Source organism: Callospermophilus lateralis, chromosome 9 (assembly GCF_048772815.1).
Source record: "Callospermophilus lateralis isolate mCalLat2 chromosome 9, mCalLat2.hap1, whole genome shotgun sequence".
In the NCBI taxonomy this organism is placed as follows: Eukaryota; Metazoa; Chordata; class Mammalia; order Rodentia; family Sciuridae; genus Callospermophilus; species Callospermophilus lateralis.
The window spans coordinates 106,818,883-106,963,061 of record NC_135313.1 but is presented as its reverse complement, the minus strand read 5'-3'; the positions used below and the strand labels follow the sequence as shown (position 1 = coordinate 106,963,061).

The window sequence follows — 144,179 nt, the reverse complement described above, 5'->3', positions numbered from 1 at the left end:
CTGATTCATGTCTCTGATTCTTGGAGAAGCTGATAAGCAGACCACGATCTTCTCATGGTGCAAGACAATAAATGGAAACACGAGGCCTCTCCACGTCTGGGCTTGGGATTACCCCACCATCACAGGCAGGCACATTCCATCAGCTCAGACCAAAGTCAGGGGGTGATCAAATATGCTCCACCTTTTGTGATTAAGAACAAGCTTACATGGTGTAGCAGATGCCAGATACTCTATCTGGATGCCCTTCAGTCCCCCTCACCACCAGTTCTATGCGCCCATCGCTTAGCTTTCCTGTGCTTTGCTTCTTATGGCCAGCACACTACCTTCTCCAGTGACTATCCTTGAACTACTAAGAAATGTTCTAGTTTGAAACTCCAGCTTCTTTGCCCTGAGGCAGGATAAAGTGTGGGAGAAACTTACACTTCAGATCTCCCCATAGAATCAGAATGAGGCCGGGACCTCATTTGAAATGACATCCCTGTTGGCTTCCTCCCCTTCTCCAATGCCTCCTGAGAATGCTTCATAAACAACTTACATGAGAATCCCATCTCAGGGTTTGCTTTTGGTGAATCTGGCACAAGAAGAGAGAGTGCGGATAAGGAGGAAGTAAAGGACCAGGCTGCTATCCAATCCACAGGTGGGATCTAGTTCTGTCTCTAGGGCAGTTCTTCTTTCACCTTCTCTCTGTAAATAGACATTCTCTGAAACATTCTGTCTTTTGTTGTCCACTAATTTTAACCTGCCTCTGGCTCTGCCTTGCCATGTGTAAACCTAGGAAAAGTCCAATTTTCTGAACAGCTCACCTTGAAACCTCAACCCACTTTGTAATAGCAAATCAGTCCTAAGTGCCTATTCTTGCTTCCCCTAATAAGCTTCATTGTTATCTGGTTAGATGTAAAAATTCTTTGTTAAAAATTCACATATGAAGTCTTGCTTCCCTCACAGGGTCAGTGCAGGACCTCCTAACTGTGTACTTCACAGCTGATAACAGCGGAGTCCTCCAGCCACTGCCCTTAACTGAGTGAACGTCACCTGTTGAGAGCCACAGTCGAAGGGGCCCAGCAAACTTCCAGCTGCCAGCTGATGATTGGCTCACAGCAGCCCCAGCAAACTTCTAGCTGCCAACTGATTGGCTCCTCTGTGGTGATGCTCATTGGGCTGTTTCCCCCGCCCTTTCAGACCACGGAGCTGCTCATTGGGGGACTTTTTTGGCTCCGCCCACGCGACCCAGCCAATCGGCCTCAAGAGCAGGGGGAGGTTGAGAGGCTTGTGGGAAGCCGGTGGTGGCAGTTGGGCTCTGAGGGTTTTCCTGAGGAGCTGTGTGGTGCGGGTGTGTGTTCTAAAAATAAAGTTCATTTCTTTTGACAAGTGGCTCCTGAATTGTGCCCAGCCAGACTGCGGCAGTCACCCACTGGGTTCTGAGGACCCCTTTTCTCCTTGCTGAGCTATGACACTAAGAAGCTCAGCTCCTCAAGGCTCCTCTGGGACCCTGGAGGGGTGGCAACAGATTTGCCCTGCTTTGATCTGACTCCAGTATTACGGAGTATCTGTCTTTGGAGTTGATGAGGACAAATTTAAGGAAAATTTAAGTTTTAGGCAAGAATGCCTCTCTATTAAGCCCCTAGCCATTGATTCTCTCCCTGACACTGACCTTGGCAACAGAATTTCTTACAGCAACTGAATTCTCAGTGCTCTAAACCCCAAGTCCTAGGAAGGAGTTCTGATTCACCCCACTTGGACCAAGATATCAGCCTTAGTCTAATCATGGCAAGCGGAAATGGGGCTGAGTCACATAAGACTGCCTTGGTCCATGCCAGGGCTCAAGCTGAAGCTGATTCTTTCAGGAGGGTTGTGGGTGGGGAGAAATGATCAGTGTTTCCCGAGCAACCAATACCAACTGCCAAGAAGGAAGCAGCGACTCCTCTGCAGTAGGCCCTGTTCTCCTCTCACCCCACCCACCTCCATCCCATACTCATGCCATTGCTTCAATACTCCGCTCTGCTCCTTCCTGCCTATATCCTTAGTTCAACTAACAAATTGGGTTTTTTTTCCTGACAACAGACTCATGAAAATACCTGCCTCCAAGGCTACTTTTAAGCCCAGTGCCTGACACGTGGTAACACTGGTTGCAGTTGAAGGTGTGCCTAGGGGACAGAACCAAGGTAAATTCACTGTCCAAACATGTCATTAAGGACACAGATTTTCTTCTTCACCTTCCACTCAGGAGCTTATTACCTCGTGATAGCAAAATGACTGCCAAAGGCCCAGGTACCGTGACCTCAAACAAACTCATCCAAGAGAGAAAGGAAGGGTGGTTAAGAAGAGCTTTCCTCGTTTGTTTCTCTTCTGTAATTAGAAGAATTTTTTTTTTTTCCCAGAGCACCGTAGGACACGGGACTTCAATGCTAAATCCAAGGCAAACCTGGGTTGGTCACCTACTTAATGTCAGAATTGGGTCACCTGGATACTCCTACTAAAAAGGAGGCCAGGATACAGAATATGGGATACTGCTTCTTGTGGGTGGCAGAGTCTTTCAGCAGGAAAAAGAGGGACAGGAATAGTTGCTGGATAAGAGGACAGCAGCCTGCCATACAGGTATGTCTCCTTTCTTCTTCTTTCTAAGAAAATCCCAATTTTTGTCAGGAACCCACCCTTGACTACATGACTAAGCCAATCATAGCAGTCTTATTTCTGCTTCCTTTACCTGTGACTAAAAATGGCCAGGTGATATAATCTGGACAAAGATGCATGAGGCTTCCTTTCAAGTCAGGGCATGGTTTCTTGAAAATTCTTACAGAAATGTATTTTCAGTCTTAAAACAGACTCAAGAAAAAAAAAATATCATATGGCTCAGAAACCGCACTTGTGGATATATATCCCAAAGAATTGAAAGCAGGGTCTCCAAGATACTTACACACTAATGTCCTAGTGGCATTATTCCCAACAGCCAGAGTGGAAGTGACACAAGCATCCATTGATGGAGGAAGGGATAAACAAAATGTGATACATACATATAATAGAATATTATTCAGCCTTTAAAAGGGAGGGAATTCTTTTTTAATTATTTTTTTTTTTAGTTAAACAGTAGAAACTATTTTGATATATTTATACAAGCATTGAATGTATCTTATTTTAATTACAATCCCATTCTTGTGGTTATACATGATGGGGAGTTACACTGGTTGTGTATTCATGTATGAACATAGGAAAGTGATGTCTGATTCATTCTACTGTCTTTCCTACCTCCCTCCTTCCTCCCTTCCCTTCATTCTCCTTTGTCTAATACAATAAACTTCTATTCTTTCCCTGCTCCACCTTATTATGGGTTAGTGTCCACACATCAGAGAAAGCATTCAAACTTTGGTTGTTTGGGGATTAGCTGATTTCACTTAGCAAGATAGTCTCCAGATCCATTTACCAGAGAATTCATTCTTCTTTATGGCTGAATACTGTTCCACTCTATATGTATGCCACATTTTCTTTATCCATTCATCTGTTGATGACCATCTAGGTTGGTTCCACAGCTTAGCTATTGTGAACTGTGCTGCTATAAACATTGATGTGTCTGTGTCACTGTAGTATGCTGATTTTAACTCCTTTGGATATGTACTTAGGAGTGGGATAACAGAGTCAAATGGTGGTTCCACTAAAAGGGAGGAAATTCTGATTCATGCTACCCCGTGGATGAACCTTGGGGTCATTATGCTACATAAAATAAGCCAGAAAACAGAAAGACAAATAATGTATGATTCCACTTAGATGAGGTACCTAGTGTAATCAAATTCATATTCTATGAATGGTGGTTGCCAGGGGCTGGGGAGGAAGTGGGTAATAGGAAGTATTATGGTTTGAATATTTGTGTCCCTCTGAAATTCATGTTGAAACTTAATCTCAATGCAATATTATTAAGTGCCAGGGCCTTCGGGAGGTAATTAGGTCATGAAGCCTCTGCACTCATGAATGGGATTAACACCCATATAGAAGGGCTTGAGGGAACAAGTTTATCCATTAATCCCTTTTCCCTCCCACCATGTGAGGATACAGCATTTGACCTCTCCAGAGGGTACAGCGAGAAGGCACCATTTTAAAAGCAGAGAGTGAGCTTTTACCAGACACTGCATCTTGAATTTTCCAGCATCCAGAAAGATGGGAGATAAATTTCCATTATTTATAAGTTATCTAATCAAACTTATATTGTTATAGCGTGGAAGGTAATAAGATGGGGACTCATTGTCTGATGGGTACAGAGTTTCTGTTTTACCAGATGAAGATAGGTAGTGATGGTGTTTGCATAGCAACGTGAATGTCCTATGTCCCTGCACTGTACTCTTAAAAAGTAGTTAAGGTGGTGGATTTTGTGTCATGTGTTTTATACCACAACTAGAAAACGCTGGGGGATGGAGGAATTGCTCAAGGAAGAGAAGAACCTGGATTTCATTACATGACGTGGTGGCACTTTGACTCTATAGCCGTTATGAGATGATGAGGGAGTCTCACCTGGAGCCAAGACAAGGCTAAGATGATAAAGTGAGAATGCATAGAGACCCTGGTCCTTAAAGATGTCACTGAGCTGCTGACTTTTGCAGGCTGTAGCCCCCCTACCATCACCCCTTTTATTGTTTAACTGTTTATTTGTAGGGGAAGCAGCCTGGCTGACACAGCATTCACATGTGATTGCTATGATTACTTTGATCTTCTGTATGAGCTATTCTACCTGTCCCCTGTGTCTTCTGATTCCACGCTGTTACCTGAACTTTGGACACCTGCTTTCCCTGGCGTAATCTATGACCTCATCTGAAGACCTGGCCTTTGACCTGCTGCCTGCCATTGTGCACAGGAAAGTCATAGCTACTGTCTCTTCTTCTCCTTCTGGAACATTAGTTCTGCTTCCTTGCTACAAAAACCCTTCCATGTAGGGGTCTTTTGACATATTTGTGGGCACATGATGCAAGCCTAACCCAACCAATGCCCTTTCTAGGGCCTGGACTGAAACTGTCAGAGAAGAGGGTCTCACCTCCTTGTGTTTCCAGGAGTGTGCATCATGTAAGCCAGGAGCTGCTAGAGACTACTGGCACACCCTGGCCTATCAGCCTCAACTGCCACATACTGGATCCTGTCAGCTTCTGTCACCCCAGACCAAATAATGGTGTCCCTTGATGATGGAATCTGTAGAATTTACCCTCCCATAAACCTGACCCAATAAGAACCATGCTAGAAGCCCTCATCCCACTAGAAAGTAGAAGCAGGAAATATTACTTGGGTTAGTCAGTTTTCCTCTGCTATGACAAAATACCTGGGATAATCAACTTAAAAGAAAATAAAACATTTACTTTGGCTGACAGTTTCAGAGATTTTGGTCTAGGTTGTTTTGCACTATTGTTTGGGGGCTTGTAAAGACTCAGTGCATCATGACAGAAGTGCATGTCAGGAAGCAGAGAGAAGGGAGGGGCCCAGGTCTCAATATCACCTTTCAGGGCACAGTCCCAGTGACCTAACTTCCTTCCATTAGGTCCCACCTCCTAAGAGTTCCACTACATCCCAATAATCCCAGCATTTGGAAACTAATTCTGCAATGTTTGAGCCTTTGAGGGACATTAGGATACAAACCATAGCACTCTGCATTTATGTAAATATGCCAGGGACAGTTGGGGTGGAGGGTGCCGAGCATCAACCTCTGTCATCTCTTAGAGATGGAGTTTCTGTTGGTCGTTTTTTTTTTTTGGGGGGGGGGGGGCAAGGATTGAACTCAGGGGTACTCAACCCTTTTGAGCCACATCCCCAGCCCTTTTTTTGTATTTTATTTAGAGACAGGGTCTCACTGAGTTGCTTAGTGCCTCCTTGTTTTTGAGGCTGGCTTTGAACTCATCCTCCTCCTGCCTCAGCCTCACAAGCCACTGGGATTACAAGCGGGCATCACCATGACTGGCCCCTGTTTGTCTTCTTTGGAGATGGAAGGCCAGCACTAGACTTCAGACACTTTGCAGGGAGGTTCAAGGCTTTTATCTGGTTCCTGTGCATCATTCTTTCCCAGAGTAATAACTTAATCTCTGGTATTCATTCTCAAATAGATTCTACAGAATCATCTAGAAGACAGAAAAAAGTTGCTGACATTCCACACTGCCCCAGTCATCCTATTCTTCGCCTCTTAGTCACCAGTCCAGACTAGAGTCAGTCTTGAAACTGACAAACCCAACCCAGCTTCCAGGCCTCCCAGTGAGAGCCCTCCCAAAATGCCTCAGGGATATTGCAACTGTGCACCCTTTAGAGCAAACAATGAAAGGAGGATTAATTTTTACTTGAAGCTTTGCACTTGCCATAAAAGTTCCCTAAAGAATTACTCGTCTCATGTTGAGAATACCTGTGAGCTCAGGAAGAGATTTCACACTTGGCTGAGATTCATTTATCAGTTCCATTAAAATCAGCAGAGCCATTTTCTAACCCTGTTGATTCCATCTTCTGAGAAATGAGAGGATTAAAAAAAAAAAAAAGAAAGAAAAGAAAAAAACACCCCAAACTGGAGATAAAGTAAGACATACCTACTTTTCATAAAGTCTCCTCCCTAGTGACCCTTGTGCCAATTCAAGTCCTGCAAGAGATTTCGTTGGAGGAAATGCCCATGAGGAGGGAGCAGGTGTAGCTGGGGGACGACTTCAGCCCACCATCGGGGGTGAGGGCTATGGACGGACAGGGGGGCTAGTGCTGAAGGAGCTAATTGAGAGGGAAAGGGGGGCTAGTGTTGAAGGAGCCTCAGCCAGGCTGAGCAGACAAGTGCCCTGCAATGGTCAGGAATGGCTGGAATCTCACTCCAGCCGTGCTCAGTATTTACTGGGAGCAGCCGAGGAAAGCATGGCCTCTGTGGTTTATCCCGAGGTGCATCACCTCTTCTCCTTGCAGTAGTTTCTCTTGCAGGGAGGTGGCAGTGGCACAACCCTTGGCCTCCTCAGCACCCTCCATACCCTCCTCTGCCTCCCAAATCCCACTTCATCTGCTGCTCTGGCCCTCATCTTAATAACCATTTCAATAAATGCTACTTAGGCAAGGGAATACAGAAGAACCACTATGATTCATTTATTCATCCTTAATCAAGCACCCATCTACCATGTGGAGACACAAGGACAATTTAGATTTATCGTGCAAGAAACTCAAAGCCGAGGCCAGGGGTTCCCAAAAATTGGCTGCATATGGAAACCAGCTGGGAGTGTTAAAACTGGGGTCAGAAGGCTGCACCCTGCAGAGTCCCCAGTTTTTGTGTGACCCACCAATGGATTATATGCTTTTAAAAGGTTGAAAAACTAAAAAGAAGAACATTTCATAACTTGAAAATTATATGGAATTTTAATTTCAGCATCATACATGAAGTTCTATGGGAACATGGCCATGCTCAGTCCATTATCTATCACTTGTTTTCTTTGATTTGAGTCAAATAGAGAAGAATCTGTTCTCCAGAAAATAGCTGTGAATGAAGTTCTGTGGTAGAGTGCTTGCCTACCTAGCATGTGCAAGGCCCTGGGTTCAATCCACAGCACTGAAAAGAAAAGAAGAAGAAAAAAGAAAGGAAGAAAGGAAGGAAGGATGCACCATATGAAAATCCAATATCACACAAAGTCAGAGTAAATGGTAAGTGGTGCTGGAGGGAGGCGTGGTCAATGCAAGCCCTTTACTTTTTTCTAAGTTCCCAAAAAATTTCAGGCTAAGTCCACTTTGAACCCTTTAACATTCCCTTCCTCCCATAATTGCTTCGTGCTCCTCTCGGTCCCTCAGCAAATTCTTTCTCTACTCTCCATTGCAGTGAGCGTTTGCTTGGTGACAGTGTGTGGAAAACCCTCTCCACAGAAAACTAGTCTCTGTTTTTACTTCAGGGATAATCCTATGCTGTTCCCTTTACTAGTTCCAGTAATGAAACTTCACAATCATAACAAGAACCAGCAAGTGAGAGATTTCCAGAGTCTGATGTGACTTTTTAAAGATAGTGCTGAGGTATAATATAAAAATCCATGTTTGACATATGAATATGGGAAATTGGACACATTTATAGAATCTGCCAGCATCAAGAAAGCTGGAGGGGTTGGTCTTCTTGAGGACTTCAGTGTCTTATTGTTGGAAACATGAAATAAAATATTAAGTCTTAGGATGTCTCCTTTTTAAAAATCTGTTTTAGGGATTGGGAAGGGAACAGGACAAGGGGAGCGGGTCAAAGAAAGGTGGATGAATGTGATCAGCATATCTCTATACTGACAGTTTGGGGTTTTTTCCCCAAGAATTCTAGGAGGTGGATGTATTACCTTCATTTTATGAAAAAACAAGGAGCAGAGAGGTGAAGTAACTTGTTCACAGATAGATGGGATGAGTGGCCACAGAGCAGAGACACTTTACTACACCATCTCCCACAAGCCATCTGTCACTAGCATTCAGAGAAAGGGATGACACCCTGGGGCATCAGGGAATGTTTCATAAGTTGTGAATGAAGAAATATTTGTTTGCAGGCTTTGGATGGTCATGAATTAGTGGGGGGGGGATAGCATTTATAATAAAAGGAAAAGCATTAAAATGATCTTTCTTGTTTCTTTTGGGCCTTTTGCTTTTGTTGTTTGTACTGTTTTGTTTGCAGGTGGAATCCCTCTTTCTAGTGCCCATAACAATGCTTTGCTCATAGTAGGCACTTTTTATTCTGTTTAGGTGACAAACCAGGCATGACCGCATGTATTGGTAGCCTGAGCTGCTTGGGAAGCTAAGGCCAGAGAATCACTTGATTCCAGGAGTTCAAGACCAGCCTGGAAAATATAGTGAAGCTACATCTCTAAATAAATAAATGAATTTAATTTTTGATGGATGGTAGTGCCAGCATGGACAGAAGTATACTGAAGAGGTACACAGGTTCACTGGTAACAGCTTGAGAACTGTATCCTTCTAAGCCTAAAGCCAGCTATTCCTCTGGTCTTTCCAGTTACTTGAGCCAGTGCATTTCTTCTTTGTAGTTAAGATAGATTGAGCTTAGTATTTTGTCACTTGCCACTAAAAGAATACAGCCTAAAAGCAACTATTTATGAATGGGGATATCTCACCCCAGAGCCTTTAGCAGCAACCAAAAATCCTCTTTCCTTCCTGCTGGCCCCACCTTCCCTGGAATTGGTTCCAGACCAAAAAAAAAAAAAAATTGCTTTAAGCATGGCAAAGAGAAAACATCAGGAATTCCTAGGACATCCTAGCTACTGCTAGGAAGACAGCAAGCACACTATGCCCCCTCCCAACCTTAGGTTTGTCTGAGGGGGTCTTCTTGCCAGCCATGTCTCCAAATCAAGCAGACTCAAGCAGGCACATCCTGGGGAGCAGCTGCAAAGTTGTTCGTGCAAATGCCTAATTTGGAATCTAGATTATTTCTTACATAAATGAAAGGAAAAGATACGTCCTCTGGGATTATTTCCAGATGCACTCAAGAGAAAAAACATTTGATGGATTATGTTGAAAAAAGTAATTGGCATGGAGAACCCACAACCTTTTTAATGCTTTGGTCTCAAAAGTGTTTTCCCAGATTGTAGCATCAACAAAACCTAGAAACTTGCTAGAAATGCAAATTTTTGACCCTAGCAATCTCTGTCTTAACAAACCCTCTGGGTGATTTGAAGTCCATTTTAATGAGTTTGAGAGCTATATCAAAAGAGGATTGTGGTTTACTTCATTCCATCTGTAAAAGCGCTTTTGGTCCATGAAGTTCTGTGATTTAAAGTGATCTAATTCTGCATCAAAAAAATCCAGGGCTGGGGTTGTGGCTCAGAGGTAGAGCACTCACCTAGCATGCGTGAAGCACTCACTGGGTTCCATCCTCAGAACCACATAAAAATAAAATAAAGGTATTATGTCCACCTATAAATTATATATATATATATATATATATATATATTTTAAATCCCAAAACAAAAATGTTATTATATTCCAAAGAAGTAAGTGATAAGGAGTACAGTACATGCCCCCCTTTGCAACTCTCAATTAATTCCAATATTGTTGAACGTTAACAGGAGCAGCTCTGGAAATGGGATGGGAGGTAAATTTCTGAACATGTCTTTCTATTTGCAGCTTCTGAAGCAGGACTATCAACCATTCATATTGTAGGCTAATGAAAGACCCCTCCCACTGATGAAAGGATCATTCAGAAACCCAAGAGTACATGGCCAAGAGAAAGAATATTCTTCTTCCAGTAGGCTGTAGAAGAGATGAGATCTGGATAGAAAAGGAGATGAAAGGATGTGAGAATGGGTAGGGGTTTTTCAAGTTTAAAGTTGAGGAAATTTGCATTTTTAATTCCTATCTTTTCATTTCAGCATTAGCCCTCAGCCCCTCAGTGGAAGAGCCTGTGGAAGGGAAATGTAAACCAGGATAGCACAGAGATTGCTAAGCTAAACGCAATGATGGAGTCCAATTCAAGGTCTCTGTGACCTTAAGGGAAGGAAATGCCAGGATTCCCAGAACAAGCTATACTGGCTTTCTAGCTTCACTGCCACCTCCCACCAATGCTTCTGGCCTTGCTGTGATTTTTTTCCTTACTGATCTTTCTGAATGGAACAAAAAGTGACCCTCCCATTCTCATTCTGCTCTCTGACTTTCTAGGAATATGCCAAGGTTTGCTATGGGGACCACAAAAAATAAATTCGTTCTCTTTGCCTCTAAGCAGTGGAAGGAAAAGGCAAAAGTAGATTGTTAACTGTGTGGGCACCTTATGACTGTGTGACTTTGCACAAAAAAAACAAGTGGAAATCTAACAGGAAAAAGGAAAATAATATGTGCTTGAAATGCCTTTCTGAAAAATAAACTAAGCTTTAGGGTAAAAGGGGACGTGTTTTATTGAGCCCCACATTCCAGTCAGTTTTCATCATTCCAAACCCACCTAAATACCCCTGGGTTATCTGTTAACAAAGCTTGTTGATCAATGATACATATGGATCACCTCAGCTGCGCTGGCTGGACCTGGCTTCAGATGGATATAAAGTTGATGTGGGCAAGCCCGTTACTTCCAGAAGATGCAGCCCACAGGCTCCTCAGGGGCATCATGGGAAGGGAACACTGCAGTCCCCTCTTAATCAGAGTTGGACAGCACCCTCACTCGCAGACCCATTCCTCAACACAGTCAAGTTCTTCACCTCCCCTAAATTCTCTTAGTCCTCTCTCTGCATCTACAGGGGGCTTGTTCCAGGAACCCGAAGGATATGAAAAACCTGCAGGTGCTCAAGTTCCTTCTATAAAGTGGTGTAAAATTTGTATGTCCTCCTATATACATGGTTTGTTTTGATAGTACTAGGAATCATATCCAGGGCCTGGTGCCGGCTAGGCAAGCTCTCTACTACTGAGCCACATCTCCAAGTCTTTTTAATTTAATTTAATTTAATTTTGAGACAAGGTCTTGCTCAGTTGCCCAAGCTGACTTGAACTTGCAGTTCTCCTGCCTCAACCTCCTGGGCAGCTGGCATTACAGGAGGGCACCACAAACCCCGGACTATAGGCTTTAAGTCATCTCTAGATGACTTACAATACTGAATACAATGCAAACAGTTGTTACATGTTATTGTTAGGGAATCAGGACAAGAAAGGAAAACTGTTCATGTTAAGTACAAATGCAATTTGTTCAACATTTTCCATCCACTGTGGTTGAATCCACAGATGCAGAATCCACAGATTCGGACGACTGACTGTACTGTGCACATATAGAAAGATATTGCCAATTGCCATCTCACAGTCCTTGAAGCTCAGCTAGCTACCTTCCAAATATGCACTGCCATTGACATTATCTGCACCACCACACTCATTTTTCCTCTGACTTCCTATTCAAATGGCTCACTCTCCCACCTGGGAAGAGGCAGATCTCCCTACAGTATTCCCAGGTCTTTCTGCTAAAAGTGCAACTCCAAACAGTGCAAGATCAGCCTTGGGTGTTGCCTTCATAGAAAGGCTGGGCTGGAGCTAGGTTCACTGGCCCAGGCACATCCTGCCAAAGTGCAAGTGTCCTTGGAGCAGGGCGCTAGCCATCTATCCCCAAACACCTCATTGCCTGGTGGTAGGGCTACTGAATCCTTTGGCTCCTCCCAGCTTCCACCACATCTTAAAACTTCTAGAACAGACTCCAGAGATACTCTTTTCACCAGGTATTCAAGAATTCAAAACACTCAGACTCCAAAGTTGAACTTAATTAAAGAAAAAAAAAAGAGGAAGAGAAAAACAAACATAGATGAATAAGGAAGGAAAGATTTCAGCTTTTGCTACCACTGACTTACATACAAATAAAGATGACCTGATTTCCAGACCTTGTGGATTATAGTCACAATTTACCTTCTGCCCAGATTCTGCCTCAAGAGTGGTACAAAAAGAAGTGGGAGAGAGAATGTCACCAAACACTCCTCCTGTTCCCTCTGCCAGCATGTCTGGAGGAAGGGGCTGTGTCCAGATGGCTATGGCAGGCAGCAGAGCTGGCAGGTATTGGAAGGCATTGCCGAGAGGCCATTCAATTGCCCCAAGCAGATCCTTGCCTGAGCTGGCAACTGCAGCCACTCAGTTCCCTATCACACTGTCATCAATCATGAACTTGGAAAAACTTTCAGAGCTAGAGTTTATTATCAGCTCTTAATGAAAATACATGAGTTTCATAGAACAGTCTGAAAAGTACAGAGGATCTGAATGCAAAATGGCAAAACTGCTGGATTAGGTGCAAGGGCCAAGTGATCACCTGATTATAGCTGGGAGCAGAGTGAGGAAAAAAGCTACCTGTCACAATTGCCACACAGGGAATGCTGGCTCCTCTGCAGCTCTAGCAGAGGATGGGAGTAGCCTATTGTGGAAAGTATTCAGAGGCTTTGCTCAAATAAAAGTAATAAAATTCAGTAAGCTTCTGTATTGAATGCTTAGCAGACTGGGGGGTTGGGGGTGCTCTGCAAATCCAATTTTATTCACTCCTCACATCAATCCCATTTTACAACTGGAAACTACAACTCAGAGAAATTAGTAACTTAGTTGGGATTCATTAGAATTTAAACCCAGGTCTGTTTGGTCTAAAGTCTAAGCTCTTAAGTAGGGATTAGCAAACTTTTTTTTGTAAAGGGTCAGATAATAAATATTTTAGGCTTCATGGACATATATGGCCTGTACCTTTATTTCTTGTTGTCTTGGTTTTTGTTTTTGCAATTATTTAAAAATATAAAAACCGCAGGGCATGGCAGCACACACCTATAATGCCAGCTACTTGGGAGGCTGAGGCAGGAGGATCACAAGTGCAAGGCCAGCCTGAACAAATTAGTAAGAACTTGTCTTAAAATTTATAAAGGCTGGAAATGTGGCTCAGTGGTAGAACACTTGCTTGGTCCTTGGTTTCCACCCCCAGCATCACATACGTGCATACACACACACACACACACACACACACACACAGTTAAAAAGTAAAAATCATTCTTAGTTTTCTGGAAGAACAGAAACTGACCACCAGATAGATGTGGCCCATAGACTATAGCTTGCTTACCCCTGTTCTTAATTGTCAGACCACATGTGGCACCTAAATTATGATACTGGACAGTTCTCTCTCTGTCACAGATGAGTCCTTGAAATGGTTTACAAAATAAGCACAAAATGCAAAATTGGAAAATGGGAGGATGTTGTTAATTTCCCAGCACTCTGGAAATTTTATGTAACTCAAACAAACATTACAATGGAATTACATTCGGGGGATGGAAGAATGGGTGGGGAGAAGGTGGAGTGATAGGAACCAGGAAGAATGACCATGAGGTAAGTCTTTGCCTTTCCTAACAGGAAGTCAATAGATAATAGCTCAGACTGAAAAATATCGAGAAATTGCAAAAGAGGCATGTTGTGTAGAGGTTCAGTTGTAGCTACCAGAAGAATCAACTAAAATAGTTGAAATGGTTGCCTTAGAGCAGGAAATGGTAGAGGAAGCACCAAGGATGCCAAGGATGGCATTGTTTATGATAAATCTTGTGGAACTATTAGACTATGATTACATGTACTTAAATAAAATAAAACCCAATTTTAAAAATTAACTGGAAGAGAGATGATAGATGATTCAATAAGTAGTGTTGTAGCAATAGAAGAGATGTTTTAATTATCTACAGTCTTCTCTTACAACATCATATAAATTAGCTCAGAGGCTATTGGTAAATAAAGAGATTCATTCAATGTAATGTGGAAATGATGGTCATATTCATTGTTTCCCAGCAAGTTAGTTTTGCAATCAAGTAATAAGAGCATCTGACCACAATGTACACAATCTGCAAAGGAATATAACTCTGTTTGTACTGCCACATTTTTCTCTTGGCTGAGTTTGGTAACATGCTCATGGTGAAACTTCTCCAGCCTCAGTACATGTTCATTATTGTTCTACTTCACAGCCTCTGCCTTTTCTTACTCCCCCAACCAATGTGCTGTGCTCATTTTATTTCACTGTTAGGTAGAGGCCTATATTTGTTGTAATATATCATTATTTATTAGGCATTTAAACTGTCTTTTAAAAGTGCTAGTAGCTTTATTAGGACTCTTACCATCCTTTAGTGCTTTGGTTACAAAGTAGCTTAAGTTTCGAGTGGTCTTCCCTTAACTTTAATGTGTGTTACTTTGCAGAATATAAGGGTTCTCAGGAAAATTTTACCACATTATAATAGAAAGTCTTACACCAACTTAATATTGTATACAATTCATTTAAATTCTAAACATTCTATGAAAAGCTGAATTTTTTTAAAGCAGTGCTTTTTAAGATATTGTGGTAGCAGAATTCTACCAGAATGACTCCCACTTGGGGTTTACAAGTCATGTATAATCTCCCCTTGAGCATGGGCAAGACCTGCCAATGTGATGAATATCACTGCTATGATGATATGTTAGATGGAAAAGGCAAGGAGGCTTTTCAGATGTAATGAAGATTGACAATTAGGAACTTTGAGTTAATCAAAAGGGAAATTACCCTGGGTGGGCTTGACCTAATCATGTGAGCCCTTAGAAGACCTAGAAGTCAAAGATACTCCTGCTGGCATGATAAAGCAAGCCACCAAGAGTTCCATGGCTGCAAAGAAATGAACACTGCCACAGAAGCTCAGAGGAGGGCCTCAGGCCTCACATGAAACCCTAGCCCCAGCTAACTTCTGATTGCAACAAAGACCCTGCTAAGCCATGCCCAGGCACTATAAATGATAAATATATATATTGTTTTATCTGCTAAATTCTTGGTAATCTACCATGCATCGATAGAAAACTAATACAGAAATTAATTATTTTTATTCTACTTTCTTTAAATTACCTTAATTTAAAGGTAATGTTTTCTAAAGCAGGCACAGAACCCAGCATCTATAAAGGAGAATTTTGATTATAACATAAAAATCATTATGAATATCATTAGACACCAATAACGTGGAACAAAAGATTTACAACACATTTACTTAATCACAGAAGAAGTGGATCTGGTTACTGAATAGAGAAAAGCAGCCTCTTCCAAAATATGATCAACCAGTGTATGTACAATCTACAGCACGCATGGTAAGCACGGGGCAAGCCATGGAGGATGTTCAAAACATGGAGACTTTCTTGACATCCTGATGGAGATGCTGGGACAAAGATGGGTTCCCAGTGTTGCCAATTCAAAGTTGAAACTTTAAATGCTTTTTTCCATGAAAGCAATGACTCAGTAGTCTACTGAATCTATAGATGACTGGTATCTCTGCAAGCTGGCGAGAAAGAATTCCCCTCCATCCTCTAACAGGATTCCTATATGAGTGAAAGGAAGACATTTCTGACAAAGGAGAAGACACTGGAGCTGCACTGCCATTCGACTTTTCTAAAATTCAGTAATATCTAGATTCACTGGAATGTTCGTGATAGTGACCCTCAGTTAACTGGAGGCCTAGCATTATTTTTGATAGGAAGAGAAAGAGATAGATCACCGAAATACAAAATCCAATATCTAACTTTGATTGTTTAAAATGTGCCTCTTCCAATAAAAGTCCTAGGGAGAGTATGCATTCATCCTAGTTTTCATTTCTGTTTACAACGACAGCCTGAATAGAAATATAGAACGACCAAGACAATGACCCTGGACGTCTGGACAAATTTGATCAGTAAAAATTAACTTCTGCTCCATGGATTGTATTTTGAAGGGAGGACACCAGACAAAAACATGTTGGAAAGATTTTGTAACAACCAACAACTGGAACAATTTTAGCACAATTAAGTTGTCTTTAAGAAATGCACCTAACCTTAGAGGATGATATTTAGGAGTGAACAGTCACGATTCCCACACAGTTCACTATATAATGCCAGAGGGAGAGGCAGAATCTTGCATTCCTGAGAGATCCTGGATAGCACACTGAAGTTGGGACCATTCCACATGTCGAATAAAAAGAAGGTAATTACCCAAATAATTTAGCCTTTTTTGAAACCTCTCAGCTGAAATAACCAGATAATTACAAATGGCTTATTTTGTATTCTGGGCATATTTTAGGTCATGTTTGAATTATTCATATGAATTCTCCCATTGTTCATTTAGGTTTTCTTGTGTGAAACTACTCCAAGACTAAGGAGAAAGCATGTTGGCAATGGTGTCCTGGATCACAGATCAAGGCTCCAGAGTTAGAGGGAAATCTCAGCCAACTGAACGACCAGAGACATCTTCATTTGAAGACCAGGCAGGTTAAATGTAAGTCTTTCTGGCCCTGTTGGGGGCACTGCTTTTTAGAGCCCAATCAAGAAATTATTGGAATTCTGTTGAATGCCTCAAGTCCAGCACTTTGCAGCACACAGGGCAATAATCACACTCAATTACAGCCTAGCATGTGGTTTCTGGCACATCAAAATTTCCCTGCATCAAACTAATCTTCAAGGAAAAGAAGAGCCTGTTTTGGCACTCTTCCACATTGCTAAATATCAATCCCTAATTTAGTCTCCAGAGGGCTCCCAACATTTCAGATCTGTCGACAGCTGCCATGACATCCCAGAGCTAACATATGAACTGATGGTATTGATATTTCCAGGGAACTTCAAGACCCAGCCTGAGTCTGGGATAAACAAAGGATTCTCACTGCCCCCATCTTATAGAAATGGATCCCTGATGAAGTAACATCATGAAAAAATAAATCAGAAGCAAAGCTCGGGGCGACCAAACAGAAAACAGCCCACTTTTGGGGGTGGATGCATTTTGATTTTAAGGTTTCAGCCAAGCCTGCTCATTTGTCTCTTCTTACAAGCACATACTCACCAGCTGTTTCGAAAAAGAATATGTGAAGCCAAGCCAAACAACACAAAACAAGCCCAGGAGCAGCAAGGCAGCAGATGCAGTGGCATGTGCTACCAACCCAAAGGTGGCATTCCAGGTAAGCCAGTTTCTTCCTGTCTGTGACTCTGGCACAGAAGATGTATTCCCAAGGCTGGAGGCTGAGATGCATTTTAAGAATCTGTTCATGCTCTGTGATACTAAAATATGTCAAAAACATTGGTTTCTTGGGTTCCATTGTTTAAAATGTATTCATACTCACATATTTCAAGGGATTCCAATTAGGACTTATTATCTAGGAGACTTCAAACTAACTTGAGAAAGCAAGATGCGGCCAGATGTAGCAGAATCTGCTGTAGAGTAGAGGGGAGAGGGATGATAGCATGCTTGCTAAGAAATTGGCACAAAGTAAATTACAGATATGACCAGCAGTATATAAAGAAATAACTATTAATGTTTACAATAGTAAGAGAGGAAAATTTATCTCTATAAAATGGTCATAAATAAACCTAATATACTGATTAAACAATGAGCCCCCATGTTCCATAAAATATTTCGTAGCACATAATAACCCTATTATAAATGTTATATAAAATTAATATGTGAGCTTTAAGCATTCAACTTTTTATATGCCTCTGTTAAATTAAGAAGCAATTGGAGGACCAATTTAGATGTCTCAAGATCAGAAAAAAAAAAAAAAGATGTCAGCTTTTGAGTATCTAAACAAATCTTACCTTTCTCCCATAAATCATTTAGTAGCAGAGACATTCAAAATTATCCTAGAAATTACACAACCTATTGAAAAATACATCCTGTACTTGTAGTTCCACCACTCACGGCTAGGTTTTGCACATCAGCATGGGAAACTCAGGGGTTCAGAAAAGCTCAAAGGGAAGTCTAAATTTATGAGCAGGATTTGAGTACAAAATAATTCCAGGCTGAAAGATCAACACTTCTCGTGTTGTTTGTAAAATGAGGTATGCCTTCAATACATCGGCTGTTGCAATTGGTTAGCAGGTGAGAGATTTCATGTGAGGAGACTCCTGAAGACCTTTTCTTCAAACCCTAAAAATGATGCAGTTAGTAAATCTGGCTCAGATAGCCAAGAAACTCTTCTGTGAAAAGCATCTGAACAAAACTTGCTAATTTGAAGGGGCCAAAGAGCAGCTGCAAAGATGCAGGGGCAAGGAGGCATTATCTTATAGATAGTAACCTTGGACACATGTGATCGGACTTCCAATGTTCTTGCAAATATGTTTTCCAAGGGAAACTGTGACTCTGAGTGGGTCAGACAGTCTCCGGGAAAGAATGGTGCTAAGTAATATGGATAATTTTAACCTCAGGGAAAACTGACAGTTGTTCAAATGGGTCTGAAGTTCTTTCTTCACCTCTTTCCCTGCTCCCTCAAAAGTCATTCCCTCTCCTGACTTGTCTACATTCCAACCTTCACCCATGCAGAGATCCCGTTCTCACCTTCTCCCATCAAAATTTAACTGCCTATTTTCCCCTCCTTTGGGGGACCAATTCCCACCTAGGAAAGGAGGACCAGCTAAGGTGCTAATTGTGCTCAACAGGATATTTTTAGCAAGCATCATTTGCATTTTAATAGAAGCCTTTGTGGCTTTGATACAAAGGTTTATTGTGAGGCCTTCTTGACACTTTAAAGAGATAAATGGTACCCCTGGCATTTACCTCAAGGTCGTTTTCCTAGGTGCTCCTTAAATGTTTTGTTCCCAACACTTCCAGAAGACTGCCTTCACCAGTGGCTCTGAGTACTTCCCCAGATTTTTATGTGTCACCCCCTTGCATGTACATCCTGGCCACAGGATGAATTCCTCTTGAGAGTCCTAGTAGAGCTCTTTATTCTATCTGTGGTAGGCCCTTCCCAGAGCAGCTGAGCTCAACATATCCCTCTGCTACTACCCAGCACAATTTCAGTCACGGAGAGAGGGTAACTAAAAATTATGAAAAAAAAAAGGCAGGAAGATTAATAGTTCACATCTTACACTCTCATGCAAACTCATACTATGCCCAGAATCAACAAATTCTTCACAAGACACCTTCCCACCTGCAGCATGAACAGATGCTCCTCAGTCTCCCCAGGGACAGTGGGATGTGATCATTTTCATACCTGAGTCTTCCCAGCTCTATGCATTCTCTTGCTCATTCAAGAATTTCAATTCTCAGTTTTTCTCCTCTATTCCACATATACTTGGGAATCCCCCAGGTGGGTTTTATATGTGCCAAGAGCGATCGGAGTTTCCTCTTACCATACGTCTGTGTCATGGGAAGCACCATTCTGTAGCCCTGTTCCTCTGCAGAAAGGCTTGCCCTTGACATCTGCCCCAGGCAAGGGGCAGAGCTGTGCCACTAAGAGCTCAATTGTGTCTATTGGGAAGGAAAACCCACTTAATTATTGTATCCAGTTTAATCTACCTAGTAAGGATCTACAGCACCCTAAATATAATCGGTTCTAGGATTCTGTGTGTTGGAACTATCAGACCTCTCACAGATTTTGTTTTCCCAAGAGGTTTTTTAGAGTAGGTACCAGGATGTTATCTGTGAAGTGAAGGAGACCAGAACATTTCACCTTAAAATATTCCCGTTTGGCATGTTGATTTTTGAGGTGAAGGCAATTGAGAAAACAGCAGATGTAGGAAGAGATCTCTGCCCTCCCTCTTTCTGCCCAAAAGGAGGGCATAAATTTCCTGTTCAAAGAGGTGTCATCCCAGAACCATGAAAAAGAAAGTTCTTATCACTGGAAATGGGGAATCAACCTGAGATGACTCACACAAGCAAACCTTATTAAAACAACCCTTATCTTCCATTAATTTCCCCCACATATTTCTGAGTCACTTTCCCTTGTGTGCCACCTCTACAAGTCCAAATCCCTTTCCTTTGTTTAGTCACTTATCCACAATTTATTGTTCTTTGTTACAATGGTATATAAGTCCCCAAGTCTTACAGCTTCCTTGGGCTTTTCATTTATTTTCTATGGAGTCTCCATGCCACTTAAAAGTATTAACATCAAATAAATTAATATGCTTTTCTCCTGTTAATGTGTGTTTTTTTTCTTTTTTAGCTTAATTCACAGGCACTCGTCACATAGCATAAATGGGTTGAAGAAAAGCTTTTTCCTCTGCTACAAAACTCTACTCCCATACTATTATCCAGCTCTGGTAAAAAATATGGCTTGCCATGCTTGATCCCTTATTTCTATGAATCATTGACCCTCACTGAATCTAATCTTCCATCAGACCTCCCTCTCGAACATTGAGGACTTTGCTGTGCAAGCAATCCTCCACAGAGAACTTTTCTGAAAAGGATGACTCCATTTCTATAAAGGGATGTCCAATTTCTAAAGACACTTTATTTAGAGATGTTGGTCCAGGCCAGTGGTATATTGGAGCCCCCTGGAGCTCACATTCATGTACAGAGATGGGCATTGGAATGGTTGTCAATGATGCTTTGTAAAGCCTTTTTTTTTTTTAACCAAACCTGAGGTTGGTCTCAGGTTGTTCTCTTATAACAGCCAAAAGAGGATTTCATCCCTAGTTGGAGGGACCACAGCGGTACTTCAACGGAGCCAGAGATTAAGAGCATTAGATTCATGCACAACCAGAGAAGTGAAAAATTCTGCTCCATTTGTGTACAATGAATTGAAGAGTTTCTAATCATGTATATCTGATTAGAACTAATAGATAGATAGATAGATAATCAATTAGGGGGGAAGTGATCTTAGGGAGAAAAGATTATCTAGAGAGCACTTTGTTGCTAAGGCTGAATGCAGAAGGTCTTCAGAGGCAATGATTGAGTGTTGACAGTCATAGGGCTGTGCAGTTCTGATGCTTGTAAGGACCAGGAAAATATCCCTGAGCTATCCAGTGGTGGGATTCTGGAATTCCACATCTGGAGACGACACTACCAGAAACTAGGACCAGGGAAAAAGCTGTTCTGGTCATCTTCATCCTCCATGCATGCTTCCACATAGGTCATATAGAGCAAGTCATATAGACTGTCAAGGTGACATTTCCAATGTCAGAAGGAGCTATGTCTGGGGTCCCAACACAGTGAGAAAAGGATCAAGAGCTGGCCAAGACATGACTGGACATGTTATGGTCTAAAATAAACAATATAGTTTTATAAGAGATAAGTCATAGATTATTAATAAGTCATATTGATAAGTCATAGGCTGCTAGGTTTCTGTTCGCAACTAAAAGTTCAGGGGTCACTCCAAGTAAACTGGGCTGACTGGGCTGCGCAAAATAACCACACAAGAGACACAAATACCTTTTTCTTTGGGGTCACTATGATGGCTCCTCTGACCTTAAAGGTTCGAAGGAAGAGAGAGAGAGCACTCATTGACCCTTTTTATTGAGGAGAAGCTATTCAAATGAGTCAAGGGGTCAGCTTTCAGGGGGCTGAGTCCAGCTTCATGATGTCCACTGTCAGCAGGCTGACTGACATCTAGGGAGGCCACACCCAAGGGCACAGTAAGAGAAGGGGACTCACACATGGCACTTCCATGGAACATTCTATCCTAAACAGGGCAAGGGGTTATATTGCAAAGGAACAGGTGAGCATAGCTCCATCCATGGGGCTATAGCAAGACATGCCTGTGCATGAAGACCCTAGAAGAGGGGGGCAATCTAGCAGCATGGGTGCCTGACGCCACATCACCCAGCAGGGGAGTTAACTCAGTCATGTGCGAGGTTGGTCTCCCACAATAGGCTATAGACTAATAGACATAAATCAACAGAAAATAATAAAAATAAAAGTTAATGTTAAGATACTTAAATATGCTTTAAGCTTTAAGATAGAAATAGCAAAACAGCAGTATAAACATATAGCCTTGTATAGTACATAGACATAAGACTTAAAGATGTTAGTGTTAAGGTATAGATAATAAAAGTTATACATGAGTGTATGGGCCCATAGATTAACTATAGTTAATCTTAATATAGGCAAGTATTAAGATGATATAGGTTAAGTTACAAGATAGAAATAATTAAGACATATTAAGGGAAAAATTGTTGTAAGCCAACATAAGTAAGCATGGCTAAACTGACGCCATTGCTATTCCTCTAGGCAAGAGCCATTTCTGGGAAATCAGCATCTGAGCTGTCGTTCCCAAAACAGTTGTGTTTTCTATACTTTGTACCTTGCAAATGTACTAAAACCCAAATTGTACACCCACCTTAGGGGCCTTTAGTTCTTCTTAGGGGCTCTTAAGTTCTGCTAACTACTGTTTTAGCTTCTGTGATTGGCTAGATTTCATGCAACGGACTTCCCAAGGCTTGTGGTTTTCGCCCTAAAATGATAAAGATATCGAGGAGGAGAGTGCTATTCTCCTACAGAGCTTCAGTCTCTAACGGTGGGTGACAGTCCCTGGCCAGGTAAAGAAAGCTCTCTGATTTGAATTCAGACTAGGGTGTTTTCTGAAACAGCTCCTCATAACAGATGGAGACAAGATGTTGGTTATCACTCAATGAGGAGGCTGCCCAATCTATACCATAGCATGTGATTCCTGGCATCACCTAATGTATAAAAATATAACCCAGGGATAGAGTTCTGAGACAAAGGGCAAAAGATCTGGCAAAACACCACATCCTATTTACCTACAAGTTTAAAGTCCAGGTGAGGTTAATGGAGAATTTTGCAGCTACTGTGAAAAAATATACTAGGGAAAAAAGAGAAATAACAATTCTCTGCACACTTTTGGAAGCTATATTCTCCTGAAATCTTGGTTGTAAGGAATGTAACTCAGATTGTCTTTAAAAGGGAGGGAAAAAAGTAACTTGAAAGCACAGAATCCATATCTGTGCTTTAAAGCAAAATGAGATCCAAGGACTCAATGTTTTCTGGAACATCAACATTGCTGTTCTACCTTTCTCTCTATTGCCTTCATTTCCAGGCCAAACTCCTCTCCGCTCCTGGGGAATAAAGACGACCATTAGTTGCTCCAGGAGTATATAGTCTGTAGTTTAAAAATGTCCAGGTTTGTAACATTAAGACACTCTTCAATAGTTCAAGCAAACACTCAGGCCTGGATTACAATTGGTACAGCCTGGTCATGTGCTCATCTCTGGGACAATCACTGCTCTTATAAGGACATGCGCTATGATAGGCTAAGTCTGAGCCAGGATTGCTCTCTGAAGCCTGCAGCAGAGTGAGGAGAACTCGGTTTTTATTTGCCGGTGTTGAGAGAGTGCAGGCTGGGTATGATCACCAAGGGAAAACTGATGCAGTTACCCCAAGAAGGAATGCTAGAATCAGGCGCTGTGGCGCAGGCCTGTAATCCCAGAGGCTCAGGAGGCTAAGAAGACAGGAGGATCACGAGTTCAAAGCCAGCCTCAGCAATGGCCAGGCACTAAGCAACTCAGTGAGACCCTGTCCCTAAATAAAATACAAAATAGGGCTGGGGATGTGGCTCAGTGGCCAAGTGCCCTGGGTTCAATCCCCACCCCCCCTGACCCCCCCCACCCCCACAGAAAAACAAAAGAATAAAAAAGGAAGAAATGCTAGATAAGGGAAACAAAATGTCACATACCGTGACTTTGGAAGCTTCTCCTTCTATAAAATTACATCCCATGTAACTGCTAGAGCTCTGAAGATAGGGGTAGGTTTGAGTCTTAATGGCTTCTTACTTTGAGCTTGACAGATGGTTTCACTCCCGTCAGTTTTCTCATCATGAAATGGGGACATATGGGGAGTGTGAAATGAGACAAAAGTAAATATTCACTCAATGTTAGATTCTAATAATCCCTTTTCCCAATTTATACCACCCCCCAATAAGCTGATTGAAGCTGACTAAGCTGAGTGAAGATAAAGCTCTTATCTTTTTCTTCATGGCTGTTTTCCCATTCCTCCTAAACAGTAAGCAAACTCCTTTGCAACTGGCTGGGTGCCAATATTTTGTTGAATAAATGAAGACAAAAATTTATCTGATGAATTCATACTTTTCAGATATTTGTTTCCAAGCCCAAGCAAATTTCTTTCTCTTTGCCTGCAAGCATTTTTGTTCTGCCTTTTCCAATCAGAATAAGAACCAGAGAATCGTCCGAGAAGGGCAATAGCTGAGTCAAATGGTGGTTCCATTCCCAGCTTTCCCAGGAATCTCCATACTGCTTTCCATATTGGCTGCACCAATTGGAAGTCCCACCAGCAATGTATAAGAGTACCCTTTTCCCCACATCCTCACCAGCACTTGTTGTTGTTTGACTTCATAATGGCTGCCAATCTTACTGGAGTGAGATGGTATCTTAGGGTGGTTTTGATTTGCATTTCTCTGACTGCTAGAGATGGTGAGCATTTTTTCATGTACTTGTTGATTGATTGTATGTCCTCCTCTGAGAAGTGTCTGTTCAGGTCTTTGGCCCATTTGTTGATTGGGTTATTTGTTTTCTTATTGTTTAATTTTTTGAGATCTTTGTATATTCTGGATATTAGGGGTCTATCTGAAGTGTGAGGAGTAAACATTTGTTCCCATGATGTAGGCTCCCTGTTTACCTCTCTTATTGTTTCTCTTGCTGAGAAAAAACTTTTTAGTTTAAGTAAGTCCCATTTGTTGATTCTAGTTATTAACTCTTGTGCTATGGGTGTCCTATTAAGAAATTTGGAGCCTGACCCCACAATATGTAGATCGGAGCCAACCTTTTCTTCTATCAGACGCATAGTCTCTGATTTGATATCAAGGTCCTTGATCCATTTTGAGTTAACTTTTGTGCATGGCGAGAGAAAGGGATTCAGTTTCATTTTGTTGCATATGGATTTCCAGTTTTCCCAGCACCATTTGTTGAAGATGCTATCCTTCCTCCATTGCATGCTTTTAGCCCCTTTATCGAATATAAGATAGTTGTAATTTTGTGGATTGGTCTCTGTGTCCTCTATTCTATACCATTGGTCCACCTGCCTGTTTTGGTACCAGTACCATGCTGTTTTTGTTACTATTGCTTTGTAGTACAGTTTGAAATCTAGTATCGCTACACCTCCTGATTCACACTTCCTGCTTAGAATTGTTTTTGCTATTCTGGGTCTTTTATTTTTCCATATGAATTTCATGATTGCTTTATCTATTTCTATAAGAAATGCCGTTGGGATTTTGATTGGCATTGCATTGAACCTATAGAGAACTTTTGGTAATATCGCCATTTTGATGATGTTAGTTCTGCCTATCCATGAACAGGGTATATTTTTCCATCTTCTAAGATCTTCTTCTATTTCTCTCTTTAGGGTTCTGTAGTTTTCATTGTATAAAGCGTACTACAGGGATACTGCCACATTGATGTTCATAGCAGCACAATTCACAATAACTAGACTGTGGAACCAACCCCGATGCCCCTCAATAGATGAATGGATTAAAAAAATGTGGCATTTATACACAACGAAGTACTACGCAGCACTAAAAAATGACAAAATCATGGAATTTGCAGGGAAATGGATGGCATTAGAGCAGATTATGCTAAGTGAAGCTAGCCAATCCCTAAAAAACAAATGCCAAATGTCTTCTTTGATATAATGAGAGCAACCAAGAGCAGAGCAGGGAGAAAGAGCAGGAGGAAAAGATTAACATTAAATAGAGTCATGAGGTGGGAGGGAAAGGGAGAGAAAAGGGAAATTGCATGGAAATGGAAGGAGACCCTCATTGATATACAAAATTACATATAAGAGAATTTGAGGGTGAGGGAAAAAAATAAGGAGAGAAATGAATTACAGTAGATGGGGTAGAGAGAGAAGATGGGAGGGGATGGGAGGGGGGATAGTAGAGGATAGGAAAGGTAGCAGAATACAACAGTTACTATTATGGCATTATGTAAAAATGTGGATGTGTAACCGATGTGATTCTGCAATCTTTGTAATGTTTTGAATAACCAATAAAAAATAAATAAATAACAAAAAACAAACAAACAAAAAAAAAAAGAACCAGAATCTAGTGTGTCTCAACTTTGGATCCCATTGCCTAGTTTAATTCCTAGCACTTAGCACAGTGCATGTTGCTAAATAAAAAAGATTGCCTAGTCCAAATCTCTCTCCTTACAGATGTTGTCACAGAGGCCCAGAGAAGTTAAACAATCTGCCCAAAGCCCCAAACTTTGTTGAGCCAATACTTCTAGATCCAATTTATTATTTATTTATTTGCCAGGGATTGAACCCAGGAATGCTTATCCACTAAGCCACATCCTCAGTCCTTTTTAGATATTTTATTTTGAGAAGATCTTGTAAGTTGCTTAGGGCCTCACTAAATTGCTGAGGCTGGGTTTGAACTTGCCACTATGCCCAGCTGACCATCACTCTTTCTTCTACATTGCAACATCAGGACTGTAGTCTGGCTCTCTCATGCTGCCATGTGTGAATAATCACATTGTCATAAATAAAGGGAGATTCTTGGTCCTCTAACAGGGAAGGGTCATCTTTAATATGGACATTTACCAATATAAGAACAAGTTCCAAATGATTGTTCAAGGATCGTTTACTTGTTCTATCCTACATTAAAAAAAAAAAAAAAGCATTTTGATATTTTCCCGTTACAACCTTTCCTTTTTTCCAAGAGCTCAGGCAGGGCTCAGACATTCTACCCATTTCCAACACATGCACACCCAGGACCAATCTAATGATGGTCAAGCCAGGTGCTTCATTTGGGTTGGAGACTGAATGCTTAAAGCCTACAACTATAAAATGTTCATCTCTGCACAATATCCCATTCCTTCTACCATCCAAAGGAAGAAGCTTCGGTGAGTACAAGCCAGACTCTCCCTTTCCCTGACTGTCGCTAAACCCAATTTTCCAAAGCCCAGTTGACATCTATTAAAACAAAATATGGAGTGAGGAGGGGAAGAATAGAAATTCAGTTAATTAGACAAAGGGGAATGAAGAGAAGGGAGGAAAATAGAAAAAAGAAAGAAAGTGGAATGAATCTGACATAATTTTCCTATGTACATATAGGAATACACCACAGTGAATCCCACTATCATGTACATCCACAAGAATGGGGTCCTAATTAGAATAAGATATATTCCATATTTGTATGATTATATCAAAATGGTTTCTACAGACATGTATAACAAAAAAGAACCAATAAAAAACAGGATATATCAAGAATACATGCAAGATCACTTGAACATTATTCTTTCTGGAGACCTGGAAAAGACATTCCTTACACCCATTTATTTATTCAACAAACATTTTATCGGCTACTCTGTGCCAGGCACCAAGCAAATAAATGAATTACAAAGAATGTATCTGCTGGCTGAGGCATCTATGTGTAATACAACAACAGCATTTGTTCCAAAATCCCTGAAGTAGAGCATTCTCATTTACCAATGCTCCCAACCACCCAGACACAAACACCAATATTTAACCCAAAGAAATGTTTTATAGAGCATGTCACTAATAGCTTTTTAATTAATAGCTTTTTAATTAAGAATGAAGGGGTCTTTTCAAGGTAAACTTAATCTTTTGACCATCCAGAAGACGCTTTTCTTAAAAGTAAAATATTAGAACAGCAGGTGTCTTTGGGCTGCTATATAATATTATCAAAAAGAAGATTGACAAGTGATGTGTCCACTTAATACCAGGAGGAAAGCCTGCATTTAAATTTAAAGTGTGCTGCTGGGCTGGGGATGTGGATCAAGTGGTAGCGCACTCGCCTGGCATGCGTGTGGCCCGGGTTCGATCCTCAGCACCACATACAAACAAAGATGTTGTGTCTGCTGAAAACTAAAAAAATAAATATTAAAAAAAAAATTCTCTCTCTCTTTAAAATAAATAAATAAATAAAGTGTGCTGAATATTTTGATGTGAGAAGGAAGCAAAGCATGTAGGATTCCATCAAAAATCCCTTTTGCAGGAGCTCAGAAGAGCAATTTTCTCTAGGACTCAGGTGCACAGCAAATATACCTCAATGAATTAACTTGGCTGTGCTTAAGCTATTCTGCTTACATTCTCGTATGTAATTAATGCATTCATTTTGCAAGTTTAATAACCCTAACTTGTTAGTTAGTATCAGCTGGGCTTCTGGAATGTTCCTTAGCATTCCAAATTTCCTTCCTTGCAAATCATAAGAAAATTGCCCTTTTAGTTTATAAAAAGACTTCTTGGCTTTTCATTTACCTAAATATCTAATTTCAAGTGAGGAAACTGAGGCCCAGAGTGATTTGCCCAAGAGCACACAGCTGATTATTGCTAGAGCCACGACTCTTAACTCCAAATTGAGAATTACACTTAAAGAAGCCCATTAAATAACTGTATTCCTTGAAATTTCCATCAGAGTCTACCAATTATTAAGGGTCTATTATATACCAGGTACTTTACATATATATATTTTTTCTTTTAATCTTCACATAAAACCTCCAAGATAGGGGTCAGTAATGGATGCTATTAAAGTGTTTAAATAACACCATTATGTAGCACTTAGGGTGTACTGAGTACATCCTTCATATTATCTCCAATTTTCACAAAAACCCTGGAAGGTATCATTATCTTTGTTTCACAGATGAAAAGAGTTGGGTCTCTGAGGATGAAGCAACTTTCTAAGGTCACACAGATAGAACACGACTGGGGCTGAATCCAGATGACAAAGACTTTGTGCTACCCTTACAGTGCCACTGAGGTAGGTAGCAGTTCATGCCATTTCAGCCTAAATAAACAGCATCGAAGACTTCCCCACTTGATGGGCCTACTGGGCACCACAGAAACATCCCACTGCATAAGGTAGCAAACTCCAATGACAGTGCAACTAGTGAAAGTCAACTGATGCTTCCAGGAAGGATTGAGCTCTCTGCTTAAGATGCTGGGTGAGATGACCTTGCAGTCCGGTCTATTAGGGCCTTATCTTTGAAGTTAGGAATTTAACCCTAGCATTTCCTTTAGGAGCGGCTGGTGCCTTAAAAATAAGTTCATATTAGCCATGCCACAAAATAATATCATATAATTGTAATGATATGATACTGATAATTACCATCTACTGAGTATATGTCATATATAATGTGTTCTATATAATGTCTCTATGTATTATAGAGATAGACCTACCTGCCTGAAAAACAAAATTTGTTTTCTATTCAGAACATATCCTCACGTTGAATAATGGTACTTAAGAGATTTCTTGACGAACAAAGAATTGTTACAGGAGGAGATAAGGCCCTATCTTTTTCTATAGTGATCTACTAAATATCCTCTAGTCATTGCTATAAAAATAACTTGCCAAAAGTTAGTTTTTCTTTCATAAAAGTTATTGACTTAGTCTGATCAGGCTTCTCTATAAAACCAAGTGTCTCATAAGCAACAGAAATTTATTTCTCACAATCGTGGAGGCTGGGTACCCAAGGTCAAGACATTGGCACATTTGGTATCTGGAGAAAGCATGCTTCATAGACAGCTGCCTTTTCACTGTCTTCACGAGGTGGAAGGGATGGGGAATCTTTCTGGAGTCATTTTATAAGGGCACTAATCACATTTTTTTTTAAAAAAGTCCTACATTGTTATTAAATATGCCAATACCAAGAGAGCAGAAAAAACTAAAATCAAAATGTTGGACTAACATAAAAAAATATTATGTCATTTTCAGGAAAATGGAGATCATTATGCTAAGCAAAATAAGCCAAACTCCAGAAGGTCAAGGGTTGTATGTTTTCTTTAATATGTGTAAGCTAAAAAGGAAAAGGGAAAAGAAAGCAGGTAGAGGGGTCTTTTTAAAAGCAAAGGAAGATCAATAGAGGAAAGGGACCAGGGGTGCGAGGAGAGGACAGAGGAGGGAAGTGCTGGGGAGTGATAGCCAAATTTCATTGTTAGTGCATGTACTAATATGTAATAACAAATTGTACCATCGTTTACAACTATTAGTACCAATAAAAATGTGGAGAAAAAAATAAAATAAAGTGAGATAAGGATGTGGCTAATGGTACAGCATCCTTGGGTTCAATCTCAGTACTGCTAAATAAATGAATAAATAAGTAAAAAGTAAAAAAAAATGCTGTGCTGAGATCAGACACAGGAAAGGATGTTGACAGGATTAAAAGTCAAGTATATAGAGTCATAAGTGCCCCAAATTCAGACAACACAATCACAAGTATCTGTTTAAACATTTCTAATTTCTGAGAAGTTTTCCACATTTAACGTCATTGATAAGATACAGGTTCATCCAGCTTATCTTGGGATTGTGAGGTGATTCATTTTATTTTGATGACTTATGCACCATATTCTTCCACAGATGCATGAACATCCCCACACACATACAAACAACATTAGTCTCATCAAAAAAATATATACACAAAAAGGCTAAGATTAGGTATGGATTCAACTAAAATTTGTTTTAAAAATCACCTGTTTATTTGGGTAAAAGATTAAATCAAATCCCTACCTCAAACTATATGCAAAACTTAAACTTTAGAAGGATGAATAATTTAAATAGAGAAAAATATACGCGTCAGAGCTGGTACTCCAACTTACGATGGGCTGAAAATGTTGACAAATCTTCTACCCACACAAAATGGTATAAAAATATAAAATTGTGAAAACAACAATTTTAGGAGTGCAAGTCAATTGAAAGCAAACAATGAACTGGAAAGTGTTTATTAATGGAAATGAATTCAAACCTCATATAACAACAAAAGGAGTATGAGCTCTTACTACTCACCCCACCTCAGTTAGCAAGGTTTACAACTAGGAAAGAGCTATGAAAATCATCAGCCTTGCAGTCAGACAGACAAACTTTATTTGGGGTAGAGAGTAAAAGCCCTCACTAGTGGTGTTGTCAGTTAAAGTAGCAATGTTAGTACAAAAATTATGGGGGAAACTTGTAGCAGTCATCCTGAGGTTCTGATCTTATTTGGGGCAAGAGGAGATCAGCCATAACTTTATGGGGCGATCCTAAAACTGAGACAGCCTGGGAAGGCTAGGTAAGGTCTCCACACATCCTTGGTTGTTAAGAGAAACTAGAAACACATGCAAGGAGACTCAAAAGAACCTGATGCCACACATGCACACACACACACACACACACACACACACTCACACACTTTCATTCCCGTACACACATTCACACCCATATTCACATGTGTTTACACCCACACACACTCTCAAGAATTCACACTCACACCCATAAACTCACACTCAATCACAATAATGCACACTTACACTTACACATATGCTTACACTGCACACCCTCAGACATGTACATACTTACATACTTACTCATGCTTGCATGCTTACAAACTTGCACACTTGCATACTCTCACACCCATACTTACACATTTGCATTTGCACAATCACCATGCACTTACATACTCATAGGTATTTCCACACTCATGCACTTACACATGTACAAACTTACACACTAACATGCTTACATGCCCAGACACACTCATATGCACTATTACACTTACACACATGATCACATACTTACACTCACACATAAGCACCTAAATATTCACACAATTATAGTTGTGTGCACTTACATCTTAGCATATTCACACACAGCTATACATACCTATATGCTCACACTCACATACTTGCACACTCACACACCAAGCACATACTCATCATACACATACTCTCATTCATAATCACACACATTTACATTTATTCACACATTTGAATACTTACACATTTATACTTATACACAGCTGCACATTTAGACATTTACATAGCACATTCACACATGCTTACACACTCTACATTATTGCACTTATACACTCACATACTTGCACACTCAAATACTTATGTGCTTGCATACTCACATGCTTGCACAATTGTACATGCTTGCACACTTACCCATTAACAATGCTTACATGCTTTGCATAGTTGCATGCTTACATGCTCACATATTTATACACTAATATACAATCATGCATTTGCATTACACACTTTTACACTTACACTGCATACACACTTGCACACTTAGTTATTTCCACATATAGTTACATACTCCCTTGCACACTTCCTGCTGATGTATTACATACTTACACATTCATAAAATTCACATACTTACACACTCTTACATAGTTGCATGCATACACTCATACACACACTTACATGCTTACACAGCAACACACTTGCTCAGCTGCATATCTACAGACTTTCACACATTTACATTTACACACTCATAGTGCATACCTATGTACTCATACATTCTTGCACACTTACACTCAACATATGTTCATACTTACGCAGTTACATGATGTTTGCATGTTTGTATACTGGCACACTTACATACCAGAAGTCATACATTCTTGCACATTTACATACTTACATGCTTATGCACTTGCATAGTAACACACTTATACTTACACACTCATATGCGCGTAACTACAAATTTACACACATGTTCACACTCATCCATGCTTGCGCTTATAAACTTTCATCCTTACATTTCATACTTATACACCCATACACACTCACACACTTACATACCTACATGCTTATGCACATATACTTGCACACATGCTTGCACACTTACACAATTTGCCCAGACTCACACATGCACTTGCTCACACTTGCAAACTTGCACTTATACACTCACATACTTGCACACATACTGTACACTCAGTTACACACATTCATACTCTTACACCATGTACACTCACACTCATAAGGATACACACATATAAATGCATATGCACTCACACATATACACATAAACACTCACACTCATTCACAATCATTCACATACACTCACACATTCATACTCACTCCTATACACACATTCACACTTATTAACACTCTCTCAAACCATATGCACTCACACACATATGTACACACAAACACACACACACACACAAAGAAATCCCAGCTATTTGGGAGATTGAGGCAGGAGGATTGCAAGTTCAAGACAAGCTTCAGAAACTAAGAGAGACCCTGTCTTGAAGTAAAAATTTAAAAAAAGAACTAGGGATGAAGTTCAGTGATAAAATCACTCCTGGGTTCAATCCCCAGGGTTCCCCCCAAATTAATAAGGATACAGAATCTTGAATAACTTATCAAAAAACCTTATCTAACAAGAAGAATCCTCTCACAATAGCAAAGCATGCAATCTGCTCAAGTCCACATGGAACATTTTCAAGATCCTATGCTTAATCACAAAATGAGTCTCAATAAACTTTAAGTACTGAAGTCCTATGAGGTATGTTCTCCAAACATGATAGAACTAAATTGGAAATCAATCAGAAAGAAATTTGGGAAAACTTCAAATACTTAAGATATATACCTCTAAATTACCATTGGTCAAAAAAGAAATCTTAGGTTAATTAGAAAATATTTCAAACCCAGTGAAAGCAAAGCCAAATATATTAAAAGGTTTGAATGGAGCTAGTGCTTAGGAGAAAATTTAAGTTTTAAATGCTTACATTAGAAGGAAGGAAGATCTATAATTAATAATCTAGGCTTGAGCTTCAAGAAGGTAGAAAAAGAAGGGCAAATCAAACCCAGAATATGGAAAAAAACTGCTATAAATCAGAATGAAAGTCAATAAAAGAAACTGAGAAAGAGTTAAAATTGAAGTTGATTATTTGAAAATATGAGTAAAATTGGTATGATATACATTAGACTGACTTAGAAATAACACGTGAATTACCAAAATCAGAAAAGAAAGTGGAGTATAACTTCTGACCCTATAGAAATTGAAAGGATTTTCTGAGGATATAATGAACAAGTTTATCACAGCCAATTAAACAGCATAAATGAACAGATATTTATGAAGACAAAAATGTCCAAAACTGATCCAATATGAAATATAAAATCTGAAAAGACCTACAATAAATAAGAATTGAATTAGTAATTAAAAATCTCCTGCAAGGAAAAGCCCAGGTTCTGATAGTTTCACTGGTAAGTTTTATCAAATATTTAAGAAAGAAAAATGGACAATCCTATATAAACTCATTCAGAAAATAGGTGTATTTGTTTTCTAAGGCTGCCATAACAGAGTTCCACAAACTTGCTTAAACAACATAATTTTTTGAATCATGGCTATGGAGGCTAGAAGTCCAAGAACAACATACCAGAGGGTTGGTTTTCCTTCTGAGGGGTATGAGGGAAGAGTGTGTTCTTTGTCTCTTTCTTTGACTTATAGAAGACCATCTTCTGCTTGGGCCTTCACATTGTCTTCCTTCTGTAGTTTTTGTGTCCAGATTTCACCTTTTTATGAGACACTGGTCATATTGTATTAGGGTCCATCCCAGTGACCTCATTTTAACTTAAGTACTCTAGGAAGGCTCAATCTATAGATAAGTTCACATTTTATGATACCACAACTTAGCATTTCAATATATGAATTCAGTCCACAATAGTAGGTGAGGAGGAAACACTTTCCAACTCATTTTTATGAGACCAGTATTATTACCCAGATACTAAAGCAAGACAAAGTCTTGAGAAGTAAAGCATAGACCAATATCCCTCATGAAAATAGATGCAAAAATGTTTTAAAAAATAATATTAGCAAATTGAATATGTAAATATATTTTTAAAGTTATACACCATGACCAGTTGGGCATTACCTCAGGAAAGTTAGGTTTTCCTTAACATCTGAAAATAATATTTTTTCTACCATATTAATAGAATAAAGCATAAAAGTCACTTGTTTTTTCTCAAGCAGATATAGAAAAAGTATTTGGCAAAATCCAAGTCATTAATGATGAAAAAAAAAAAAAAGAAAGAAAAAACTCTCCACAAAGTGGAAAAAAAAAAAAACAGAACTTCTTCAACCTTACAAAGAGCTTCTTCAAAGAAATCTACCACTATGTTGTTCTTATTGATAAAAGACTAAAACCTTTTCCCTTAAAATCAGGAACAAGACAAGTCTACATTTTCACCACTTCTAATGAAACTCTTACTAAAGGTTCTAGACAGAAATTGGCTAGGGAAAATAAATAAATAAAAGGTATCCACACTGGGTAGGAAGAAATAAAACTGTCCTATTTCATAGATGTATGTAGATAATTTGATAGCATCTACCAAAAAAAATCTAGAATTAATTTATGGAGGTTGAAAGACAGAAGCAAAAATTAATTGTGTTTCTATATGTGAGCAATAAACAATCTAAATATGAAATTAAGAAAAATCTGCTCAAAATACCAATAAAAATAATTTAAAACTTAGTAAAATATTAACAAAAAATATATAAGATGCATACCCGGAGAACTTCAAAACAATTTTTTTTAAAGATCTTATTGAGTGCAGAAACATACCATATTCATAAGTTGGAAAACTCGATATTATTGAGCTATAGAACCAGGAAAGTTCTCCCTTCTACACCTTCATGAGACTCACACATAAACAGATGCAGTGATGGCAAATGACAAACTCTTAGAAACCTGGGCAACAAATTGACCACATCTGTAGTATTTTCCAATTGATCAAGATAGAAAACTTTGTAGCTTTTGTCCTTTAGCCTAATTCATTAAAATAGATATATTTACAATAAGAAGCACCAAGAAATGTTTTGGTTTTATTTTGGTTTTGCTATTTTATGTTATTCTGTATTGTCTTTTTAAGTATATCATGCATTACAATAGCTCCGTCTTGTCTATGGAGAATATATTCCAAGACTCACAATAGGTACCTGAAACCAAAGACAGTGCTAAAACTTATATATACTTTTTTTCCAAACATATATAGCCATGACAAAGTTTAATTTATTAATTAGGCACAGTAAGAGGGTAAAAATAATAACCAATAATAAAACAGAATAATAACAATATACTGTAATAAAATTGCCAACATCACTACTTTTGTGCCTTGGGGCTGTTATTAAATAAAATAAGGGTTGCCTGAATACAGGCACTATCATGACAGTCAATTTAATAACTGACTTTACTGAGTGACTAATGGATGAGTAGTATATACAGTGTGGATACACTGAACAAAGAAATGATTCATGTCTCAGGTGGGACATAGCTGGACATAATGAGATTTTATTATGCTTCTGAGAATCGTATTCCATTTAAACTTTATGAATTATTTACTTCTGTAATTTTCCACTTAAAATTCTTAGACTGTGGTTGACTCTGAAAACCTCAGAAAACCAAAACCATGGGTAAGAGAGAACTCTGTAACATTGAAACAATATTTTTATACTATCTTTTATATTACTTTTTGTCATATAGACAAAATCTTGTTTCTCACCTCTTTTCCTCCTCATGGATAAAACTTAGTAGTTCCCTGGTGTTCTTAAGGAAGAAATTTTGAAGAAAATAAGAGAAATCACATATTTTGGAAAAATATGTGAAAATGAAGAGAGAAGAGTAGAAAAGAAAATATGAAGGTCTGAGGAAGGGAGAGAATACAAAAAGAAATACATAGAAAAAATAAAAAGCCCGAGATGGGGAATTTTATTTGGGTCTTATTTGAAAATTCCTAGGCCTAGGCCTGCTTCCCTTTCCTCTCCCTATGCAGAGCCCATCCTTGTTTGTTGGGAGAGCAACAACTGCCTGTTTCCTGTTATCTTTCCCCCTGGAGAGCAGGCACACATAGTACCAGTGGTATAGGGCTGGGGTGGGTAGGGAAGTTGGATCTGGGGCAAGGACAAGAAGGGCTGCTCAAGTTAATAGTCATCAAAAACTCAGTTTTCAATGGTCAGGAAGCTTCTGAAGTAGATTTTTTTTTTTTTTTTTTTTTTTTTTTGCTAAAAAGGACATTACTGAGACAAACCCTTATTTGGGTGGTAGTAGTGTGTCAATGTTAACTTCTCAATTGTAATAGTTATATAAGAGAAGGCCTCTCTTTGTAGACAATACTAAATTATTTGGAGCAATAAAGAATCGTGAGAAACTTACTATCAAGTGGTGCAGGGGGGAAAGTTCTTTTTATTGTATTTTCACCTTTTCTATAAAATTAAAGTGTTTCAAAAGTGTTTAGAAGCTGTATGTTGATGGGTAGGATAGCTTGATGTTTGCTTTTGGTTTATGGGTGAGGTTAGTAGGACCAAATGGAAGGGAACAGAAGAGGGAGGGAGGTAACACGTGTTTCTCATAGGACTCTAAGTTACATAAGACTAGAAGTCACCCTGTTTGCTTTGTAAAATGTAAACAAAAGCATTACACTTGTGTGCTGTAATAATGTGCTCTTCTCATCCCAGCTAACAGCAGGATTCTCATAATCAAACCAAATAAGCCCAGTGGATGTCACTAGGAAAGTCTGCTTCTACGAAGAAGAGGTAATTTAAGTAATTAGCCAGTCTTTATGGCCCTGATCATCTCCCAGGCTCAGCAGGATAGGAAGGAGCACATGGCTGTTGTGCAAGAAGAGCTATTCTTCATTTTACACTCTCACCTCCTCGCTCATACTCTCAAACTGTGCCCAGAGAGGAGGCTTGCTCTGAGTGCCCCTCAGTGTTCCACACAGGGACAGGTTGGTGGATGGGCCAAACAGAACATGCCCTTAAGGTTTTGTCTCACTTAGAGTTTTGGTTTTTGGATTATTAGTGAAGATAGCTTCACAGATTTTCCAGGTTATAAAAGCAATCTGTGCTTGTTTTTAAAACAAATCCAAACAAATAAGAATAGCTAGAAAATAGAAAGTTAAAATTATTCATTATTTTCCCTATCAGAGAGACCTATAGCTTGTACTTCAGTATACTATCCTTCAAGTTCATATAATTATTAATAAAAAAATACAGTTAAAAAAAACAAGCTGCACTATACCCCATACCTGTATTTCCTCTGACTCTATCATGAGCATCTTGGCATGTTAATAAGTCATAGTATCATACCATAAAGAAGACTTTGGCTAGAAAACTCAACAGGAGAATTGGCAAAAGCCTTCACCAGTCTTTTGTAGGGAATGCTCAAACAACATTACAAGAAAGCTCAACTTCATTAGTCATAAAGGAAATTCAAATCATAACCATAACGTAACACTACTATATACCTGCCAGAATTGCTGAAATGAAAGAGACAGATGAAACCACCTGGTGGCAAGGATTCACATGTCTGGGGGGCAGGTGAACTAGTACACCACTTTGGAAAACTAGTAATATCTATTAAAAGTTAAACATATATTTTTATAGTTCACAAGTTCAACTCCCCACTTTATCTGCAGTTTTACTTTCTCAGGTTTCAGTTACCTATAGTTAACATGGTCTAAAAATATTAAATGGAAAATTCCAGAAAAAAAATCAAAAATTTTAAATTTCTCACTGTTCCAAGTAGCAGGATGGAATCTCATATTGCTGTCTTGTCCCAACTGGGAAGTGATTCTTCTCTTTGACTAGCATATCCACACTGAACATATTACCTGCCATCTTGTTTACCTGATCAACCATCACTGTAACTCATTGCTTGTCTTGAAGTAACACTTATTTTACTTAATAATTGGCCCAAAGCACAATGGCAATGATGCTAGCAATTCAGATATACCAAAAACAAACCAGAGTGCTTTCTTTAGCGAACAGTGTAATAAGATATTGGGGGGGAGGTGTCAATATTCATATGAATTTTATTACACTGCATCATTATAATTGTTCATTTTACTGTTATTGTTAATATCTTACTGTTTCTAAATTTACAAATTAAGATATATATATATATATATATATATATATATATATATATATATATATATATCTCCATGGTAAAGCTTAAACATATATATGTTAAAACATAGTTTATATATGGTTTGGTACTATCTTCAGTTTCAGGCATGCACTGGAGGCCTTGGAACTTATTTCTGCAGATAAAAGATCTGCTGTACATAGCTCATAGAAATGCATGTACAAGTATACTAGGGAATAGGGAATAGGTATAAGAACATCCATTCATAATGGCATCCAACTGGGAACAACTAGATGTCCATCTATGGTAGAATGGATAAATCAATTATGATATGTCTGTAATGGGTAATGAATAATGAGAATAATTCAGTAATGAGAATGAATAGATTACAACTTTGCATAATGACATGGATGATGCTCACAATCATAACTGAGGAAAAGAAGCCAGCCACAAAAGAGTACACACTGTGCAATTTCATTTATATAAATATAAAGAACAATGAAATATGAAACAACCTCTGGTGAAAAGGGTCAAGACACAGGTTACCTTTTGCTGGGAAAAGGGACTGGTAAGGGCACATGGGTTTTTTGAGATATGGTGAATTTCTCTTCTTGTGGATGCTGGATACATGCATGTCTTCACTAAGCAACAGTTGATCAAGCTGAACACTTAGTATCTGCATATTTTTCTGTATATAACATGTCAATAAACACACCATGCAACATAGTGCTACTAATAAAATTAAAGAGATCAATTTTTCAAAGCCTAGAATCTATAGGATTGTATTTGGGTATTTTTCTCACAATCAAATTGTAGGTGTTTCTTTTTTTCTTTTCTTTTCTTTAATGGTACTGGGGATTGAACCCAGGAATACTCTACCACTGAGTTACATACCCAGCCCATTTTATTTTTCATTTTGAGGTAGGGTCTTGCTAAATTGCCTAGTCTGGCCTTGAACTTGCTATCCTCCTACCTCAGTCTCCCAAGTAGTTAGGATTTTAGGCATGCACAACCACAATTCCTAATTTTTAAAATTCCTTATTTTTAAGAAAAGCAAACAAAATAAAAACCTTATATCCAAAAACAAAAATAAACCTTATATCCAAACTGCATACAATATTAGTGGGATTTCACATTTTAACCCTTTTCAACTATTTTAACTCATCTCCACCTGTCCCCTCTCAAAAAACAGTGCTTTACTAGATAATGAAGTACATCCCCAGTCCTTGGCCCCAAAGGATTGGAACCACAGTTCTTCCTAGGAGGTACATGGAATCCCTGAACTCATATGTGTCTAGACCAGCACAAACTAGACTGTTGTTAATTGTACCTGTTGATAACATTAAGAGCTGAGCAATTCATTTTACAGATGCTAAAATTGTCACTACTAAGGACTCATAGCCAGTTTCTCCCCAGGAATTATTCATGGCAAAAAGAAACTGACTGCTCAAAGTCACATTCCTTCCCTAGAGCAGTCCACATCTCATAAGTGGAATGTAGAGGGATACAAAGGCCAGCCCCCTGCCTCAATAGGGATGGCTTTGAAGGTCCCTCTCTGCTCCAGGGTGCCCTATTATTTGGCTGAAGCTTCTGTTGTATCTGCAGCAGTTCAAACTACAGTTCAAATTCCCCCTACACTCAGTCCTTCTTTCCCTACTTCCACCCAGATATTGCATCTGAGAATACTCCTCATAAATTTTAGGCACACAAATCTCCATTTCAAAATGTGTTTTACTAGGAGACCTAAGACATTCACTTATGAGAAAGAATTCAAAATACTTGTTGCATAATTCAGGCCAACATTGTCCAGGGTAGGCTTTCTGGAAAAGGTGAATCTTTAACATCACTAAGAAACTATGATTTTGGAAAAGGCGACATAAAGATGACCAGATGAGGAACCAATAGGAGTGTCTAAAGTTAGAAGCAGAGGTCAGGAAAGTAACTTAGGGACCATTACAAAGGTTGGCCTAAGTAAAGCCAGATGGCTTTACTGGGAAATAGACATATAGATTGTATACCAATTAGCGACAGCTGGCGGGAAGGACACAGCATAAAGTTGGTTTTAATAGAACAATGACTGGTGATTTTCCAATAAGTGACTGACAAAGATAAAGCTGTTTGGGGAAAAAAATGAGGTACCAGACTGGTTGCAGGTGACATTAAAAGACCAACATGACAGATGTGGCCACATTGTGGGGACAGATACAGTGTGCTCAGATTACAAATAGTTCACAGACAAAAAACCATCTTTCTGTACCCCAAAGGCCATTAGGAGAAAGGGGAATTAGACTTGTTCAATGGGAAACATGGAGCTCTTAAGGAAGAAACTATCAGTGAAATGCAAGGAACTGTGTTCAACCAGAGCTACCCAACAATGAAGTGGACTTCTTTTTGGCAAGATATGCTCAGATCCTTGGAGATTTTAATCAAGAGGCTATGTTTTATCTTATCAAAGAGGAACCCATCAATGAATGGAAGGTTAAACTAGTTTAATTCCCCTTTAGTCTGCAAAATCGAAAAAAAAAAGAGCTTAACTCTACTGAGAAAGAACTGGCTACATTTAATGTCTTCTAGAAACATGAGTGAAGAAACGCTTTCAAGTTGCCTGTAAGTTTTCAACCTCAGAGGATGGAATGCATTTGGTCAATTGACCCAATGGGAATGTTTGATGTTAGGGCATTTTTTTAAAGCAGAAGGCTTGGTTCTACTTTCAGTTGAAGAGAAAATGGTGCATGAGTTGTCTTGTGCAAACAAGATAGGAGCAAAAAAGTGGGGCTATGTGTTTCACTTCCATCTGAAGCTCATTCCTATTTTTTCAAAATGGAGTTCTCTACTACTTAAAGCCACTTTATAGTGGCTCTCCTTTACTTCCCAGCTCCTGCACTCCCAGAGAAGAAAGGGGATTCATACCAGCAGCAAACTAAGACCTCAAAAATTCCTGCCAAATGACTACACGAGGGGACACAGTGAGACACAGGGTTTCAGCCAGAAAAACATCAACATCTCTGGGCTTAGCTAGAGGATGTTTCTTTAAGCTTCTACTTACAATTGAACACATGCTCAATCTTCTGAAGCATGAGTTGAGAATTTTGTTGAGAATTTTGCTGTGACTCAGTTTGTCTTAGAGTCTGTCCATTGGAAGACAAATTTTTTTTCTCGAATTAGAAAAAGACTTTGTGGCATTGTATTATAGTTATAGCATATTTATTTTTACTTTAGTTCTAAAATGCTTCCCTCTTTTTGCTGGAGTTCTTTTTTTTTTTTTTTTTCTGGAGTTCTTTTTCAAGTTCAATTTTGTTACACCTGATATTCTTTTCTCTCCTGCTTCCCCAACCCCTTCTCTAAGGACTATGATTCTTCATGGTTTCCTATTTATGGAGTAGATATTTTTGGTTCATACTAGGAGGAGGATAAAATCAGAAGGAATTTGGCTCTTCTCCTTCATCACACTGTGTACCTCCATCTTTCATATGTACAACATTTGTTCCCAGAATGCCAAATCCATTGGCAGTCTGTGTCAGACTTGCAGGTGAGCCCAGGTCTTCTGGTGAAGCATACATTGAGAAAGTTCAACATTCCCATGGCAACCGTTGGGGGGTTGTTAGGTTTTGGGCTGCACACTCATATTTCTGGGACCACTTTTGCTGGTGTTGCGTGCTAATAACCACAAGAGTCAAAAAGGGAAAAATTAATGTTCTGTGGAGAATTTTACATTCAGGAGGAAAGTGTTCTTTCAGCAAAGACAGGCTACAGCCACATCTGTTTTAGAAAAGGGTTGAAGGGAAAAGAATGTCAAAAGACAACTCAAAAATGTTTTAAAGACAAGGACTCCAGCCATAAGAATGGATCATCAATAAGGTTTTCATCTCTCTCATTTCTCCAAACTAAAAGACAGATGTGAATTTTCTAGGGAACCATATTCTTTTCAAGGACACCTACATCCTATTTCCTAGGAAAGGAATGTTAAGAACTTTAGTGTCAAAGCCTTACTAGTAAAGGAATAAAACTATGTATTCATTCAGGCTTTTGTCCCTCAAAGGAGAAGGCTTCTAGAACAGCCTCTCCTTTAGACTATAGGATGTGGAAACTTTCCTGTGTGATGTTTGCTCATTACTGTGTGAATGAGACCAGGGCCATTAGTTCAGAGCCCTGTGCACCGTCTGCTGCTCTGCTCCAAGGCCACAGATCACACCTCTAACCTCCACCAGCACTGCTGAATGTATTTGATGTATTAGTAGCCACAAAAAAACCAGGTAATATAGCGTGTTAGTAGTCATGAGATAACCAGGTAAAGCTATCTTATCCTCTTCTTCCTTTATTTTTCTGCAAAAGGTTCTTTTTAAATTTTAATGCATATCTATGCAACTGTTTGGTGATACATTTCTGTTTAAAAAACAGTAAATCAAATGTGAACTGGAACAACTCTCCCTTACTTGCCTCATGCATCCAGTGCCTTGCTCTCCTTATGGCAACCTACAAATTCTTGCAGAGCTTCTTTACATATATGCTGTGGTTTGAATATGATTTGACCCATGCTGAGGCTTATTTCCTCAGTTTGACAAGTTGGGTTGCAGGGCAAGTTTGGAGGCATTTAGATCATGGGGCAGAGTTCTCATGAATGGATTGATGCTATTCTCATAGGAGACTAGATTAATTACCAAGAGCAGGTCATCATAAAGAAAGTCACCCCTTTTGTTTCATCTCTTCTGCACACACGATCTTGTTCTTCTGCTTTTCTGTTATGTATGGAGGAGCCCAACAACCTTAGTAGAGGGCAAGGAAGTGCTGGCACCAAACCCTTGAACTTTCCAGCCTCCAGAACTGAAAGCTGAAAAAGTCTCTTTTCTTCATCAATCTCCTCGTTTCAGGCTCTCTATTATAGCAACAGAAAAAGGACAAAGATCAGTAGAGGAGAGGAAACAGGGGTTGCCGGGGGTACTGGAATATGATAGTAGCCAAATTATATTGTTATATCATGTGCATGTATGAATATGTAACAAAAAAATCCCATCATTATGTACAACTAAAATGCACCAATAAAAAAAAGGGGGTGGGGGGAGATATCTTGCTCCCGCCCCAAGTACTAAGACACATGTATATAAGAAATGGGCATATACAGAGACAAATACTATATAACCTTGTTTATACATGGAATATAAGTAAGTCAGATTCATTGAAATAGAGTAGAATGAGAGCTATCAGAAGCTGGGGGAAGGCTAAAAAGGGAAAGGAGAACAAAGTTTCAGTGAGATAGAAGAAAAAAGTCCCATGTTGTACTGCACAACACAGTGACTAAGTTAATAAAATAGCTTAAAAATGTTCTTACCACAAAGAAATGCTAAATTTTTAAGGTGATGAATCTCCTAATTGACCTGATTTGATCATTCCACAATGTGTAAGGTATCAAAACATTACATTGTACCCTATAAATATATATAGTTATTAATGATTTAAAATGAACTTTAAGAAATAAGCATATAGATTTTTATTATTCCAAATATTTGACATAATTCTGTTCTAAACCTTGATTTATTTCATTGAACAACTTTTTAAAATTTGAGAGTATCATAATTTAGCTCTTGAATATCTGCCATAAGTCCCAGGGTGGTGCTATTGGCAGGTAATGGAACCTTTAAGAAGTGGCACCTAGTGGGAGATCCTTAGGTAACTGAGGGTGCTCAGCACTTAGCATCTCTACTAGAGGCCCAATGACATGGGGTCTACTCCATGATCTGGAACCTCTAAAACTGTAAGCCAAACATAAACCTTTCTTTTCTTTTCTTTTCTTTTTTTTTAGTTGTAGTTGTCAATACCTTTTATTTTATTTATTTATTTTTATGTGGTGCTGAGGATCAAACTCAGGGCCTCGCATGTGCTAGGCAATCACTCTACCACTGAGTCATAACCGCAGTCCAAAACCTTTCTTTTTATAAATTAAATATCTTGCACATTCTACTCTAGTAATAAAAAGGTGACACATAGGGATTTCCAAATCAACACAGAGAACTTCATTCTATTTTCACAGCCTTATAAGTATTCCATTTATTCTATAATTTACTTAACATAAATTGAGGGACATTTGGATTGTTTGCAATTCTTTATTATTATATATTTTTAAAAGAATGCCATGATGAGATTGATAAAATTATGTTCATGGAAAAATATGACATAATAAATCTCACTATTTAATGCACTATTTAAAGAAGAGATGTAAAAAAGAAAGCTACAATGAATAAATTTATATATATATATATATATATATATATATATATATATATATATATATATATCTCCTTTGCATGTATCTGTAGGATACATTCCTAGCAGTGGAAATGGGAAAGATAATGAATTTGTACTAGATATTAGCAAACTGACTTTCATAGAGTTTGTCTTATTTCTTTATACTTTACATCATGAAAGTTTAAAAAAGATGTATTCTTATCCCACACCATATAAAAAATTAATTCAAAACAAAACAATGACCTAAAAGAGCCAAACCGTAAAACTCTTAGAAGCATATACAGGAGTAAATCTTCACGATCTTACATTTGGATTTCTAGATATAAAACCAAAAGCACAAGCAACAAGAGGAAAGAAATAATCAAATGAACTTCATCAAAATTTAAAACTTTTATTCAAAGAACATTAGCAAAAGAAAGTGAAGAAACAACCAAGGACAGGAGAATGTACTTACCGCTACATCTACTCAGGGTCTAGTATTATTTTGTCTTTTTTCTTTGATTATGTATTTCTGGCATCTGTTAATCACAGGGCTAAATTAGCAGCCAAAATGCACCTCTCCTGCAACTCAGCTTGCCTGGAATTCTTTCATATGCAGACTGGCCAATCCAACTATGTCTGTGCCACCACCTTCTTATTTAACTCTCATACACTAAGCCAATATTGACCCTGCCCTAAATCATGCCAAGGTCAGATGTCAGACAACTAGAGACCACCACTATAACCCAAGCCGAGTATAATTATTCAAACTAGCCTGTACTATGTACTTCCTTTGTTCTGATTTTTCCCTTCCTGCAGAAGCCCCACTAAAGGCTCTGGCTTATGGTGGTGTGTCTCTTGACCATCCTGCTATTCCCCCTCTGGCCCTGTGTGTTATGGTATGTTCCCTCCTCCTTCTTTCTATGGCATTGGCCTCTTTGTGTCACTTAGTCACCTCTATAAATTAAAATCCCACAGGTACAAAGGAAACAAGTATCTAGAATATATAAAGAATTACAACTCAACAACAAAATGACAACTCATTTTAGGAATGACCAAAGAGCTTGAACAGACATTTCCCCAAGAAAGACATACAAATGCCCAACTGCATAGTACAAAGATGCTTGGCATCATTAATCAGCAGGGAAATGCAAACCCAAACCACAAGGAAGCAAAACTATGTGAATGTAGTTAGACTAATCTTACACTTAAAAATGGTTTAAAGAGTAAATTTTATGTGATGCATATTTTACCATGGGGGGGAGTGTTTAAAAAACCTTATATTAGTCTGGTTCTCCAGAGAAACTGAACCAATAAGATCTCTTTGCTTGTTTATTTACTATGAGGTCTTGATTGGTTCATATGATTATGGAGGCTAAGTCCCCTAATGAGTCAATCTGCAAGCTGGAGATCCAGGAGCTCGTGAAGTTCAAAGGTGTGAGAGCAAAGAACTGATGGTGTAGATTCCAGTCTATGTCTGAAGCCTAAGAGTGCTGAGGGCAGAAGATTCATGTCTCAGTTCAAGTAGTCAGACAGTTAGTTCAACCATCCTCTGCCTCTTTGTCCTATTTGAGCCTTCAACAGATTGATGATACCCACCCACAATGGGGAGGGCCATCTGCTTCACCAATTCAAATGCTAATCTCTTCTGGAAACACCCTCACAGACCCACCAGAAATAGCATTTAATCAACTTTCTATGTATCCAATGACCTAGTCAAGTGGATGCATAAAATTAACCATTATAAGCACAGATCATAAACATAAAAAAATCACAATGAAATACCATTTTAACCTACTAGGATGCTACAATGACTAATAAGCACAAATACATATACACATAGAGAGGAAAAAAAACAATATAACAATTGTTGGTGAGATGTGGAGGAACTGGAACACTGGAACAATGCTGGTGGAGATTTAAAATGGTGCAGCTGCTGTAGGAAGCAGCAAAGCAGTTCATCAAAATATTAAACAGAATTACAACCTGACTTAGCAATTCTACTCTGAGGGGTGTGTGTGCATGCACACGTGTGTGTGTGTGTATGTGTATGCATGTGCACACACGCTTCCTGTGTATCTCCAAGAGAAATGAAAACATATATCCAAAAATGTGTATGCAAATATTCACAGCAGCACTATTCAAAATATCTAAAAGGGGGAAACAACCCAAATGTCTATTCACTGACAAATAGATAAATAAATGTGATAGATCATACAATAGAATATTATTCAGCCACAAAAAAGGAATGTACATTACAACATAGAAGAACCTTGAAAACATTATACTAAGAAGCCAAAGAAACGCATATTATATGGTTCCATTTACAGGAAATGTTTATAATGGGCTAGCAGATAGAGGTTGAAAGTAGATTTGTAGCTGCTTAGGCTGGGCACAATGAGAGGATTGCAAAGGTAACAATGAAAGGATACAGGGCTTCTTTAGGGATGACTGAAAAAGTTCTAAAATTGACTATGGTGATGGTCGCCCAACTCCAGGGATATACTAAAAACAATAGGATTATACACTTTAAATGGGTGAACTGTACAGGGAATGAACTATATTGTACAGGGAATGAACTATATCTCAATGAAGTTGCTGCAAAACAAATATAATCTCATTACTAAGGAATGCAAGCCTGGGGGTGCCAGGGAATCAATGGTAGAACAACTCAAGAGCCTACCAAATGATGAGCAATTATCACAGTCCACCATGTCCAGGGCATTCTCTGAAAATGTTCCATGTTAAACGCTGTGAATCAGAGCACATCATTAGCCATTTGTTAATTTTAGACCAGTAAAAATGCTCCAGCCACCATATTCACTTGATTCATCACCTGGCTTTTCTCCATATTGAAATGAACTCTATAATGAAAGAAATGTGGTACTCTTGAGACAAAGAATTCTACATAGCAGATTACCCAAAGGTAATTTAAAATAGTTCTAGGAATGCATCAACAAGTTACATGATTAGTGGATCAAGCATGCAGGTACAGGAGGGAGGGCAATGCTCAAAGGTCATTCATCATCCAAAAATCATTGAAAAGCACAATTCACTTACTTTCTGTTGTTAGCTGAGTCTTTTGACTGACCTCATAAAAAGAGAACAAATCAATACATAAAAGACTCATTGGCAAAAGACATGCACATACAGTTCATGGAAGAAAAAAATGTAAAAATAGATTTAAATATGAAAAAGTATCCATTCTCCTACAAGAAAGATACAAGTTAAAATACCCCAAAACATCCATGTTTTCCCTGTCAGAATGACACAATTAAAAAACATAGTGGTACACACCTGTATACCAGCTATTGGGAGGCTGAGTCAAGAAGATTGAAAGTTTAAGGCCTGCCTGGGCAACTTAGCTAGACCCTGACTCAAAATTAAAAATAAAAGGGCTAGGGGTGAGGCTCAGTGATAGAGCACCCTGGGTTCAATCCCCAATACAAAAAAAAAAAAAAAAAAAAAGCTTACTTATATTGTGGGTTTTCACAGGTGATAAGAAGACTCTCGGGCATTATTGGTACAAAAGTAATACAGCACAGTCTCTCTAGAAGTCAGTTGGGCAGCATCTAACAATCTCCATACCTTGGATGTAGCAACTCCCCTTCCAGGAGTTATGTTAGAAATGCATTTTTCTCTTTTCTGGGTCTTTTCTCCCTCCATCCTATTCTCTACTCTATGCCTCAAGTGAAGTCAATAAATGGGTAATAATTCCCTTAAACTCTGTGAAATTAATTTCTTTTTGACTACAGGAATTGGCAGTTCAAAAAAAAACCTAGACGCCTTAATAATTAAAGAGAAACCTTAAAACTTCATTCTATGAAGGTTCACAGCCATAAAAATAATAAATGAAGCACCCAAAATACTGCACTGTAGGTCGGGTTAATAATAATCCTGTTCCTATTCCATCTGGGAGCCCGTCAGGATGTGTGCTACCTTAGCGCCCCCTGCTGGCCAAAGGTAAAAAAAAAACAAATAGAAATTTTTAGTGACTTTGGATAGCTACTCTAAAACCATTGCATTTTCTCCTACTTGTATTTGCATTTCCTGCTTACTGCCTCTCCTCTCCTTAAACTCTCAACTCATCGAATAGGCTTGCCTCCTACCTTTCAGGAAAGATCAAAATCTGATAATCTTAATTTTAACTCTGATAATTTGCTCTTCAATACCTTGTTGTTTGGCTATTGGTGTCACATCCTTCCTATTTCAGTAACTTCAGTTCTCTCTGTTCTCCTCTTCCCATTTATCCATTTGCTTCCACACTGGCCACTTATTAGGTGCTTAAACTGCACCTAGCTTTGCATATACACACAACCTGCTGCTCCTTCACCCACAACCCCCATCTGACCTGCCCCCTATTCCTTAATCCAGGGTTTCTTAAAGCAACATCTGTGGATCATCTGCATACTATCTACCTGACTGCTTACTGAAAAATACAGATATGTTGATCCCCTGAACAAGACCTTCTAGAATTCTGAAACCTACATTTCTAACAAGTCACAGAGAATTCCTGTATAAGCGCGCGCGTGCGCACACACACACACACACACACACACACAGGGAGGATATAAAATACTTGATTTGTTTCATAATGTTTAGAAATTTGCCATAGCTTGTAACCATCTAAAAAACAGTGAAAAGAACTCAGGCTGGTTCTCAAGGTTTTTGGTACATTCTTCAAGGTATTTGCTGCCCTTTCCTATAAGAGAATTGATTGTATTTCCCTTCCCCATTAATGGTAGACTTGGCCAAGTGACGGGCTTTGGCCAATGGAACAATAGCTATCACTTTCCAGAGGACACTGTAAGAATGCTTACATAGTTTTGACATATTTTTTTGTCCCTCAGTCAAAATTGATCACATCCCAGGTAGGGGTTGCTTCTTCAGCCTGGGCTCAGAACAAAATGTTGTGGAGCAGAGTTACAGGCTGACCAAAAGGGAAATGCAATGTATGGGAGAAATAAGCTTGTGGTATTGTTGGGATTTGGACAACCTGAGCTTGTGTAGGGTGACACAAAGTACTTCATACTTTGCTTTTCTAATGTTAACCATTGCTGGTTCCAACTCCAGAATAGACTGCTTGCTTGTTTCCACTAAAATTCCTGTGACTCTAAGCACTTGTTTACTATTTTCTCCTGCCTACCAACATCACCTCTCAAAATTTGACCTCAACCTTCAAAGTCCATCTCAATGTCACTTTCTGCATAAAGCCTTTCCTCTTCCTTTGATGGGGAGGAGCATCCTTTCCTATTAACCCTCTATAATGGCAACTACTATAACCCATTTATTTTCACTGTTTTATGTATCTTTCATATCCCATACTCCCTGCACCCAAAGTTCATGAACTCCTTGAGATGAACTATCTTATTCATCAATGTATTCCCTGAAGCTTTGCAAATGGTATCCATGAAAAATATTTGTTAAATTAAATTAGCATTCTCAATGAGAGAACTGCTGTTTAATATATTTATGATGCTTTTAAGGTAGATTTTAAAGAACATTTAACATACTCAATGAGGAAGCAAAATTAAGATGCTGGGAGAATTATTTCTAATAGCAAAGATTCCTACTGAATGAAACATAGCTCAGAATTAAATGAATCTCTCCCCCCTCCCTTTTCCTTCTTCCCCATGCATATATTCCCAGTCATCTGCAAAAAATAAGCACCTCTTGATCTTCAGCTCTTTCTTTCCCTTAGTACGTCTAAAAGGTCTTTCCCTTAGTACGTCTAAAAGGTTTGAAAGCCAACTTTCACCAAGGAAAAACTATGTCACATTTATCCTAAGTTACTGCTTCTATTGTGACAGTTCATATGCTAAGAGCAATGATTTTTCTAATTATGGTCCAAACTAGCTAAGGTACATTCTTATATCTAGGAAAATGTACTTCCCCATTTATAATTAAAATTCAACAAAATATAATATCAATTTCAAAAGACTTAGTAACTCCCAACAGCAAAGTGCTGCCCCTACAAATTCTTGTAACAAGTGGAGTCCTTATTCTCTGGGACAAGCAGCTACGTCTTCTCTTCTCCCACTTCTATTAACCCAGCACCCTTTGAGACATTTTAGCCCTAATAGCAAAGCTGCTCCAGGTTTTTCTGAATCTAACTTAAAAAGGATAGGAGACATTATTTTTGAACTGCTTGTCGATAATGTGCTATGTGATGTTTTTCTACAAGCTAAAGGTGAAGATATTTCCTATATATTAGGGACATAAAATTACTTGCCAGACCACTTCTAATCTGCCACCTGTGTCAAGGAAACACATTATCTATTCAGCTTCTTCATTATCTCAGAAGAAACATTTCTTCTACCAAAAACTCAAAATGACACAAAAATTAACATAAAGATTCCTGATCTTTCCTCAGTATTTTCTAAACCATATTCTGTGGAATGGCAATATCTATAGATAGATGTTTAGCAAAAAGGCAAACCCTTGGTATTTAATATATTTGAGGTTGTTAGACCTCACCTTCTTTAAAATTTCCTCATCCTCTTAAAAATCACCTTTATATACACAAAATAATGTTTAATATGCAAAGCTAAAGTGAAACGGGAACATGTAAATACATCTCCAACTTATTCAACCACAAAATCAACTTTTGCTTTGTTTTGTAATACCCATTAATTTAATCTCCTGGGACACTAGCATTGAGAACTTGAAATGATAAATAACTTCATGTAGGCTAAGCACAGATTGTCCATCTAAAATGAGTGTAAAGGAAAAAAATGCCAGTACAGTGGCACATACCTATAATCCCAGCGGTTTGGGAGGACAGAAGGATTGCAAATTCAAAGCTAGCGAGGTGCTAAGCAACTGAGACCCTGTCTCTAAATAACAGGGATGTGGCTCAGTGATTAAGTGCCCCTGAGTTCAATCCCCAGTACCCTCCCAAAATGATCTGAGATCAAAACTCAGGTTATAAGATATACAAGTATGGGCTGGGGATATGACTCAAGCGGTAGCGTGCTCGCCGGGCATGCACGGGGCACTGGGTTCAATCCTCAGCACCACATAAAAAATAAAATAAAGATGTTGTGTCCACTGAAAACTAAAAAATAAATATTAAAAAATTCTCTCTCTAAAAAAAAATATATATATATATACATACACACACAAGTACACTCAAAACTTGAGTGGTTTGTAAATATTAAACAATGATCAAATCACATAATATTTCTTTAAGGACTCATCATCTTCATTCTGGGATGATATTAGATACTCAGAGATGGTATAATTGGCTATTTGTTTTAACAAAAGCATGGTGACCTGCTGCATTTTTGTTTGAAGGTACAATGTGCCTGTTAAGAATTTTTCTGAATCTTTGTAAAAGCAGTTAATCATTACATATTTTAGATGTCCTCAGCTTTTGGGATGATTTGGGTCTATTTGGCTAGATTTGATTCTAGATGTCCTTAATGCCAATTGAAAACTAAAAACTTGCCATGGCTTGTAACGATCTAAAGAACTAAGTGCAAAAGACTTGTGCTGGTTTTCAGGGTTTTGGTGCGTTGTTCAAGGTATTTGCTGCCCTTTCTTAAAAGAGAATTGATTGTATTTCCCTTCCCCATTGCTTGATTTTTGTTACCTGACAATAACTGATGTTATAAAGCCTTTGGTGGAAGAATTTGGGCCAAGAGCAGGCAGGAGCGACCTTATCTTCATTTCCACCCTCAGTAACCTACTTATTATTGTATAAAGTCAGCTCCAGGGGAAAAGAGGGCTCATAACATTGATCAAAACACCTAGAGTTACTGGCCTGTTGCTTCCTTTATGGAAGTACACAAATATAGTATCAAGACGCTAGATTGAGTGTGAGAAAACAAATTTTGGTAGTGGCCTAATTGTCAAGAAACTGTACATATGATACTCATATAATTTATCGTCTAAACTGTGACACTTCTAAAAGTGAAGGGGGGGCACTTTTGCTTGCCCTAATATCTCTTTTAATGATTACACCAGGACAAGGGCAGAAAAAAAAAATGTAAACTGAGACTGTCCTTAGCAAACTAGCTCATGGCATTACCCTAGTTTTGCCACAAGATGTTCTCCAGAGCTGCTTCTAGTGGTTAAAGAATAATGCTATGATCAGAGAACTAGCTTTAAATTTTTGTCTTTTTTTTCTAATATTTATTTTTTAGTTATTGGCGGACACAACATCTTTGTTTGTATGTAGTGCTGAGAATCGAACCCAGGCCGCACGCATGCCACGCCAGCGCGCTACCGCTTAAGCCACATCCCTAGTCCCAAATTTTTATCTTTAAACCCTACACATTAGGGTTGACAAATGTTTAGCAAAAAGGCAAACCCTTGGTATTAAATATATTTGAGGTTGTTAGATCTCACCTTTAAGATGCATTTTAAAAATAATTAGTGGATAAAGAAATTTCAAATAATAAAAACAAGGATTTGAGACCACTATTTCCTTAAGATTTTTATTTTCTTTCTTTCATGACTCTTTTAAGAAAGAAGTCATTAAGAAATCATTCTTATTTCCTCATTCCCAACACTTCCTTGCATACATTATCTCAAATGCTTTTCCTCCTTTTCAGTTCTAAAAAATATTTTTCTGTTCCATAGACTTTTGGTTTTAAAGAGGTGATACCATCCTTCATAATTCCCTAGTCCAGTTTGTGGGGAGAAGGCAAATAAAAAGGAGGGAGGTGGGGAATAAACAGAAGAGGAGGAGGAACAGAAATGAAAAGTAGATGTCCAGATTAGGAAATTTCCCTTAATTCTACTTTCTGGAGTGCATTTGAAATGGACAAAATCAATCTTAGTTCTAGAATATTCCTTGCACTGTGACATCTTTACAAGCTGTGATTCTTTTATTTAATGGTTGTCTTTACAATATGGTTCCCCAGTGCAAGCTAGACATAGCCTGGGCCAGTTCTGGACCTGCTTCACCTGCAATCATCTCCTGGTCCACTCTACCTCAGGGAAGTTGATACTACAAGGCTCCTGTGCCAGCTGGCTTCCAGGCAGACCCTGCAAATGGGAACCAGGGAATAAAGAAAAACCAGAATAGTTCTTCCTCTCCTCTTTCCCCAAAGGTTCCTGCTCTCACTGCTGTGGAGCCTCTACTTGCGGGCAACACTGGTCTTAGGCTTTCTGAACTCTTCTTCCCCTTGCTCCACCAGCCCAACAGCACTGGCTTTCTGCTAATATTTATTTGAGTACTGTTAGTCCTTTGCTTGTCCTAATATCTTTCAATAACTAAGCCATCAATTTTGTTTTAAATTCCCTATGTTCAAAACACAAGTTGGTTTTTTCCCCCTTCGTGGAAACCTAACTGCTATAATAATCAATAAGAAGGTGAGTTATACCAACTCTGGAGGAAAAACTCACTGAAAGGGCCTCATCATGAGATGGAACGTATATCTCCTACATGGAACATTTCCAAGAGTAATTTACTTATTCAAAAGCTTCACCTTTTATGTTAGCTTTGGACCTTAACATGCATAAAATGCAACTAACTGCATTTAACATTTGGTTTATCAAAGCTGAAGATGCACTCCTCAGAAGATCTACTTTATCAAACACCTGAGAGACATCTTAAAGGCATTAATAAATGAATTCAGCAAAGTAGCAGGATATAAACTAAATACCCATAAATCAATGCATTTCTATATATCAGTGATCAATCCTCTGCAAGAGAAATTAGGAAAACTACCCCATTCACAATAGTCTCAAAAAAGAAAACAACTTGGGGATCAATTTAACAAAAGAGGTGAAAGACCTCCACAATACAAACTATAGTACACTAAAGAAGGAAATTGAGGAATACCTTAGAATATGGAAAGATCTCCCATGCTCTTGGATAGGAAAATTAATATTGTCAAAATGGTCATACTACCCAAAGTGCTATACAGATTCAATGAGATTCCAATTGAAATCCCAACATCATTCTTTATAGAAATACAAAAAGCAATCATGAAATTCATTTTCAAAAATAAGAGACCCAGAATAGTCAAAGCAATCCTTAGTAAGAAAAGTGAAGCAGAAGGCATCACAATACAAGACCTTAAACTATACTAAAAAGCTATAGTAACAAAAACAGCATAGTATTGGCACCAAAGTAGACATGTAGACCCATGGTACAGAATAGAAGACACAGAGACCAACCCATATAAATACACTTATTTCATACCAGACAAAGGCACCAAAACATACACTGGAGAAAGGACAGCCTCTTCAACAAATGGTGCTAGGAAAATTGGAAATCCACATGCAGCAAAATGAAAATAAACCTGTATCTCTCACCATGCACAAAACTCAACTCAAAGTAGATCAAGGACCTAGGAATTAGACCAGAGACCCTGCATCTATTAGAGGAAAAAGTAGGCCCAAATCTTCATCATGTCAGATTAGGCCCCCACTTCCTTAACAAGACACCTAAAGTGCAAGAAATAAAATTAAGAGTCAATAAATGGCATGAGTTCAAACTTATAAGTTTCTTCTCAGCAAAAGAAACAATCAATGAGGTGAAGAGACAACCTACATTTTGACAACAAATTTTGGCCACACGCACATCAGATAGAACACTACTCTCTGGGATATATAAAAAACTCAAAAAACTTAACATCAAAAAAACAAACAACCCAGTCAATAAATGGGCTAAGGAGCTGAAAAGAAACTTCTCAGAAGAAGATACGTGGTCGATCAACAAATACATGAAAAAATGTTCAACATCTCTAGCAATTAGAGAAATGCAAATCAAAACTACACTAAGATTTCATCTCACTCCAGTCAGAATGGCAGTTATCAAGAATACAAACAATAAGTGTTAGCAAGGATGTGGGGGAAAAGGTACACTCATACATTGCTGGTGGTGCAACCACAAATTGGTGCAACCACTCTGGAAAGCAGTATGGAGATTCCTCAGAAAACTTGGAAAGAAAGTATCATTTGACCTAGCTATCCCACTCCTCAGTCTATACCCAAAGGACTTAAAATCAGCGTACTATAGTGACACAGCCACATCAATGTGCAGTTCAATTCACAATACCTAAACTGTGTAAACAACCTAGATGCCCTTCAATAGATGGATAAAAAAAATGGTGATATATACACAATGAAATATTGCTCAGCATTAAAAGAGAATAAAATTAGGGCATTTGAAGGTAAATGGATGGAATTGAAGACTATTATGCTAAACGAAGTAAGTCAATCCCCAAAAAAACAAAAGCTGAATGTTCTCTCTGAAAAGTGGATATTGATCCATAATGGGGTAGGGTGGGGAGTGGGAAAAATGGAAGAACTGTGATTGGGTAAAGGGCGGAGAGGAGGAGGGCATGGGGGCTAGAAAGATGGTAGAATGAGATGGACATCATTACCCTAGGTACATGAATGACTGCACATATGGTGCGATGCTATATCGTGTACAACCAGAGAAATGAAAAGTTGTACTGCAATCGTGTACAATTAATCAAAATGCATTCTCCTGTCATATATACCTAATTAGAATAAATAAATAATTTTTAGAAAAAGATTAAATTGAAATGTTTTAATACAAGGAAACTTTCGAAGTCAAATTACTTGTTTGCACAAGTCTGAAGTTTTTGCATACTTTTACTGAGATAGAAAATAGGATAAAATATACAACTGATTTTGTACAAATAATGTATTAAAATAACTTATATTTCACATTTGGCTATTCATAGTCTATAAAATAATGTTTCCCATACTATACATATAAAAATAAGCAATACTTCAAATTGCATCCCAAACCAGGACAGTTTTGGCCCTAAATCAGAAGCTAACTAATAAAATTTAGTAGCAATTACAATTAATTTTTAAAAATTGTTTAAATTTTAAATCCCCCAGAATCTGAAAATATTCATCTTATTAAGTAGATGAGGAATAAAATTGTTTTATCACAAAATTGAGGCTAAAAACCTGCATTAAATTACTCACACCAAGGCAATAAATATCTCAAACACTGTTTTATCATAAACATTTCATCTTTCTAAAGTACTCTTTCATTACCTCTGGTCTTTTGGGTCTGGTAATTGAGCTGACTTGAATTCTGTACTAACCATCACCATTCCTGGGAGTATTCACATATAGCCATTGATTACTCAATATAGACCTATCAGGTAAAATTTATGTGACAACTTGACCAGAATGATGCATTCTTGTCTTATATGAATCACAGTATGCTAACATTTGACAAATTCAGCTTTAATTTATTCATCAAAGAGGATTAAAAATGTACTAAAAAATCCAAGATGTTTCCTACATTAAAGTCTTCAAAAGATTTATGACTACAAATAAATGCACACTAGGTCCCACACAAGTATTGTTATCTAACTTCTATTACTAATTTTAAGACTCATCTCAGATTAAAACTTTTGCCCTACATTGAATTCTGGAATTTCTAAATTTTTTGGCATGATTAGATATTTCACATTATGCTAATAAAGAGAATAAGCATTTTAATGTCTACATTAATTGTAGACTCTGTTTACTTAGATTAAAAAATATATATTCCAAATGTAATTGCAGGGTTCAATGTGTGGGGAAAGCCTTCCATTCAAGTCATTGGTACTCTTTCTGCAAACACCCAGCTGTCTGTACTTCAAGGAGACCATTCTGGATGCATATAAATACTGAAGTTCCATGTCTTCAGACCTCAATCTTACATATGCTTTTCACTGTGTATGCTCTTTACCATCTTTACAGTAGAGCAGACCTGGGGAAAAGCAAAAGGAGCCTGATGGTGATTATTTTCACTTTGTAAAGAAATAGAATTAAAAGATGAGGAAATCTAGTAGTATTTAAGCCTGGTAGTCTTAGTACTCATGATTTTTAAGATTATAAATTAAAAATAGTGAATACCTTAATGGTGATTTTTAAATAAAACACTGGAAAATGATGCTATATTAAATCGTTAGCTTGGATTTGCTTCACATTCAGTATTTCCAATTTTGCATTCTGATATTTTCTTAGGCTAGCGATCTGCAGTATAACTATCTTGATCCTGGGCAGCAGCAGCAAAACCACAGTTCCCAGTCAGCGATGCAGGGTAAACTGATGATCTGACCCTTGATTTTATGCTAAAAAATCAAGCAGTGAAGAAAACCACATATTGTGAACATGCATTAGGTCACTAGGATACCACACACCAAAGAGTCTAATAAAGCCAATAACTCTAAGTTTGCCTATGTACCTGATACATTCAGCTTCCATAAAACTGTGGTGGATTCAAACTGTACTCAAATATTTCTTAAATATACTGCCTTATAAATCAGACTAAAAACTTTTTATCGTCTAGATGTTCTAATAAAAGAAAAAAAAAACAATGATCTCTATTATTACCACTCTGTATAAAGCACTAAACACACATAGGTTTGGAATCACAGAATGTTACAGCTGAGAGAAACCTTGTAAGATATTGACTTTAGCTCCTCACTTTACAGCGGAGGATAGTAAAGGAAGACTGACCAAAGTAGTCGGCATTTTTCAAGTACCCAGCTATGCTGGGTTGAGCATTTTTTCACTTTTCACAATTCTAGGCAGGTAACATTAACATGAATCTCACAGCTAAGAAATGTAGGTCTACTGTTTTAAATAATTTCCCCCAAATAAGTTTGCTAATAGGGAAGAGAAGGAATCCAACTAATACTCTCCTGCAGAGTAACAACTCACAAGAATGTGACCTTGGGAATGAGGCATCACCTGGACACTTGTCAGCAATGCAAATTCCCAGGCACAACCTCAGTAAAACTAAACCATCAACTCCAGGGTGACCCTAGGAATCTGTTGAACAAGATTGCCAAGTGATGTGCTGATACAAGCTTAAATTTGGGAGTTTGCTGTCTCCCTGAAGTTTTATTTGGAACATGCTTATTAAAATAAAGACAGTCCCCAACTTAACGTGACTGGACTTAACAACTTTTAGATTTTATGACAGTGGGAAAGCAATACACATTCAGTATTTCCAATTTTGCATTCTGATATTTTCTCAGGCTTGCTACCTGCAGTATAACTATCTTGATCCTGGGCAGCAGCAGCAAAACCACAGTTCCCAATCAGCGATGCAGGGTAAACTGATGATCTGCAATGTAACATGCTACTAAGCTATGAAGTTTAACAGGTTAGACATATTAAATACATTTTCAACTTAGTATCAAATTATGACAGGCTTATTGGAAATAACACCATCATAAGTCAAGGAATGCCTGTATATCATAACACTACTACAAAGGTCAAAAGAATTTAATGGGTTATGCTTTATTCCCAAATAATTAAGACAATCATAACATTCAATACAGTTTTGCTTTGGATCCTACATGGTATAACTAATTGACATTGGATTTTTTCATAAGAAAAATTAATATAAGAGCTATTCCAAGTAAGCAAATACTGGTAGTAAAAATCTAAAGCACTATTTTCACCTGGGGTCCAAAAATAAGACTCTTGGAACAGAAATTTTCTGCCTGCCTTGCAAGGATCCACTGAAATTAATAGATACTTTCACATGACTGACTTTATTATTACTTACCAAATTAAAACTAGGCACAGGAAAACCAAGTAGAAAAATACTGAATGCTTAGCACGCAAGGATCTAATGAAAGTTAATAAAAGTAGCTCTTAAGAAAGAAACCACATACTAAATTAAAAACTAAAAATTTCATGAAATGACTTGTTTAAAAGTTCCAGTTTGGAAGTTTTACTTTTCTAAAAAATGCATGAAGAAAATGTTGTCTTCAAAGTGCTTCCCTGCCCCAAACCCCTAACTCAAAAATAAAAATCCCATTTTTGTCATTACAAATTAAAAATGGTCTCACTGGAGATGTTGCCATGCACATTAATATTTCAGCAAATATGCCTAACCAGAATTTTAATAACTTTTCATATGTAACTTTTCCCTAAAGATAGGTCACTAATTTCATTATTTGGCATCTAAGGGTTAATAATACATATTGAGTATAGGAAAGTATTATTTTCAAAACGTAGTAACATTAAAATGGTAGTTTTTAAGATATATAAACCACAAAGTTTTAGGTACTCAAAAATGAATGAAAATGCAGTAATCAAATATGAGTTAAAGGTAAAATAAATGCTCAAATTATTAGACAATCTTTACTCCTGATAGCAAAACAGAAAAAGCTCCATATTAAAATGCACACTTTCAAAAGTCATTTGTTTCTAATTTATAATGAACCTCTCTGTTCTATTTATTAAAGGCTCTGGAGATCTAAAGGAAAATATGCTGTGTGCAAACCACAAATAGCACACCCATGGAACATGGTATTATTAATTATTGTCCGAGCAAATAAGGCTGATAGTATAAAAAATGACAGATATTGTCTAAAAATTTCCAGTCTATGTAAAAAAAAAAGTACCACAGTTTATCTAAATGGAATTCTAAGAACATGAAAGACATTAAAATAGAAGTCTAACTTCAAATTCTGTAAACTGAATATCTCATAAATGGTATATCACCATTTTAAAAAAATAGCAGACAATATGTTAGTCTGCAAATGTCAGATAATAGTCATCTCATACTTTTGCAAATTATTCCTGAAATATCCTTATAATATTCCAAAAGGAGAATAGGGAGAAATGAAGCAAGATTATAACAACTAGTATTGCTTAAAATGAAATAACATTTGCTAATAGATTGTGGGAAAATAGTATTTTCTAATTGATTGCACCTTTATCCTTCTTTAAAGACATTTTATTTCTTCAACCAGCACACTAAGGATTAGTGCCTTACAAGAAAACCTGGTTTCCCAAAGGGTCATACCTTGCAACCCCAAATTGGCTTTGCATGATTGATTTTAAAGCAGGCATTAACATTCTTCTTGAAAGGAGCTGTATACCTTTGAGAACATTCACATTTAACCTTGTGAGCTCACTTTTACAGAGCTTCACCTACAGAAACAATGCAATCAGCTGCCAGGGGGAAAATCAGTTTAATGTAAGGAATTAATTTAGTCAGGCTGACAGAAGCCAACATCTCAATTAAAAAATCAAAGTTTATTTAAAGGAATAAATATAGGTGCATTACACACACCTAATGTCCTTTCTAAGCTTTAAAAGCATTCATCTAAATACGTTTAAAGTTGCCTCATTCTTCAGTTTTGTTCTACTCGAGATGCTGATGTTCATCTAATAGAAAGTCTTTGAAGAAAAAATTCACTTCCTTCAATCAAGGTCATAATTTGAAACATTATGCAATAATGAAACTTAAATTATATATAGGAAGAAAAATAGAAGACTGAAAGCAAGGTATCAGAATTCTCTTTAGATTTCAGAAAAATATGATCATGAGTCAATACTGTTCTGAAAGAGGAAGGCCATTAGCAGTTTCTTGAAAGGGACTTCTCCCAACCATGCTTTTGAGCATGTAAAGCAGGCACTGTGATTACTGCCTAGTTTCTAATAATCCACAGAATGGATTTTTTTCCTTCTTTTTTTTTTTAAAGAGAGGATCTAGTTATGCTCCCCAGAATGGCCCCAAACTCCTCGGCCCCAATGATCCTCCTGCTTCAGTCTGTGCAATAGCTAAACTACCAGGCATGCACCATAGCACCAGACTTCCAGCATTTGACTTCTTGAAAAGAGAAATGGTAAATACAAAGATGCAAAAAGAAAGTCCTCAACTGCTTACTTCCCATGGCTACAGTATTCAAAATCAACAATCATCCAGATAGATAAAACTTGAGAGAAAAGGTAATAGGTGGGTGAGTAATGCAGAAGTAATTCATATGTCAGCTAACCAAAGAAGGTCTTCCATAAAAAACAAGCAGCCTAGTGGAAGAAACCCTGCTGAAAATTTGTCCACTCAGCATGTTAACTAAGGCTCACTAACCAGTTCCATTCTAAGTAATAACACATTATATGGATGAAATGAATAGCAAAAAATACTAAATTCAACCTCTTTTCCTACCAGTTATAGAGTATTTTAAATTTTCAGTATGTTCTTCACTGTCTCTACTATTTTACCTTATAAATTGCTCAATCTTTGTGAACAAACACCAAAAACAGAAAACTAGATACTACCTAAATAATATATAAATTATATTATTATCTAAATAATAAATTTCAACCAAAATTAGTCTTCGCTAATTGAATTATTTCAGCAAGTTATTTTTAAAAGAAAATTCCTTAGAAGTCCACATTTCTTTTATGGACATTCTTAAATATGCTAGCTATTAAGCTAAATAGGTCAAAAGTCAACATTATTTTTACCTAAAGAATTATTTGTAGGCACCAAGTGAGAAGACAGCTGCTTTTAAATTTAATACCAGAGCAACCTTTTACAATAATATATAAGTTCTCAGGACTAAACAGAATCTAAAACTTCACACAAAGCAATTTAAGAATGTGAATAGGATAAACTGAAGCTGAATCCTGCAAAAGGAATTTTTTAAAATCAGATTCATTAAGAAATTCAGAAGACAACTAATTTAAACTATTCTCACAAAACTTGAAAAGGGAATGAATCATAATTTAAAAATCTACGAATTCTGGGACATATCTTTACTGATAGCAAATAAGAGTCCATGAGCAGATATACAAGAAGCACATGTAACACCTAAATTTAAGATTTGCTATTAGGAATATCTTAATTTTATCTTGGAACAGAAAAAATTCAAATGTAATTTTTTAAAGTGCAATCCCATATTGCCTTCCTTTATTGATACTTTAACCATTAAAAATTTAGGGGACTGGGGATGTGGCTCAGTGGTTAAACACTTCAAGGGTTCACTCCCTTGTACCCCACCCCAAAAAATTAGGAAAACAATTATTTAGTTCTACAGTAGTTTGACCCATTTATAATGTGAAAAAATATGAAATCATTTGATACAACTGTAATACACAAATATATATAAACATTTTATTTTAATAATACTTTTTATCACTTCAATTTAAATCATTCCATTATGAAAATTTCTTAATTGAAGAGAATATTTCTTTAAAACTCTAAATTAAACAGAGCTTTATCGATGAAATTTACAGCAATACAGCCTTTAGAAATACATAATTCTTCATTTTACAATATTTCTCCTTTAAAAATTTGTCATGGTTTGTCACATTTTTAAAATACAAGGCACCTAATGCTATGAAAGAATAATACAGTATATGTAGTGTAAGTGTACCAGATCTTTTCTCAAACATTTATTCTCTTTAAAGTTCCACCAAATTTGCATGAACATGGTTGTTACATAAATTAAACATATTTTTTTTCTGTGTAGTTAATTTGCAATATTCTACAAAACTGAAAATTACAATCCGTACCTATTACAGACAGCTTAATTTAGCATTTTATCTGTCAAAAGCATTGCTCTACATACATACGTGATTTCTTGGAAACGTTTTCATAATATAGTCTAGCACTGAACAAATATGTGAAAACCAAGTCTTGAGAACATTAGGATTTTATTCCTTGATTAGTTCAAATGATTTCATCAACTGAATTCCTTGAAATATGTAAGGCAGGTGGGTCCTTTAGATGGACTATGGACTGGAACTTCCTATAATTGTAGTGATATGTACACAGCTACATAGTAAAGTACTTCATTATGAAAATGAAGAAAACAGACATAAGGAAAATATATTTTAGAGTTTCAAAGAACTGAAACTGTTATTTTTCAGACTAGGCACTGAAACATTTTTCTACAAAAACTTGCCAGAGATTGTCTCTTCGCTGCATAATTTTCCATCATCAAGCTAAAAATAAAGCAAAACAAAAAAAAAAGCAGAGGTGATTAGATTACTAATTTTCACAGTTTTCATGTTCTATAGTTTATATTTTTTAAAGCATAAAATTATCTTAACATTGAAATACATTTCATATGGATATATACTGAATACTTAAACCCAATTAAGAACTAAGGAAAAAAAAAGTTCTATAGCAATGTCAAAGACTGAGAGCCAATATTACCTAAAGATTGTGTATTAGCAGTTTTATTGCTAGTATACTCCATTACCCCTATAGAGACAGACTCCTGCCAAACTGTTCAATTCGAATGCACTCTATCTTTAGTTTTTACTCTCTCCCTTTTATCCAGCTCTCATTCCCAAAAACTACTGAAATACTGCCTGGGTGGAGGTGGGTTTGAATGTGAGCATGGGAGTAATACACAACATAGCAGAGAAGGCTAATGCATAAATTATGGCATTAAAAAGCTTTAAAGAAGCTGGACATGATGGTACATGCCTGTTATCCCAGCAACCTGAGAGGCCGAAGCAGGAGGAATGCAAGTTCAAGGCCAGACTCAGCATTTTAGTGAGGCCCTAAGCAACTTAGTGAGACCCTATCTCAAAATGAAAAATAAAAATGGCTGGAGATGTAGCTCAGGGGTAAAGCATCCCTGGGTTGAATCCCCAGTAACAAAAACAAAAACAAACTTTTAAAAACAATTGTGTTTCTGGTGGCAATTTTTAATTTGAAAATGGCAAATAAACATAATATTTAGTCCCATTTTTCCCCCCGGAACCTTATTAAATAGACAACAACAGATTTTTTTTAAAAGGAATAACCCACCTGGAAAAATAAAGAACTAAGAGGCAACAAAATAGCAGCCACTCTTAGCTAGCAATGAAGAAATACAAACAGGTATTTCTGTAAGGAGGGGTGAAGAAGCAACTGAAAACAGGAATATTGGTACAATGTCAGAAAAAAATAATAGTTAAGCACTCAGGTGCCCTGCCCCTAATGTTTAGAGCTGATCTAGTACCTCTTCTATATCCCAAGAGAAGATTCACGGTTTATTCTCTAAAGAGTAGTAAGAAAGGGACTCTACATGGCTCAGTTATAATTAACATTTATTTAGTCAAAAAAATATATAAACATTGAATATAGATCTATCTGAAATTATTTAACAACTATACAGAGATGATGGGAAGGTAGGAAAGATATGTGATTGGGATGTAGGCATGTGGAGCAGAGATTGGCATCCACTGTAGTGAAAAAGTCAAATGAAGATGCCTAAAACTGAAAAATCAAACGGAAGTATAAAAATGATAAGTAGAGATGCAGACAGGCAAATACCAAAAAAATCAGCTAAGTTTAAAGTGATTTCCTCAGAGTGGGAAAAGAATGAAAGCAGGAGGGCAAGACAGGGCTTTTGTTTTATAGTCTTGTAAAATTTTTACTCAAATTATATACATGTATAGCCATCACAGCAATAAAAACTAGGTTAAAAAACAACCCACCAAAGAGAAACACAAAACCAAGATTAGATTTAGATTACATGCAAATTTACCCTGAAGATAATGAAATGTAAGCTTTAGGACCAAAGAGAATGCTAGAAATTGACAGAAGTTGTACCATGTTTTAAGAAAACTGGGAGGGAAAACCCAGTTGCAATCAGGAAACATTTCAATAAAAATTGCCTAATGATAACTCAGAAGAACCTGAATCTCCAGAATTCTAGTAATTTACCATCTTCTCTTATTCTAAACACTTTTTTAATCTGCCAAAAAAATGTTGAATTCGCAAATCACTAAATATCATCTACTCTTTCTGCTCTCTAAAAAATGTAAGATAATATTTCTTAAAAATTTTTAAATCTTTTAAAATTTTGAAAATGATGTCTCTAAAACATTGCAAAGTGAAAAGGCACGCACAGAGCATCAGGATTCATAATGTGCCAGTTAAAAAAACCACACACACAAATGCATACAGAAAAGACTGAATATTTACTCAAGTATTACATATTTTCTTACTTTTATAATCAGAAAAAATATTTTTTCTAAAGCATATCATTAAATACAACAACCCATAACATAATTATAAATAAGAATTAAAATTTAGTAATCACTAATCTGAGTTGGGCACTACTGTACAAACTTAGAATTTACCAAGTATTTAGGGAAAATGTTATAAAGGTAATTCTATTGTAACACCACTTACAAATAAAATAACTGAGGCACAAAGGGACCAAGAACTTTGCACAGGGTCACACAGTCAGGAACATGGTAAAGATGGTATTATAACCCAGGCATTCAACTCCAGAGGATATACTGCTTTTATATGTTGTATTGCCTCTCAAACACTAATTACAGAAAATCAATTCTGTGTATACTACAAGAATAAGAACCTTATTCAACACCAATATTCACTCACATACAAACCTGGACTACAGACAACAACAGCTAACTAGCTCCATCCTCCTGAGAGACACCGTGCATAGGAATGAGACTCTCACACTGTTCACTGTCTTCTGGAACTCTTAATAAAAGAAAGCAACAGTTAAGGAAAGCTTCAGAGATGAACAGAAACCTTAAAAATTATCTATTCCACCGACTAAGACTGTGAAGTCAGAATGCAAGTCAGTGGCAGAAGCAAGACTAAGGTAAGATTCTTCAACAATTTACCCCATGTTTTTATAATAAAATGTAAAGTGTCCTTTCTTTAAAAAGAAAGAAAATTTGAGGGCTGGGGTTGTGGCTCAACGGTACAGCACTCGCCTGGTGTGTACGAGGCCCTAGGTTCGATTCTCAGCACCACATAAAAATAAATAAATAAAGGCACTGTGTACAACTAACAGAAATAAATATTTTAAAAAAAGAAAGAAAAAATTTGAAGCAACACTAATATATTCTATTATGAATTATGCTCAAATCAACAAAAATTCATCACAGAAGAACAATGAGCATTTTGGTTTTACCTGTGATTCAGAACTTTTTTTTTCAAAAATAGCAATGAAGAAACTATCTTATCACCTAAAGGATCTGAATAAATATTTTATTTTTTAAAGCAATTTTTAAAAAATTTTTCTTAGTTATACATGGACACAATATCTTTGTTTATTTATTTTTATGTGGTGCTGAGGATCAAACCCAGTGCCTCAAATGAACAAGGCAAGTACTCTGCCACTAAGCCACAACCTCAGCCCAATATTTTATTTTTTTTTGACATAACACACGAATAACATCTTTCAAATATTCCCTGCAAAATCTCTAAAGTGCAGGTCAGCATATGATTCTTAATTTACTTAGCAAACATTATTTTTAAAGTTATATAGGAACTAAACCTACCTCTGAATTCGATGTTTTCTACATATAAAGGCAAAAATTCTTCTGATTCCTACCATTACAGGATCCCAGTTATTATAATGACATAGAAGAGTTGCAATAAAAAATGAAAAAAACACAGGGATAGCGCCTGCAAAAAATAACCAAGAAAACTGCACCTAAAAATAAGTAGAGGAGAAAAAAGTTAAAAAAAAACACAAAAAAACTCAATTTTCTTTTCTATTTTTTTTACATTTATTATTTATTTATATGTGGTGCTGAGAAACAAACCCAGTGCCTCACACATGCTAGTCAAGTGCTCTCCACTGAGCCACAACTCCAGCCCCAAAACTCAATTTTCATTAAAGCAATTTCTCCCTTTAACATGTTTTCCATTTGTGAATACTAGCAGGAAAAAGTTAAAATACTTCAAAGATAACACTAAGCCTTGAAAATACATTAAGTATATCATTATTAAATATAAAAATTTAGGACTTCAATTTATTATTCCATTTGCCTAAATTACCAAAACCAATACTTCTTGCTTGGAAAATGTGCCAAAGAAAAATCAAGAAGGCATACTTATGACTTATTAGGCACTGTATATCAAGAGTAGTACTATTTATAAGTAAAACTTATGTCTTGCATACTACATTGCTCATTTCTTTATTACTGATTATTATCCATTCTCAAGTAGATTCCTCCCCCGAGTTTCTGAAGTCATCATCATAAAGTCACAATTTTTAAAAATGTTATATTTTTTGCCATTGTGTTACATGACAGCTCTTAAAACTACTAAAACCAAATAAAACCCTAATCACAAATTTTAAAAACCTTTTATTAACAATTTTCAATAAGTTCTTGCAAATGAAAAAAGTTCAAAAATAAAATAACGACCAAAGAAAGACAATATATAGGAATATTTTGACTAAGAATGTTAGCCAGAAAAGACAAGCATCAAGAGAAGCCTCAGAAGTGAAGAACTCTCTGATGTCACCAAGTGTGATCTTCTAATCCATCATTCATCAGTATTGTCAAGAAAACTAAAAATTATGAGATGCCACAAATTTACCAAAAGGAAAGAAAAAACTCATTATTCCTTTTCACTAATTTACCTTTACCATCTAGACTTACAAGGTATCAAAAATGATTTTCAAAGAAGCCTATACTGATTAACTACTGAGAGTTAAGAACAGCACACTGGTCCTTTGTTTTAAAAATAATGATGAAAATAGTAACTCCTATCTTTAAAATAGGGAAGAAAAACTGTTTGCCCTTTTTGAGAGTTAAAAAATAAAATAAAAAAAGCTTACAATCAAAGGCAACACTCCCTCTGGTAGAAAACATACACTATTCCATTTAATGGCAACATTAGTCAGACACAAAGGGGTTTTGTGAGAATTTTTTGTGAAATACTCAACAATGCATAAAGTAATCACTTGGAAATTTTTTAATACCCTATATATATGATACCAACTCATAGGGGTCCAGTCAGCCAAACACCACCCAAGAAAGAGTAGTCATTAAGAGAAATTAAAATGTCTTCATTTTGTTGCTAAATTATAACATTTTCTTGTAACATTTACCACAATATTTAATAATTAAGAAACATCAGCAAAGAATTGTTTTTTAAGAAGGTATACTTCACGGAAAATATTCTGCCTTTATCCCCCAAACTGTACAAATACCTCAAGAAAAATAATCAAAACCCATAGACATATACTTTTATTTCTTAGTATTTGGGAGTTAAAAAGCTTACAAATACTGGACTGCAGATAAGTATTTCCACTCCATCTTTCAGCATTAGGCAAAGGCACACCTCTTTCTTCCTCTTGTCACTGGGAACACTAGCAAAACCTCTCCCTTCTAGACTGCTGGTAGAGACACCCTAAATTCTTTCTACTGAGAAGTTATCATTGCCAGTATTTATCATTGGAATTCCTGCTCCAGACCAGGATTTCATAGAAAAGGAAAGGGACACTCGACTTGCTGAGTTGAACATTCGCTGAGAAACCACATTACTCATGTGCTGCTCATTTTTATGGTAGTATTATCATAGTGTTGGGGAAAGTCCGGAAACCAAAATACTACTATTTATGTGATTAAATGTATACTCTATTCCATATACCACTAACTTACACTTATCTGGAACATAATCAATTAAAAAACTGAAAAATTACACATAAAGATATTACCCTTGACTTAGAAATTTAGAAAATAATTAAAAAGTTGAAAATAGAAATGTACTATTTCTTTAGTACATTTTATATTTTCATTTAGTAAAGCACCTGGGGAGAGAAGGTGTCAAGTAATATTTTATGTTTGCATCCTAATTTAGAGACATCCTTTAACTCTTATTAGGTTTGTTTCAATAACATATCTAAAATATCTCATAATTTGCCTTACCTTTTGCATACACATGTCAGCTATTATGGATAGAGGTATTGTAAGACTTAGTGCAAGTGTGCCTATCAATGATGAGGTAAGAAAGCAGCCCCTAAAAAGAAAGAAGACATACATTTCTATATGAAAACTATAAAAGAAAAACACTGAAGAAAGATTTTTCTATCCTATAATATAGGCTTGAGAGATCAGGACCAAAAATAAAAGATTAGGATGGACTGAAACGCAAAAAATAATGAAGTTTTTAAGATGAATCCAAAGTTTACCTTCAAATATTAAAAATATAAATATAAATAAATAATAAGTAGAAAATAAATATAAGCATAAAATTATACTTACATATATATACTTTTAAATTAAAGATAAGTATAAAAATTAAAAGCACTTTAAGCTATTTTCAAGATTTGCTTACAGATAATATTCAACCTTGTATGTACAAGGCTATCACTTTGAGAAAGTATTATTATAAATATCAGTATAAGCTGGACAATTAGTTCCTACTTATGAGAGGGAACACAAATACTAATGTTCCCACTAGTGTTCATACTAATCACGAGCTGCTCTGTAAAAAGAGGGTTCAGGGTCAGATGAGTAATTATCATTTCTTAAAATTAGCACATACTTTTTGATATTTACCATGCAAAGAATTATTTTTTAAAATGACTTCATTAAAAAACTTATTTAACTTAATCTAGTTTTTCTTTATTTAGCTAATGTTTGAATCCTTTTGTCATCTATTAATATTTCAGATTTAAAAAACAGCATTTAAAATGCATGTAATGAAAGAACAATGAACTAGTAAATGAATTCTGCTATCGAAGAGTTTTAGATAAGAAAAGAGTACATAAATTACTAGACAACAAACTAAATTTTTAAGTACCACACAAAAAGGAGTGAGTATGGAATATTATCAACAAAACAGCTATTTCCTTAACTGGGCAGAGGTGGAGGTAGAGTGTAGACAGAGTGCTAAAGAAGACTTCATGGAAAACGCTACTTTTGTTGGAGTCTTCTGCAAGGGAAAACTAGCCAGCAGTTTCACTTGTGTGTAATAAAAGTAATTTTGGAATTTAAATATAATTTATATTTCTTTTAAAATTCCTTTTGGACAGAAACAGGACAAACTATAAAACTGTATTTGAAAGGTCTAACAAACTCTATAATACTGTGTTCAAACTTACTGTAAGCCAGTTATCACATATCAACATATTAACTAACGTCAAATATTCAAATATATTAAAATGTCAACATCTCAATTCAAAAATTATGGTATGCCTATCGAACTTACTCATATAAAAGATCTTAAGAATAAATAAAACAAAAAAGCTTAAGAACAAAACAGATACTTCAAAGTCTCTTAAGTAAAGCAACATCCTCTATATTCTCACAATTCATAAATTCATACTTGGCACACACATCTCCTAAGTTTGGATGCCCATTAAATAATGATTACTTTCATTTGCATAACATTCTGAATACTTTTACAAATTTAGAACATTCCTATTCATTCATTTACATATCTGAACATTCATTATTCTACAAGCATTTTTAAGCTCCTTTTATGTTTAAGACACTACTCTTTGCAGTGGGCACCAAGAAGTTAAAAATTAAAGTCCATGATATAACGGAGCTAATACATTCAATTATTACAAGTATGTGTGGGAGAAAGGTGCACAGGAGGGACTACAGGAAGACAGAAGAAAAATAAATACTTAAACTATCTAAAAGTCAATAAAAATAACTAACATAGGAGAATAAATAGTACATACCACAACCACAGGAACTCAGAAAGAACTGTTCCAATAAGGCCATTAATAATAATGCACATTAATACTACTTTATTTGGAAACTCGAAGTCCTCAAATCCAGTATAATGAAGTAAAAAGAAACCTGGCCACAGGAGCAGCAAATTAAACAGACCTACGAAACCTAAGTATGTTAAAAAAAAAAAAAAAGACAAAAGTTAAAATTGTGATTTGTATCAATTTTCCAAACTCTATACTCTAAAATTTAAAAAGATTAGAATTTGTACAAAGGATTCCAATAGGTTTCTGTAACTACAACTCTGTTAGCTGTTGTTTTTTATTTCTTGCTCCTCCCTCCCTTCCTTCCTTCCTTTTTTCATTTTTGGTACTGGGGATCAAACCCAGGGGCTTTACAATCCTTCTCATTTTTTCTTTTGAGATGGTCTCACTAAATTGCTGAAGTAAGCCTTGAACTGCAATTGCAACCCCTCTGCCTCAGCCTCCCAAGTCACTGTAAGTACAGGTGTACACCACCATGCCCATCTTACTGGATTGTTTTTAAGTCAATTTTGTGAATGAGCAATACTAGATTAAGCTATTCAAACAACTGGTGATCACCACCTGTGAAGTTCAATGATTCACATTGTAAGGGAGCAACTACTATGGAATAAATCACTAAGACAATTAAAAACAAAGGGTTGTTAACCTTAATAATATAATATCCTAGAACTTAAAAGAAATAACTGGGAGGGATATGTGTGTGTGTGTGTGTGTGTGTGTGTGTGTGTGTGTATTCAACTTAAATTGATCATAAGGAATCAGATGGTTTGCTCTCTGATTCAAGTTGCACTTACTTTTTAAGCACCTGTGCTATACTAGGAATAATGGTGGAAAGTTCTGAAGAACAAAAAATTATTTGTTCCTGCCTTCCCACTAGTTGGTGAGACAACACATATATGGCAAATAGCTATTCAACATGGGAAATAAGTACAGACTGACCACTTAGAAGAAAAAGTTATGCTATATAACAGTTAAAAGTTTGTGCTCCATAATCTGACCACCCCACTCTGGCATTTGCTAGTAATGTAAATCCTATGCAAGATGAGGAGAACCCTTTCTGAAGCCTTTGTTTTCCAATCTATAAATATGAAATAATAATATATTGCTGAGAAGATAAAGCAAAATGCTTGCTTGCCATATAGTAGGTACTTAATAAACTTAGCTATTATTATTATAGAAATTACATTTATATAAAACAATGTACATGTGAACATTAAGATTATAAAGAAAAAACTTCCCTTTTCCATCCAAAACACAAAAGTAAAATCTTAAATAAACATTTAAAGCAAACAGTCTCACAGTTGACTGTATTCTTACCAAAAAACATTGGAATATCCAGCTTATCTTCTCTGTCTACTTTTCTCTTAATCATAACAATATAAACAGCATAAAGCATGGCTCCAACAAGAGACCAAATGGAACCTATAAAAAAAACAATGTAATTATTTAAAATACCCATTCATTCCATTAACTAATTCCATATACACTTATTTAAAATTGAATAATGTGGGAATACAAAAATGAAAATATATGGTATAACTCATCCCATCCATGTCCTCTAATAGAACATGAAGGTATCATGTAAGCAAATAATGCAAAAGCATTCACTTCAATGAACTAACCACTTATGTGTTAATAATAAATTTCATATTAGTAACATTTCATTTTAATTTTGAAATGCATACTTTGTTTCCCTACATAAACAATTTGAACACTTTACTGCTCAACTTAACAAATGCTTCTACCCTAAGCTATAGCTTAATATAGTTTTTCTCAACCCATGTATCATTTTTAATATATATTCCACTATCATGCCCATTTTCAAGGTTCTGTTAAAGTCCCACCTATTCCACAAGGCATCCTCCCACTGCTCTGCTGAATTTCCAACCTGTTTGTCTTCTGTTTTAGAGAATTTAACAATTAAATATTTAACAATTAATTTAACAATTAAATATTTTGCTATCTAGTCGTTTTATTTTCATAATCTTATATTCTATTTCAAATCAAGAACAGCTCAAACACTATAAACACACAATTTATAAATGTTCCAAAATGCCATCCATTAACATTAAACAGAGACGAGTGGGGTGGGAGAGAGGGAGAGAGAAGGGAAACTGTATGGAAATGGAAGGAGACCCTCATTGTTACACAAAATTACATATAAGAGTTTGTGAGGGGAAAGGGGAAAAAAAAAAAAAAACAAGGGAGAGAATTAAACAACAGCAGATGGGGTAGAGAGGGAAGATGAGAGGGAAGGAGACGGGGGATAGTAGGGGATAGGAAAGGTAACAGAATACAACAGTCATTAATATGGTATTATGTAAAAATGTGGATGTGTAACCGATGTGATTCTGCAACTTGTATTTGGGGTAAAAATGGGAGTTCATAACCCACTTGAATCAAATGTATGGAAGATGAAAAAATAAATAAATAAATAAATAAATAAAAATAAAAGTGTAGGTTATGACTCACCATTAAAAAAAAAAAAAAAATGTTCCAAAATACCTAATTCAATGTGGAGCACACAGTATGTGCATAATAAATAGTGGGTCTCTTCTTTAACTCACTCTTGAAAAATTAAGCTTTTAAAAACAACTAAATGATGTGCTTCTGTCAACTGACCACTCAGTACTTTAATCAATTATTCAAAAGGCCAATGTATTATTAAATCTATTTCAAAATTAGTTTCAAACCTTTTTTTAAGCAATGGGAAAAAGACCTGTCAACAAAATCTTGGAACATACAAACACAACACATGTATTGCCTCAGGTACTAAAGAAGTTTCAGAGAGAGAGAGGTGAAGCAGTACAAGGCACACACAGTTCACAGAGTAATAGCCAGGAACAGTTTGGAAAACATTGCTCTATTCAATAAATTTCAAATATTGAAGGAAACCATTAAGCTGGGTTCTGATAAACCTTTGTTTTTATTAACTCTAGGCAAAGGATCAAAAACGAAGTGTTCACCAGGGAGTAACTTTCAGGCAAGGACCAACAGTGAGTAAATTAGTGGGTGAAAGTATGATAGCATGGACTCACAGTATCTCCTCATAAGATGCTTATTCCCTACAAAGGGAACAATTAATAACTATACATTGGAGCACCCTATCAGACACCACCTTAAAATTAGTATACTAATAATGGGCAAAATCAACATCATGTGTCATCACACAAAATACACAGATCAGATCAGGTAACAATATTATGGTCATGATATTCTTACCAAAAATCACACAAACTCAATTCAACCACAAGGAACTACCAAACAAACACATACTGAAGGACATAGTTCAAAACAACTGAACAGTACCCTTCAAAAGTGTCAAGGTCATGAAAGATAAAAAGGTTGTAGTACAGTTTCAGATTAAAGGAAACTAAGGAGCTATCACAAGTAAATGCAACAAATGATCCTGGATCAAAAGAACATTAATGGAAAAAAATGAGTAAATTTAAAATGGATCTATAGAGTAGATAAAAGTATTATAATCACTGAACTTTTGTAACTGTGGTATATTTATATAAGTTGTTAATATCTGGAGAATTTGGATGAAGGTTATATAAGAATTGTGTGAACTATTTTTGTATTTTGCTATTTCCAAAGGAAAATATTAAAAAGGAGGATGCATGTGTGTGCATGCATGACAATAAGCATAAAACTTACTTTTTTTACTATAACAGAGAATCAAGTCAGGAACTTACCTATTGTATCTCTTCCAGCAGATTTTTCAGACCCTGACAGGTTTACCAGAACAACACCGCCAATGCTATGAGAATAAGAGACATAAGCGATGAACAAAATAATATACTCCTTAAGAGACTAATCATAAAGATACAAATGATTTACAAGTGATCATGACTAATCTCAACTCTGGATAAAAGTGTCAAAGAATTTAGTGATTAAAAGCTAACAATACATCAGAATAGTATAAACCAAAAATTGTACTATAAAATGCCTAATATTGCCCTATAAGGAAGATATTACTATTGCCATTCCCATTTTACATGAGAAAAAAGAGAGATGAAATAACTCGACCAATATCACACAGCTGAGAATGAAACACAGGCAACCCAGTGTGACTATTTTTCAATTACAGAAAAATAAACTAAATTGTCATCTCTGATCATCTTTGTTTTTGAAGGTATAAATAAATTAAACCCAAATAAATACAGTAATGGCACTATTATTGTTTACTAGTAAAACCTAAATTAACAGTAAGCTATCCTTTCATATGTAAATAGTTCCATTAATCCCATTATTTTTTTAAATTTTTGTTTTAATTAGTTATACATGACAGTAGAATGCATTTATGTACTTTGATATTCATACATAGATGGGATATAATTTCTCATTTTTCTGAGTGTACATGTTGCAGATATTTGTTCTTTTTAGTTATATGTGACAGTAGAATATATTTTGACACATTTATACAAATATTAATTAGGATCCCCGTCTCATGGTTATACATGATGTGGAGATTTACTGTGGTATATTCATATATGTGATTTTAATAGATAAAAATAAGACTATATTATTTTTAATTTATATATGACAGTGGAATGCATTACAATTTTTATTACACACATACAGCACAATTTTTCATATCTCTGGTTGTATATATAGTATATTCACACCAATTTGTGTCTTCATACCTGTACTCTGGATAATAATGATCATCACATTCCACCATCATTAATAACCTCATGCCCCCTCCCTTTCCCTCCAACCCTCTACCCTATCTAGTGTTAGTCTATTCCTCCCATGCACCTGCTCCCTATCCCATTATGAATCAGCCTCCTTATATCAAAGAAAACATTCAGCATTTGGTTTTTTGGGATTGGCTAACTTCACTTAGCATTATCTAGAAGTTTTAATTCATTTAATCCTCATAATACTATGAGACAAATTCTATTACCATCATCCCCAATTTAATGATGAAGAAATAGGCAAAGAGGTTAAAAAAAAAAAAAAAAAAAAAAAACTTGCCCAAGATCTCAAAATTAGTAATGATGAAGATGGAACTGATTGGATTATAAATGGTGAAATGAGATTTCTTGGCTCATCAGAAGATTTCCTTCAAGTCTACTGTTCTGTCAAATTATTCTCATAACCTCAGAAAGTCAATCTCATTAAAACCAGTTCAAAAACAAAGTGTTAAACAATGTTTAATACAGTGTTTGTAAGAACATATAATATACAAAATATTTCTAAGTATCAACTTATCTAGACAACATGTCAAGCAAACTCTCTTTAGGGACAGAAAATATATATTTTAGACTTGTGAGCCATATGCTTTCTGTTAGAACTCATCTCGGCTGCTGTGGCCCTAAATCAATCATAGACAGTAAGCAAATAAATGAGAACGGCTGTGTTCCAATACAACTTCATTTATTAGCAAATAATGGCAGGGCTGGGGATGAAGCTCAGTAGTAAACTGCTTGCCTAGCATGTGCAAATCCCTGGTTTAGGTCCTCAGCACCACAAAAGCAAAAACTATAACTGGCAGATAGTCTACCTTAGTTTGCCAGTCTCTATTCTAGACCTAAATTTTTTAAAAATATTTTTTTTAGTTGTAGATGGACACAATACCTTTACTTATTTATCTTTATGTGGTGCTGAGGATCGAACCCAAGGCCTCACACATGCTAGGCAAGCGCTGTACCATGGAGCCACAACCCCAACTCCATTTCTAGACCTATTTTATTGAAAAGGAGTAACAGATTGTAAAAATACTTTCAAGTTCAACATTTCATATTCATCCCTTCCATTATTGAACCTTTCTTTATTAAGTAGTGCTAAAAAAATTTAGAAATTAGTACATAGTTGAAATAAAATTTAATAAAACCTCATTTACTTCCCCAATACAAATACATTGTATTTGCCCAAAATAAAAACATGCTTGGTTAAAACACTTGCCAACTATGCAAAAGAATAAATTCCTGATGACTATAAAGTCTAAATGGCAAGCTAGTTGAGTCAACCAGACTACTCAATGAAACTACCACAGTCAACTTTCCTTTATATTTAAAGAAAAACTCAGGGTTAGGGTTGTAGCTCAAAGGCAAAGTACTTGCCTAGTACATGTGAGGCACTGGGTTAGATTCTCAGCACCACATACAAATAAATAAATAAAAGGTATTGTGTCCACCTACAACTAAAAAGATATTTAAAAAGAAAAACACATAGCAAGAACTACCAGTCTTATGTGATTGCCAACTATCAATCTGTAAGACAGTCACTTTCTTTACATTGCCAAATATTAAAACAAGGTTGAAAAGCAGGTAATATTTTCATGATTTTCTCAAGTGGGAAACCCTCTCAAAGTTTAAGAGAACTGCTCAAGGGCAAATAACAGAGCTCTGATTCAATCCCAGCTCTGACAGATTTGAAGTAATGGCACTACTTTTGCCATTAAATCATTCTGCTACCTTCTTTGCTTTCTAATTTTCTCTCACAAAAATAATAACTTTATCAAATCAACAAATCTTTTTTAAGTAAAGAGTATGAGCAAAGCTCAGTGCTAGGGCTTTGGTGACACAAAGAAGTATAAAACAAGACTTCAGCCTTCAAAGGTTTACAATTCAGAAGGGAAGACAAAAGAAACATACAAAGAATTAAATAAAGATTTAAGTATAGTTACTGACAATACTCCTGCAGTGCAGTAATAAAGAATTTCCAAATGAATTATATAGAAAGTAAGTAAGAAATCACTGAAACAATTAGAAAGGACAAAATGTTAGATTTCCAGAAGCAGGAGGAGAAATCTAAGGAGCCAAAACATAAAAGGGCACTTGCCTTAGGAAAATGAAACAGATACTTGGGAAGATATAATGACTACATTGGCACCTTAAGTTAAATGTGAATCTCAACATAATACTTAGTAAGTCTGCAATTATATGAATGGAAACCAATACTGTTTGGGGATGCTTCCCTCTGGTTACTCTACCCAGGAAGATTTGGAAAACTGCTCTAGCATGTGATATGGGGTAGCAAAAAGTCCATTTAAACCTCCTTTATCCTCCTCTCTCTTTGCCTGTGTTGCTGTGTAAAGTAAACTATCCTGTATCACAAACAAAAATATTTTCAACATCACATTTTTAAACAGAGTAAACTAACTTACACTTATTCTTACCTTAAAATGACAGCTAATAGTTTAGAGAGAGTAAATCTATCTCCACTGTTACTTGGAAACACTGCAGCAAGGATTAAGGTAAAAAGTCCTATGGGGAGAAAAGGACCAAAAAAAAGTAAATGAACTTAAATACTGTCAACATTATGTAACAGGAGGTACATTGTTTAAACAAGTAAACCAGGTTTTTTGTGTGTGTGATATTTAAATAACTAAGAATGAGATCTGCAGTTACCTAGGCTAAAAATGTTTCAAGACAATAAAATAGCCTCTAAACAAAACCGTGTTTATTTCAACAACAGAAACCAAGAATAGTCCTATTTCTTTTTCCTTTTTCTTTCATCCCCTCTACCCCTGTACTAGGGATTAAATCCAGGGGTGCTTTACCACTGAGCTACATCCCTAGCCCATTTGTTTTTTATTTTGAGACAGGATCTTTCTAAGTAAACTTGTGATTCTCCTGCCTCAGCCTCCCAAGTAGCTAGAATTACAGACATGATCCATGTGCCTGGCTATTTTTATGCTAATAAAAGAGTTAAATTGAACATTCAAAGCCACATATTGTGAACCTCATCATAATTGAGCCTGTGTACTGAAGTTATTTTTACAGCTTCAAAAATACTTCTTTTATCTCCTAGATTTGGAAGGTGGTTTAATTTTAAAAATAAAACACCTACCATAGTACAAATTACAGTTCTGAAATAAGCAATTACATTTAGCCAAAGATTCCAGAAAAAGATCCTTGAAGGGAAATGTACAGGATAAAACACCTACAATATGAAGAGCCAGCCTATAAAACTTTTAATATACTTCTGCATAAAAAAAAAAAACAGCAAAGTATTTGAAGAAATATAAATAGCCCAAAACTAAGGAAGGAAACTACAAATATTAAGGAGTTATAATATACTAATGTACATTAGAACTAATGAAATAACAAGATAGAAATATATACACACATATATATCATATATATATTCAATATATATTCAATTTATAATACAAATTTCTTACCAGAAGTTGAAGATAAAATATTAACTATAGCAACTTGTGTGTCTGAAAGTGCTTCTTGGTATGACAAATTTGCCAAAAACCACTAAAGAAAAAGAAAAAGTGAAATCTAATGAGAGACATGCTTCTATCTGTCGTTACAATTTACAGTTCCCTTTTTTTCTCCTCCTCAAAACTGTTACTATAAGAGGTTTTTAGAAGCCACTTTGTATAATAATGAAAAATCACAGACCCCCAAAAAGGGACAAAAATGTATAATAAGTAGGGGAACTTGGATGTAGCTCAGTGGTAAAATGCTTGCCTGAAAGCCCTGAGCTCAATCCCCAGGTTCAAAAAAAAAAAAAAAAAAAAAAAAGAAAGATACAAAAACCCAATCACCCCCTATCCAATTTCCCTTATAAATTAACAAAAGTTAGAAAAAAATTAGTATTCAGTTTTTAATATGAGGAAAAAATTGAGTATTGTCAACTTTAAAAACTTGTTTTACTCAAGTACAGTCAGCAATCTAAGTTTATCTAAATCAAATTTGAATTTGGGAAAATTCTCAAACATTAAAGTATATACAGATGAAAAACATAATGAAAACTCTAATAAATTTGATGATGCCCATGGTGATGGATGGAAACAGCTAGACAGCTAAACTGATACATAAGAGGCTATATTTACTTTGGAAAATTAAAAATATACTATGAAAACTGTCATTGGCTAATTGTGACTGTTTCTCTGATTCTCCATTTAGCAGAACCCAAAAAGCTCTTGTAACTTTGTATACAGTGAAGGAAGTTTTCTAACTATGAGGACTTTTCATTTTTCTTTCCTTTGCACATCTGTGTTTAGGATACCCTTACATTCCCAAACATGTGTCTGCTTTGAGTTTAGGAATGAGAAATAGGGCTGGGGATGTGGCTCAAGCGATAGCACGCTCGCCTGGCATGCATGCGGCCCGGGTTCGATCCTCAGCACCACATACAAAGATGCTTGTGTCCGCCGAGGACTGGAGAATAAATATTAAAAAAAATTCTCTCTCTAAAAAAAAAAGGAATGAGAAATAACACGTCCTTTTGATGAACCCTAGGGTGTGTATATATCCAAAGTTCATCTACTTTCACTGATAATTTTTTTTTTTTTTTTTTTTTTGCGGAGGTGGGGGGTGAGTAGACATTTTTTTTAACTATTTTAAACAATGCTACTATGAATATTCTAGGACATACCATTTTGTACCAATGTGTGTGAGTGTGACAAAAGTACATTCTAAGATGTTGATTGCCCAATCAACTAACTAAAGCAAAGTAAATGCTAGTCTGTTTCCAGTAAGTTACTTACATAGACTGACTGGAAGAATTACTCCACCAAAGAACTTGCCTCTATTTAGGGAGAGACATCTTTTGAATTATCTCAGGACTTGCAGTGAAATAAGTAGCAAAATTATTAGTATTTTCACTTCAAAGCACCAGAGATACGTAATTTTAGGCACCAAAAGGTACAAATGATTGAGAGTGCAGTAGTCTGCATTTGATCTATACTGTGCTGAAAGCTAAAGCCAAAGTGAAACTGTGCAAAGTGGTTCTAATTTGTAATCCTGGCTTCTTGGATAATTTCACTCGATTATCTAAATAAGAAAATGAGTACCAACTGGTAAGGTGTGAAATATCAAACATACATGAAAATAGGAGCTACAATCTGCGTATAGTTGAAATGCTAGAAAAGAGGCAGAGTCTGCCCTTAATTATCTATTGGAGATTTTCTGCAAGAACATCTGCTTATAGGATGATAATTAGTTTTCCTGACCCACTTCTCTTATTACCTTAATACTTAAATATTGTACTCATTACCCAACCAATCTCACTGGCTCCTACAAATGCAAAGTAGGGAAATAACAAATCCCTAAGATGGCAGGCATTCAAAGATCTTAAGAATTCTTCACTAACTACAAACTCCTTCCAGAAAGACCTTCCTATTCCCTCTCAAGTCCAAGACACCCTCATCACACAAAAAAAGACACATCTCCACTATCCTCCAATAAAAAATTTCCATACAATAATAATCATATTATTATTCCAGAACTGAAGAAAATATCTTACTAATAATTGTAGCAAATAATTTATATATTCATTATTTCATGAATAGTAATTAATTTTTGTTTTTTGTTTATCTAAGAAAATTTGCTTTAATAAGATAAGTACAAGCCTTTATTCCCTTTGAAATCTTACTTATTTCAATGTAAAAGATAAGCATATTACATGGAAAATAGTATTTTTTTTTCCTTGTGATACTGTGGATAAAACAAAAAAGTTACAACAGTAATTCATTTTTAAATAATCTGAAAGGATAATAATTATCTTAATTGTCTTTTAAAAGCTACTTGACAAAAATTGTACTCAAAGTATACATGATGATTTGGTAAATACATGTTGTTTACTGATTACCAATTAATTAGCATCACTACCCATCGTTAGCATGGTGTGTGTATGTGTGTGTGTAAATGATCTTGACACTTAAAATTTGCTCGTATCAAATTGCAAGTAAACAATACAGTATTATTATCTATAATCACTAGGCTGTACATTAGAATTCCAGAACTTATTTATCTTATAATTAAAAGTTTTTACCCCTTGACCAATATCTCCTTATTTCCCTCTTATCCAGTTCCTTACAACCACCATTCTACTTTCTGCTTTTCTGAGTTCAAATTTTTTAGAGTTCACTTATAAGAGAGATCAAATGTATCTGTTTTTCTGTGCCTGGCTTATTGCACTTAGCAATGTCCTCCAGGTTCATCCATGTTGCAAATGATGGTATGCCCTCCTTTTTTGTGAATGAAAAATATTACATTGTGTTTGTGTGTGTGTGTACACACACAAACACACTTATATTTGATATATAGAGCTACATATATTACACACACATACACATTTTCTTTATCCATTCTTCAATGGACACTTAGGTTTTCCCATTATCTTAGCTGATGTGAATATGGAGGTATTACAAGGAACATGGAGGTATAGATCTCTTCAAGATACAGATTTCATTTCCTTTGGATATATAACAGGAGATAGTCTTGATAAAGTCAATATAACCTAAATAATATTTTACAGAAAAAAAAATAGTACCATTAAGTCCTAATAAGACAAAAGATATTCAAAGAAAATGGAAAAATGTACCAATATTTTGACCTGTTTTGTCCAATAAATTAGACATAAGCCACAGGTGACTATTGAGCAACTGAAATTGGCTAGTCTGAACTGAAACGTATTTGGGATATAATACACACTAGTTTTAGAAAATAGTAGTAATACAAAAAATATAAACTATCTCATTGATAATTTTTATCTTGATAACACATTGAAATATTTCATATATAGTGCATGAAATTAAAATGTAGCATTAAAATTAACACCTCTAGGTTTTGGGGGTTTTTTAATTTTTTAAAAAATTTTGTTTCCTAAAAAATTTAAAGTTATTTATGTGGCCAGCATTTGAGGCTCATGTTATATTTCTACTGAACAGCATTGCTCTTGATCTTATCTAGGCTTATCATTCTATCAATTCAGGTTTCCAAAAAGCCATATACCTGGACTATATTATTCTGACTTCCTATAGAAATGCCTTTACTAAAGAACAACATGTATTTCAGGTTGATTTTTTTTTTAATGTAGTTAAGATGGGAGTATCCCAAGTGTCTACTGACAGAAGAATGAATAAAATGTGGTACAGCTATACAATGGAATAGTAATCATCCTTCAAAAGAAATTCTGACATATGGTACAATATGGATGAACTTAAAGGACATTATTTTAAGTGAAATAAAGCAGTCAAATACTGACAAATACTGTATGATTCCACTCATGACAGATATTTGAACTAGTCAGATTCATTGAAATGGAAAGCACAATGGTAATTGCTAGAGATAGGAATGTAGGAATGAAGAGGTATTATTTAATAAATAGAGTTCCAGTTTTATAATTAAACAAAAAGTTCTATAGATGGATGTTACACAAAAATGTGAATATATGTAATATCACTAACATTTAAAATGGTTCAAATGATAAGCTTAAAATTATATTTTACTATAATTTTTTTAAAATTCTTTAAAAAGGGTATTATCTGCACATATCTCTAAACCTGCTGTACAGAATAGTGATGATACATAAGAACAGTGGTAATACATTACATAATAGTATAATATGTAAGAATTTACATATTACAATAGTCTCTTCTTATTCATGGTTTCACTCTCCAGTTTTAATTACTAGTGGTGAACCACAGTCCAAAAATATTAAATGGAGAATTGTAGAATGAACAATTCATAAGTTTTAAATAACTTTTATTTAAAGTGTATCTTTGTAATTGTCCTATTTTATTATTGTTGTTGTTAACTTCCTACTGTGCTTATTTTATTTTATGAATTATACTATCAAACGTATGTATGTAGGGAAAAAAAACAGTACACATAGTGTTATACTCTCCATGGCTTCAGACCACTAGGGGTCTTGGAACCTATCATCACAGTACATTTCTCTCCATGTTTAATGTTAAGACAAAGTTTGCTTTATCCAAGGAAGGTAAATCTTTTCTTTTATGAGACAATAAGCTGTGTTTAACTCAAAGATTTTCCTTTTTACCATACTGTCACTTTGCCTACACTATGCCCACCTTAAGTAGCATTAAACTAAAGTTATTAATATAACATCCTACTCCACAGCCAGCTCCTACCCCTAGTACATATTTAACTGGCTCTTATCTTTGTACCTTTGTTTTAACTTTTATCTTATAAATGCTTTTATCACACATCACCTAAGGTCTCCTTGGAAGGGAAACAAATAATTAATAAATTTTAGTCTGCCTTACAGTTATTTAAAACAAGCAAACAGAAATCATAACTAATAACATAACCCCAAAATATAAGCCTTGGAATTATTTTTATTACATATGTAATTAGCAGATTACAATTCTCAAAGATTTTCCTTTGATTATGCAGCAGAATAATTTAATCAAGATATCACTTAAGTTGAAGTTATTTGGCCAGGGAATGGACAAAAATGGGCTACTGAGTGGAATCAGGATGCAAAATTAGGAAATAACAATCATTTCAATTATACTTACATTGGCACACACTAGTGCTTTACAATGCTCAGTATAAATCTTGAATCGTAAAAGCTCAGATTAAACAACCTTGGATTCAAATACTTTCAATGATATGTATATACAAAGTAGCCCTGAAATTAATTTTTTTAATTCTATACTTTGGAGTTCTCACTCAGACAAGTCTCTAATCCTAGTTGAGCCCAAAATAATAATACTTTAGTTATTACATCATTATTCTATATGAAATCTTAAGTACAATTTTCAGTTTCTATATTAAAATAATATACTATAAATGATACTACCAAAATTCTATAGAAATATTCACTACCAGTACTTGCTGAAATAATACTGACAGCACTTAACATCAATTTAAAGTAAAACTGCAGAAATCTGAAAAAAAATCAACGCATATAATAAACCCTTATCTGGATGTTTACTCAACAGCCCTAATATACATCACAGTGTAAAATAATTCTATTCATATTTCTGACCCTAAAACAATGGAAAGACATTCTAAGGAACTTCCCAAACTGTTCATATACACATATATATGTATATGTATATGAACAGATATAATATTATAGGGTTTATTGACTTTCCAATTCTTTGAAGTGTGACTAACATTTACTAACTTTGATATTCTACTTCCCCGATGCTGTTAGCTGCTTAAAGTGACAGTCTAATAGCGTTATACTTCAACACTACATTGTTGGTATATATACCATCTAAAAAATTAAGTGCCAAATATATAATAAAGAAAAGACCTACCACAAAGCAAAAAAAAAAGCTAATTTTTGCTACTTGAGTTGCAGTCAGTTTCCCCACAGTTTTCAATATGGATTCTTGTTCTTTCACAGTAGGATACGACATGCGAGACAACTTTGCTTCTAATGCATGGCTTGATGGGAGCTGTCGAATCTCCATAATATTGCTAAACCTTACCCGAGACTTTTTGGGAGCTTAAAAAGAAATCATAGTACAAAATCATTAAATGTATCCTTTCGTCCAACAAAAGCCAGTTTTAGTTTTTAATAATAAACACATATTATTTAGTTCATTTATAATCAGAGTAAGATAAAGAAAAGCAGTTATATTATTACCTTGAGTAGTTTTGTTTACTCAAGAGTTAACAGGAACAAATGATTTTATCTATAAAATGTTTTTAAAAATTTTAAATGAGACCAACATTCAAAGTTTCTGCATTTAAATACTGACAAATCAAGTATCTGATAAAGGACTTGTGTCTAGAATAGATAAAGAATTTTCACAACTCAATAACAAAAAGACAAAATATGGGCAAAGTATTTGAATACAGATTTCTCCAATGAAACACATATCCAGTGAAATCCAATAAGGATTTCGGTCACAATGAAACACCACTCATATTCATTAGGCACAGAATAAGAAAGAGAAATAACTACATCTGGCAAGGATTCGGAGAAAGCAAAACACTTATACAAAGCTTATAGGAATGTAAATGGCACAGCCACTCTGGAAAACGGTTCATCAAAGTGTAAATCAGAGCTACCATTTGACCTGGCAATCATATATATCCAAGATAAATGAAAACTTATCTAGCAAAAAATACAAAGCCACCTTGTACACAAATGCTCACAGTTCATTATAGCCAAAAGGTTGAAAGAATCCAATGTCCATCAACTAAAGAATGGATAAACAAACTACAGTATAAACATATAGGTGGAATGTTATTCCACCATTAAAAATGAAGCACTAAGAGGTTACAAATGAAAACATGAACAAGAATATTATGCCAAGTGAAAGAAACCAGCCACAAAAGGCCACATATTATATGATTCCATTTATATAAAATGTCTAGAATAGACAAATCCAGAGACAGAAAGTAAAATTGTGGTTGGCTATGGTTGAGGAGATAGGTGTTAGGGTTTATGGCTAAAAGGTACAAACTCTCTTTACAGGTGATAAAAAAAAATCTAAAATTGACTGTTGTTGTTTGTTCAATTAGTGATGTGAATATGCTAAAAATTCCTTAACTGTATAGTTTAAATGCATGAATTATATGATACATAAATTATATTTCAATAGAGTCATTATAAATATAAAAAATAGTTTCTGCATTTGTATACATACACAACCACCTGGTTCAGGATTTTAGTATGATTACTATTTTAGCATTTATAGTAAAACTTTATTTAAATTTTCTCAGGAATATTCAACTTATAAGAATTACTTTCCTAGACAAGTATGCAGAATATTTCTCTCTATATAGATTAATTGCTTGCAAAGGAATTTATGGATAAATATTGTATATTTCATTAAAACTGACATTTTTTATTTAGTAAGTTCACAGAACCGGAAAAAACTACTATTATTTACTAGTAGGGTCTTTTGGGGCATGTTGGAAAGAAAATTATTCATGTTTTATTACATACTTTGATGAAATCATAGAGATTTATGGTATTTGGAAATTATTTCCAACTGAATTAATATAAAATCTATCCTGTATCAGATTCATGATCCAATCAAACTTTCAGAAGACTACAGGCCTAGTCAATCCACAAAATCACTAAATTCTGGGATGGCTTTAATGAAGCAAAATTTTCATCCATTCTCAGTCATAAAATTCTAAGTTTTACTCACTCTTTTCAGGATCAATATTTGTGCTCTCAGGTTTTTCACTTGGAAGATCATGAAATTTCACAGGAACATATAAAGGTTCACTCTGGGAAGTAAAATAAACAGAAACAAATATAAACATAAATAAAAGCTAATATATTAGCTAAATACAAATGGGTGGTACAACAGACCCAGATACCATTGAAAACATAGCTGCAATCAGTAGGTTTATATGGCATGACTTTGCCAAAATTCAAGTCAAAAATTTAAAACCAGTCCACACAGGTACAATGACAGGAAAGAATCAGTTTTAAAGTTTAGAAATGTAAACTTTGGCACAGTAAGACAACTAAATGTCATAAAAATGTCATAAATGACATAAAAGGAAACCTCTGTCTCAGCTAACACATTATCTTCTGTCTCTGCATTCATACTTTTAAAAAATACACATTGAATGCCAGATGCAATGACATAGACTTGTAGTCCCAATAACATAGGAGGCTGACGCAAGAGGACAGCTTAAGCCCAGGAGTTTGGGAACAGCCTGGGCAACATACACAATACCTTGTCTCCCAGGAAGAAAAAAAAAATACTGTCATACTGTGCTTCTACTTGTGAGACACTGTTCTAAGCCCTGGAGATAAGGATGAGAAAAGACAAAGTCTCCTCTTCAATGATCATATATTCTAAAGGGGAAGGTAGACAATGAACAGATAATCAAATATACCATATGTATTTATATTTGCCTGATTGTTTTAGGTGATTCTAAATGTCCATTATTTTTAGGTGATTCTAAATGCCTCAACTGTTTTGGCAAATGTTCTTCAGATGGTCTATATTTAAAACACAATTCCCCACTAGGCTGTTTCTTAAACATTAGTAGATTTTAAAATTTTCTTTAATTTTTCTTTTAACTCTTGGTATAGAAATCTTATAATAAAGCATATTCAGTAAATGAAGAGACAATATGGTGTGGAAATAGACATAATCTTTTTGTTATATTGAACTTTTCATTTTTAACATTTGGCCTAAAGCAATCTGACATACTTATCTTAGAGATAATAGCAAGAATTAATGTAAGAGTAGTTAAAAAAACAAGGCTGCCATCTCAACTCCACCTTTTGTACTGAAAAAGTAAATAATATTAAACTATCCAGTCAATGCTTAAGATCCCAGAGAAAAGAAATGGCATTTTCTCCAAACTTCATAAACTCTTAATAGTACCTAATAACCTACTCAGCATGCACCAAGGGTACCAAAAAACAAAAAGATTGTACTGTCAATGAGGTCACCAAGACAAAGAGTACTTCACAAATAGGTATTACATTTTAGAGTGACTTTAAAATTTTTCTCACATTTGAAAAGGAGTACTGTCAAAAAGGCATTTAAAAGAGATGCTTTAGAGACGGTCTGAAAAGAATGGACTTTAACATATTCTCTTCAATTATATTATAAATAGTTAACATAAGCCATATTTTCAGAACCTAGAACATGTGCGTCACACCTATCAGGTACTTTAAAAAAAAATTGTGGAATAAATGAATAAACAATTTGCTTATATAGGCTCAATGTCAAGCAAAAAAAAATATGTTCCCAAATGATGATAACAGTGAGCACGAAGTTGAAAAGTTTGTAAGAAACAAAGGATTGTCCTTTATTATTTTCACTCTTTAACTAATATTCCTTTCCCCTCTCTCTTTAGAGGTAGCTTATCTGTAGGCCCTAGGTCTCCCTGGAAAGAAAGTACCAAATTACAACTCTCATAGAGGGCACCCAATATTGAGCTATGTCTCCTAATATAGCTGTGGTGCTATCAGAGCTGTTGAGTCTTCCTGCCACACTAAATGAGAAAAGCCACACTTACCAAAGAACTATTCATAGTAGTATCTGTTGTGCAAGCAGCAAAGTAACCTTCAGCATCCGCAAACTAAATACAGATAACAAGACATAAAATTCAATTAAACTCACAGCTCAAACAAATTGAACCAAAAATTCAAAATAAACCTATAAGAATATAACTATTATTAATATTAACAGCAGCAAATGCCAAGTATTCAACCCTGCAGGGGAGGTATTACATTTTCTCTTTATGATAAAATAGAGGTTAAGAGATTTCATCTAAGTAGCAGGGTAAGGATTAAAACCCAAGTTAGAGGGTTAGGGACATGGTTCAGTGATATAGCACTTGCCTAGCATGTGCTAAGATCTGGTTTCAATTTTCAATATCATCAATAAAAAAAAAAAAAGGAAAGAAAAAAATTTAAAAACCCAAGTTAGTTGTCTAATGTTAAAGTTTATACCTTTTTCACAAAACTATTATACTATTTCAAGAAGGGAAAGGATGAGTGGGTCAGTTTTAAGCAGACAGTAATAACACAGTATTGTTAGAGAAAACGTTTGACCTTATGGATTCACTGAATGCATCTCAGGGACTGGAACACACTTTGAAAATCACTGTTCTAATGTGGCATTTGGTAACTAAGGCAAGTAAGTTGTGGCTGGAGGAAGCGAATCACTGGGGGCATGCCTTTGAGGTATATATTTGATGAGCTGAGTTTGGTCTTTCTTTCTCCTTCTTGGTGCAATGTCCTGAGCCACTTTCCTCCTCCATACTCTTCTGCCATGATGTTCTGCCACACCTTGAGCCCCAAAGAATGGAGCCAGCCTTCTATCAACTGAGACCTCTGAAACCCTGAACCTACAAATAAACTTTTCCTCCACTAATTGTTCATGTCAGGTCTTTTGGTCACAGCAATGAAAAAACAAACTAAAACACAGTGTTAATTTCATTTCACCCCCTCAACAGATACCCTTTCAGTATCTCTGAAAGTCCCAAAAGGTTAAGTAACTTGCCCAAGATCACACTACTAACTAGAACATGACAAAACACAATTCAAACATAAGAGACCAAGCTCTTAATCAATTTTTTTTTTAATGGAGTGAAAATAGAAACATGGGCAAAACATAGAAACCAAACAAACAAAAGAATTCTACTATCCAACAAATATGTGAAAAGGTAACCCAAAACATGCAGATTAAACAATACATTATTTCAACATATCATATTGCTCAGATTTTAGTAAGGGTTAAATATCATACATTGCTAAGGAAAATATGAATTGATGCAAACATTGCAGATGGTAATTTAACAATAAGAATTAAGAGCTTTAAAAATGGCATTACTCTTATCCAGCATTATACTCTCAGAAATTTATTCCAATAATTGTAGATTTGTATAGGATATTCCTACTTACTATATAAAAGCAAAAGTGGGAAAAATATGTTAAGAATGAAATAAAAGAGGAAAAGTAATAAATTTTACTTATTTGCCTGGAAATCTTCATGACTCATAAATAAAATACAACCAGATAAGAAAATGATAAAAACTAAGTCAATTTCTTTTATACAGAATTTGTAATATAATACACATAAGTATATAACTATAGATAAAATCAAATATTTACAGCGATCTTGGGATGGTGGAATTATAAATAGACTATTCTTATTCTTGTTACTATAATTTATCTTCAACAATACACATTTATAACTGTTACAATTATAAATACTTAACAAAAAATGTTCTAGTAATACTAAATCATATAGTTTTTCATCATATACTATTAAATGGAAACGGTAAGTTACAAAATAGGCCAAAAACTGTACAATTCCATTTTTATAAAAAATAAAATGGAAAAGAAAGATTGGATACATGTGCCAAAATACTGTCAGTAGTTATTCTTGAATGATAGAATATACTACATTGTATATGCATTTCTATAAGCATATGCATTGGTTTTCCAAAATAAGTAATATACATTCAAATTTTTGTACATTAAATTTTATGTTTGACAAAATTAGGTTTTTCTTTTATTCTACCATTACCCACTTACCAAACTTAAAATATGAATGACCTTAAAGAAAAAATAGACCCTTCTCCAACAAATAAAATTTAAAACTTACAAATGCAGAATGCTTTCCTCGAAATCCTCTTGTGCACTGTTGCCTCCATGGCTTCCAAATAATAAAGCCCAAAAGATACAAAACGAACATAGATGTTTTTGCAAAGGTGCTGAAGAATGGTTTGTTGTACTGAGTAAAAACATACTGCAGAAGAAAAAGTTACATAGACAACTATGAGATGACCTTAAACTCTACTACTCATCACAATAAATAAAACCATTATATGATTTTTATCTCTTTAGATAAAACCAGATAAGAAAATGATAAAAACTAAGAACTTTAGAAGTTCACTTGGATGGGAAAAGCCAAAAGGAATTATAAAAATATTTCATATTCATTTCTGAATATTGCATTTGCTTTACCTATAAGGGATAACATTGCTAAAAAAAGTAGCAACAGCATTCAAAAAAAGCTTTTTCAACATCCACTAACAACCTATTAGGCAAAGGACTAAATAGGGGCTAAAGAAAAATTTAAAAAGCTTTCTTGCCCTTTAGGAGTTTACAATCTAATAGAGAAGACACATTGTGGGAGGCCATCCTCCCACGTGATTTGGGTTACTTCCCTGGCTGGGTGAGAGGTGCTTAGGCACAGGGTGTAAGAGTTTTCCCCACCCTTCTCAGGTCCAGGGCTTGTCGGTGCAGAGGCATGTCTGGCCACTACCCTGAAGACCCAATCATCGCCCCTGCCCCCCTTAATCTTCATTGGATGGGATTTTCCCCAGAATTTTTTGTTCCCTAATGAAAGTCCACTCCCTGGCGTGTTCTCTCTCTTGCTAGCCTCGCTACCACAATAGGTGGCTGAAGGCTGGTAGCTAGGAGGAGCCGTCCTAGAGCTGGTTTAAAGGTAATTAGAGTTTTGTCTCTTTAATTCAAAACTCCCTTAGAATTTTGTCTCTTTAATTCAAAACTCCCTGGAGGTTTCTCACATCTAGAACCTTCATTCATGAAGCCGGCGCGGGTCGCGGGCTAAAACACATATACAAAGAAAATGCAGTATAATGTACAAAGTACAATGATAGAAGTTCAGGATGCCATGAAAGCACCAAAAAGAGAAAGAATAGGAAGGTTATAGAAGTTTTTTGAGAGACTCTTCCTGAGCTGTGCGTGAAGGACTGAAGAAGAGTCAGCCCAGAGGAAACAACATGAAATCATCAACGAAGAACAGTATATGAAGAAAAGTACATAAAGTTTAGTATTATTAGGTGCCTATACAAAAACCTATAATCTTCCTTTGAATTAGAAATATCAGTATAAACTTACCATTTTGTCTTCAAGGGGAAAAATAATCCTAGTTATATGCACTGAAAAGGCATAGAAAAAGATGACAAACCAGGAGGAATAAGAAACTCTAGGCCATTTTGCACTAAAGAAACATGGTTCCTATAGGCAATGACCAAATTCAGGTATGAGGCAGGAAATGAATCTGAAGTATCTTGTGTCAAAAAGCAAACAGGTTAAGTGTTGGTGAGGATGTTGCGGGAAAGGCACACTCATACATTGCTGGTGGGACTGCAAATGCGTGCAGCAGTATGGAGATTCCTTGGAAAATCGGTAATGGAACCTCTGTTTGACCCAGCTATCCCACTCCTCAGTCTATACCCAAAGGACTTAAAAACAGCATACTACAGGGACACAGCCACATCAATGTTTATGGCAGCACAATTCACAATAGCTTAACTGTAGAACCAACCCTGCTTCCCTTCAGTTGATGAATGGATAAAGAAAATGTGGTATACATACACAATGGAATACTCTTCAGCATTAAGAGAATAAAATCATGGCATTTGCAAGTAAATGGATGGAGTTGGAGAATATAATCCTAAGTTAGCCATCCCAAAAAACCAAATGCCATATGTTTTCTCTGATGAAGATTGATAATGGGATTGGTGGACAGCAGAGGAGGATTAGACAAGCTCTAGATAGAGCAAAGGGGAAAAAGGGGAAGGGTGGAGGCATAGGGGTATAAAAAACGGTAGAATGAGATGGAAGTTATTACCCTAAGTACATGTACGAAGACACAAATGGTGTGACTCTAATTTGAGTACAACCAGAGATATGAAAAATTGTGCTCTGTGTGTATAATATGAATTGTAATTTATTCTGCTATCATATATACAAATTAGAATAAAAAATAAATAAATAGGACCATTCCTGGGTCATAGTAAAAGCATCCCAGAGCCAACCCAAAAGGGTTCCCACTTGTCAATAGGACAGTTTAGCTTTAAAAGAAGTTTAACTAAAATACTTTGAAATACATGTCAAATATATAAAATACATAAAAATCTATGAGCTTGTAATGATGCCAAAAAATTCTCAATTGTTACTACCAGAAGTAGTTAAGGTAATTCTACTCTAAAATAAACAAAGGCAGAAAAAAATCAAGATTTACCCAATCTTTTGTGTATAAACCATGCTTAAGGATAATTATTAGTTTTGGAAAAATTGTACTTAAAGAATTCCAACTAATAAATACAGAAGAAATGGTCCTTAGAAAGATCATTATTTTGCAACCCAATGAAATACTCTTATCAGGGCAATAGTCATATGTTTATTCAATCATCACCTAAATTTTAATGAATAATTTTATAGCACATAAATCTAAATAACTCAATATGAGACCTGCAGTCATTATGTGCCTAACTCAGTATTTATGGACCTTTGTTTGTGATGTTTTAAGAAGTATCCAGTTCTTTCCTGAAAACTCAACCTAAATCAAGACCTTACAACTAACTACCATCTTACCTGTGTCATAAAAGGGAAACAAGAAAAAATGTAATTACCTCCACAAGGAGGCAATCAACAAAATCAAGATGTATATTTTATAGGAAAATTGATCCAGCTTCTCCAACAAACCAATGGCATAAGAAAAAAAATTAAAAAGAGGAGATACACTTGAGAAATAAGTGACTTAAATGACAGGACAAAAGCAACATGTGGTCTTTGTTTAGATTCTAAACACCTAAAAAAAAGAAATCCTTGACACAGCTGAAAATAAATTGAATATAAACTAGATATCTGGTGATTCTAAGGAATTATTGTTAATTTTGTTAGATATGTTAATGATATAGTGATTGTAGGGTTTTTTTAAATTTATTTTTTAGTTGGACACAATTCCTTTATTTATTTATTTATATGTGGTGCTGAGGATCGAACCCAGGGCCTCGCACGTGATAGGCAAACATTCTATCGCTGAGCCACAACCCCAGCCCCAAATGATTGTATTTTTTAAAAAATAAAAGTCGTTTTTCCTTTTGAGGGAAACAGAAAAAAAGTTATACAGCTGGAATTTACTTTTAAATACTCTAAGCAGCCAGGTATGCTGGGACATTCCTGTAATCCCAGTGAATTGGGAGGCTGAGGCAGGAAGATTGTAAATTCAAGGACAGCCTGGGCAACTTAGCAAGATCGTCTCTCAAATGAATAAAAAGTTATGGGTATAGCTTAGCACTCCTGGGTTCCATCCCGAATACCACAAAGAACAACAAAAAAAGTACTCAAGGAAAAGTTTTGAGCAGGATTGATAAGCTCAGAAAAATTTCGGAAGGTAAATGATAGATGCACAGAAATTTTTTATACCACTCTATCTACTTTGCGAGTTTGAACTTTTCCATAATGAAAAGACTGGTTTTCTTTTTGAAATACACAATTTATCTGAAAAGTATGATAAGCTTATCTGGTTGAAGAATTAAGATATATTGCATGTGCTCTTGGATAAGAAAATTATAAAATCTTATTAAAACAGTTTGCTTTTTTTTTAAAAAAAAAAAAGGGGGTGTTCTGGCTTTATTGAGGTATAATTGACAAAAAGTAATGATACACATATTTTTATCAGAGCTTTCCAGTTATATATAGTAGTTTGGTTCATCCCGACAAACTCATACATAAATGGAAATAAATCTATTTCAGTTCATAATCCTCCCTTTTCCCACCCCTTTTTCTTCCAATCCTCCTTCCCTACTCCCATTCCCCTTCCTCTACTAGCTTTCTTTCACTTGCCTTTTAATTTATATTTGACTATTAATTTATATTTGGTTCTTCATATTATCCTATCCTTCCCTCCCCCTCTCCTTTATTTTACTCTAGCTTCCACATATAAGAGAAAACATTTAATCTTTGAGTTTCTGAATTCAGCTAATTCCACTTAACATGATATTCTCCATTTCCATCCATTTATTGGTAAATGCCATACTTTCATTCTTTTTTATGGCTAAGTAGAACTCCATTGATATATATGCCACAATTTGTTAATCCATTTATCTACTGACAGGCATCCGGTTGATTCCAAAATTTAGCTATTTTGACTTGTGCTGCTATAAACATTGATATGGTGCATGGCTATCGTATGCCAATTTTAGATCTTTGGAGAAAATAGCAAGGAGTAGGATAGCTGGGTCATATGGTGGTTCCATCCCTAGTTTTTTTGAGGAATCTCCATGCTGCTTTCCAGAGTAGTTGTGCTAGCTGCAGTCCCACCAACAATGTACAAGTTTAACTCCCCCCCCCCCCCCCCCCCCGCAAACCTCACCAACATTTATTGTTATGTGTATTCTTGATCATTGCCATTCTGACTAGAGTGAGTTAAAATCTTAGTGTAGTTTTGATTTGCATTTCCCTGATTGCTAGAGGTGTTGAATGAAAAAATAATTATATTTACTGTGTACAATATGGTGTTTTGATACATGCATACATTGTGAAATTACTACCAAAACAAGTTGGTTGGGGTTTTCTAACATTGTTTAGATACAAGTTGCTAAACTGGTGCTCTTTTGTCCTAAATAAAATAATTTACTTGAAACTATAAAACTTAATAGCTAGGTTTAATTCTCTGTCAACATTAGATTTCTTTGAGGTAAAATTACAGAATGTTAATCTAAAAGAAGATTATAGAAAAGTTTTAAAGTGAAAAACAAATGGCCTGTTGTATTCCTAAGCCTGATTCCAGAAAGGCTAAAAATTATTTATTCACAGGATAGAATGCCAGGGTCAACTATTCACCTTTAGTTATGATGTGAGAAGATGTGCCCCTTTTGACATTTAAATTCATTTTATAAATACTCATTTCCTCTTTTATATTTGATGTAAGTTGAAATGGAGTTTATTCTAAAAATAAAAAGTTGCAGTTTTTTTTATAGGGATTATTAACCAGACAGAATTATGCTTACAAGTAAAAAGAAAAACTAACTATGAACTCACAATACATTATGACCAACAACAGGCCATCAACAAACACAAAATTTAACTGAAGGTAATCATTGAATACTATTACTTCATATAATGTTTGTATCAGCAAATATGTTAATGTAAATGTACCCAGGCATGCGCATAAGTGACCTGTACATGAAAAGTCTGATCACTTTTATTCATTTGTCCAAAATTATATGTGTGTATGTGTATGTGTGTGTGTGTGCCCACACACAAGCGTGCATACAAGCACATGCAATTGTGATGCTAGGAATTGAATCCAGGGCCCCAAACATGCTAAGCAAGTACTCTGCCACTGAGTTACACTCCAGCCTAAAAGTGGTCTTACTTTCTATTAAATGCTGAAAGATTGCTTTGTATCCTGAACAGTTATTCACTACAAAATAATATTAATAGAGAAAGAAGTTGAATTTGGAAGGGAAAAAAAAAACAACAAAATCACCTGCATATATTAAAATATATATATATATATATTCTCTCCTTTTATGTAACCCTCCCTACAATACACAAGAAAACTGTAAGACAACAAAGAACACGATTTCAGTTATAACTTGAAATGACACTAATCCAGTATTAAAGAAAACATAATAATTTGATATTTAAAATACTGTTTTAATAAGCATGAACTAGTAATGCCTAAAAGTACTTTTTTTTTTTTTTTTAACATTAACACTTTTACTATAACATCATTCCTAGAGAAAAGGTACATACCGAAGTAAGTTCCGAGGAAGCAACCCATATCACATCAACAAGCAGGAGAATAACAATCCCCAGAGCCATTCGCCTTCGCTGAGTAAAGCCACTGTTCTGGGAATTCATTCGGTTCATGATAAATACACACACCATTTGCAATCTGTTTTTTTGAAAATATACATCTAATTAGAAATGACTTCCAAAAAAAGAAGAAAAAAAAATGACTTCCAAAAGAAACCATATTAAAAAAATGAGAAAAGGAATGTAATAGAAACATCTAACACTTGTTAACTAATGTTCAGTATGAAAGTGATACAGCATACAAAAAGTGTAGAATTTACCTGGTTTTAATGGCCTCTCTTAGATTCTCAAAAGCAAAGCCTGAAAACTTGGCAGCTCTCAGTCTAAAAGGAGGTGAAGAACTCAGGGCACCTAAAAACCACAAATTGCTTATGAAAACACTGACAACTCAAGAATCATCACCTTTTTACTCACCTTCAAATTGAAAGAAAAGGAAAGAAAAATACCAAAAATGTGTTAAATACAAACGATACTTTTCTCTAGACTTTCATGTAATCCATTTTACAGTTCAAATTAATACTCAGATTAGTGTATGACATAGTGGGAAAGAAATATTTAAGAATAGTTAACTACTGAAAAATAGATTCTGAGAGTTTCACAGATAACAGAACTCCCACTGTCTTCTCCCTCCAGAGGAATCTACCCCAGGGACAGTGTGTAGACACGTGCCCTTGCCTAAGTGTTTTCTTCTGTCCCCGATCTCCAGCGAAATTTGGTTATTTAAGAGGAAGTGATTTGCTGTGGGTCTTGCAGGAACCTTTCCGCTCAGCGCCCATGGTGAAGGAAAAGGAGCCCCATGGTCCCCCACCTACCCTGTCACTACATCTAGTTATTTCGGATCGCCACAGCGATTTACGAGGAGGGTGGGGAAACAGCTGTTAAAAGGAATCCTCCTCTTTCAGAGTTGGTGGGTAGCGGGTGACGCCTCCTCAGGAAGCGTGGTCAATCTGAGGCGTCCATCACCAGCAGCTTCCCCTATTGCCAGTCTAGACCCTGCTCCGACGCCCATCAGCCTCCGGCGCTCCCGGTCCCCAGAGACCGCTGCCACTGCGGCCCGGAGGCGGGGCAGTTCGAGAGCACTTGGTTCCGGCATTGGTCCCAGGTGACTTCGGGCCTTTCCCTGCCTGCTTACCTGGCCTTCCTGCCCCGCGATGGCGTCCTGGCGGCACCATGAGCGGACCCGGCCCGGCCCTGCCGCCGCCTAGCGCCACGGCCGCGGCCTCAGACTCAGAGGGTCGTCTCGGCGCCAGACATCGCGCCGCGCAGGAGGCAGAGCCTCTGAAGCAGCCGTGCCCCTCAGGGCGAGGCCGTCGATGCCACTCAACTCCGCGCGGCCCAAGCGGGCGGGGAGTGAGGAAAGCTAAGGGACAGCGTAGGCAGAGATGGCTGCAGATGCCCGGAGCTCGGCCTGGCCCCGGCCCCGCCCCCGGCAGGCCAGCCCAGCGGCCCCGCCCCCTGCGATGGCGGCGGCGCATAGGTTACGTCACGTCGGCGCGACGACGGACCGCGGCGGGGCGCGTCTCCACGGTGACTCGGCGGCGGGTTGTGGAGTTCTGCCAGCAATGGGGAACCCAGCAAGAAGACGCGCCAGTGAAGGGAGGAGATAGGAGGGTAGAAGGTGGGAGCCGGGGCCGGTGGCTGGGGAAGTGTGAAGGGTTTAGGAAATGACTGAGGGTTTAAGCCCGCCCTGGCAGCTCCTTTTCTTAAGAGGGCAGGAAACTTAAAATATCCTTTCTGGAGAAGACAGAAGCAAAGTTGGCTTGGGGTTCCTTTGGATTCTTGGAGCCTTTTGTATGTGAACTAGATCCTAACTCCTGGAGTTTCAAGGTGTGCCCTTGGGCAAGCTCCTTATTATCCTGGCCTTTATCTAAAAACTGGAGAGAGACAGAGTGTGTGCGCGCCCTCCGCGACCATGCACAATACCACACGTGTTTACAAACGTAAAGGATTAACCTCATGATGCATAGTAAGAACTTCACAAATGTTAGTCTTATTAAAGTTTTTTAAATACCTTAAATATCCAGTAAGAAAGGAGGCTTGGCCAGCATCCTGATTTGTATTTAGAAAACAAAAACGAGACTTAAGGGTTCTGTAATTTAACTGAAAATGTCTACTACAAGTGCATTTTTAACATTTTAATCAGATAATGCAGAGTAAATAAATCTTATTGTTCGTGTATGAAATTATATACATACTCTATGTATGTAGCATACTCTGGTATGTATAATTATATGCATGCTCTAGTGACAATATCAATGAAGTTTTGTGTTGGTTTAATCAGTTTCTAATTAAAAGCATGAAGCACCTCTAATAAATCATTCAGAAATTTATTTTGCAGAGTAGAAAAACTATAACCATCTACTTGAGATTATTGGGAAAAATTTGTTTGCAAAGTATTCCAAAATTAGATTATTTTTCTTAACATTCTTTAGGATATCAGGCTCATAATATGCATAAGAATTTTTTATGCTACATGTATGATGTATAGTCTGAAAAAAAAAATAGTGTTAGGAATATCTCTCAGGATCTAAGAGTCCTAAAAACTGGGTTCTAATTCTTAATATGACCACAGGTTGTTATGTAATCTTGAAGATTATCAACATTCTATTGTGCCTCAGTGTCTCCATAAATAAATATGGGCCTCTTACTTCAAATAATGCAAGCAATAGTATTTTGTGTGTAAGTTACCATTATTGCCATGTATTTCCAAAGTATCTGCTAAAGGTCAGTGATACCAATATTTGTATGTTGGATAAAATATTTCTAGGTAGACTGATTTCAAGTAGTTTCAAAACTTATTTTAATTCTTGTATTAATGTTTTTTCCCTGGGTTCCGTGAAGGAAGTTCCATGGAAGTATTCTGTTAAAATAGGCTCTGGTATGGTTTCTGTGTTGGGGTACCAACATGACATTTTTCTCATTTCTCTCACAAAGGCTAAGTCCTCAGTTACCTCAAATTTTGTTCTTGAAATTGCTGTCTGATCTGATAAAGTCAGCTCTCCCCACCCCGTCCCCCAAGAACTGGGGATCCAGTTCAGGTTCTTGAACATGCTAGACAAGCACTCTACTGTCTGGCTAGTTTCCCAGACTAGTATTGAACTGGGTTCTACAAGAGTAAGGACTTTTATTCTCCACTTTATATGTGTGTATGTACATATACATACATATATGTATATGTATAGGTACATATGCACATATGTGTGTATATACACAGCATCTATAACTGTCTTTTACAGAATTGGCAGTCAATATTTTTGAACTTGAACATCCTGTTGTCTCTTGCCCTTTTCATTGTATCTAATTCCTTTCCCAAATCTCCATTTCTTTTAGATTGGTAGCAGTTTTACTATTCTCATAGACTTTATCTTTTATTTTGATTAATTTTCTTTTTACTCTTCAAAGTTAATCATTCCTCAGGTCCTTTTGAAATCCCTATTGTCTCTTAAAATTCATCATATTATAAGTCTGACACATTAAAAACCACAACCTGAAATGCAGTCTAGAGAATGTAGCTTCCCTAGTAAAGTACATATGCCACAATATGAATAGAAAAATCAATATGTGTGTGTATACAGGTTAGTCATTAACTAGTATACCACTCTTAAATAAGACGACGATTTAAATTCAAGCCCTTGTAAAATTGCAAATGACTACATCCTGAATCTTTGGGGTCTCTAAGTTAATAGTTGGAACCAACTATAATAATTATGTGAATTCCAAATATGGAAATAAATGAACATCCAAATGAGAATAAGCAAAGAATACGTACAGTCAGTCTGTATTTGTGGGTTCCATGTTCATGGATTCAACCAACCATAGATGGAAAGTATCAACAAAAAAGTCACATCTGTACTGAACACATAAAGACTTTTTCTTGTCATCATTCCCTGAATAAACATAACTACTTACATAGCATTTAATTTGTATTAGGTATTATAAATAATCTAGCAGTTATTTCAAGTATATGGGAGGACATATGTAGGTTTTATGCAAGTACTGCACCCTTTTATATATGGGGTCTTGAGCATCCTTAAAATTTGGAATCCAGGGGTTCTTCAGACCAATTCTAGAGATACCAAAGGATGACTTGGATCTGCAGTTTGCCAATACAGACAACCACCATCACTTGTGTTTGGCAGTAACTCAAAGGCAAGCAGAGCAATGTAAAAACTATAGTGGACTAAAGGAAAAAGATTCAGGTACCAAGTCCTGTTCATTTATAATAGGTTATAAATGAACTGGTTAGTGCACAGGTCGTAGGTCAGAGTTCTATTTTTATATGTGCTTGATCCATTGTTTGCATATTTGGTCTCTTGCAAGAGTAAAACATATGTCATATTCTCTGCAACACCTACCCAAATGCTGGAAACATAGTTGGTTTGATAAATATTTGTTGACTTGATTTGCTTCTAAGACATGGTTAAATGGATTAAGGTTCACAATTTTAAAAAATACATGTGTAAAAGACTTCTTTTAAATTTGAAACTTCATTTTATGGAGTAAATTATATGCTATGGTACAAATCATAAACTTGGGAGGTTCTGAGATATCTAAGGTTAAGTTTAGTGTTATAATATGCAATTAAACTCTATAGATTTAGAGGGCAAGTTGGAAGGGCAAGATAGCAGCAGATATTTAAATAAAAGTTCCATAGAATAGGCATTGATTCCCCTGTTGACTCATTGTCATGTTTTGAGTGCATGAACCAGAGTTCTAAGGACATAATGTCATTCTGTAGGTATAGACAGGAAAGATTTCAGAAAAGAAGTGGAATCTGACCTTGATTTAAATACAGGAGAGGAAATTTTTTTTTCTTGGTTAAAAAAAAAAAAAATTGTGACCAAGAGAAAAAGGTGTATCCAGAGATAGGTTATAAAACTGGTTTGACAGAGAACAGTTATGTATGTAGTGAAGTAATGAGAAATAAGACAGGTTAGGTGAGTTTTAGAGAAATGGAAACTAAGCAAGCGAGTTCAGACTTCTAATTCATATTGCAGTCAGAAAGCTCAGGGATTTTAGGTAAGAGAAACACTTTTGGACAAATGCTCTACTACTAACCTATACCCCCAGCTAAAGAGAAATAAAGTAAACCAGTTATTATTAGTTATCTGCCCAATGTCTACCAGTGTAGTGTTGTAGGAGTACCCATGGGGCCTGCCCTCAAATTGTGTTATAGATAAAACAGATCATGTAATTAGGCCAAGTATTTGCTAAGCTAGGAGATACTGAATCTAAATGCCTTTCATAGTATCCTCTTAGCACTCTGTATCATGCAGAACACTAAATTGGTGGATGTTTTGAAAATGGTCACTGGAGAATCACGTTCTTTTATATCTTAATATTGAAGGCATAGTGTTAAGAAATTGGGTAAGAAAGTAAAAGGCACATATGTTTGACTCCTGAACAATTTAAAATAGCATTGCCCCGTGTCTACCTTTTGCCTTAAAACCACTGACCAAGTTCTCTTCAGCTGAGAGGCCCATGTGAGCAAAGAAGAACATAGTACTAAGGAGCTCATTTACAGCCACACCTATTTCCCAGCATGTTCTATTCCTCCTCAGCTTCTTACTTGTTCACTTACCTCCCATGTACTCTGCTCCTGATATCTGATAATGCTTGCCCAGGACAACCTTGTCTCTCTTTTCTCATTTGCATCAATCAACACCTGAGCTCTTATCTTCTTCTAGTTGCCAAGTGAAAAACCTGGCCAGAGCTGGATAGTCCCTGGAACCCTTCCCAACCCCATGTGACAAATGTACAGCCTAGATTTGCTTCTCAAAAAAGAACATCTAAACAAAAGTAACTAACCAGCCATATATGTAGCAAGTTGTTATATGTGACTATTCCTGTTGTCTCCTCATTTGAGCAGACCTCCCCCACCCCCAAAACAAAGAAAAAAACAATAGATGGCAAAGATAGTCGTGGTCTAAGGTGGGGTGTTATAAAATCCAGGTGAGATTTATAAAGGGGGTATTTCAACCCAGTGTTATCATCAGGACAACATTCATGTCCAGGCTGTATGTAAACTAGGAATCTATAAAGGGATTTGAAAAGATGGAAGAGAGGATTTTTTTAAAACAGTCATCTGGTGACCTGAATAGCCACCTCAAAAGAACATTCAAAGATATTGGCTTATATTCTCCGAAGTGTATGTTGAGTATGTGTTTGCTGAGGTACATCCCCAGTCCCTCTACAGTCTTCTTCAGTATTGTCATAACATGGCAGCTTGCTGGCTTCTTCCAGAATAAGAAGTATAAGAGGGAGAGCAAAAAGGAAATCACAGTGTCTCTTTTGACCTAGCCTCAGAAATCACACCATCACTTTCCCCATATTGTATTTATTAAAAGTAAGTCACCAAGTCTAGCCCACATACAATAGCAGAGAGATTAGGCTCCACCTTTTATTGGGAAAAGCATAGACATGCCTGAATAAACAAAAAACAAATCTAATAGCTGAGTCTGAGTGTGACAGGATCTGGGAGCCTATAGGAAGCTTGCTTCTTTGACAGCAAATTAAGGAAAGGGAACACTGATGGGAATGATCTGTATACTTCAAGCAGAACAAATCAAGATGACTTTCTTATAGGACAGAAATGGATCCCATGGAAAGAAGCCATATTGGATTTCTTCACATGGATTTTATTCAGTAAGGGATGCCTACAGAGATATAATACTTCTAATAGAGAACTACTTGAAAAATTTGTAAGTGGTCAGGGAAACAAGACCTACATTTCCCAGCAGAAATAGGTCTGCATTGGAATATAACATATCTCTCAGCAGAAGCATTCATGAGAACATAGGTTGTTATTCAGTATTCTGGTAAAGGTTTTAACAACCAGATCTCCAGGTAAAAAGCCCAAATTTTTAGTATGTCTGATTTCTGTGGTGTGATTTCATGGTTCCCAACTCCCACCAAGGCCTACTCCAAATTACCAATATGACATCACTAAACATGGAGTTGGAAAAAAGTTGTACAATAGGACACCATAATAGAGTATTTCTATCATGCATACATAAAAAATATAAGTAAGCGCAAGAATACAGATAATGGTATACAATAGTTAAATAACTGGGAGGTAATAAGTACTTACTACCTTTGTGTTTAATATATTTATCTAATTATAAGTTTACATGTAACTTAATTTTTAGTGACTTACCAGCCACCTTATTCCTGATAATTTAACAACCAGTGTTTGTGAGTCAGTACAGGAAGATTCTGTCATACAACTGTACCATTCCCAGAAGGCACGAAAGCCGGATCACAATCAGACCAGTCTATCAAGTAATGCTTTTCTCCTTATTATGTGGCTTACTTCCTCTACTTTGTTTCCTACCCATGGAAGTAGCAGACATAGACTAGTGAATGGGGGAAAGGAAATAGAAGAAGACTTGGAATAAAGAAATCAAGCCATGTATGCTTATTATCCGAGCAACTCGGGAGGCTGAAGTAGGAAAATCTCAAATTCATGGTCAGCCTCAGCAGTTTAGTGAGACCCTCAGAGACTTAGTGATGGTATGTTTCAAAACATAAACATGACTGGGGATGTGGCTCAGTAGCAAAGCACCCCTGGGTTTAATCCCCAGTTTAAAAAAAAAAAAAAATGTGAGCTAAGTTCAACCGCAGGTTTTCAGGCCTGAAAAAGACCTAAACTGGCAGAGAGGTGAAGTTTAATGGAAGAAGTGTTGTAAGACCATAAGACTAAAATGGACTTTCTGATATTTAAAGTACCCAGTAAAGCAAAGCAACAGGCCTACTCTTTTATCTCAGGACTATAAACAACAAGTAAGTGTTTAGGGGGAAAGTTGGGAAACAAAAACATGATTTTCTGTTTGTGTCCTACAAAGTCCCGTTCATTCAAGAACATATACTAAGCCAGGTTTGGTGGTGCATACCTATAATCCAGACTTGGCAGGCTGAGGCAGAAGGATTGCAAGTTTAAGGCCAGGTTCGGCAACTTAATGAGACCCTGTCTCAAATAAATACATAAGTTAAAAGGGCTTGTAATGTAGCTTAGTGGTATAGCACTCAAGCACTGCAAAACAAAACCAAAAAAAACACCCTGATTCTATATTTCTGTGAGAATTTTCTCTGACGTGTATCCTGAGAATGTGTTTGCTGAGGTACACCCCAGCCTCTCCACAGTCTTCTTGAGTATTGTCATGACATGGCAGCTTGCTGGCTTCTCCCAGAACAAGAAATATCAGAGGGAAAGCAAAAAGTAAATCACAGTGTCTCTTTTGACATAGCCTCAGAAATCACACCATCACTTTCCCCATATTGTATTTATTAAAAGTAAGTCACCAAGTCTAGCCCACATACAATAGCAGAGAGATTGGGCTCTGAAACATAATGGCTTAAAAATACTATTTCATAATTTATGTGGGTCAGGAATTTTGGGCTTAGTGTAGTGGTTCTTGCTCAAGGTCTCTTTATGAGGTTGAAGTCAAAGAATACTGGGCCTGCTGTCATCTGAAGACTTGACTGAGGTTTTAGGATCCAATTCAAAGAGAATGCTCACTTGGCTATCAGCGGAAGGACTAGTTCCTTGCAGATTGTTGGCAAGAGGCCTCAGGGCCTTAGCAGCTCTCCATATAGGCCTTTCTACAGGACATTTTTGTTCTTTGTGTTTTGTTTTTGGTAATAGGGATAAAAGCTCAGGCCAACCATATGCTAAGATGGGTTCTATCACTGAGCTACACCATCAGGGCCTCCACAGACTTCTTGAGTATCCTCATGACATGGCAGCTTTCTGCCTTCTCCCAGGACAAAAAGTATAAGAGGGAGAGCAGAGAAGAAGCCACAGTGTCCTTATAATCTAGCCTCAGAAGTCACGCCATCACTTTCCCCAGAGGAAACCACAGTGTCCTTATGACCTAGCCTCAGAAGTCACACCATCACTTTCTCCATATTCCGTTTGTAAGAAGTAAGTCACTTAGTCCACATACAACAGGAGGGAGATTAGGCTGCACCTTTTGTAGAGAAATATGTCAAATTTATGGACATATTTTCACCACAAACAGTATGCATACATAAACAAATACACATGCATTAGCCTTAGTTCAGTTATCTCAAATCAAGATGTGTCTCTGCGAATCTGTTATACTTTCTTGTGAACTTTGTCATCTCGACAGGGATGGAATTCTAGCTTGAGTCTAAGAGGCATTCAGAATTATCTGGGAATGGTTGGCAAACTGATACCTGATAGCACATGAAGATTGAGATTTGTCTTCATATTGAAGACTAGTAACAAAGAAAGGAGTACTTCCTTTGAAAATCCTGTAAGAAATTGAGGAGGAAAGCAACCCAAATGTCCACTAATTGATGAACGAATCAACAAATTGAGGTATGTATATAAAATGAAATATTATTCAAGAATATTACACAAAGGAATGAAGTACTGATATATGCTACAATGTGGGTGTATCTCAAAAACATTAGGCTAAGTTGAAGCCAGACATAAAAAAGTCACATATTCTATACTTCTATTTACATAAAATATCCAGGATAGGTAAATCCATATAAACAACATAATTTAGTGACTTACAGTTAATGCAGAAAGGGAGCATGGGCAGGGGATGAGGTGGCAACTGCTTAGTGGGGATGAGGTTTCCTTTTGGAAGTGACTAAAATGTTTTGGAATTAAATGGAAGTGGTAGTTTCACAACATTATGAATGTACTAAATGTCACCAAAGTGCCCTTCATGTAATGGTTAATTTTATGTTTTGTGATTTTAAACTTAAGAATAAAACTTAATGAAATAATTGTTAAAAAGAGAGAAAGCTTATATGTGAGTACAGTTGAGGAGTATCTAGGGACTCCAGAAATAATTAAAGAAGGATAGGAAATTTTTTGAGGGACAAGATCCAATATCATGTGTGCATGCCAGTTGGAGTATAACCAGTGAAAGTAAGGTATAACTACTACTATGAATGTGTACCCACTTGAAAGCTTGAGCAAATCCAGGCTGATGGAGAGCACCTAAATTTTGCCCTTACTATTGGCTGTTCTTGCTTTGTAGTGCATGTCACAGAAATTCTATTTGTCCAGGCCCCAGTGGACTTGTGAAAACCAATTGTCAGGTAGAGGCAGATTTATGGTTTGGAGCCATGGAAAAGCCCCTCTCTCCTTTGGTAAAATTAGTACCTTCATAAAAGACTGAACAAAATAATCCTAGGAACTCTAAGGAAAAAGGTACAATTTATACTTGACCTTGCAGTTCTCCATGTGGACTTCTGACCACTTATTTGCCTGTTTTACTCTCAAGAGTGTTGACAAGTACAAGAAAAAAACCATCTCACCTCTCTTCCTCACCCAAACCATGTGAGAATGCTTCCTAGGAAGTGATTTTGCTGAAGGGGGCTTGCTCCTGTGGTTAGAGTACCATAGAAATTTGAAAATGTTGAGAGAACTTTCCTTCAGGAAAGTTCAAGGAACTGGTTTTGCCCCTGAAACTCATCAAAAGACATGGTCATAATCAAGTTCATTCAGTGTCTTAGACTTGAGAGGAAGTTATGGAAGTGGACAGATTGAAATCGATTTTTAAAATGGTATTAACTAATGAACAGAATGTGGAATTAACATGGAGACTATTAAATATCATCTCAAACAATCTGCATACCTGTACTGTTTTAAAGAGTACCAGTAATGTGAACATATTTATTGGGTAAGTAAAACTTGTTGAGGATCTAGAAACATAGGAACAAAAAAATAAGTATAGAACAGTATCATCAAATTCTACTGTATGCGTCACTTTAATACTCATTACAGAATATTACAGAGAAAATAGGTGGTCAACTATACCAGGATGGAGGCAGGAGAATAATAGAATAAGAGTGGCTGCTGCACACTCAAAATGAAATTAGTTGAGAACTAAATAATGATGGGATATGCCCCCCAAAACTGCCTTGACTTGCAAAATGTAGGAGAGTTGAAAATATCTTCAACTTGCCCCCTAAGGAATACCTTTATACCTCTGGGATTCCTTTTCCTTTTTCTTTTTAAAACAGTTAGCTATTGTATATGTGGATATTATTATATGGATAAGCTATAAATTTTTATTAGTTATTGATGGAACTTTATTTATTTAATTGCTTATATGTGGTGCTGAGAATCGAACCCAGTGCTTCACGCATGCTAGGCAGGTGCCCTACCACTGAGCCACAACTCCAGCCCAAGCTATATTTTAAAAAGTAAATATTGCAAAATCTAAAAGACCTAAGTATTGCTTCTCCATCTAAAGTGCTCTTTATTGTGTTTTCAAGGTATTTGAATTCAATTAAGATATAAAATTATACTACAGAGCTATAATAACAAAACCAGCATGGTATTGGCACCAAAACAGACATGAAGACCAATGGTACAGAATAAAAGACACAGAGACAAACCCCCATAAATACAGTTCTTTCATACTAGACAAAGGTGCCATAAACATACATTGGAAGAAAGATAGCCTCTTCAACAAATGATGCTGGGAAAACTGCAAATCCATATATAGCAGAATGAAATTGAACCTCTATCCCTCACCCTGCACAAAACTCAAATTAAAGTGGATCAAAGACCTAAATTAGACAAAAGACCCTGTGACTACTAGAAGAAATTGTAGGCCCAACTTTCCATTATGTCAGCTTAGGCACCAACTTCCAAAGCACAAGAAATAAAAATCAAGAATCAATGATATCTAACTAAAAGAAAACACTCAAAAGCATGAAGAGAGAGCCTACAGAATGGGAGAAAATCAGTGAGAACTGCACCTCAGATAGAGCATTAATCTCTAGGATATATATAGAGAACTCAAAAAAATTAACACACACACACACACACACAAATAACCCCATCAATAAATGGGCAAAGAACTGAACAGGCATTTCACAGAAGGAGAAATAAGAATGGTCAACAAATACATTTAAAAAAAAAAAAAGTTCCATCTTGCTCCTGTCCAAATGACAATTATCAAGAATACAAGCAACAATAAGTATTGAGAAGGATGTAGGGGGAAAGGTACACTCATACATTGCTAGTGGGACTGCAAATTGGTGCAACAACTCTGGAAAGCAGTATGGAGATTGCTCAGAAAACTTGGAATGGAAACACCATTTGACCCAAATGTTATCCCCCTCCTCAGCATATGCCAAAAAGACTTAAAACCAGTATAATATAGTGAAGTAGCCACATCAATGTTTATAGCAGCTCAGTTCATAACATCTAAGCTATGGAACCAAACTAGGTGCCCTTCAACAGATGAATGGGTAAAGAAAATGTGGCATATATACACAATGGAATATTACTCTGCCATAAAAAGGAATGGTTTCATGACTTTTGCTTATAAATGGATGGCTCTGGAGCCTATCATGCTAAGTGAAGTAAGCCAATCCCCAAAACCAAAGATCAAATGTTCTCTCTAGTATGCAGATGCTAACACACAATAAGGGAGGGAGGGAAGAATAGAAGTTCACTAGACTAGACAAAGGGGACTGAAGGGATGGGAGAGGGATGGGAATAGGAAAGACAGCATAAGTTGGACATATCTTTCCTATGTTCCTATATGAATACACCACCAGTGAAGTGAAACTCCGTATCATGTAGAACCACAAGAATGGGATCCTAATTAGAATAAGTTATACTCCATTTGTGTATAGTATGTCAAAATACTCTCTACTGTCATGCATATTTAAAATATTAATAATAAAATAAAATAAGTACTTTCAAAATTAGGAATCTGTGAGTGGTCAGAAGACCAGGCAACAAAAATCTCTCAGAGAGTCCTCATTTTAGAATGACTTTAAATTCAGCTTCTTCTACCAGAAATTTGCCTCATTAGTCTATTCTTGGAGCAGCTGTTATCACTGAATTAATATAATTTTTTGAGGTCACTATAAGAGAAGGACATATGAAATAGAAAAACTGGAAAAGTACATTTAGAGTCCACCAAACTTAGCATTAATATTTAGCAAATGTTAAGGTAATATTTTTTCAAATACTTTATTTTTAAAGCAGTTTTAGGTTCATGGCAAACATGTTTTAGTCAGCTTTCTCGCTGCTGTGACTAAAAGATCTGGCCAGAACAACTATAGAAGAGGAAGAGTTTATTTGAGGGCTCACAGTTTCAGAGGACTTATTCCATAGAAGACTGGATCCATTCCTGAGAGCTAAAGGTGAGGCTGAACATTATCATCATCGTGGGAGAGGGTGGCAGAGGGGAGCAGCCCACATCATGGTGATCAAGAAGCAGAGAGAGACTCCACTTGCCAGGTATAAATATATACCCAAACCACACCCCAATTCCCACTTCCTCTAGCCACACCCTACCACTTCAGTTAATCCTATCAGGGGTTAAACTCACTGATTAAGCTAAAGCTATAACAATTATTTCTCCTCCAAACCTTCTTGCATTTTCTCACACATGAGATTTTGGGAATACCAAATTTAAATCATAACAAAACCCAAGTGAAAGACCAAAGTTCCCATGTGACCCTTACTACTCCTGCCCCACTCCCACAAGGGCCTATCCCATGATAACATCCCACACCATGTCAAGATAGAATTTTTTATTTTTTCCTAAAATTTGTAATTTTAGGAAAAAAAGTTTCACAACTCCCTTGTCTGACAAAAGTAAACAAATTAAGCTATTATTTTTCATATTGTGAATTAGTTGCAACTCAGACAGGGTCTCTGATAGTTTAGCATGACTGAGCCCTCAACATTCTTCACAGAGCAAGACAATCACTCCACCAGTGGCACTAAGGCCAGCTCCTTTGAATACCCACATGAGTTTTCACTTATAGGATGTCAGTTGCTGTCATCCCACCATCTTCCCTGCCAGACTTATACTGTCAATTATCTTTTTCCTTAAATGGAAAGAATAAACTCTCTGAAGCTAGTTGCATGGCATACTGATATATCTATGCTTTATAATTGGTCAACTGGGTTTTCAAACTTTAACTGAAATGCAGTTTCATTATAAATATTACATGGGCCAATCCAACCCATCTTCATTCAATCCCTGGGACAATTTCTAGTGGATACAAATCACTGAAAATATAGTAGGTGTAGTAAGCAAGTTAGAAATTTCATGTTTTGATTCATTAGTTCTTTATCAAGTACCTACTGTGTGCCAGATACAGTGCTTGACATACAATAAGTAAATCAGAAATCACCTTTGTCTCTGAGGAGCTCAGACTAATGTGGTGGTCCTCAGAGGACATTTAGCTATATCTGGAGATATTTGGTTGCCATAACAAGAAAGAAAGGTGCTACTGACATCTAGCAGTAGTGTGGAGTGGAGGATGCAAACATCCTACAATACATAAGACAGTTCCCACAACAAAGCATTATCCACTATCAATAGTGTCAAGGCTGAGATACCTTGGTCCATGACTGGAATTACAGTATTCACAGATTTATTGAACAATAAACTAAGTCCTCTCTGGAGGAATTCACTTACTAGAAACTCTCATTTAAAGTTAAATGCTTGAGGTCAATATAAACATATCAAAATTACAAATCGAAACAGGTTAGCCAATGTCAGAAAAATGAAAAAAAAAATAAGCAGCTGGTTTTGCTTACAGTAATGCTTTTCAGGTTTTAGTACCATGATTCCCAATCTAAGGGCCACCATAGAATTATATGGAGAATTTTAAAAACTTTTGGTGACCAGGTTACACCAAAAGTTCTAGAAAAGAAGAGCAACTCTGTGCTCAACACAGAGCCAGAAGCTAATTGTGACCCTACAGTATCTGCCTGTCTGCCTGCCTTTCTTCCTTCCTTCCTTCCTTCCATCCTTTCCCTCTCTCAATTCCTTGAGTATTTATACCTGATTTTACATTTGTCTATGTTTACCCTGGAGCTATAACCTAGTAATTTCATAAATGGAAATATTGTTTTTTTTTTAAGAGATGATACAGGGCTGGGGATGTGGCTCAGGCAGTAACGCACTCGCCTGGCATGCGCGGGGTGCTGGGTTCGATCCTCAGCACCACATAAAATAAAGATGTTGTGTCCACCGAAAACTGAAAAATATCTATTAAAAAGTTCTCTCAAGTTCTCTCTCTCTCTCTCTCACTCTCTCTCTCTCTCTCTCTCTCTGAAAAAAGAAAGAGATGATACAGTAGGAAATTTCATATCTACTTTTTTTTGTCTTCCTCTGGCTTAATATAATGTTAACCACATAACATGTGCTAAATAATTGATACTTAGTGACTTAAATAAGGGATGAAAGACCTCTATCTTAACATAAGACTTCTATATTAACATAGAAACTCAGAAAGGCACAGAGATAGGAAGAGATGAGGAGCATGAAATATGTCACAAAATGACAAGTAAAAACAAGGCAATGGGTCTGAAGGAAAATGCTATAAAGAATACTATAGCTGGGCATGGTGGTGCATGCCTGTAATTCCAGTGGCTCAGGAGGCAGAGGCAGGAAGACCACAAGTTCAAAGCCAGCCTCAGCAACTTAGCAAGGCCCTAAGCAACTTAGCAAGACCCTGTCTCAAAATAAAATATTTAAAAAATGCTGGGGATATGGCTCAGTGGTAAAGAGTCCCTGAGTTCAATCCCTGGTACCAAAACAAACAAACAAAAAATACTATAGACACTGAAAAATAATTACTAAACAAATTCAGTAAATTTGTAAGGTACAAAATCAACATATAAAAATATGTAAAGTTGGCATACACTAAGACATAAGTATCCAAAGCAGCAAACATCAAAAAAAAAAAAAAAAAAAAAAAAAAGATGTCAAGAAAAAAACTCTATTTAAAATAGCTACAAAAAAAATTAGAAATGAATTTAGCTGAGGAGGCTAAAGACCTGTACACTGAAAACAATGAAACATCTATGGGAAAAAAAAAATGAGAAAAACACAAATAAATGGAAAGACATCCCATGTTCATGGAATGGAAGAATGAATATTGTTAAAACATCCACAATAACTAAAACAATATACAGATTCAATAAAATACCTATCAAAATGCCAAGGTCATTTTTCACAGAAATTTAAAAAACAATTTTAAAATTTGTATGAAACTACAGAAGACCCCAGGTAGCCAAAGCAAACTTGAGTGAAACCAACAAAGCTGGAGGTATCACACTACTGACTTTTCATCTCAGCCACACTACCTTCTTGCTTTTGCTCCATCATTCTAGCCTTTCCTATCATAGGTCCTTTGCATCTGCCATTCTTTTCCCTATACTATTTCTGATGCATGTCAATATTATTTCCTCAGGTTTTCCCCAAGCTACTCAATCTAAAATTATTGCCCTTACCTTCCCATCACACACATTTGTTGTGTGTTGTGTGTTTGTGGAAACTGAATCACATTTAAAGACGAGTCAAATGTGTGGACACATGCTATCTGACAGTATTTCTTAAGAAGGCCCCTGCTCCACAAAGCTAGCGTGCAATCAATATGCTGGAGCCAATATTCTCAACTTTTCAGAATTTTGGCTGTCACTTCTTTCTTGTCCTTTTATAGTCTTTTAAAGACCATAAATATGAGGAGAGTAGAGACAGAGAGACAGAGAGGAGAGAGGGAGAGAGAGTTTGAAGGGGATCCATTCACTTTTTGGCTTTGGCTTTACATGTTAGTACACATGGAATTATCTATGATGATAGGAAAACCAACTGTGACAAAAAATATCTTCTCCTTTTCTCCTGAACTATGGCCTCATCTGAAATTCTACCTTTTATTTTATTTTATTTTATTTTTTGCAGGCGGGGGAGTGGATATGGGGGATTGAACTCAGGGGCACTCAACCACTGAGCCACATCCCCAGCCCTATTTTGTATTTTATTTAGAGACAGGGTTTCACTGAGTTGCTCAGTGTCTCGCTGTTGCTGAGGCTGGCTTTGGACTCCCCATCCTCCTGTCTCAGCCTCCCTAGCTACTGGGATTACAGGCATGTGCCACCAAGCCTGGCTGAAATTCTACTCTTAAGGACTAAATTATTAAACCATCTACTTCAAGGTATTAGTTCTTCTTCAATTATTCAGACCACTAACAGGTTTTTAAGGAAGAGTGTTGTTCTCTATCCTCAGTGCCTACCACGTGTCTTACACATAGAGGCACTAAATAAATATTTGTTCAATGAAAAAATAGACTCTCCTCTCTGAATTTGCTACTTCCTTTTCCTTGCTATTCATTTGAATTCCTATTCTGCATATCTTGCATTTATCACACCAAACTCGAATAGTTCTTTTCCAACTTTAATTATACTTCTGGATTTTTTCCAGAAATAAATATGCTAGCTACCGGTTAAGCCCTTGGAAGCTGAGATGAAGGGCACAGATGCTGTCCTGAAATCTAATCTCTTCAGACTAATATTTAAACTTGCCAAGAAACTGATTCCAGCCCATGTGTTCCACAGGTATCTGCCCAACTTCCCAACCAGAAGTGGATGGCATCTATTCCAAAGTGTCTAGCTTTCCTACTAGACTCCATATCATTTTTACCATCTCCTTTATGGATGTTTATGTGTTTCTTGTTCTCACAGAGATGAAACCTATTCTTCAGCATTTGGATCAAGAAATAGCTCCTCCCTAAATCTACCTCTGACTATGCTATCTATGCTAATTCATTTCTCTCTCTCTTTCTCCTCTGAAATCCTTCAGCAATTTAAGTATTAAATAGTACCACTTACTACTTGTTTGAACACATATTATTCTGTGACATAATTGAATTGCTTCTGAATTTATTTATCTCTTCAAAGTAGTACATTTTATTTTTCTCATTTGTTTCTTCTATATTTCATATGGAGTCTAACTAATTGCTTTTTTCCAATGCTAAAATTCAACTAGTACTTATTGAATTGAGTTCAGTAATGAATTAAGTACTCTTGAATACAGGACAGGTGTAGCTATTATCACAAAAGTCTTGTAAAAGCCAAAGATGAAGTCTAGTCCTTGGTATTGAGCAAGATTTCACTCGGAACATCCCTGTTTCAAGAATAAAGAGGAACAACAGGGCAAATCTTAGCAATTACAAAGGAGTTGAGATACTACCATGCATTTTATCTGATCATAATGGAATGAAATTGGAAATCAATAATAAAATGAGAAAGGAAAAATCCTACATCACATGGAGATTAAACAATATGCTACTGAATGAACAAAGGGTTACAGAAGACTTCAAGAGGAAATTAAAAAATTCTTAGAGGTAAACGAAAACTCAGACACAACTTATCGAAATCTCTGGGACACTATGAAAGCAGTACTAAGAGGAAAATTCATTTCATGGAGTTCATTCCTTAAAAGAAAGAAAAGCCAACAAATAAATGACCTCACACTACACCTCAAAGCCTTAGAAAAAGAAGAACAAATCAGCAGCAAATACAGTAGAAGGCAAGAAATAATTAAAATTAGAGCTGAAATCAATGAAATCGAAACAATTGAAAAAATTGACAAAACTAAAAGTTGGTTCTTTGAAAAAATAAATAAGATTGATAGACCACTAGCCACGCTAACAAAGAGAAGAAGAGAGAGAACCCAAATTACTAGCTTACGGGATGAAAAAGGCAACATCACAACAGACAATTCAGAAATACAGAAGATAATTAGAAATTATTTTGAAACCCTATACTCTAATAAAATAGAAGATAGTGAAGGCATCGATAAATTCCTTAAGACATATGAACTACCCAGATTGAGTCAGGAAGATATAAACAACCTAAACAGACCAATATCAAGTGAGGAAATAGAAGAAGCCATCAAAAGACTACCAACCAAGAAAAGCCCAGGACCGGATGGATCTACAGCAGAGTTTTACAAGAACTTTAAAGAAGAACTAATACCAACACTCCACAATCTATTTCAGGAGATAGACAAAGAGGGAGAACTTCCAAATTCATTCTATGAGGCCAATATCACCCTGATTCCCAAACCAGATAAGGACACCTCAAAGAAAGAAAACTACAGACCAATATCCCTAATGAATTTAGATGCAAAAATCCTCCATAAAATTCTGGCAAATCGTATACAAAAACATATCAAAAAGATCGTGCACTACGATCAAGTAGGATTCATCCCTGGGATGCAAGGCTGGTTCAATATACGGAAATCAATAAACGTTATTCACCACATCAATAGACTTAAAGATAAGAACCATATGATCATCTCAATAGAAGCAGAAAAAGCATTCGACAAAGTACAGCATCCCTTTATGTTCAAAACATTAGAAAAACTAGGGATAACAGGAACTTACCTCAAAATTGTAAAAGCTATATATGCAAAGCCTCAGGCTAGCATCATTCTAAATGGAAAAAAACTGAAGGCATTCCCTCTAAATTCTGGAACAAGACAGGGATGCCCTCTCTCACCACTTCTATTCAATATAGTTCTCGAAATACTGGCCAGAGCAATTAGACAGACAAAAGAAATTAAAGGCATTAAGATAGGAAAGGAAGAACTTAAATTATCACTATTTGCGGATGATATGATCCTATACCTAGAAGACACAAAAGGGTCTACAAAGAAACTACTAGAGCTAATAAATGAATTCAGCAAAGTGGCAGGATATAAAATCAACACGCATAAATCAAAGGCATTCCTGTATATCAGCGACAAATCCTCTGAACTGGAAATGAGGAAAACCACTCCATTCTCAATATCCTCAAAAAAAATAAAATACTTGGGAATCAATCTAACAAAAGAGGTGAAAGATTTATACAATGAAAACTACAGAACCCTAAAGAGAGAAATAGAAGAAGATCTTAGAAGATGGAAAAATATACCCTGTTCATGGATAGGCAGAACTAACATCATCAAAATGGCAATATTACCAAAAGTTCTCTATAGGTTCAATGCAATACCAATCAAAATCCCAACGGCATTTCTTGTGGAAATAGATAAAGTAATCATGAAATTCATATGGAAAAATAAAAGACCCAGAATAGCAAAAGCAATTCTAAGCAGGAAGTGTGAATCAGGAAGTGTAGCGATACCAGATTTCAAACTGTACTACAAAGCAATAGTAACAAAAACAGCATGGTACTGGTACCAAAACAGGCGGGTGGACCAATGGTATAGAATAGAGGACACAGAAACCAATCCACAAAATTACAATTATCTTATATTCGATAAAGGGGCTAAAAGCATGCAATGGAGGAAGGATAGTATCTTCAACAAATGGTGCTGGGAAAACTGGAAATCCATATGCAACAAAATGAAACTGAATCCCCTCCTCTTGCCATGCACAAAAGTTAACTCAAAATGGATCAAGGACCTTGATATCAAATCAGAGACTCTGCATCTGATAGAAGAAAAAGTTGGCTCCAATCTACATATTGTGGGGTCGGGCTCCAAATTCCTTAATAGGACACCCATAGCACAAGAGTTAATAACAAGAATCAACAAATGGGACTTACTTAAACTAAAAAGTTTTTTCTCAGCAAGAGAAATAATAAGAGAGGTAAACAGGGAGCCTACATCATGGGAACACATTTTTACTCCTCACAATTCAGATAGAGCCCTAATATCCAGAGTATACAAAGAACTCAAAAAATTAAATAATAAGAAAACAAATAACCCATTAGAGCAGATTATGCTAAGTGAAGCTAGCCAATCCCTAAAAAACAAATGCCAAATGTCTTCTTTGATATAATGAGAGCAACTAAGAACAGAGCAGGGAGGAAGAACAGGAGGAAAAGATTAACATTAAACAGAGTCATGAGGTGGGAGGGAAAGGGAGAGAAAAGGGAAATTGCATGGAAATGGAAGGAGACCCTCATTGTTATACAAAATTACATATAAGAGGTTGTGAGGGGAATGGGAAAAAATTAAGGAGAGAAATGAATTACAGTAGATGGGGTAGAGAGAGAAGATGGGAGGGGAGGGGAGGGGAGGGGAGGGGGATAGTAGAGGATAGGAAAGGTAGCAGAATACAACAGTTACTATTATGGCATTATGTAAAAATGTGGATGTGTAACCGATGTGATTCTGCAATCTTTGTAATGTTTTGAATAACCAATAAAAAAAAGAAAAAGAAATGCCTATACATGTCCACAAAAAAAAAAAAAAAAAAAAAAGAATAAAGAGGAACAAAGGCCAACATGAAATGTGACAGTGAGCTTCTGTCTCTGAAGTCAGCCCTCATCAAATATGGATGGCTTGGGTTTCCTTCTTAAATACATGAAAACATTAGTTAGCCATGGTGGTACACACCTGGAATCCCAGTTACTAGGGAGGCTGAGCCAGGAGGATCACAAGTTTGAGGCCCCCCAGCAACTTAGCAAGACTTAGTAAAACTCTTGTTTAAAAAAGAGCCAGGGGGTCTGGGACAGTGCTGGAAATGTTGCTCAGAGATAGAGCACATACAAAACAAAGATGTTGAGTCCGCCAATAACTAAAAAATAAATATTAAAATTCTCTCTCTCACTCTCTCTTTAAAAAAAAAAAAAATTTATTTTGAGACAGGGTTTCCCTAAATTGCTGAGGTTGGCTTCAAAGGTACAATCTTCCTGCTTCACCTGGGATTATAGGTGTGCACAATTGTGTCCACTAGTTATTAGAATTTTTCGAGCATATTTTTCCTGGTAAAAACATTAATCTTTCAACAACTAAAAGTAAACTCTCTCTAGGTATATTAAAAGATAAATTGTTCCCCTACTGTTGGATCTTTCTATAACATAAAATTAAGTGCTGAATGCTCAATCTCATGCCTAAGACATCCTACCCTTCCTCCCAGAAACAAGCAAGACTTCCAAGATGACTGGTCATATCAAAATAATTCAGGAGGGCTGGGGATGTGGCTCAAGTGGTAACTCGCTTGCCTGGCATGCATGCGGCCCAGGTTCGATCCTCAGCACTACATACAAACAAAGATGCTGTGTCCCCCGAAAATTGAAAAATAAATATTAATAATAATAATAATTCAGGAGCAATTTCACGAACTCACACTAACAATAGATGGGTCAATAATCAGAGTAGTAATTATTTAAGCAATAATCAGAATAGTAATTACAATGGATTTAAATATATCAAATATATATGAAGTTCATAAATTATTTTTAACTCTTTAAAACTAATTGTGAATTTTCTAAAATTCTAAGTTTCAGCTATTTAAAAAAAACAAAAACTGGTTGGCTTCTTTTTATAGAAGTATTCTAGCTAATTAACAGAGGAAGACCAATCATAGTTTTTCACTCTGATAGACTTTGTTACTGTCCCAGTTCTTCACCCCTTCTGGTATAATTTTTCTTTCTGTGAAACATTGCAATACCATCCTTTTGAGCCACTAGTGTTGAGGTGGTTAATTAGGTTAACAAGCAAACTGAAACTCACTGTGACAATACCTACAAGAGGTAAAAGGGAAAGGAACTAGCTCCTTGGTATTTCAATTTTCCTATGAAACAACACTGGATTATGGGTGGATTATGGGTGGATGAATGCAATGCAGACTGAAAATTATCATGTTGCTGAGGATTCTTGAAACAAAAGGCAAAAGGCTCCTGCCTTTTTTTTTTTTTTTTTTTTTTAATGAGTGCAGGTACTGGGAGAAGGGTGGGAGAAACAGGTAAAAGTATGGAATCAAAATGTGTAAAAATGCCTCAGCCAATGCCACCAAGAAGAGAGTTTTGGGGGCTGCACCTGGGAATTACCTTAGCTGAGTAAAGAGAGCTCTGAATGGAGGCCCCTGGGTTAGGAATGTAGACATACATAAGAACATGGCTGGCCTGGAGAGGTTCGAGTCCTTTACTATAACTTCCTTCAGAAATTGCAACACACTGGCAGCTTTCCAATGAGGCCTGTCAGCTAAAGCTTTGCCATGGCCTGTGCTCAGGTCTGAAAGATCACAGGTACGATTTTGGGTCAAGGCTGACTGCTCAGCTCCCCCTGGAGGCAGGATTACCTTACCACCTCTTGACTTTGTTTTTGGCTGTACAATTGCTTTGGCCAAGATGAAGCAAAAGAGATGGTAAATGAAAAAAAAAAAAAATGTTTACTTTGGTATGCTGCTAAGGTTCTTTGATCCTTTCTTACATTGCAACAGCTAACTGACACAATCTCCATTTTGCAACCCTAAATTAGTTGTTGGATTTAGGCAATAATTATCAATGGCTGTTAACACAGAACAAGAGACAACTTGATATGATTACCACCTATGAAACAATCTTGCCAAAAATCCAAGTTGAAACAAATCAAGGCTCTAGATCTAATTACCAATTTACAGGAAAGAGAGGTGAGAATATATGAAACAATACTAAAATCTAGATTATGGAAAACTAAGTACAGTTTCTTAAAACTAGTCTAGTTTCTTAAACAATTTGAAGAAGGGTGAGGAGAAGAGGAAATCAATAAATTAAAACTGACTTAAGAATAATTTAGATCCCAATTAAAACAAAATATTTAAAAAATCGATAAGAAAGATTAGTTGTGATTTTAACACTGGATATTAAATATTTTAGGGAGTTATTGATAATCATTTTAGGAGTGATAATAGTTTTGTGGTTGTTATTCTTTGTATACTGAAACATAATAAAAGTCCCCAAATTTAGTGTCTTAAAACAGTAGCCATTTCATTAAATCTCACAATTTTGTGGACCAGGACTTTGAGGAGGGTCCATATAAGCAATTCTTTGCTTTGTGGAGCACCAACTAAAATCACTTGGTGGTATTCACATAGCAGATGGGCAGATCTAGAAGGCCAAGGATAGCCTTACGTGTCTGGTGCCTTGAAGAGGAAGAATGAATGACTGGGTTCAACTGAGACTTTAGCCGAGAGCACTCGAGAGTTACCTGTTCAATGTGGCACTTTCTGGGCTGTCAGAATTTTTATATGGCAACTCAGAATTCTCGGAGAATGTGTCTTAGAGGCCCAGTGGAAGGTCTTAGAGTCTCTTAAGACCTAACTTTGAAGAGCCATGATGATACAACTCTGTCACATTGTACTAATCAAGCAATTTTCTATGGTGAGCTGAGATTCAACATGAAGGGAATTAGACTTCACTTCCCAGTGACAGGAGTGTGTCAATGGGATGCCATCTACAATTCACCACAGTGGTGATGTTTTTCAAAAGTAGATACCTTCTAGAGGTATGTACCCAAAAGCCTTAGTTAATAGAAAGCTATGTTGTCTGGGATTTATTTGGTGTAGTAAAGGAATAGAGAGTAGACAAAAATATGAAACAGGATTAGTCAATAATTTATCACAGCTAAGGCCAAATGATAGGTACCTGGGGGTTCATCACATTATTCTATTTTCATTATGTTTGACATTTTCCTTTAAAAGTAAGCTACAAAAAATAAATAAATGTTAAATTGTTTTTTATCCAAAAGCTATGTAATGTGAAAGACAAGGTCATCAAAATACTTCTGGCACTATGTATATGGTATGTAATATATGTTTACTGATATTGAACATAGAGAGAACCTAAACAAGTTACTACTATGGATAGATTCTCAGACATTTGGAGGTTGAAGGAAAAAGTTTCATTTCCTCAGATTACCAGCATATATATATATATATATATATATATATATATATATATATATATATATATATATATAATGATGAGCTGATATTATTTGTGATTTTAATGTGTATGTATGTATGTATATTCATTATATGATATATTTTATATATAGATAGAGAGTTTGAATTTACAAACAACTTATATTTCAAATACTGCAGTTACTTCAGTGGCTATTAACTGTTTACTAAAGATTATATAGTACAGACCTCAATTGGGTACTTGGTAGTGTGGTGCAAAAGGTTTTAAAGAATTTTATTAGCCAAATCCTTCCAGGGAAATAGTTAATTTTCAGTTAAAAATTATCATGCTTTAATAACATTTTCCCTTAAGGCACAATACCATTGACTGAATTTTTTCCTTTTTGTTAGACCTGCCACTAACAAAGTTTCTAATTCATGCACAACTCAAATGAATAAATAAAAGCCATAATTGCAAGACATCTGAATTTTCAAGATGTATATAGCATTTTAGTTTTCCCCAATAATGTGTAACCACTTACATTCATATTCACTTTGTCTATTTTTTTATTTTTTTGTACTAAAATAGAACCCAGGTCCTTGCACACACTAGGCAAGCATACTAACATTGAGTTATACACACAGCACTTTTAAAATGTTTAATTTTGAGACAGGCTCAAACTTGTGATCCTCCTGCCTCAAACTCCTGAGTAGCTGGGATTACAGGCACATGTCATCACACCCAGCTGTCACTTATTATTGAAAAATCTGCAATTCTAAATAACCTGACTCTTGTTGCTCTCTTTATGCAACATAGATATAGAGAGATAGGTAGATAGATGGATGGGGAGACTGGTCTACTAACATTTACATTACTAACAATATTACCAAATGTTCTAACTACCAAGTTGGTACTTTCCCTTATTGAGGCTCACAAATTCACACAATACTTGTCAATAGCATTTGGTGAAAACATTTATTACTACAGTACAGTGACTGGGATCCCAAACAGTGTATATGGGGTAGGGGGCAGGCCTTTCCAGCCCTATTTGACAAATTTAGAGTGATTCAGAGAAAGAACAGTTTGGGGAGAAGGCAAATAGCTTTGACATTGGTACCCTATTTGCAAGTATTTATTCTTTTCTCTATCCCAGCACTACCAAACTCCTGCATGCAAGAGTCTCCTTTTCTCCTTTCTACAATGTTTCCACACAATGCTGAAGCAGGAATATTAGAGAACTAATTAGAGTTCAGAGCCATGTGACCTTGAGGAAAATACTTATTCTTTTTGTGCCTTAATTTCATCCTCTATATAATAAAGATTATAACATGTACTACACCAGACTATTAGGACCATCAACTTGTATAATATTCTCTGAAACAACTTTGAAAACCTTATAGTTTTCTGTAAGATTATTAGAAATAGTAGTTTATATACATATTTTTAAAATGTTTTAGGCTGGGGGTGTGGCTGAGTTGTAGAACACATGGTTAGCATGTGTGAAGCCTTGGGTTCAATCCCCAACATCAGGGGGAAGAAAAGGGAGGAGGAGGAGGGGAATAAGGAAGAAGAGGAAGAGGAGGAGGAGAAAATACTACAGATTGAGAATACTACTTCTCAATCTGTAGTATTTTCCACTATTTCTCTTTAAATAATCAGATGCCATCATTTTTAAAATAGAAAAATACTTTTAATTATAAGGACATGGTAGTGAATGCTGGTCACCTACTCAATGTGCACTCTTTCCTTCCATTCCAAGAGAACCAAGATTTTATCCAAATTGGCAATGTGTTCAGCTAAAAGACTCTATTTCCTGTCCCATATTATTACTAGCTTTGATATTATGACTAAGACCAAGATTGTTATGGGTCATTTAGATATCTGGAAGCAAACACCAAAACAATAGGTAATAATTTTTCTCTCTCTCATCACATTGTATCTCTCTGCTAGATTTACTTTTCTATTCAGATACCAAACTTTGTATTCAAAGTGATATCAACTAGCTTTCATATGTGGAAAAATTGGGAGGGTTCATTCACATTGAAGTATTAATGGCTAATAGAATTTTAATGTTCAAAACTCTTTAGGGATGGTTGAATTTAATATAGTGCCCCAATCAGAAGAAGGAAGAAATGAAAAGAACTCAATCTTCATATACCATAACAAAACAGTAATATTTGAAAGTGATAAATGAAGGTACAGTAGTATAAAATGTAATAAGTAAAAGAAATATTCTAAAAGGACCCAGATGACTCCTAGAGAAGCTCTGGGCCCAGCTGGACCTTCATTCCCATTATCCTCCCACTTCCCATGTTTGGATCAGGGCTGCTTCTAGGGCAGTGACCTTTAGTGAGAGAGCTCTCTGTAGTGACTTAGCTAACAGATGTCAATCTTCAATACCTCTAACACCTAGAAGAATGAAATCTGTGTTCCTGGAAAAAAAAAGGTGGGGGGGGGGGTTCCAGGTGAGGAAAGAGATGGATCTTGTAGCAATCAATAGCATCCATTACAAAAATATAAGATTCTCAAAGCAATGCTTTCTTCTCCATTTCTCCTCAAAGAAACCTAACAGAAGCCCTTTAGAAAGGGCTTTCTACCAACCAGGGGAGTGAAACTTTTTGGAAGTGGCTCCTCCAACCCCTAGATTGCCTTTACTGTGCCCCAGATGACATCCTGACCACAACCCCTTAAAAGACCATGAGCCAGCCAGGTGTGGCAGCACAGGCCTGTAACCCCAGCGATTTGGAAGGCTGACACAGGACTGGAAGTGGAGGCCAGCCTCATCAACTTAGTGAGACCCTGTCTCAAAATAAAAAAAATAAAAATAAAAGGTCTGGGGATGTAGCTCCGGGGTAAAGCATCCCAGGTAACAAAAACAAACAAACAAACAAACCACAACAAAACAAAAAACATGAGTCAGAGACTAAGTTATTTTCAAATTCTTGGCCCACAAAAACCATGTGAGTATTTTTTATTATGCCACTAAGTTTTAGGATCATTTGTTTTGCAGCAATAAATAGTTAATACAGGCCTTAATACCTTTAGCTGGAATACTTTGTCTCAAAACTTTCTTCGTGATTCCTGTACTTCTTTTGGACACCTGCTTTATTGTTACCTTACAATATAACCTTCTATGACCACCTGCATAAAATAGCATATCTTCCTCTTTTTAACATCATGTTTGGTCCCCATTTCCCTGGTCTATTTTTCTTTATTGGCATTTATAACAACCTGATATTTATTTGTTTGTTTACTACTATTCCACACTTAAATAAAGACTCCTTGAGAACATGAATTTGTTTTGTTCACTGCTGTATTACCAAGGTTGAGAATGGTGTCTGTCCTCTATTATTCACTTAACAAGTATTTGTTGTTGAGGGAAGAAAGGAAACTAAAAGTTAGTGAAAGACTGGACACAGTGGCACATGCCTATAATACCAGCTGCTCAGGAGGCCAAGGCAAGAGGATCACAAGTTCAAGGCTAGCCTCAGCAATTTAGAGAAGTCCTATGCAACTTAGCGAGATGCTGTCTCAAAACATACTAAAAAGGGCTATAGATATATTCAAATATAGCTAAGTGAGAGCCCCTGGGTTCAAGCCCTGGTTTAAAAAAAAAAAAAAAGGTTGGTGAAGGATCATCATGGAATCATGGGGTAATGCTAAGTATATGAGCCTGAACTTGGCCTTGAACACAACAACATAGTGCTATTGCAGCGGCATATTCCAGCTCTGGTCTACACAATTAAAACAAAGAGAGGGATGTGGAATTTCAGGAGAACAATCAAGGGCTGAAAAAAAGGGAAGGTTAATTAATGAGGGACAGCCAAAAATGCCAAGCCAAAGAGCCTAAGGTTACCTTTCAAAATCAGAAAATATGATTCTAAACAAATCATAACACTAATATGAAAAATCAACAAGCTCAATTATTTCATATCCTTGGATTTCTTCATATAAAACAAAAGGATTTCATGAAATTAATGTATTCTTATTCTGCATTTCTATTTAGTATGAACTACTTATTAATAATTATTGAAAGGCTTTTTTCAAAATAAAGAAGTTTATTTCATCCCATGTGACTTTCAAAACAAGCCTACAGGTTTGCACTTTCAGGAATCCTGCTAAGCAGTTAAGTACAGCTTTGTAGAAGAATCCAATGTGATATTATTGAATGAACAACAAGAACTAGTAACAAAAAGAGGAAGCTATTTTTTGAAATATGTATGGAGTACACCCCTTATACATGTCAACAGCTTCTTTTGTTTAAAGTGCTAGAAATAAACCAGGCGCCATAGTGCCTGCCTGTAATTCCAGCCACTTAGGAGACTGATACAGGAAGATCGAAGGTTTAAAGTCAGCCTCAGCAATTTAGTGAAACTGTTAGCAACCTAGGGAGACATTGTCTCAATTTTTTTTTTTTTTTTTTAAGGGCTGAGGATGTGGCTCACTGGTTAAGTGCCCTTAGGTTCGATGCTTGATACCAAAAAAATTAAAAAATAAAGTGCTAGAAATAGAACATTTTTTGAGGGGAAAAGAATCAGAGGCTGACAATCAGGGCAAGAAAATCATGAGGAATTGTTAACATCTTGGAACATACTTTTGGGTAATGACTTATGTTTTAAGGTTGTTTATCCCTTATGATACACATTAACATATTTACATGATTTTCATTCTGTCTTATCTTTTTCTATCTTACATCATTCCATTTTTTATTACTGTTTTTTCCTTATTCTGACATTCTGACCACTACAAGTTTATTTCACCAAGTTTGCTCATCAGGGGCTGCTCAGCTATTTATTAAAGGTGGGAAAGCAATGATTTGCTTCCTTCTTTAGTAATATTATAATGTTAGCTTTCCAAATGGGTTACATTCTTTTTTTTTTAAGGAATTGGAGATTGAACCTAAGGTCTCATACATGCTAGGCAAGTATTCTACCACTTAACAACCTAAGGTCTCATGCATGTTAGGCAAGTGTACTTAGCAATATTCCTAGCCCCTTTTTAAATTTTGTTTTGAGACAGAATCTCACTAAGTTGCCAAGTGAGATTGAATTTATGATCCTCCTGTCTCAATCTCCCAAGGGGGCTATAGTCTTGTCTTACCTGCTTAACATTTGGGCAGTACACTGTCAAATATTTTCTTATTAGAGCCTTCTTTTAAGGAAGCAAATCCTAATGCCTATTTTGTTGGCTGTTTTATACCTTGTATAACACACTATTGTTACTTGAAAAAAAAATGGTCAATGATAACATAAACATTTAATGAAAACTACAGTTTTTAATGCATACATATATAACTACTGCACAAAATAGCTCAAAACCATGCTTTGAACTTATGTAGTTTCTTCCCTTTGACACTTAAAGTTTTGAAAAAAAGCTAAGCTATATTTTTTTGAGTTCATCACAGTTCAACTTGGGAGACAAAGGGCATACTCAGCGAGACAAGTGAATTGTTCAGGAAAGAATCAGTGTTTTGTCCCTCAAAATTGTGCTCCATTTTTCTAAATCTTCCCATGTAATCAGAATAAGCTGGAACTACTATGTTAGGAGAGAAGCTCTATGAAAATCTCACTGGATCCCCTGAAAGGATATTTCCAGGACTATTTTACTGTCTTCTTGACAAACTACTTAAATTTCATTTAATTTGAAAGGACAAAAAATATAAAGTCATTTATACTTCTATAAGTTGACCTTAAATTGTCAAGCAATGAGTTCTTTTAGAAGAGAACAAAAGGTAACACAACTATAAAACATAAGGACAGCTTCTGAAAAACCAGCCTCTACCTCAGAGCAAAGCCTGTCCAAGGAAGAGACATGACCTTTGTCCTTGGAAAGACCCACAGAGCACTCCTAGGCACATTCCCACCCTGCTAAGTGGTTTATGTACAAATAACAGGAGAGATCTGCTGCGCCAGGTGTCCCTGACTCAGTCAGGCTAGGTGGAGACCCATAGTAACCCCCTAGCAGCCACCAATCAGCATGAGACAGGGAAATACCTGGGATGCCAGATGACCCTCCCAGTAGTTTATGGTGGTTGATAACATGTTGGGAAACCATGTAGTTCAGCACCAACACCCCTTTGGCTTAAACCAATCAGTTCAAATAAATCCCCCTTTTGTAGTAACCAATCACCCTTACCCAACTTGTTCCCACCAGTGAATGTGCTAATCATGTTTTAGAGTTGTTATTTGATTTTCCCAAGGTGTGTGATGATTTGCTAAGAGATGCTATGATGTATGTGGGGGTCCCTGCCTTCTCCAAAGAATTTATAAAACTGCTGTAAACCTGGGCTGGGGGGGCAGTGCTCTCAGCGTCACCAGTTGCTGTATGCTGCGTTGGACCGAGCTTGCTCGCAATAAACACCTCTTTGCTGCTTACATCGATCTTGGGTCTCTGGTAGTCTTTTGGGGGTCCCGAATTCAAGCATAACACTTCTATGGGTATCCCAAGAACTGACCAATGTATCTTTCTGAGTATTATTCTAAGCAGCACAGAAATTTACAAAATGTTGCCAAATGCTGTGTGTATAATTATCTTGCCAAGGCATTTAATATCTATCTTTTCATCATAACATAAATGTCCTGTGTTAAAAAAACTGACCATTTAATATTGAAAAGAAAAGTCTTGCTAAGTATAAAATTGGTACCAAAAAAACCTGTCTTAGATTTGCAAATATGCATGTAGAGAACTTTAATAAAGAATTTAAGTTGTCTTAGCCAGGTATAGTGGTACATACTTCTAATCCCAGTTACTTGTGAGGATCATAAGTTTGAAGCCAACCTGCACAATTTAGCAAGACTTTGTGTCAAAAAAAAAAAAAAAAGAATGGGAATGTGCACAAAGGCAGAATGCTCCTGGGTTTAATCCCCAGTATTACAAAGAAAAAAGGGTGGGGAGAAGTCTGGGGATGTAACTCAGAGAAAGATTGCTTACCTAGCATGCTATTTTAGTTTCAGTGTGTACATGGGAGTATCATTACTAATGACTGCAATTGGCTTCTTCCAATTTAGTGAGTGTTGGGTTTTTATTCCATGAATCTGCTGTATTGTTCTGCCTAGGTTTATTCTTTCTGGCTAAGGTATCAGTTCATCCTGATTACATTCCCATATTCTCTTGCAGCCAGGCTGACCATATGGCTAAGTTCTAGCCAATGGAATGTGGCATTGTGCCTCTGGTATGGTTTCCTCTTTTCTGAACACTCATCACATGGGGACAACATTGGTAAAGAACCAGGAAATACCTAGCCACAAAACTCAAGAGCCTCAATCCCTAAATCACCCCATGGAGAAAAATCAGACCCAGCCAGAAAACTCTCATTTGACAACTATGTGAGCAAAAAATGATTTATTTTACACTTTTAAACCACTGCAAACTTACCTTTTATTTGCTATAGCAACTAGAGATACTCTAATATAGTGACCTAAACTAAGTAGTATTCCACCCTACTGGATGAAACATGTACAAAAAAAAAAAAAAAAAAAAAAACATACACATATACATGCAAATTATATACACAAACACACATCAACACTTTGCTTTTCTCCCCACAACCTTTCTGGATTACAATTTGACAATATATATAAAAACTCTTAATTATGTACTTACCTATGTGTGCTTAATTATGTGATTACCTTTGATTTGTTTCTAGAAATTTATCCCAAGTAGACAATCTCCAGTGAAATGTGCAGCTTTAGGTCCAATGATGTTCAATGTGGGGTTTTTTTGAAAAAATATGTTAGGTAAAAATTGGAGGCAACAAAAATACCCAAGATTAGTGAATGATTTAAATACATTGTGATACTTTTACAATAGAATACTTGAAGTAATTGAAATAAAATTATAGAAGATTAATTTATGACATAGGAAAATGATAATGGTAAAAATATCAAGAGATAATGTAACATGTATAATTTGGCCCAATTATTTTTTAAAAAGTGTGTGTGTATGTGTGTGTGTGTGTGTACCAAAAAAAAATACCTCAAAGACTGAACTGAAATATATCAAAATATTACTGGTCTTTGTATTTAAGTAGTGTGATTAAAGGTGATTTAAAAATTTTGGTGTATTTTCTAAATAGTCTTCAAAAATATATAAATTTTTATAGATACCAATATATAGCAAGGAGGGAGGGAGGAGGTAATCCTGCAGAGTGGACTTTCTCCCATAATATGAAATGAGAACAACAGGTCTCTGTTGGTAGTAGGGAAATGCAGGAAGGAAGTGGTTTATTGAGGAAGTGAAGGGGGTGGGGGTTCACACGAAGAAGGAACCATTCCACATTAAGTTGATTCTAAAGAGAACTGCAGGGGGCACTAACAGAATGCTGAGTATTTTGAATCATCATTTAAAAAAAAAAAAAAAAATCAGTCCCCTCAGAACTCCTGCAGGGATTCTAACCTAACACCCACAGGGTTATTCTGACCCTAAGCACTATTTCACAATACTGCAAAATCCATGCCTGTGTCCAAAAGGCAAAGGTCATTGTGGCAAACATATAGTCTGTGTTTTTAACATCCTCCTCCTCCTAATTCCTGCTTCTTTATCATTCTGTTTCTCTTATTTTATAATAATATTTCATAAGTTCTTTAACACTTGAATTGTCCTAATCCTATCTCTTTTCAAACTGGATACGTGATCTTGAGAAAGTCACTATACCTCTTGGGACTTTGTCTGTTTCCCTTATTCAGTGAAGGAATTGAATCAGGGTCCCCTCCTACTCCAAGGCATGGAGATTCTGTGGATTCTGGAAATTGACCCAAGGTTCTTTCTCCTTCCCTCTGTCTTTCTTCCCTCCCTTCCTCCCTCCCTTACTCCCTCCCTCCATCCTTCTCTAAATACTAGAGAATGTTTGAAGTGCATGTTTAGACGTTGGTTCACTTTTTAATTGAGTTGTCTTTTTTACTATTGAGTTCTAAGAGTTCTTTATATATTCTCAATATATATCCCTTATCTGATATAGGTTATCTTTTTTTTTTTTTTTTACTTTCTTTATGGAGTCCTTTGAAGCACTAAAGTTTTACATTTTTATTAAGTTATTAAGTACATTTTTATTAAGTTTTTCTCTTGTTGTTTGTGATTTAAGCATCTTATCTAAGCACTACTTAATACAAAATCATAAAGATTTGTGACTATTTTACCTCTTACACATTTAAATCTTCAACCATTTTGAGGGCTGGAGACAGAGAGATGGTAGGGGGTCCAACTTCATTCTCTGGAGTTTGGGCATCCAGTTGTCTCAGTACTGTTTGTTGAAAGTCACAGAATTTTTTTATGCTAAGTTTTCTGTTGGTAATACCATGACTTGTATGTTCTCTGTGTTGCTGAGAGCTGAAGTTTCTCTGTGAATTCCCTGAAATCATGTCTACGGTAATGGTTTTTTGTTTTGCTGATTTTTTTTTTTCTCTCTCTCAAACCTCTAGAGAAGATCATGAAACTAACTTAGTGACTCATAACCAGAATATTTTGAAAAATGAAATAGAATACAAAAATATCAGATGTTTCAGCTGTATTTAAGATAGTTAAGATAGACGTTATATTATAGAAACAATGTCAGTTTTGTGTCAGAGTGTGTGCACAGGAGTTTTCTGCTTTCCTAGGAATGCCCATGTTGAATAAACATGAAATCCGAGTTCCAGAGATCAAGAGTTGTCAGTTACCTCACCTTCCACGTTTAGAGCAAACACTCTTGGGCCTCTCACACAGCAGGATCCAACTTGTCCTGTGTCTTTAGCATTTTCAGGTGATAATGAAGATAAGAAAAGGCTGACTCCCAGTGGGGACCTTATCTCTCCTCTGGTACTGGTACTGAACAAGTGAGATTCCAGTGCTACATAGGTAGGCTGAATCTTGGTTGGCTTCTTTGATTTCTGGGGGAAGGGGGGAATCTTGTGAATCCTCTCCCTCTGGGCGAACTCTCCCAATAACAGTGACCCTCCCCTAAGAAAAGCAGCCTTTAAATTACTAAATGAATAATGTGAAATTGTTCAAAATAGATACATAGGTACAAGAATAACTATGTATGTTCCCAAGGAAATATTTAGGACAAAAGAAAGTGCTATTATTTTATGTAATGAGTTATTTTGATAAAATATAAATCAAAAATGTAATCGTTGCTAAAGCTACAGTATACTTCTCAAACCTTAACATTTAGTTAAGAAATATATGCTAATATAGCTGGGTACAATGGTGTACTTCCGTAATCCCAGCTACTCAGGGTGCTGAGGCAAGAGAATAGCAAATTTGAAGCCAACTTGAGCAATTTAGCAAGACCCTGTATCAAAATTTAAAAGAAGCGTAAGCCAAAGGGGAAGGGGGAGGGGAAGGGGAAGAAAAAGGAGGAGGTGGAGGAGCAGAGGAGGAAGAGCTGGAAGAGGAGGAGGAGGAGGAGGAGGGCTGGGGTTATAGCTCAGTGGCAGAGCACTCCTGGATTCAATCCTCAAAATAGCAACAACAAGAAAAAATCGATCCCATTTGGTAAATAAAACCAAAGAGAGTTCTGGAAAAAAAAGAAAGAAATATACTAATGTACAATCTATGGCATGAGGTATAGATCATTTAAATGTATATATCTTAGTATTTCATCAACTAAATCTGTAAGAATCTTGAATCAGAGTTACTCAGAAATGATAACAAAGCATAGGCCATTATCCAAGAACTTGAATCAGAACACAGACTTCAGAGGAGAAAAGACTTTTTAGAAATATTAAGGGACTTGCCCAAGGTTACCTCCTTCACCAGTTGAGGCACCAGTTGAAGCTGAAAGCAGAACCCCACTCTCCAGACTCTCCTTGGTGCTCCTTCTACTTAATTATTCTCTTCTTTCCTTCAATTTTACTGGAAGCTACTTTAATGAAGTTGCAATTATTAATTGATAATTCATTTATTGAAAATAAATTGAATACTTGCTATGTTTCTGGCAGCCTCCTATGAGAAAGTCCCTGCCTTCATCAGGCTCACTTAGTGGGGATGACAGAATGAATTATTAATGAAAGGCAATAATGAAGATCTTGAAAAGATTAGTAATGGAGCATGGCTTTAGGTTTTTGGTTAATAGTTATTTATGAACATGATTACACCTTTATAAACAGAAAATGTATACGGAGTAGAGTATGAAAGTCCCAATTCTAGCTGGACACATGTTGCTTCATTCCAGGTGTTTAACTGCTCCCAAAGATTGAAAAACATTAAAAAGATTTAGTTTCTTGCCTACCCTGGGGCAACTCTTTTTTCCCTGAATTGAAGGATTAAGAGAGGGAAATTACATCATAAGCTATGGAATGCCTCACAGGAGCTGGAGCCAAACTGTCTCTGTGATTAGATTTACTGTGTTTTAAAACTCAAAAAGAAAAAGGGTATGTAAAACAAACAAACAAATAAGCACCTCAGGACACCCTATGCCTCCCAACATTAAAAGAAATTTTATTGGTGCATAATAATTATACATAATAGTGGGATTTGTTGTTGTATATTCATACATGAACACAGTATAATTTGTCATTTTCATTCCCCAGTACTTCCTTTTTCCTCCCTTCCTCCTCCCCCTGGTCCCCTTCCTTTGCTAGTCTCTCTTTTATTTTCATGAGATTCTTCCCTTCTTTTTCTTATTTCTCTCTAGCTCCCCCCATTTTTATTTTATAGTCAATAATATCCTAGAAAGAAGGAAATGCTATTTGGAAGCACAGTTGTTTAAAGAAGTATACACAGCACGCCGTAGAAAAACACTTGGATCCATTTCCATCAGTTGATGTGGAAAAGTTTCAACACCAAAAGAAACAAGCACAAACAAGCAAGCAAACAAAGGTTAAAGTGCTCCTCCAATCCTGAGCCACTACAGAGGAGAGTGACTGTCCCCCACCTCCATGCAGCCAGGCTGCTTTCCTAAAGGCAGGTGAGTGACCTAAGAACTAAGAAGCCAACCAAAGCTTAACCTTGGAAGGTCCTCATCACAGAAGCAGAGAGATTTACCTACCTTTCTGCAAGGCCAACATCACTGAGATTAGTATGGTAAGTATTTTATGCAGAATTGGTTAGCAAAAATCTTGAAATTTACAGAGAAACAAATCTTTACTCTGGTCCTAAATCCAAAGATAATCCCTTGGATACCAGTTACTTAAATTTAATAAGCATTAGATTTTTTATTTGTGGACTGGAAATAAAATTAATAACACCTGCCTCATAGGTGTAATGGATTTGTTGAATATAATTATTCAACAAGGTAACTGGCACAGGAGTAAGCCATCAACAAACTTTTATAATAACTTTTAGCAATCATGTCAGTGGCAAAAATGAAACAGATCCCCATTGGGGCAGCTGAATCATCCCAGCTACTTGAGAACCAGTCTGGAAGGGGCTTCTGAAAAACCTTGCAAAACCCCACACATGCACAATTTCAGGTAGGTTTTTCCCTTAAGAATAGATGTAATATAAGAAATAGTAGGTGCAATGCACATAGACCTAGGCCACCGTATAACATATCTGACACTAAACTTAGTTTTAAATGTAAAATAAACAAATTTTAGTATGATGAAATTACCTTATTTCAACTTGTATGCCTAAAGAGAGACTTTAATAATATTTTTCATCTCTCCCTATTTTAAATTTGCTAATTCAAATTAATGGGAAATGTAACTGTACTGTTTACTCAAAAGCCACTTAATATCAGAGGCATAATAAGAAATGAGGCACAAGGGGTTACATTATAGTATTTCAAGATAAATACTCTAAGAAGAAAACAGTAGAAATTGTAAAGCCAGAAACACTCAGAATTTAAATCATCAGGATTTCTTTTACAGCTGCAAAACCCATAAAAAGATAAATTTATCTGCAAAGAAACCTACAGAGGAATGCAAGATGATGAAAAACCAGTTGCCCCCACCCCTAACTCCCAAGACATTTGTTATGGTGGGAAAGAACACAAAGTCTTGATGGGAAAACCCCTTACCAACTGCCTGGGCAAAAGCCAAATTTCTAATAAAGATTTACAGAAGGGCCTATAGGATTTGAATTCAAGCACTTATGCTACTGCCTCATGGAGGTAGACAAAATTCCTACCTAGGGACCTTGACTCCACATTCCACACTTAGAGCTAGATCTCTAATCATATACTTGTCCAAAGATCTCTGTAGGGCAATAAGGTTTTACTGCCACAATTCTGGTATCAGGAACTGGAAGGGAGAGTTTCGATTTGGCTTTTGATTTTTACTGGAAAGAAGGATTTCTTTCAGCTTAACATTGAGGCTTATATCTTCAGTTATTCCCTTTTGAGCTTTCAAAATAGGATGTGAATGATATATTTAGATGGCAATAAATTATATTCATGGTGTAAGGCCCTGTGAACCTCATAAAATTCAAAACTAGCCTAAATTCTACACAGTTTCTTCCTCCAGAGGAATAAATATAATGCAAGGAATAGCATTCTCACAACATATAAACCTATAATATTGTGTGGCATTTCCTAGAACAAATGTTTGAATACTTAAAAAAATAATAATAAACTGCTATAGCTTGAGTACCCTTTTTTGCTCACCAAAACTCAAGCTGAGGCTTGGTCCCCAATGTGGTGATACTGGGGCCTCTAAGAAGGATTAATGCTTTTCTTGCTAGAGTTGAGTTCTTGCATTGGTGGGACTGGGCTAATCACACCTACAGTTGTTATAAAGTGAGGCCACTCTATGTGCTTCCTCTTCTGCTTCTTCACCATGTTCTAACACAGTCAGGGGGCCTTTACCAGTGCCCTGCTATTGGAACTTTCCAGCTTGACAGAATCATGAGCCAACAAAACCTCTTTCCTTTATGTTTTAACCAGCATCAGGAGTTCTGTTATTGCAGCAACCCAACACAGAGTAAAACAATTTTCCTCTGGGAAGAATTTTAATAACTTAGGGGAAAGTTGCAAAGATAGTATAGAAGAGTCGGACACAGTGGTGCACACCTGTAATTCCACTGGCTCAAGAGGCTGAGGCAAGAGGATTGAGAGTTCAAAGCCAGCCTCAGCAACAGCGAGGTGCTGAGCAACTCAGTGAGACCCTGTCTCTAAATAAAATACAATGTAGGTCTGGGGATATGGCTCAGTGGTTGAGTGCCCCTGAGTTCGATCCCCAATACAAAAAAAAAAAAAATAGCATAGAAAGATTTCATATACTTTTTACACCCAGTTTCTTCTGTTGTTGACATTACCAAGGTACATTTGTCAAAACTTAGAAACCAACATTGGTACTATTAACTGACTGAACTCAAAAGGTTTTGTTTAGATTTCATTAGTTTTTCCACTGTGCCTTTTGTTGTTGTTGTTTTGTTGTTGTTCTTATTGTTTTAGAATCTAATCTAATATTAAGTACTTTTTAATTTGGGGAGGATTCATGTTATTTGAAAAATTATACAAACTAGTAACATTTTTATATCATGCTGTTTCAAATTTGCAAGGTATAAATTGATATGAAATGTACATGTACTTTGTATCCAAAGACTTTCTGTAGGTTTTTAACACAAGAATAGTTGAAGAATTAACCTCCTGCTGTACTCTTAAGCCAGGTGTACTCAAATTGGAATGGTAGGTGAAACAGAGGGGGAGTATTTTGAACTGGGTTTCAGGGGAAGATTTCATTTGAAGAAAATCATAGCAGAGAAAATCCAGGGAAAATATTCAGAATAACATAAGGAATATTTAAAATGAATAAACAATCCCAAAACTGGATATTATCAAGTTTAAAAAAATGTGAAATATTGCTTGGTGAGCACATGTTTTATATAGTTTAAACTTATTGCCGCAAAAAAAAAAAAAAAAAAAAAAAACCAAACACGTACAACTATGTAGTCATCTATATTGTAAAATATCTTTTTTTTTTTTTTATGTTGGAATTGAACCCAGGGGCACTCTTCTGAGCAATATCCCCAGCCTTAGGCCCTTTTCTTTTTTGTTTTGAAATAGGGTTTCACTAATTTGCTGAGGCTGGAGTTGAACTTGTGATCTTCTTGCCTCTGCCTCCCAAGCCATAGGACCAAGCCATGGGACCTACCGGTGTGTGCCACTGCACCTGGCTACAAAATATTCTTTTTTTTTTTTTTTTTTTTTTGCTACAAAATATTCTTGACATGCTATTATTATTATCAAAATACAAAAGCCCTTATAAATCAAGAAGAGTGGATGGAGAGTATAGTCAATTTATGGCTTATGAGCATATGAAAATGTTCAAATTCATTTTCAAGGAAATGCAAACATAGTTTTTTAAAGCTTGAACTGGTGATGATAATGCAGTGTGGATTAATGTTCAAAGAAAATATATCTCATACCTCTCCCATGGTAACAAAACAATGCAGCTTTTAAAAACGATGACATCTATATATGTGTTTCGGTTGTCTATTGCTGATTAATAAACTAATCCAAAATATAATGGATTCCATCCACAGCAACTTTTTATTTCGCACATTCCTGTGAGTCGATGAGGCAGTCTTCTGCTTCATGGGATGTTGGCTGGGGTCACTCATGCAGCTGCACTCAGCTGGGAGCCTAGCTGGGGCTGGAACACTGAAGGCTTCCTTTCTTCTCCACATGGTCTTTCTTTCCATTTGGCCTCTCATCATTCAGGAGTCTTGCCCAAGGATCCTTCATGTCGGCTAGGTTCCAAGAAAGCAAACACGGAAGCTGATAGAACTCTCAAGGACAAGGCCTGGAGGCAATGGATTGCTGGAGCCATTTGTACAGACTCATGAGAGCCAACTGTGCCTGTCTCTTCCCAATTCTGTGGTGAGAGATATCACATGGGTAGCTTGACATAATCCATGGTGGGAGCACTTATACCAAAGATCTTTGCAAATGCTATAAATCAGGGTGTTATGGTTTTGATCTGGAATGTCCTCCAAAAGCCCATGTGTTGAAGACAATACCTCAGTGTTCAGAGGTGGGCTTTTAGAAAATGACTGGTTTGTGATGGCTCTAACCTCATCAGTGGATTAATTCACTGAATGGATTAATAATTTGGACTAAATGGGTGATAATTGTAAGCAGGTAGGGCATGTTAGAAAGATTGGGTCCCTGGGGGAATGTCCTTGGGAACTGACTATATCTTGTTGCTGGGCCCCTTCCTTGTTCTCTCACTGCTTCCTGACTGCCACAAACTGAGCAGCTTTTCACAACCATACCCTTCCTCTGTGATGCTCTGCCTTACTTCGGGCCCAGAGCAATGGAGTAGGCTGAGCATGCATTGAAAACCTCTGAAATGTTAAGCCAAAATAAATCTTTCCACCTCTGAGTTGTTCTTGTCAGGTATTTGGGTCACAGCAACATAAAGCTGACAAACACAGAGGGCTTTTAAATTTTTTTTCATAGAGTTGGTTTTCCAGATCCCTACCGCCTGAAAGCCACGCTGTATTACTTCTGCCGCTCTCTCTCTGTTTGTCCAAGCAAGTCACAACAAGGCCAGTCAGAGTCTGGTGCAGGGGGGTAGAAACAGATTTCATCTCTTGTTTAGAGAAGTGGTAAAGAATTTGTGGCCATTTTTAGTGCACTATCATCAGCCCTCTGGTTGAAATTGTTTATATTCTTTCTACATGCAAAATAATATGTCCCAAGATTTGAACAGTCTTGTCCCATTAAAGTTTCAGGCTTGAAGTCCAATATTTATGATCAATGTCATGTCCAGATGTGGAAGAAGTTCCTCTGGAACTGCTTCTTTTGATCTGGTCACCCATAAACCATTTTCTTTTTTTTTTTTTCCCCCTGTTTTTTAGTACTAGGGATTGAACTCAGGAATGCTGTACCACTGACCTACAACCCGAGCCCTTTTTTTAAATTTTTTATTTTAAGACACAGTCTCACTAAATTGTCCATGCTAGCCTTCAACTTGCGATCCTCCTGTCTCAGCCTCTCAAGTAGCGAGGATTAGGAGCATGAGAGGCCATGCCCAGCCTTGAAGACCAAGTTTTGAGTTGGCTCCTCAATTGTCCACTCTCTTACCCCACACCAGGCATGTAGTGGTGAGAAAGGCACAGAAAAACCATAACAGACACTCCATTCAACCATGGGTGGTCTGTGATAATTCTAAAATCGACTGAATTCATGTTGTCAGACCCTCTGTTCCTGGGTCTGGCAGCCTAGCTAGGGCTGAACTGTCCAAGGAGACTTCTCTGGGGCTTCTCTAGGTGCCCTCTCTTCATTCCAGCAGTCGCAGCTCAAAGTTCTTTATAACATGACTGTTGACTTCCCAAGAGCAAAAAGAGAAACTACCAGGCCTCTTAAAGGTAAACCTGAAACTGAAAGAGCATCACCATATCTAGTGGTACCCATTTTAGTAAATAATCAGACAAGATGCCTCACTAAATTTAATTTCAGAAAACATAACAACATTTTTAGTATGTCTCATTTTTCTGTTTAACTGCCTTCAAGCTTAATTGAAAAAAGGAAAAACTACTATTTTTCTATATTCCTTACATAGTATTTCTGACACCAATGCTGTGGGTTTTTTTCCTCCACACCAACCAATTCCCCAATTATTGGAGAACACCAACCCAGTGTCCTACAATTTAACTCAGTTCTGACACTGACTGCCACAGGTGAATGGCTCAGTCCCAATAAGACTTCCTGCACCAATGTCAAATTTCAGATGCCAATCACAACTGCTGGATCCTCTTATTATCCACAGATTTTGCCTTACTTGGCTGCAAATCAGAGGTTCCCACAACCCTTTCCTTGGTTCAGAAATTTGCTAGAATGGTTCAAAAACACAGAAAAAGTTTACTTAGTATTACTGATTGATTAAAAAAATTAAAGGATACATATAAATGTTGGGATGGAAGAGATTCTAAGGGCAAGATACGAGGTGGGCTTCAGAGTTTCCTGTTCTCTCTGGGTTCATCACTCTCTCAGCACCTCCATGTGTTCATCTACCTGGAAGCTCTCCAAACCCCATGTTTAAGGTTTTATGGAGGTTCCATTACATAGCCAGAGTATGATTAATTAAATCATTGGCCATTGGTGACTGGATTTAATCTCTATATCCTCTCTCCCTGGAGACTAGGGGTGGGGCTCAAAGTCCCCCAGTCCTCTCATCACAAGCCCCATTCTTAGGGACTTTCCAAGACATAAATCATTAATATAAACTCAATTGTGTTGGGAAGGGGATTCTTATGGATAACAAAAGAGGTTCCTTTCACTTCTGTAACTCAGGAATTTCCAAGAATTTTAGGAGTTCTGTGCCAGGAATTGAGGGCAAGACCACATATCTATTTCTTGTTATATTACCATAACACAACTGGGATCAAAGTGGTAGTCCCACTCAGCCTGCTGAGTAGCTGGGACTACTGGTGCATGCCACCTTGCCTGGCTAGGTTAGTGGCTTGTTTTACAAGGAGGAGAGGAGTTCACAGTGGATACCTTTGAACGCTAAAGAAAAGCCTTAAAAATGTGTATCTCACTACAAAATCAGTGTTTCTATTCTAAAAATATAAGCCAAATACAGCATAGGTATGCTCATTAACTGTTTATAATAGTAAAAAATAGGAAATAACCTAGATATAAAAAGAGAATAAATTAATTCAATCACAGAAGTCTATATGATAGTATTATGTAACTGTTAAAAATGATGCAGAGGTAGGCATAATGGCACACGCCATAATCCCAGCAACTCTGGAGGTTGAGGAAGAAGGATCACAAGTTCAAGATCCTGGGGTCAAATACTGCTGGAGTGTTGAGTAAAATGGAGGCAGAAAAGTGGCCACTGCATTTAGTGACAAGGAGGTCACTGACAAACCTTTTAGAGGGTTCAGATATAGGGGGGAAGACAGAAGCTTGCCTGAAATGGATTAAGGAAAGAAAAATAGGTGATGTCGTGGGGAAAGTCATTCATTTGAGATACTTTGCTGTGAAGGAGCAGGAGAATTGGGCAGCAACTGAACAAGAATGGGAAGTCAGGAGAAGTTTTGCTTGCTGATTAAAAAAAAAAAAAAAAAAAGGAAAAAGTTCCCACCAGAGAGGAAATGAATAGATAATATGGGAGAAAAGGGTCTATTTGCAGAAGTGAAATTCTAGAGAAGGTAAAAGGGGATGAGATGCAGAGGACAAGGATCAGCCTCAGCTAGGAGCAGAGGCACTTCCTCCTACACTAACAGGATGATAGACAGGGTGGGTCCTGATTCAGCATGCAGGGGAAATGAAAGAGTACTGTTTTGCTTATGTTTCCCATGAAGCATGAATCGAGGTCATCGATAAGGAGGAGAAGGAAGAAGACATTATTAAAAACATGCTAGAATAATTCTCTGCATATTCTTTATTGCCGCAGCCTGGCTGGCTGGGCAAAATAACGGGGGGGGGGGGTGTGACAAACAACTTGTGTAGATTGATACAGCAGGAATGGGAGCCGTTTATTGTAGGACAGGAGGGGTATTTCTACATTCCACTCAGCTTATCTAATTAACATAAACTAGATACAGCAGTCAACCAATAGGGAATCTCCACACTTAATGACTCCCTGGTTACTTCACAAACCACTCCCTCTGGCATTTTGCTAGGCGCCATCCTGACTTGTTTACAGACTCTAACACTTTATACCTCAGTTTCATTATATTAATTTAAAAATAATACATGCAGGCTGGGGATGTGGCTCAAGCCGTAGCGCGCTTGCTTGGCATGCGTGCGGCCCGGGTTCGATCCTCAGCACCACATACAAAACAAAGATGTTGTGTCCGCTGATAACTAAAAAATAAATATTAAAAAATTCTCTCTCTCTCTCCCTCTCTCTCTCTCTCTCTCTTTTAAAAAAAATAATAATACATGCATGTAACATTCTCACTTACCCAATAAACTATGGTTTCTCAATGCCCTCAACAAGAAACAAAGTGAAGGGGGCGATTGTAAATATCAAGAACAATACTGCATCAACCAGGGTAAATATATAGAAAAATTTCATTTGGCATCCTTAGAGGAATTTAATAATTACATATTAAAATAAGTTGCTTTAGTACATTTTATACTGCTATAACAAAATACCCGAGGCTGAATACTTTATAAAGAAAGGAGGCTTATTTAGCTCAAAGTTGATGAGGCTTATTTAGCTCAAAGATGGTTGAAATTCTAACATCAGACAACCCAATCGATTCGGTCTCTGGTAAGCGTCCTCCTGACTATATCACAATATGGAGGAAAAGTCAAAAGGCTGCATGCATATCTGACTAATTGACTATAAGTGTAATAGTTACTATGAAGGACCCAAGCACATGCGAGGGCCTCCTTTGAGAACTGAGATTCTGCCAAAACAACATTAATTTTTTTTTTAGGGTGATGCCCCCAGTAATCAAATTACTTCCTGCCAGGCCCATCTATTAAAGGTTTTACCACCTCTCATATCACCACACCTGAGACCAACATACAAACCTTTGAGGATTTAAATCATATCCAAACCACAGCACTGGGTTATTCATAATGAATAGAAGTTTATTTCTCACAGTTCTGGGGTCTGGCAAGCCCAATATCAAGGCTTTCTTGCTTCCTTATCACACCATAAAAAGCAAAAGGGAAAGAAGGGCAGAGGATGAAGAAGATGGTAGATGGAGAGAAAGAGAGCAAACAGAGTCTCACTTGGCCTTTTATAAGGGCACAAATCCTGCTGGTATGGGAGGAGCCTCCATGACGTACATGATCTAATCATCCCCCCGACCCCAGTACTAGGGATTGAACCCACAGTTGCTATACCACTGAAGTATACCCCCGGATCTTTTTATTTTGAGACAGGGTCTTATTACATTACCCAGGCTGGCCTCGAATTTATGATTCTCCTGCTTCAGCCTCCTGAATTGTTGGAATTACAGGTGTGTACCAGATGCTGGGCTCTCATCTTCTCTTAAAGGTTCCACCTCTTAATACTGTTATAATGGCAATTAAATTTCAATCAGTTTTGTTCAAGACAAACATTTATTCAATCAGTTTTGAACAAGACAAACATTTATACCATCACATTCATCAATGTCAATGTAGTAATCAAGAAAATTCCTAAGTCATTGATGGAGCAAGGTGTCACAATCTTTTTCAAGTCATACATTATAGAATTAACAGAGACCCAATGCTGTCTATTTTAGTGACGTAACCAATGCAGTAAATTAATTATCTCAATATTAGAAAAAGTACTAAGTACTTTTATCATGACCAAAACAGATTAGATATCAACAAACTCTTACAAGGTCAGTGTGATAAAATGCAATACACTACTGAAAGTAGCATAAATTACATAAAATGACACCAAAAGTTAATACACCTGGGAATATTTTCTCAGAACCTATTAGAAAAAACTGAATTTGAGAAGAGCTTTTGGGTCATCAGTGATTTATATTTAGAATCTTCAAATAATCATAGATCTCAGTACTTTGTTACCAAGAGAAAAATGAAATGGGGTTATCTCCTCTTCTCACTGTTCTTTTTCCTTCTCACTGAACACACTAGAAAACTTTTGTAATAGGGAAGATACCATTTTAAGGCTTAAAAATAGATATATTTACTTTAAGATGGGATTAAGATATATTATGATCATTAAAAAGTAATAATAATATTATTTAAAGTTTTACATAAATTTTTTAAAGAGCAAATATTTATTGAGCATGTATGTATTAAACATTGTTCTTGCTTGTATGCAATATTTCATTTACTTATTTAATTTTTGCAGTTCTGGGAATTAATCCAACAGCCTTCCTTTCACACACTAAGAAAGTGCTCTATCAATGAGCTATATCCTCAGCCTTTTTTTTAATATTTACTTTTTATTTATAGTTGGACACAATACCTTTATTTCATTCATTTATTTTTATGTGGTGCTGAGGATCGAACCCATGGTCTCACACGTGCGAGGTGAGCACTCTATTGCTGAGCCACAACCCCAACCCTGTCCTCAGCCCTTTTAAACTTTATTTTGAGACATGCTCTCATTAAGCTGTTCAGGCTGAGCTTAAATTTGTGATCCTCCTACCTCAGCCTCCTGAGTAGCTGGAATTTACAGGTGTGTGCCACTATACTCAGCTTTGTGTGCATTATTTTAAGTAATCTTCAAAATATCTAAAACACCTTTATAAGGTAGAAGCTATTATCATCTACATTTTGCCAGAGAAGAAACTGTGGTCATCAAATCCAATTTAATTTAAATAATTTAATTTATTTAATAAAAATGAATTCTTACAAATATTGCATAAATTTTCTGTACCAAATATACTACTGTGCTTGGGGGATGCAAAAATGAACAAGGTTTCCGGTTCACATCTCCCTGGAGGAGAGAAGACAAATAGCCAAATTTTATTTCCGTGTTTTGTGAAATGAATAATTACATCTACTTGGAAGATCAAAAAGTTTCCCAAAAGGAAACTTGAAGGATGAGCTTATGTTGGGAAAAAGGTGTATAAAGAAGATCCTAGTCTGACAGAAACTGAGAATTTAGTGCAGCTTATACAGAAGGAAGTGGGAAGTAAAATTGGAGAAATAGGAAGAAGGCAAATTATAGGAATCTTCATGAGGGAGTGAAATTTGGAATGAATTCTATAGCTAACATGTAGCAGCAGAGACTTATACACCAAGCCACATGGCCAACTTTGGTTCAGGAAGATAACTCTAAATCAGATTATGAAGTGAAGGCAAAAGACTAGAAGCTTGGAGAAACCTAGAGAAAGTCAATGTCCAGGCATGAAGAATGAAGGCCAAAAATGAGGTACTTTTTTCATAAAATAAGTAAAGAAACCACATGTATGATGTGTTGCTGAGCAATGATATTAAAATTTGAATTTTAGTTACAAAAAATCAGAATTTGTCACCATCTATCTATAGCCATGGACTGATGCTGATAATTACCAGATGGTATCACTGGGAGATTTGGAACTAACTAAACTACTACAGTTGTTCCTTAGTATCTGAG

At 36.5% G+C, this 144,179-nt stretch overlaps 1 protein-coding gene across 1 annotated transcript; it reads right to left on the bottom strand.

Annotated features, from left to right (window-relative positions):
• Positions 1-62,885: 62,885 nt before the first annotated feature.
• Slc35f5 (solute carrier family 35 member F5) lies at positions 62,886-98,297 on the bottom strand. Its single transcript, XM_076865862.1, has 16 exons — positions 98,014-98,297; positions 97,142-97,232; positions 96,819-96,960; positions 90,904-91,047; positions 88,808-88,870; positions 86,968-87,049; positions 85,117-85,307; positions 79,267-79,348; positions 78,259-78,346; positions 74,828-74,892; positions 72,447-72,551; positions 71,094-71,253; positions 69,328-69,418; positions 66,946-67,100; positions 66,040-66,136; positions 62,886-63,630 (listed from the first exon to the last, which is right to left on the bottom strand). The coding sequence occupies exons 1-15, from the start codon at positions 98,051-98,053 to the stop codon at positions 66,061-66,063; spliced, it is 1,575 nt and encodes a 524-aa protein (XP_076721977.1). The 5' UTR covers positions 98,054-98,297; the 3' UTR covers positions 62,886-63,630; positions 66,040-66,060.
• Positions 98,298-144,179: the final 45,882 nt, after the last annotated feature.

What these genes read in the sequence shown, in the direction of transcription:
- Slc35f5 (XM_076865862.1), bottom strand. Translation starts at nt 98,053, where the DNA reads ATGGTGCCGCCAGGACGCCATCGCGGGGCAGGAAGGCCAG. An exon ending in TATTTTATCTTCAACTTCTG is followed by an intron (nt 78,347 to 79,266) that starts GTAAGAAATTTG and finishes TTCTCCCCATAG; the next exon opens with GACTTTTTACCTTAATCCTT. An exon ending in AGAAAACATCGAATTCAGAG is followed by an intron (nt 66,137 to 66,945) that starts GTAGGTTTAGTT and finishes TCTTTTATTAAG; the next exon opens with AGTTCCAGAAGACAGTGAAC.